Source organism: Beta vulgaris, chromosome 5, assembly GCF_026745355.1.
Source record: "Beta vulgaris subsp. vulgaris cultivar EL10 chromosome 5, EL10.2, whole genome shotgun sequence".
NCBI lineage: Eukaryota > Viridiplantae > Streptophyta > Magnoliopsida > Caryophyllales > Amaranthaceae > Beta > Beta vulgaris.
Genome location: NC_079206.1, coordinates 5,602,882 through 5,725,323, shown reverse-complemented (window position 1 = coordinate 5,725,323; position 122,442 = coordinate 5,602,882). Strand labels below are relative to the sequence as shown.

Here is a 122,442-nt window from a genome sequence, read left to right as displayed (position 1 = left end):
TATCCAAACTTGTCATTTTTTTTATCAATTACCATTACCATGTAGATGTGGCATTTGGTGACAATAATGAAAATTTACATGATTTCACATATATAGGGATGAAATTACATAACATTAGTAACGAGTAGTGGCTATATAAAATTTAGGAAAAATGAATTTTAATAATCCAACCTTTAAGCGGTCTTCTTAAAACAGTTCTACTTATGAGTTATTTTTGAATAATCCAACCTTTTGGTGATATCTTCTCAAAACTGTTCAGGTGACTCGTGACCTAAACTTCAGGTAATTTGTTGTCCCTCCTCCTACTCATTTCTCTCTCCTCCCCCTTCACCTCCTTATCTCTAGTTTGACTACACATCCGTGCCACTGGCCCCACCCCAAACACTCGCCCCCTTCCCCAACAACTCGACCCCCACCCCCTCTCTGTTCATTTCTGTTTCTCTCTTCCTCATGTCTTGCTCTCTCCTCTTTCTCTCTATCTTCTTGAATCATGTTGTATTCGTCGTCATTAACATTAGCAGTGGTTATGTGTGGTGGTGGTCATCGTCGTTAACAATATGGTGCCGTGAAAGCTCAGGGAGAGGAGAAGGGGTGAAAAGAGAAGAAGGGAGAGAAGATGGGGGAGGTGTGACGAGATGGAAAGAAACGATGGGATGGAGACGGGGAAGGGGCGAAGGGGCATGGGGAGAGGGGGAAGGGGTGGCAGGGTTGGCTACCTACGAGGTGTGGGGGGGATTGTAGGGGGTCTGTTTTGGGGGTTGGAATCGGATAGGGGGCTAGGATGGGGTTGGGTTTAGGGTTTGCAAACAAGGTGGGGATGGGGGTTGGGATGCCGCGAATTGGGGGTGGGGTTGTTGCGAATTGGGGTAGGGTGGAGGTGGGATTGAGCTGTTAGGGCTTGAGGTGAGGTGGGGTGGGGTGAGTGGGCTGCATGGGGCGGGTGTGAGGGTGGTGTGAGGCTGCAAGGGTGGGGTAAGGGGCTAGCATAGGACGGTGGTAGTGGTGGCTAGGTGGTTGGGGTTGTGGAGGAAAAGAGATAGAGGAGAGAGAAAGTGATCTGACCAATAATAGTGTGACATGTATCATACTTGACCTGTTATGTCAGTCACAACAGGTCAAGCACCATTATGAAAAGATACCAACAAAATGTTGGATTATTCAAAAATAATTAATAAGTAAAACTGTTTTAAAAAGACCGTTTAAAGGTTGAATTACAAAATATTTAATTTTTAAAATTTACTATCATTATCACCTACCAGATGGACTTTTAATATACAGTACAAACCTATTTAATAAATGTTATGTTGTACTATAGTATTGAAATGTGCTTCTTGGTTGTTAGAAGATTATGACTTTATGAGCATATAGAAATGTGGTACGTAGCTATCACCTGCTACAGTACTGACATGTAATTCTTGATTGTTAGAAAATTCCAGCATATGATATCACCTACCAATGACGTCAGGCTTCTATTACTATCTCCATTTTTTATTAATCTAACCACTTCGTATTTTGATACTATTTATATAATTTACTTTAATTATAGTAATTTATACCTAAGGAAAAAATGATCATGTAAAATCTTATTCTATTCAATCTCAACAAAAAACTTTCAAATATCAACATGGTATAATTTTTACTTGTTCGTAATTAAATATATATTAATAGTCAAAGTATAAAAGTCAAATTGTATAGATTAAAAAATAGAGATTTTACTTCGTGCATAGGAATGGTAATTGATAATTATTACATTGCAATTTGTATATATACTTCAGAGTTTAACGTATACCTAAGAGTTTTTTTTTTTCATTTTTCATGTGAAGAGGTCTAGTTGAGCAAAAAAATATGATATGAGAAAAAAAATAGCTTTAATATATGGTACATCTAGATGTATGGTATATGCTTGGGCTACAAATAGAAGGATAAGAATTAAGGAAAAAAAAAAGGAAAAGGACCACAAAGACCCATGTAGTATGTTGTACATAGAAAAGAGAAAATTGGCATTTTAAGGCGAACAGGAGAAGGGAAAACCACATAATGACACAAACTTTCCAAAAGAAGATAGGTACAAAAATAAAACAAAGGAGAATTCTACATCATTGTAAATGATACACGAGAAAGCCTTGGTAATCAACTGTTTAAGTCCAAAAGAGACTCAAACACCCAAAAAAATACAATGGTACCATTATAATCTGACATTGGTATCAAATTGTTATCAGGACTGGTACCAAGCAAACCTTACTTTGATATCGATATTTTCGGACAATGGTACCATTATAACCTAGCATTGGTACCAAGCAAAACCTTGCCACACGCGCGTGAAATTTCCAATAAACTAAGTCACATGTCTCTTGACAAAACTAGCCAACATATACGGCGCTCTAATGATGCAGCAGCTCCGCTAAGTACCTACAGTTATAATTTTTTCAGCTGCCATGGCGAAAGAAGCTCTTGAAACACCGATCATTCAGGCTCGGCCCTTAGCATCTCCAAAGTGGGACATGGGACAAGGCCTCCAAATTGAAAAAAAAAATTCTTTAAACATATAAAAGACTTGAAACTGATAGTCAAAATGTCTGTAAGTTTCTTAAATTCAGCTCTTCTTGGAATTTATCAAAAGATGGTACACTCAATGTACATTAAGGATGCTGAATGGTGGGATTATGTTCCTGCAGCAAGTTCTAGCTGGTACAGGAGGAAATTATGTTATGTTAAGGAACAACTGAAACAAGTCTACACTCAGGCTGAATTCAACAGAATGACTCAGTTTTCTGTGAAGGTGGTGTATATAAGTTGAAGGGAGAACAAGAAAGAGTTGCCTGGGATGACATAGTATGGAATAGATTAAATGTGCCTAAACATAGAATTATTCTATGGCTAGCTATGCAAGAGAGGTTGCAGACCACAGCAAGACTAGCAACAATCGGAATAAGCAGTAGTGATCTATGTCTACTGTGTGGACAAGCAAGAGAAGATCATCAAAATTTATTCTTTAGATGCAAGTTTAGTTCAGAGTGTTTGAAGCACTTAAATCCATGGCTGAAATGTTCAGCATAGTTTGAGGATTTACATCAATTGATTAGATGGAACCAGCACAACAGGAGAACAAAATTTTCAGAAACAAGTATTACTAACAGGAGCAGCAGCCATGGTCTATGTGATATGGCAGAGTAGGAATAAGGTATATTGGGAACAATGTGTTCCTACTATTCATGTAAGTTGCAAGCAAGTAGAACAAATAGTTAAAGCAAGAGTTAAGGTTGTTTTACCTCAAAAAATTTCGAGGCAAGATAGCAATTGGTTTCATAGTTTGTAATTGACTGGTGTGCTTGGAAGTGTGTTTCCTAGCTAGTTTTGTGCTTGTCTTAGGGTGAGGGAGTCCAACCTAGTTGGTTTGCTTCCCCTTTGATGGGTTTGGTTGTAAATTGTTGCTTCATATATCTAATATCTTACTACCTCCGTTTCAAATTAATTGTTACACTTTGACATTTTACACTATTCACACATTGCACTTTGACCCTCATTTGTGATTTATACGTGAATAAAAACATAGTCATGTGGGATCTTGTTAGATTCGTATCAGTATGTATTTTATTAATATGTAGTTTTTATATTTTTTACAAATACAAAATTAGAGATATAAAAGCTCAAAGTAGTGCATCGGCATGCGTGAAAAGTGTAAGTGTAACAATTAATTTGAAACGGAAGTAGTACTTGCTTAGCAAAAAAAGAATTTATCAAAAGACTTTGAAGAGAACAACTTAATTTGATGCATGCTATTTGTCAATATTAGCACAGGGCATCTATATTGTTCGGGCCGGGCATGCAATAATTGTTTCTTAAATGGCCACGCCCACATTGGTGATCATGCACTCAAAAAAGTTCAATAGCTTGGCTGCCAGTTGATTTCCAATGTAGAAATTTTCGCAAAATCTGCAACATGTAGGTTTTTTCTGCCAGCAGACTTGATGCTAGTTAAAGCCTTCGAAGAAATACAAGTACAATGATCTTGTTTCTATGTTACAAAAAGTAGCTACGGTGGGTATATCGTATATGTATGTATATCCGCCACTTTTTTTTTCAATGTGATCTAAATTCTGATATGTTTGTGAATTACGAGAGAATATTAGAGGTATTATGGAAGATTGCTGTCTGAGTGTCACCTTTGGAAAGGTGATAGATCTATTTAAGAACATGATTGACCAACGATCACAGGGAAAACATGTAGACATTATACAGCCTTCACAGTTCGCTCATTTACTACTGGTACACTGGAACTAGTCTAAACTATTACAGATAACTCCCTTCGTCCCCAGTTTTTTGCTCCATTTAAGAAAAATACATGTTTGATTATTCATATTTAAAATAAGTATATTACGCTAGGCCTAATCAAACAAGATCTTACGTTAGGCCTAATCAAACAAGATCTCACATACCTTGAGAAATATAAAATTGAGCATACAATAAGGTGTGGTTATTGATAAAAGGATGGGTTTCGTTCTTAGAAAGTCAAAAGAGAAAATCTCTCCACGGTGAGTTCAACCTCCACGCGTTAATCCAATTATGATATGTTCTAATGGCTATGTTATGTACAGAAAATTTCAAGTACAATGCAGAGCATATACAACTAAATTAAATTATGCTGCAGCCTGCAAGCAATGATATGTAATCTTCCGTCACTTTCAAACTAAAGCAAACGAGGCTTTTAAGACCCTCCAAATAAGATAATTATTTGGTCCCTTAAGAGCACCTCCATTCATGGGGCACCCCATTTTTTCTCTCTCCTCACCTTATTTGTCCACCTCATTTTCCACTACCTCCCCATTTTATCTTACTCAAATTTGAAACACATACCTCCACTCATCTACCTCCCCATTTATCTTCTCTCTCTTATTTCCTATACCCCACCATCTTTTCTCTCTCCTACTTTCCCATACCCCACCAATATTTTATCTATTGATTATATTCCATATGTAACATGATTTCTTTGTAATTAAATAAAAAAATCTTAATTATCCTCATTAATTTCATAATTAATCAATAAATAATTGATACACTAATTAAATTCGGTAGTTGCTAATTACGCTATGTAAATTGGTAATCACGCTATTAAAACGATAAATCGTTAATTTATGCTCATCTTTTAATTAAGCTACTTAATTGAGATTTCTTACAACAATGGCTACACTTAATATTACAAACAATAATTCACTCATCATTGGTTGATTGGCGATAATTGTGCCAAATGTGTTGAGCCAAGTTCTTTTGTAAGGAGTTGTGAACATCTCTATCCCACGCATCAGCTCTATTTTGCAAATATTGTTGCATCCCTATATCATTGTAGCGACCAGGTTGAACAGAGAATGTTTCAAGCCTATGGCTAGACGAAGTACTAGCAATCGAGGCATTTTCTTGCTCGAAGTCTATGCGTCTTGATAATTTTAGATATGTATCCCGTTCATCCTCGACAATCATATTGTGAAGAATGATACACGCCAGCATTATTTCCCACATTAAGTGTTCATCCCAAATGAGTGATGGCCTTTGTATTATTGCAAAGCGTGCTTGTAAAACCCCAAACGCACGTTCGACGTCTTTCCGAACTGATTCTTGACGTTTGGTGAACAACTCATCGACGGGAGATAGTGGGAGTCGAATTGCTGGCATGAACACTGCCCATTTAGGGTAGATCCCATCTGTTAGGTAATATCCCCTATTATAGGTATTACCATTCACATTAAATGTGACCTCAGGAGCTCTTCCTTGATAAAGATCATCAAACACCGGAGAGCGTGCCAATACATTGATATCATTGCAAGTTCCCGGTGTTCCGAAAAATGCATGCCATATCCACAAGTCTCCGGAGGCCACGGCTTCTAGAATTACCGTTGCAGATTTGGACCTACCTTGATACAACCCTTTCCATGCTCGTGGGCAATTTTTCCATTGCCAATGCATGCAATCTATGCTGCCCATCATTCCAGGAAAACCCCGCCTTTCCCCGTCACGTAGAGGCGTTGCAAGTCGGTTACTGTAAGCCTCCTTAAGTACTCGGTCGTAAAAACTTTTCGAATTCCTTGCACAAAGTGCACAAGGCACTCCTTTGCTGTTGATTCAGCAATTTTGATGTACTCGGCAACTGCGTCAGATGCTGATCCATATGCTAGACACCTCAATGCTGCTGTGCATTTATGATGAGTGGATGCACCTAGCTTCCCAGTTGCGTCTGGTAGTTGTTGAAAAAATTTGTCTTTCGCAGCGAGTGCGTTCATAATTCGAAAGAAAAGAGGACGACGCATACGAAATCTGCGTCGGAACATGTCTTCGGTATATAGAGGACGATCAACAAAGTAATCGTTCATTAACCTTTGATTTGCATCAGCATGGTCTCTTGGAATAATAATTTTTTTTTTTTTTGGGAGATGTTCTTTGAGTGGCTTCTATGATTGGAGCGACAATTGTTTGAACAGCTTGTTGAATTACGTAGTCTTCTTGTTCTTCAAGATACGCGTTGTATAAAATCATGTTATTGACCATATCATCAAACTGGTCATCACTTGAACTTGAAGAATTGTAATCCAAGTTCATGTTTCCTTTTGTTGCAAGAAGAGAAGAAGAATGAAGTGGTTTGAAGGAAGAAGAATGATATTTTTTGTAGAAAGAAGGATGGTGTTATCTGTTATGGTGTGATGTTATCATTCAACCAATTCATCTTTTATAGACATTTGATGATAAGAGTGCAATCTCTGAAGATAAGAAAGGACTACACAATCCCAAAAAAAAAATTTCAAAAGATAAGATTGTAATCCACTTTTCAGAAGATAAGATTCTCAATAGATAAGATTGTAATCCACTTTTCAGAAGATAAGATTCTCAATAGATAAAAAATATTAAAACAATACAAACTAGGATAGTAAATACTAGAATTACGAAAGAATTAAGGATACTAAATAAAACAACCTTATAACTAAACTACTTCATAAACTCTTCTCTCAGCTTCTCATAGTATTCGAACTCAACCGCATCAAGAGATGGTTTGGTCATCAACAATTGATACATCTTGAACCTCATTTTCTTTTCATCTCGCTGCTTTTGGTAATCCATCATTTCTTCTATATTTTTCCTTATTGTAATTCGTTCACCTTGCATTTCACTTAAGGTGTTGTTGAAATCATCTAAACTTGTAGCTACTCCTTTCATCTTTCTTTGTGCCTTAGCCTTCTTCTGACCATCCGGGCAAACTGATACAACTTCATCACTTGACCTTTTTGAACTTGATTGACTCACAACAGTTGAATCATATCCGGGTTGCCATCTTGAAAGGTGTCTCATTCCCATCCAACAATGGTACAATTTGAAAGCTTTATTATTTTGTTTTTGTTTGTATAGTTCATGAGCTTTAGCCTCTACATCCGTAATAGCCATTCCACTTGATTTCATTCGCTCGGCTTCACCGAGTTGCGATACCCACAAAGTCACGAGTCGGTTGATGGTTCTCCAATGCGCTTTAATTGACTTCATGGTCCTTGGGTGGATGAGTGATGGTTTTTTTACCACTTCAGCATCGTAGATGCGCTTGATTTCTATCCAAAGCTTTGCCTTTGACTGATCTGTTCCCACTAATGGATCACCACCACAATTAAGGTATCCGGAGACCAATGCTATATCCTCATCATGTCCCCACCTTTCTTTTAGTATCTTATTTTTACCTTTTCCACCTTGGTCCGCTTCATCTTCATCATCATCATCATAAGCATCATCATCGTCTCCGAGTTGTTGAGTTTGGTAATAATCTCCAATCGGTATTCGGTTATTGTCCCGTCTCCCCCTGGAGTTGTAGGATTTTGATCCATATATTGAGACATTGGAGATGAGAGATTCACCGGAGTATGGGCGAGGTTTCGAAATTAGAAGGTTGTTGACTTTGGAGTACAAATGCTTGGAATAAGGCTTGGATTTGAGGGTTATTGAGCATATTTAGATCAAAAGCAATATTAGTATTTTGACGATTTGGGTTTTGTTCGAAATTTTGATGGAAATTTGGATTTTGTGGGGAATTTGAATTTTGTTGGAAATTTGGATTACATTGGAAATTAGAATTTTGTGGGGATTAGAATTTTGTGGGAAATTTGGATTTTGTGGGTGGTTGAGATTAAATTGGTAATTTGGGGTTCTTTGAGGCCTATTTCCATAATTAGAATTATTAGGATTCATAATTATGGATAATTTGTTTGGAAGTATTTAAAGAGTAGAGGAATAAAATATATAATTAGGATGAGAAAAATTAGAGAAATTAAAGATTGGAAAAGGTAAAGAAATTTGAATGTATCTAAAATATGGCAAAATTGGTCTCTATTTATAGACAATTAAAAAATATGAACGTTGGTATAATTTTTTTTTTTTTAATTAGCAGATTTTTTTTAAAATGGCAAAATTATGCAACGGCTATTTTAAAAAATAACCGTTGCTTTTAAAGGAGAAGGTGACATTTGTCACCTTCTGATTGGGCCTAAAGGGGCGCGCGTCAGACTGGCCCACGCCAGCTCTCCCTTTCTTTTTTTCTCCCTCTGCCGCGCGTCAGAATTGATGGGCAGCTGGACTTTTTTTTCTCTCTCTCACCCGCCATGTGTAAGCTCCCCATTTGTTCTTCACTTGGGCACCTCCCCTAAAACTTGAGCATCCTCATTAAATGGGGAACCAACCCCACTCATGGGGAGCCCCATTTGAGGAGAGAGAGTCCATATGGGGAGGGTAATTTATGCCATTGGAGGTGCTCTAATGATAATAATATACTCCATATTAGTGATGGCCACTGGTGCGGGCTGGGCGGGCCGGACCGTGGGCCGAAGCGGACTGGGCTGAGATTTCACGGCCTAGGACCGGACCGTGAAATTCATGGGTTGGGTGGGCTGGTCTGCGGGCTGAAAAGTCTTGGCCCACACCGGTGTGTTACCGGTTTTCACGGTTCGAGAAGCGGTTCTGGCGGTTCGTGAGTCTAGTGGGCTGGACAGGGCTAGCGGGCTGGCATGAGATATTTATTTTCAAAATTATTTAATCATTGAAATTATTCATTATTGTTATATAAAATCTTTAAAATGAATAAAAATATATACAATTATTAAAATTAATGAATAATTTCATTATTTTAAAATTTGATTGAATTATAATATATGCAATTTGATTAAAATATATACTATTTGATTAAAATATACACAATTTGGTTCAATAATAACTTGGACTGGGCTGGTCTGGTTTATGGGTTGGGCTGGACCGGTTTCGTGGTCCGGGCTGGGCGGATTTAGTAGCGGGCTCTAGTGGGCTGGGCTCAAAAAATCTGGCCCACAGCCCATCCACCAATTTCACGGTTCAAGCTGGGCTGGACCGGGCTTTTTGCAAACCCGACCCACACGGCCCACGAGGTTGGCTGGGTTGGATGGGCTGAATTGACCCGCACTGTTGGCTATCTCTACTCCTGAAGATCTGTTAAAAGTATAATTTTTATAAGAAAACCAAAGGACAAAGTTTACCATAACCTTCATCAAAAACAGTTTACACCATAACTTTCATCAGAAACAGTTACACCATAACTTGCAGGCAATCATCATGGAAACCTTAAGCCACACTCATAATGGTTGCAAAATTCAAGTTTCAGTTAGGCTCTGTAAACATGCATAAATGCATTGCAACTTGCAAGTTGTAACGTGTGTGTTGACTTTGAGTGCTTCTATTTTGTATACTGTCGCAAGTGTATCTGTGTGTTAAACTTCCTTTACATGGATTTCTGCCCAAAAAAAAAAAAATCTGTTGTTTTAAACGCATCTTCATATAGCACCAAATATTATGCTCTTTGTCAATGTATCAAACAAAGAGAGCGTACTAAACCAAGTGAAAAGAGACACCTCAATGACTTGAGGAGCGAGAAAACAATTACAAAAACCATAAAAGGAAATATAGATAGATGATACTAGTGTTTTCAATGACATACCTCTGCGCTTTGTGTTTTGTTAGAAGCAGGGGGCTGATGAAAAGGATTTCCCAAAAAAGAACTGCTAAGAACGAAAAAGTTCATTATTTCCATATTTGACTCAGCAATCAGGATTCCATATATTGCTTTTTGAAATGGAGGATGTTCCATGATACATCTTTTAATAATCAACTAGTGTTTGGGTCCCGGGCGTTGCTCCTGGTTGGTATTGTGTTTTCGAACTTGATATATATTATTTTCTATTTCTACTAAAATATATCAAGAAAAATTCAACATTTAAAAGATACAAATATAATAATGTAGACACTTATTAAAGTATGATCAAAAGTTGGTTGCGATGGTAATTATGTCATCATGTTATAATAGCAAGAGGTCACGGGTTCAAATCTTATTGCAAGTTGTATTCAAAAGGTGGTAAGTTTACTTCTTATTGAACTTGAATAGTTGTCTAATTGAGGTTGAGGTGGTGGAGTAGCAGTATCGCTTCCCATCTGTTATCTCTGAGTTATAGGGATCAAACCTCATAGGACTTATTTGAGTAATTTTCCATATCTCCCTTCAAGTGAATCCCCTTCACCTTACCAGACAAAAATGCCTAATTTTAAATTAAAATTAGATGGTCTCTTATAAGACCGACTCTTTCTGCACATAGGTCACAATTTTTTTGTTTTTATCTCTTTGCTTTATTTAATTCCACAATCTCTATCAACATCTTAATTATTTTAGAATAGATAATGTATGGTAGTATTAAATGGTAAAGAACTAAAGCTCCTATAATACACAAAAGTTTACATATTATATAGATTCGTACATGATACGAGGTCACAATATATATTTCCTCCGTTCTTTTTATATAACAATAATTACTATTTTGGGTAATTTCACATCTATTGCAAGTTTGCAACAATTCCAATTTTGGTATAAAAAACAACTTTAATTGACAATATTGCATTTACTTTATCTTATTAAAACCATCATTAATTACTCACTTTGCCTTATACTGCTTTTATTTTCTAAGAATGATTTCTCTCCTACTCTAGTTAATAAAAGAGTTACTTTTATGCTAAACTACTCATTTGTTCCAAATCCTTAAAAATTGTGTCCAAACACATTGTTGTAATAGAAAAAGAACTGAGATAGTATTAGTTCGATTAAATTTTAATTGGATTGGGTCACCTTTAATTTTTAATACTTATAACCTTCAATTTTAGCTGTTTTTTGGGACATTTTTGGACTTCTCCGGCCTGGTCATATTTTCTCCCGAAACATTCCTAGGAAAGTCGACATGACTTGTGACATTACACAGGTGCTTGGCACCATTTTTGTTGCCTCCAAAAGCCTATGAAGACCCCATTTTTTCACTTCGCGTGAAACCCAAATTGCCTCGAAATGAACGTAAAGGCATCCACATATTCGTTCCAAGCCACATGACTCATTTCCAATGACCTCCCATGGCCCTACGAGGCATCTCGTGGCTTTCAAAACTCGGGCCCCGAAAAAGTCTGCAAGCGTGTATTATAACCTTCAATTTCAGTTGTTTTTCGGACATTTTTTGACTTTTCCTGGCCTAGTCATATTTTCCCCCGAAAATTTCCTAGAAAAGCCGAAGTGACTTGTAATGTTACGTAGGTGCTTGGCACCATTTGTGTTGCCTGGTAAAACCTTTAAACACCCCATTTGTTCATTTCTCGTGAAACCTAAAATTGTCTCGAAATGAACGTAAAGACATCCACATATTCGTTCCAAGCCACATGACTCATTTCCAATGACCTCCCATGGCCTTAGGAGGCATCTCATGGTGTTCGAAGTTCGGACCCGGAGAAAGTCTAAAATAGTGTATTATAACCTTCAAGTTTGGCTGTTTTTGGGAACATTTTTTTACTTCTTCTGGCCTGGTCATATTTTCCTCTGAAACAATCCTATGAGTGCCGACGTGACTTGTAACATTGCGCGGGTGCTTGGCACCATTTTTGTTGCCTCAAAAAGCTTTTAAATACCCCATTTGTTCATGTCTCGTGAAACCTATCATTGCCTCGAAATGAACGTAAATGCATCCATATATTCGTTACAAGCCAAATGACTCCTTCCAAATGACCTCCCATGTCCCTAGGTGTCATCTCGTGGCGTTCAGAGTTCGGAACCAGAGAAAGTCTGAAAGCGTGTACTATATATAACCTTCAATCTTGGCTGGTTTTAAAACATTTTTTGACTTCTCCTGGCTGGTCATAGTTTCTCCCGAAAAGTTCCTAGGAAGGCCGACGTAACTTGTAACATTGCACGGATGTTTGACACAATTTGTGTTGCCTTGAAAAGCCTTTAAACACCCCATTTGTTCATTTCTCGTGAAACCCAAAATTGTCTTGAAATGAACGTAAAAGCATCCATATATTCATTCCAAGCCACATGACTCCTTTCCAATGACCTGCCATCTCCCTAGGAGGCCTACCGTGGCGTTCGAAGCTCAGGCCTCGGGAAAGTTCGAAATCGTGTATTATAACCTTCAATTTTGGCTATTTTTTCGACATTTTTTAGACTTTTCTGGGCCTGTTTATATTTTCACCCGAAAAGTTTCTAGGAATAATGACGTGACTTGTAACATTGCACGGGTGCTTGACAGCATTTGTGTTGCCTCGAAAAGCCATTAAACACCCCATTTGTTCATTTCTCGTGAAACCTAAAATTGTCTTGAAATGAACGTAAATGCATCCAAATATTCGTTCCAAGCCACATGACTCCTTTCCAATGACCTCTCATGGCCCTAGGAGCTTGAGGTTTTCGGAGCTCGGACCCGAAGAAAGTCCGAAAACGTGTATTATAACCTTCAATTTTGGCTGTTTTGGGGACCTTTTTTTGACTTACTCTGGCCTGGTCATATTTTCTCCTGAAACATTCCTAGGAGTGCCGATGTGACTTGTAACGTTGTGCGGGTGCTTGACACCATTTGTGCTTCCTCGAAAACTTCTAACCCCCTATTTGTGCATGTCTCATGAAATCTAAAATTGGCTCGAAATGAACGTAAATGCATCCAAATATTCATTCGAAGCCACATGACTCATTTCCAATGACCTCCCATTGCCCTAGGAGGCGTCCCGTGGAGTTCGAAGCTCGGGCCCCGAGAAAGTTCGAAAGTGTATATTATAATTTATAACCTTCAATTTTGGTTGTTTTTCGGACAATTTTTGGACTTTTTCAGGCCTGGTCATATTTTCTCCCGAAAATTTCCTAAGAAGGCCGACGTGACTTGTAACGTTGCGCGGGTGCTTAGCACCATTTGTGTTGCCTCGTAAATAAAGCCTTTAAACACTCCATTTGTTCATTTTTCGTGAAACCTAAAATTGCCTTGAAATGAACGTAAAGGCTTCCATATATTCGTTCCAAGCCATATGACTACTTTCCAATGACCTCCCATAGCCTTAGGAGGCATCTCGTGGTGTTCGGAGTTCGGACCCGGAGAAAGACCAAAACCGTGTATTATAACCTTCAATTCTGGCTGTTTTTCGGACATTTTTGGACTTTTCCAGCTTGGTCATATTTTCTCCCGAAAAACTTCAGAGGAAGGCCGACGTGACTTGTAATGTTGTGCGGGTGCTTGGCACAATTTGTGTTGCCTCAAAAAGCTTTTAAACACCCCCATTTTTTCATATCTCTTGAACCCTAAAATTGCCTAGAAATAAACGTAAATGCATCTATATATTCGTTCAAAGTCACATGACTCTTTTCCCATTAATGACCTCTCATGGTCCTAGGAGGCATCTCGTGGTGTTCGGAGCTCGGACCCGGAGAAATTTCCAAACCGTGTATTATAACCTTCAAGTTTGGCTATTTTTGGGACATTTTTTTTTACTTCTCTTAACCTGGTCATATTTTCTCCCGAAACATTCCTAGGAAAGTCGACGTGACTTGTGCTATTGCGCGGGTGCTTGGTACCGTTTTGTTGCCTTGAAAAGCCTTAAACACCCCATTTGTTCATGTCTCGTGAAACCTAAAATTGCCTTGAAATGAACGTAAATGCGTGCATATATTCATTCCAAGCCACATGACTCCTTTCCAATGAGCTTTCTTGGCTGTAAGAGGCATCTCTTGGCGTTCGAAGCTCGGACCGGAGAATGTCTGAATGCTTGCATTATAATCTTAAATTTTGGATGTTTTTGAGACATTTTTTGACTTCTCTTTGCCTGGTCATAGTTTCTCCTGAAACGTTCCTAGGAAGGACGAGTTGACTTGTAACATTCCTCGGGTGGTTGGTACCATTTGTGTTGCCTCAAAAAGCCTCTAAACACTCCATTTGTTCATTTCTCATGAAATAAAAAATTGTCTCGAAATGAACGTAAAGGCATCCATATATTCATTCCAAGCCACATGACTCCTTTCCAATGACCTCCCATTTCCCTAGGAGGCGTCCCGTGGCGTTCGAAGCCTAGGCCCCGAGAAAGTCCGAAAGCGTGTATTATAACCTTCAATTTTTGCTGTTTTTCGTATATTTTTGGACTTTTCCGGGCCTGGTCATATTTTCTCCCGAAAATTTCCTAGGAAGGCCGACGTGACTTGTAGCGTTACGCGAGTGCTTGGCACCATTTGTGTTGCCTCGAAAATCCTTTAAACACCCCCATTTGTTCATTTCTCGTGAAACCTAAACTTGTCTCAAAATGAACGTAAAGGCATCCACATAATCGATCCAAGCCACATGACTCATTTCTAACGACCTTCCATGTCCCTAGGAGGCATCCCGCAGCATTTGAAGCCTGGACCCCGGGAAAGTCCGAAAGCGTGTATTATAACCTTCAATTTTGGTTGTTTTTGAGACACATTTGGACTTCTCCAGGCTTGGCCATATTTTCTCCCGAAATGTTCCTATGAAATTCGAAGTGACTTGTAACGTTGCGCGGGTATTTCACACCATTTGCATTGCCTCGAAAAGCCTTTGAACACCGCATTTGTTCATTTCTAGTGAAACCCAAAATTGTCTCAAAATGAACGTAAATGCATCCATATATTCGTTCTAATCCACTTGACTTCTTTCCAATGACTTCCCTTGTCCCTAGAAGGCACCCTGTGTGTCGTTAAGACACCAAAAATCACTTTCCAAACAATATTTATAAATCTTAACAAGCAATTACTAATAACATATATAGCAAAGGCAAGTCAAGGGTCGATCCACAGGGAAAAAGGGACTAATTAAAATCTATCAAGTCTAGACTACCTAATTGAAGGGTATTTTGGGATTTGAAAAGAATTGGTAACAACTATGACTAGCTAATAATAAGAACTAGCAAATAACTCGAATTGATGTATCAGATAGGAAGACACTAGAGTTAAGGTTACTAGTATGAATAAGAATGGACAATAATGAATGTTAATACGATTGTGAAGTAACGGAGACGATTATGCAAGGTTTAGTTTTCCTCTAAAATACTCGAGTCCTCTCTCTCGAATGGTCCTAAAAAATAATCACTTAATCAATCAATTGAATCCTTTATCGAATGGTCTTTAGTCAATTGATTAAGAGATTCGATAAATTCGGAAAATCCCTAATAAAGGATCCCCTTAATTTCTACCCAATATCTTGGCCTAAAAATTAAGTTGATTCTTGGGGATGATAAAAGAGTTGAAAATTCGATTCAAAGAACATTTGAATTCAAAATACCAAAGTGTAAATGTGATCAATATCTATCTTAAGGTCTCAAAACACCAAGATCAATTCATAAACTTCTTTAAAACATCACAATCACATCAACAAAACATTCAAAACCCTAATCCATACTTTCACCCTAATCCTAGATATAAAACTACTCACAAATCATGGATTCTAAGCAATTAAACATAAAATCTATGACTAATCTAAGGCTAAACATGATTAAGAGATGATCAAACTAATAGAAATAACAATTATGAAACTATAAGAATGAAGAACTAATAACAAGGAAGAACAAGAACAAGAATAACCACGAAAAGAATGAAATAAAAACTGAAATTTCAAATTAACACTAGGGGAAAAAACATAAAGGGCTTCACTAGAAGGGCTGCGCTTTTAAAAAAGCGCAGCCCTACTTAGTGAAGGGCTGTGCTTTTTTAAAAAGCGCAGCCCTTCTTCTTAGTAGGGCTGCGCTTTTTTAAAAAAGCGCAGCCCTTCCTGAAAAAATTTGAAATTTCGGAATCGTGGGCTTTGAAATACTGAGCGGGGATTCGTCAAATATATTATCCCTCATTCTCTCTCCTCTCTCACGTCCCTCATTATTCCTTTCCTCCTTCTCTCTCATCCTCTCTTCTCTCTCATCCTCTCTTCTCTCTCAAAAACTCTCATAAACATTTGCGACAAAAACCTTGAAATGATTTGCACTAAACATGGCGACGGAGTCCGATTGCCTATTGTGATACCTTTTCGGAAACGGAACGGGCCAACGAGTCAAACTCACCGCTATGCTGTGATGTTTAGGCTTTTTAAGCCATCCGAGTTCGTTTAAGCCTCCAAATAGCCATTTTAAGTTTTTCCGAAATTTTTTTTTCCTTTAAATTATGTATTTGGGTTTTGTTTTATGTATTTAAACATTATATAGGTTTGTAGTTCTTGTATTTTTCAATCATATTAATGTTCTTGTATACTTCTCTTTGTTTATATGTTTTGATTAATGTTCTTGTATACTTCTCTTTGTTTTGATTAATGTTCTTGCTTGTATACTTCTCTTTGTTTTGATTAATGTTCTTGTATACTTCTCTTTGTTTTGAATGTTATTCTTGTATACTTCTCTTTGTTTATTTTGATTAATGTTATTCTTGTATACTTCTCTTTGTTTATTTTGATTAATGTTATCTTGTATACTTCTCTTTGTTTATTTTGATTAATGTTCTTGTTTACTTCTTGTATACTTATTGTATACTTCTCTTTGTATATTAGTTTTTGTTCCTTTTTTTCATTTTCGTTTCATTCTTTTTATTGTTTTGGGTTTAGTATTTTCGTTTCGTTTCTCTTCTCTTCTGTTTAATTTCAGAAAATGTGAGATTATGAGTAAAAAAAATGACAAAAAATTTTTTTTTTTTTTTTTTTTTGGTAGGAAGCGCTGCGCTAGTTAGGAAAAAGCGCAGCCCTTCTAGCCCAGAAGGGCTGCTCTTTTTCCTAACTAGCGCAGCCCTTCTGGGCTAGAAGGGTGCGCTTTTTCCTAACTAGCGCAGCCCTTCTAGCTTAAGGGCTGCGCTTTTCTAGCGCAGCCCTACTTAAAAAGTGAAGGGCTGCTACTGAAAGGGCTGCTGTCAAAAAGCGCAGCCCTACATGCCTTTTTTAGCGCAACCCTTCTTCATTTTTCCACTACTTGTATAAAATGAATGAAAAGTACCTTGAACGTTATCGGAATCACAAACTACGATTAATTAATCTCTAATCTCAATAAAAAAAAAGTGTTTATCTCTCTAGTATAAACCCTAATAATACTCTCTAAAAACTAGAATAATAAAGCATAATCCAAACATAACACAAAAACTCTCGTTTTTAAGTAGCCTCGAGTTTTTTTTCCTTTTGCGGATTCGAATGGTGCGGGCGCACCAAAACCTTCTGATCTGGTCGGACAGTTCAACTTAAAACGAGCATAACTTCTTTATTTTATATCCCAATCAAGCTTATGACTAATCATCGGGAAGATGTCGAAACGAGCTTTCACCTCCAATTGGAATTACCTTCATCCGATTTGTGGTTGGAAAGTTGTGTTCATTTGAAGTTCCCCATACAAGATTTCAAGGCACTATGTGCTCCTTTGTGCGAGCGGATATGGGGCATGGTGCAAGCATACCATTTCTCAATGCGTGCTCTATTTTCATTGCTTCATTTTGCAAACTCTATAACTCATATCCATCTTAGGTAGTTCCACCTATATTAAGAATATAAAACAGGGTGAAAACAAATATACTAGAAATTCGGTCAAAAATTACTGAAAATCTAGCAAAATATCACTATGATCAAGAATGATCAAGTGAATAAAATAGAAGGGGAAATAGAGAAGAAAGATGGAAGGAAGGGGGGAAAGAGGGTTAAAATGAGCTAAAAAGAATTCCATAAAATGCGTTAAAAACGCACTTATCACTGTGCTGCTTGGATTTCGGGCCACAGGAAAGTATGAAAGTGTGTATTATAACCTTCAATTTTGGCTGTTTTTGGGACATTTTTGGACTTCTCGAGGCATGGTCATATGTTCTCCCGAAACAATCCTAGCTAGGAAAGTCAATGTGACTTGTAACTTTGCGCGGGTGTTTGGCACATTTGTGTTGCCTCGAAAAAGCTTTCGAACACCCTATTTGTTCATTTCTCGTGATACCCAAAATTTAGGACTAAATAACTATTGTTGCATAGAAATCTGTTGTTATTTTGTATATTACCGACAAAAGATGTATATAATAGGGCATAGACTATATAGTTAGCTAAGAGATTTTTAGTTGGGGATATTTTGTGATTGAAGATCATTGAGGCAGAAAACTCGTCGGTCTTTCAAAGAAATTAAGTTCTCTCGAATTTCGGAAATGGGAAACATGATCTTCATGAGATTTTCCATGCTAAATAGGTTTTTAGATTTTTTTTTTAATGTTTATTGATGTACACATCTTTACTTCCACTTCTGTAGTTCTGTTAGTGAGGTTTTCTTTTTTTTTTTATAATGCAAAGCGATGGCCTTTGGGTTTATTTTTACCAAGAGGGTTGATTCTCTAGTGGTTTCTTATTGTATTATGTCTTATACTAGATGGTAAATTAAATTTTTTATTGTGAATACTGAAAGCATGATTAAAAGTTTAATTGATATGGTAATTGTGTCATGTTATAATAACAAGAGGTAACGAGTTCAAATCTTGTGGTAAGCTAAATTTACTTATGTTAATCAACATGATTTATGTACACATTGGACAATTCGAGTGAAGTAACAAAGGTGACACGTAGCGTGTATACATTGTCACACACATCTTTTAATATATTTGTATAGATATAGTGCCACAAAACAGCAAGTGTATTGTGAAAAGCCACTAAATACTTCAATAAATAAAGTTAGAATAATGGTGATTTTGTCGGAAAATGGAGCAATAAGAGATCTATTCTACCAAAGGTACACAGTCCAAAGACAGTGAAGGCAAAATAACACAGAGCTACAAGAGACCCATGGATTAGCTGAACTTTGTGCTGTGCCTTGCATTAGCAGGGATCACAAAATATCTTCTCCTCTCAACTGCAAGAAAAGGCAGTGAAACAAACCCAATATACTACCCCCAGTTCCTCCCCCTCTAGGGCTCTAACCATCTTTGGGAAACTTTTCAGCCTCGGCACCAAGCCGCATATCGCCTTGACAGAACTTGCCAAGAGATGTGGTCCCCTCATGACTTTGCAGCTCGGATGTGTGCCAACTGCCAACAGTGATCATTTCTTCGGCTACCATGGCGAAAGAAGCCCTTCAAAAAAAAGTGATATTTCCTTCTCCAACCGGATGCTCGTTGATGGAGTCCGTGCACTAGGCCATCATGAAAATTCAGTAGTCTGGTTGCCAGTAGCATCTCAATGGCGAAATCTCCACAAAATCTGCAACTCACATGTTTTCTCTACCAGTAAACTTGACGCCAGCCAAAGCCTTCGAAGAAATAAGGTGAAAGATCTTATTCTATGTGGAGAAAAGCAGTGAAGCAGGTGTAGTAGTAATATCGGCCAAGTAGCCTTCACAACTACCTTGAATTTATTAGCAAGCACCTTTTTCTCAGTGGATTTAGGTGACTACAGCTCTGAATTACTAGTTTGATATCTACTCTTCTTTCCAAATTTTTCACTTACAAATTGCACTACGTTTCTTCCTTGGCTTTCTCCAAAACCTCGACGAGTTTTCTTTGCAGGACCTCTTTGGTGGGGGAATTGACACAACAACAAAACACCCTCGAATGGGCTATGTTAGAGCTACTTCACAACCCAGAAAAGCTGAAGAAAGCAAAAGCAGAGCTGCATGAAATCATCGGAAGAGTAAACCCAGTAGAAGAATCTGATATCTCCCACTAGCCATACTTGCAAGCAGTTGTCAAAGAGACCTTCAGATTACACCCGGCAGTCCCATTTCTGGTACCCAGAAAACTTTGCCAACATGAAGAGGTCATTACTGTTAGTCCCTTGACTGTAGAGTCAGTGTCATATTCTTAAATTAAGCAAGTTGTATGCAGTTTCTGATCTTCCAAAATTTAGTTTTATAAACATAGCTGCTACAACTCCATGCAAAACAGAAACACCTTCACAATTAAAGAAGCAATTCTACAAATGTCTTTTTTCATTAAAAAGTTCTCGAACACCTAAACCATAATCAAGGTTTAACTCACCTCACAAACAAACAAACAAAAAAACACCAAGGGTTTACATCTTTCAGGTTTTAATAAAGACGGGTATTGTTATCTGATGTTTGGCATGAACCATATGCTTGTGGTACTATCCTACAATATTTTTATTGTCTCTAGGATGATAGAACCTTGTACCAATATATTTCAAAGTGAGATGTGCAAGTTTGGCCACCCTTGTACCAATTTTATGTCAAACCCAGTGAATCACGACGTACTATCAAGAGTAGAGTGAAGATATGCACACCTGAAGCAAACTGAGATGTATGGATTTGACAAAGACAAGAGTTTCAAAGAACAGAAAGAACCAGCCTATATTGGATCAGACCACAGTACCACACTGGCTAATTGAAGATAAGCCCTAACAGACCACACTGTCAATCCAAATTTTCTTTCTGTTAAGAAAAAAAAATACTCCTAAAACCATAAGTTCCCCACTGACCCCATGCCCATTAAAATCCTGACCTTAAGTTCCCCAGTTCCAAGTTTTACACTGAGGTATGCAATATGCATTTGAAAAAGAAATTGCTGCTACTTTGGAGTAAGAAGCTTGATAATTATTCTCTATTTAATAGGTCAAATTTAATTTCCTACTGAATCTGAGTAAGAGGGTAAGAGCTCATGTTGTTTTTAACCAGGCCACAACAAGTAACACAATAAAAGTTCCTGAGAAGCTCCCAAGGTTAAAGGAGAACTTTTTAAACATCTATTTCACTGTATGTGAAGATTTCATGCTTTTGTATGATTAACCAATCCCATATACAACCATGTAGAGAAAAGAGCAATAAAGGAGCTTCGCAAATCTCAATTACACAGTAAACTGCAACTCTGCAAGCTGTCAATAATTATGTTTTTGCGTACTATAATTCAGTATGTGCCACTTTAAGAAAAACACTTGCATTAGTATGATCACATGCTTCACTCACTTGGGCAGCTTCAGCAAGATGAAAGCATTTTCCATAAAGACCAATGACATCTATGAGCTAAATAAGAAGTACATACAACCTAAGTATACTCCAAATAAAAGACCTTCATGCAAATGGTGATGGTTAGGGGTTGTAAATTGGACGGATTAGTCTGGACTTTGCCAAATCCAAATCCAATCCAAAATATTTCGTAATTATAAAACATAAGGAAATATTTCCCCATTAGGGCCATGAGTTATAGTGCTATTCCACTTGGGTGTCCCATGGTTTCACTAATTTTATTTTAGTGCCACAAAGATTTAGTAAATTTTTCATAATGGTTAGAGAAATTTCATTTTGGTGCCTTATAGATCACTAATTCCATTTTAGTACCGTGGACTTTTGGAAACCTTTCTACTTTGATGTCATGAGGTTCCAACAATTCCATTTTGTTGACTTGAGGATTAAATTATTGTTGACTTTGGTAACATTTGATTAACTTCCTGAGTCTCTCTATGTTAAAAGAAATCTTTAAAGGATAATGTTTTTTTTTTTTTTGGATAATTTAGTTAATTTCATTAAAACTCATAATAGAGTTAAAAGGCCATACAATAAAGTGCCAACACTATAACATCTTGAAAGACAAATACATGAAAACGCCAAACCAAAACGCTCCAAAACCACAAAGACCCCTTAACAATATCACCACTAAAACGAGCAAAAAACAACAAACCAACCACGTTGAAGAACCGAGAAACACCCACGCCTACTGACTGAGAAACAACAAACTAAGACAACATCAATAAATATTTATAAAAATCAGTATTAATACGCGACGAAGTGAATAAGTCCCCAAGGAGCATTGTAATTCAGAAACGATATATGCACACTAACACGTGATTACTAGCAGTAAATCGGAACTAGTGAAATCCAAAGGCACTAAGATACAACTTATTTCAAATTGAGAAACCAAAATACATTTGTAAAAGGCACTCAAAGTGGAATTTCACAAAGCCTTGGGGCACCAAAGTGGAGAATAAACAAGTACCAAAAGTATTAGCTAACAACATAAATTTTATTAAAATACACTAACAGAGATATTTGCTTATACACAAGTAGTCTCGGGATCGATTTTCACCTTACGCAAGTTAGGATCCCCTTTATTCCCCAAATTGTCAAGTGTTCTCCTTACCTTATTCTTTATAAAAAAAATCTGCTTAACATGCACTAGTTCCACAAAAAAAAATATAACCAAATCATGCATATCTGAATAAAATCAAGCATACAGCACTTCATGTGGAAGATAGTGATAACATATCCATTTTATTATTGCCATTCCAAATTTCTATATGGTCCTACATACAAGATAAACTTCTTTAATGATAAGCAATCTGCTCCCACTTAATATAACAAAGCGAATTGACCTCCAGCTTCAAGCATTCATCATAACATCATATGAAATAACCTCAGATACAAGAAATACGCACCACAAAAGATACACACAGCATCAAACATCCATGGATTACCTGAGCTTTGTGTTGTGTCTGCTTTTAGCATGGATTGTATTCCATCTCTTTCTTTCCAATGTTAAAAAAGACAGTGATTCAAATCCAAGGATATTACCACCAGGTCCTCCTACACTACCTATCTTTGGCAACCTCTTTAGCCTTGGCACCAAGCCACATATCTCCTTGACTGAACTTGCCAAGAGATATGGCCCTCTAATGACACTGCAGCTCGGCCGTGTACCAACTGTGATCATTTCTTCAGCTGCCATGGCCAAAGAAGCCCTCCAAAGGAATGATCTTGCCTTCTCCAATAGGATGGTTATTGATGCTGTTTGCGCAGTCAATCACCATGAAAACTCAATAGTCTGGCTTCCATTATCACCAAAATGGCGAAATCTTCGCAAAATCTGTAACTCTAAAGTTTTTGCCACTAGTAGACTTGATGCCAGCCAAAGCCTTAGAACAAAGAAGGTAAAAGATCTGCTTTCCTATGCCCAAAAATGCAGTGAATCTAACATTGCAATGGATGTTGGGCAAGCAGCATTCACAACTACCTTGAATCTGTTATCAAGCACAATCTTTTCAGTGGATTTGGGTGATCCTAGTTCGAAATTTTCTCGTGAATTTAAAGAGATAGTACGAGGTGTAATGGAAGAAGCAGGAAAACCCAACTTTGCAGATTATTTCCCATTTCTAAAAAGATTCGACCCACAAGGCATCAGGCGGCGTACAAGTGTTCAGTTCCAAAAGATGATAGATTTATTCAACTCTATGATTGATCAACGATTACAGGGCAACAAACCATCAGATTCAATACTAGGCAATGATGTTCTTGATGCATTATTAGGCATTAATCAAGACAAAACAGAGGAAATCGACCCAATAAACATCCCTAGCTTATTAGTGGTAAATATATACAAATACTTGCTCTTTTTTTTATTGTCATTTTTTATATTAGCTTCTTTGAGACATCTCATCGAGCACCTCCCGTGCAACGTCTGGATCGTAAACATGCTAATACATTTAGCATATGATGCGGACATGTACATCGATAACAAGCCAAATATACATTGACAACAAGCCGAATGCCAAATGTACATAGATACCTAACCAGATCAACATATGTACAACTGTGGTAGTACATGTTCATTGATATTGGTCTTTGCGTTCATAATCTAGTTCTTCGAGTTGCCCTTCTGTGCACTAATCAAAAACTATGAAATTTCCCTACACAGGACCTATTTGCAGCAGGAACAGATACAACATCAAGCACAATGGAGTGGGCAATGGCGGAATTACTTCGAAACCCAGAAAAATTGAAGAAAGCACAACAAGAATTACGAGAAACAATTGGAAAAGGTAACCCAGTTCAAGAATCCGACATTGCCAGACTCCCATATTTGCAGGCAATAGTAAAAGAGACTTTCAGATTACACCCAGCAGTGCCATTTTTAGTACCCAGAAAAGTAGATTCAGATGTAAAATTATTTGGGTTTACAGTACCGAAAAACGCACAAGTTTTGGTGAATGTATGGGCAATTGGAAGAGATCCTAATAATTGGGAGAGACCCAATTCATTTGAACCTGAAAGATTTATGGGTTTAGAAATGGATGTGAAAGGTTTTCATTTTGAGTTAATTCCTTTTGGTGGTGGACGTAGGATTTGTCCTGGATTACCATTAGCAATTAGGATGATCTATATGATGTTGGGATCTTTGATTCATGGGTTTGATTGGAAGTTAGAAGGTGGGATTTCACCCGAGAAGATGGATATGGAGGAAAAGTTTGGATTTACGTTGGAGAAAGCTCAGAGACTTCGAGCAATACCAGTTTGTATTTAGAGCATTTTTTTGTAATTATGTTCATTGTATTGGTCTGTTTTCCCCTCTGCTAATAAACGATTAAGCACAATGATATAGAAATGAGTTGATCTTAAATTTGGAGTACTATTTTGATAAGACTATACCATTTAAGTTAAATGATATCCACATGTTTGTGGTGTTGGTAACATTGGGAGTTTAGATTTTGATTGGCGGTGTTCTTGGGCATGATAAAACATAATGTAATCTTTGAGAAGTCGAAATAGATTGAGTAAAGTATGTATTTACAATAAATTGATAAGGAAATGCTAAAGGGAATCTTTTACCCCCGAAAATGGTCATTTTAGAGTTATCAGGTCAAGCCTTACTTGGTCGCCTGTATTGATTCTTAGTTCATATTTAGTTAAGTTGTGAGTGGCCTTGTGCGAGGGCCGCAGCCTAGAGAAACCACGAGTTCTCAAAAGTGGCCAAAAAAATTAACCTAAATATGAACCTATCCAAGAGAGCCATAAAACATAAGGCATATAGCTCAAGACTCAAGTTAAAATAAGTTTTTTGGATTTTTTTTAATTTTATATTACGGACGCACCTGAGTTGATTCGCGTTCTTCAAGTTCAAAGCTTCAACAAATTGCTTCAATGGTGAGGAAAAGGAGTTAAACCAAATTGGAGTTTATATTCAATATTGGGAGCCGGGAGGGTGGTTGTGTAGGAAACGACAAAGAGAGGGAGAAATTGGAAGGAAGGGCAGAGCCAACACTGAAACGTCGACTTCTTTGTTGAAAATTCTTAAAGTGGTCTTAAGTTGTCAATTGAAGTATCATATTTGGTCTATTCCTCAAAAGAAAAGTATTACTCCCTCCGTCCCAATTTATTTGCTACATTTTGTCATTTAGATGTGTCCCAATTTATTTGCTACATTTACAACTATTTCCATATATAGTACATAGGTCCCACACTTTATTTACAAACTAGCCTTTATATGCACGCGATGCGTGCGTTAATTTCAAAATTTGTTATTCTATTAGATACTTCATTCGTACTTTATTTATGATTAAACTTAAATGTGAAAAATTCAACAGTTAGATGAATTTAGATATATTAATTCGCTAATGTAAAAAAAAAGGTTGTGAGTGATTTTTAACATTAATTTTTTGTGAATGAATATTGAACAGAAAAAACATAAATAATGAGTTGGTTTAACTGAATTAAAGAATATCAAAGGTAGTGAATGTTCAGACTTTTCATGTGCACGTTATGTATGTCATCTTTTTTTATAAGGTATAAATATTTTGTCTATTTAATTTTTGATTGAAGTATTTGATGCATATACCATTTTAAGCTTGTTTTAAATGGCAAGTTGGAATGAGAATTTTTAAATGATTTGTTTTTGTAATTTTTTTCATTCCATTAATTAGATCATTAAGGATATTTTAGTCAGTTCAAAAGAGGACACCACACCTCCTCCCTTGCCTTATATAATAGAGATAAATATTTTGTCCATTTAATTTTTGATTGAAGTATTTGATGCATATACCATTTTAAACTTGTTTTAAATGACAAGTTGGAATGAGAATTTTTAAATGATCGATTTGCTTTTGTAATTTTTTTTCATTCCATTAATGAGATCATTAAGGGTATTTTAGTCACTTCAAAAGAGGACACCACACCTCCTCCCTTGGCTTATATAATAGAGATTTGTCATCACTCCCTCCTTGGTTTTTGTAAATACTAGTTTTATATGCACGTGATACGTGCAAAAATACGTAAAAAATAATTTTTTTTAGGAAATATAGAAATTAAATTAATTGTTAATTATATTTAATAAATTAGGGGTATTTGAATTGTTGATGGTTTTCTTTTTGTAATGTCTTTTTTTATTTTTTAAATTAATTAGGTAGTTCCTTTTTTAAATTTTTTTTTATTTTTTAATTAAAGTAAGTAGTTAGAATAGAGATGTAATGAGGATAAAATGGGGTTTTTGATATTTTGGTGTCCTACCCCCTCTTCCTATATAGAATAGATATCCATACTAACTAGTTATTAGGCCCGGGCTACGCCTCGGATAAGGAAAATTTTCATTTATTAATATTATAATTTAAGATGATAACACTAAATATTATTTGGTCTAGTGGTTAAGACTTTAGTGTATGTTCTTGAGGTTCCGGGATCAAACCTTACACTATGCAATTTCTATTTTTTTTTATTGTGGTGGATTACATGGAGTAAAACTCCCTTAGGAAGAGCGCCACGTGGCACCGTTTCTGACTTAGGCACGCCTTTTAATATATTAGTACTAGCCTTCATATGCACGCGATGCGTGCGTTAATTTTAAAATTTGTTATTCTATTAGATCGATACTCCATTCGTACTTTATTTATGATTAAACTTAAATGTGAAAAATTCAACAGTTAGATGAATTTAGATACATTAATTCGCTACTATAAAAAAATAAAAAGGTTGTGAGTTATTGTTAACATTAATTTTTTGTGAATGAATATTGAACAGAAAAAACAAAAATAATTAGTTGGTTTTACTGAATTAAAGAGTATCAAAGGTAGTGAACATTCAGACTTTTCATGTGCACGTTATGTATGCCATCTTTTTTAATAAGGTATAAATATTTTGGCCATTTATTTTTTGATTGAAGTATTTGATGCATATACCATTTTAAACTTGTTTTAAATGGCAAGTTGGAATGAGAATTTTTAAATGATTTACTTTTGTAATTTTTTCATTCCATTAATTAGATCATTAAGGGTATTTCAGTCACTTCAAAAGAGGACACCACACCTCCTCCCTTGGCTTATATAATAGAGATTTTCATATATAGTACATAGGTCCCACAATTTACCTATTTGCTTTTTTGTTCATTCTTGTAATGGCAATGGTCCCCACGCTCTCCTTGGTCTTTGTGATAAAGAAAATGTAGCAAATAATTTGGGACGGAGGGAGTAGGTCCTTCCCACAAAAAAAACTCATGTTATTTGTTATATATGACAAAATAAAACCCTTATTTGAGGTATATAGAAAGAAATTTTGAGTGGTTAACGTAAAAAATAAACCTATTTTTTTTTTGGAGTGAACTTAATAAAATTAAACTATAATGAAGAGAAACAGTGGGAGGATTTTGTCTAAACTGTATTGAAATAAATTTATCTGAACTGAAATGAATTTTTTATTAATTCAATTCAAAAAAAAAAAAAACAGGACTCCAGTCTAGCATATAAATTACGCAAATTAGATGGTAGTCACAAGTCTACCATCTAAATGGTGCACACCATTTAATAAAATGAACAAAATAACATCCTCAATGAACAAACTAAGCAAAAGAACAAAAGAACAACACTCAATGAACATCTAAATCAACAACGAACAACAAGAAAAAAAGGACGGACATAAAGAAAATATCTGATGAACAACCACTCAACTTAATTAACAGATAAAGAAAACACAATAAATAAAGAAATATCTGTAACAAACAAACTGAGAAACATATGAAGGTTAACAAAGGAGAATCGTCGAAATCGATATTCATTAAAGAATAGTTGATGTATACTAGTTTCATATGTTCATTGAAAAACAGTTAATATACATTAAGTTCACGCGTTTTATGTTTTTTGGACTGTATTTTAGTCCATGTCTATCATTAGAATTGTTGACACTCGTCCATCATCTACCAATTGCATAAATTAAGATCCGGATCCTCCCATTTCCATTTCACGTACTTGAAGGAAAACCCCATGGCTTTAACAATGACAACGCATTTACATTCCTCCATCTCTTTCTCTTACAAGAAGCTTTTCCATCTCACTCACTTGAGAAAACCCAATTACTTCTCCACCTTTTCAATGTCTTCCGAGTCAATATACCCTCTAACTCACACCATCACTCTACCGAGTCAACCCGTAGAAATCGTTGCTGCACCTGGTATTACCCCATCCGAGTTCAGGTGAGTTAACTCACTTTCAATAATCATTATAGTATTTTTTTTTTAGGGGAATAATCATTATAGTATTATAAAAGTCTTGATTTTTAATTAAAGAATGCAAATTAATTGTGTACATACAGAAATGCGATAGATTCTTCTTTGTTCCAGCAATGGCTGAAAAACTTGCACCGCGAAAATGGGGCACTCACTAATGGGGTCATGTCCTTGAACAAAGTTCTTATCCAGGTAATCATTTTTTTCCCAATTTTAAGATTTTAAATATCATATGAAAAAGCTGTTGACTTTATTAAATTTGGATGATTATTTGTAGTAGCACCCATGTTTTTTTTTTAATCTATATGAGCAAGGAGGGGGAGGGGGATTCGAACCTGTGTTCACATCACCTCAATCGTAACCACAAGGCCAAGACATCCTTGGTCACCCATGTTCTTAATTGTGATAAAAAAAATTATGTTGACATTTGATGAATTCAAGAAAATACAATTTTGGCATTTCTTTGCATTTATCATCCATTTGTCTTAATCAGGCAAACTTATACATTAAACAATGAATGATTTTATTTGTAATGCATGCTTGTTATATATTCTAGAATAACGATGGATCATGCAATAAATTTCTCATCGAAATATATGAGTTCTCCCCAATTTATCTTCTGAAACGAGCATAATTTACATTTTACAAATCATTTTTGTTACCGGTAGGTATTCAACTTTGCCAATATACTATGTTACATGGACTATATAGTGAAATTGTAAGAAATTTGACTGTATAGTAGATTAAAATCCTATTAATGTAAGATTCTATATTCACAAATTATGTAACAAGAAATTCTGCACTTTGTATGAGTGAGGGAGGATATTATGTATGTTAAATCTGGTGCTGTTAGTATGATGGGTTGGTTATTATACTAGAAGAATTATATCCATATGGACGAAGTATTTCTATATAGGTTCAGCCGGTCAGAGCAATGTCTCGAATTTATGGTCCCTCTTGATTATCACTTATGGGTGTTTGATGCTAGTTAGATCTGTTTACTAAATTGTTATCTGATATGGTACCAGGGAGTGGATTATTTTGGAAATCGAATTGGTTTTCTCAAGTTCAGAGCAGATATTATTGATAACGAAATGGGAAAAAAGGTATCAGTTTCGAACATAATCTATAACAATCCGTTATGAGAGTGTGCAACCCCAAACATTGTGTCGGATGTTTCAATTACCATTATAGTTTTGGAACTTTTCCGAAATGGTGGTGCTTACTTACAGAAGTGGAATAGGTTCCAGGCATTGTTTTTGCACGAGGACCAGCTGTAGCCATCCTCATTCTTTTGGAGTCTGAGGGTCAGAATTACGCTATTCTTACAGAACAGGTATCAGCTCTTTTTGTATTTTTTTGTACTGGTGCTAGGGGATGAACTATGTCAATGAACTAAGTTACGAGCATTTTTCTGCTGAAGTTAGATGCAAGGTAACCAGATGAATGAAACCATTCCTAAAGTCTGAAGTCTTTCACCTACAAGTTGCTTTAAAGCTTGGAGCCTCAAATATTGCTATAATGTTGGCTCTAATGAAAATTATGTCTGTGCAAGGTTAGGGTCCCTACTGGGCGCTTTGTTTTGGAATTGCCAGCTGGAATGTTGGATGATGACAAGGGTGATTTTGTGGGTACTGCAGTTCGCGAGGTCCCTCTTTTTGCCTCTTCCTCCCCTCCCTTATCTTTTGATGCTTGAGACTCTATAGTGTATAAGTAGTTATCTTCTCATTGTGCACCATATAGAACTGCTATTATTTTGATTCCTTATGGGTAAACTACCATATAGAACTGCTATCAGCTCTCGTAATTTTGCTTAGATACTTAGAAATTTTAATTAAAAGTGGCAAGTCTGTTAAGTCCTCCATATTGACAAATTTAAACTATTAATCAATGTAATTTAATTGCATTCATCTTTCTCAAATATAATGCCATATGTTTTTGTCTAATACGTGACTCAAATGGACTACTAGATATGTTTTAATAATTGAATATTGTGTGACAGGTTGAAGAGGAAACTGGTATGAACTTGAATAAAGAAGACATGGTTGAGCTTACAGCCTTCTTGGATCCATCAACTGGAGGCAAAGTTTTTCCCTCACCGGTTAGTTACGTTTGGTTCCTAATCCTTGAATAGATCAAAAGTTATATATAGGTTGTGAAATTAGGTTCGCATGCCCTGAAAGACACATACATTGATACATCTTGCTAACTTGAATAAAATTTACTAGATGGTCATGTCCATCTTGAAAGTGACAACTTGTATCCGCTGCTATCTTGAAAGGAGAGGCCAGGGCCGAGCATGAACTGTTATCTACTGTTGCTTTATGCTTCTTATGTGCCTTGCTTCCAAAATTTAAAACAGTTGTTGCCATCCTTGTTCATGTTAGGGAGGTTGTGATGAGGAACTAAGCGTTTTCCTGTTCCAAAGTGTGGTGAGTAAAGAGACTATTCAGCAACTTCAGGGTAAGAAAACGGGTCTCCAAGAGCATGGCGAGCTCATAAAAGTTCATGTAGTCCCATATGCACAACTTTGGCGCGCCACAGCTGATGCTAAAGTTCTTATGGCCATCGCCCTGTATGAAATGGCCAAAAGAGACGGGCTGTTGTCCAAGTCCTGATGTTTGGCAGAGTTTCTCATCGATTGTGCTCAGAGTTTACCGTGTTGCCAAGGGTACTCTACTAGTAGCGAGAAATCTAGTTTATCATGATAACAGTTTAAAAATCTGTTACTGTTTCGTTTTAGATTTTAATCTTTGTCCTCTCCTGACCTACCACGAATTTTTATTGGAATCGGAATTACATTACAATGCGGTGCATCTAACTTTATTTTTTGTTAGAGAGGGTATCTGTTTATGCCGATTTCGTACCAAGTACGCAAAAGGTTGAGGTGCCAACAACTAGATCAATATACAATTAACAATCAACATTCTAAACGAAATAAACGACATAAAATAAATAGAATAGTAAGGGAACAAAGAATTGTTGACGCGGAAAACCCAATGGAAGGGAAAAATCGCGGGTGATACTCCTGATCACCAATCCACTAATGTGCCGATGGCTTTGTTACAATTGTTAGATGGAATGATCCACTTTTATCTTCGTTACACAGAGAATTAGAGTAGAAAGAGAATGAATATTCTTAGGGAGGCTTAGAGAGAGAATAATAATTAGAGAGAGAGAATGCTAGGTTTACATCATTTATATATATATGAGAATATCTTTTTCAGCTGATCTAGTGAACCATCCCCATCATATCAGTGCCACGTCACCAGCAATCCCCCTCATATCTCAACTTCTCAACCACTTTTCAATACGTTTGAACTGGTCTCCTTTTATTTTAGCAGCCCAACTATACCCTTCATGTATTTCGAACATACTGCCATGCAACGCCAAAGTGTGAAACGTGGGCCCAACGATTGCCCCTGATTGACGCGTGTCGCCCAAAAACTGCCCTTGGGAGAACCGTCAATTAATCCTCCTTGAAATACCCACTACTTTCACCAACTTCCCACGCTTCCTTCATTTCAAAACCCATCCCATCATTACTTTGCTTCTTCAACTTCTCCCTCTCTCTCCCTCTCAAGAACTTCACCAGGTTCAAGAACTTCAAATTTTCCGGCGCGTTCAAGCTTCTCAGACATTGTTAACCAGGTAATTTTTCTTTCGTTTCTTCCTTATTTCTCTTCAATGGCTTCGAAAGATACCCCAAAGGTTAGGAAATCCAAAAGGAACCCTAAACCCGTAGATAATTCTGACGAGGTAATTATAGTAGAATCAGGGGTGATAGGGGGAAAGAACACAGTTAGCGAATTTACCTAAGAAGATGTAGAAGCATTTTTAGAGAAATCAGGTTTACCAATTTCTACCAAAATCAAAATCCCCCAAAACGACGAAGGTCTTGACGACTGTCCTGAAGGTTGGGTAGTTCTCTACGAGTACCCTTTCAAGATTGGGTACAAATTCCCACTCAATCCGTTGATGACGCAACTTCTAACCGTCATGCAAATTAGCCCTGGCCAACTAATGCCGTTGGTTTGGCGAGTGGTTTCTCGTAATTGACAAGCTAACACAAGGTTCGAACACCATCTTCACCATCGAAGACCTTTTGTATGTTTACGACATCAAGGCAGTGGAAAATACCAGATATACCTTCTTTTTGAAACCCGGACGCCGTTCTTTAGTAGAAAACTCAGGGGCCAACGACAGGGGTTGGAAAAAGAAATATTTCTTCGTAAAAAAGAAGTTTATGGGAAAGCACCTTGATTTTCTTCGCGACGGTTGGAATTCCGAAGGTAATTCTCCTACCCCATTGTATATCTTTGAAAACTGTACCATTGACGTTGTCTAATTTGTGGTGTTACTGCAGAAATACTGCCTTTGCCCGTTGGGGAATCCACTTACTCAAACAGCAAAGTCCATTGGCTCCTGACGAAATACACCATCAAAAACCGGACGTTCAGGAACAACTTCAAAATCCCACCGTCCGACGACGAGACACTGCCCCAGTCTACCGAAGAACATACAATCACCTCTACAGATCCTACTAACAATACTTCTCCTTCCATGGCGTCAGGTAACTGTTCATCCGCCCAACCTTTCATTGCACACGACGTCCATTCAAATTAACACCATGAATGTCTTCGCAGAAAATAACGCATCGCAACGCTCCAAGACCCCAACTGTCGCCTTGTCGGAAGCAGAAATGCTGGAGAGGGCAAAGAAGAGAAAGCAGTCCGCCGTCAGTCAGACAATGACGCCCCCACCTTCTGCTCCGTCTAAGACTGCCAAGACGTCCGTCTCTGCCGACGTCTCAAAAACCGCCAGACCTCCTCTTCAAGAAGGAGAAACATTCACTATCAGTCTGCCCAAGAATTTTGGTGAGATAACTTCGACAGCTATTTTTCCGGCGGCGGAGAAATTAGCCTTCCCAGCTCTTCAACGGCGTCTAGCCAGCCTCTCCTTGACTACGGTCGCCAACGAAGGATTAGCACTGCAAATACATGTAAGTAACTAAATATATGGTATGTTTTATTTCTACACATAAGACTTCACCTGACGTCGACGTCTGCCTCCTCAGGCCACCCAGAATAGTTTGGCGTTACGTTCTGCCGCTCTTTCTCTCGAGAAAGAATGCAAGACGCTGCGAGAGAAACTGAACAGGTCTACGTCGGCACTGACGGCGGCGGAGAAGAAAGTTGTGGAACTCTCCACTGAGTTATCCAAGGAGAAGAAACGGAACGACGATCTGACGGCCGACATGTCCTCGCTGAAGGAGGAGAGTGACGCCACTGCAGCAAGCCTTAGAGAGGAGCTGGTTGACGCGGCCAGTCGCTATACTTGGAGGACCAAGGCCAGATTGATGAAGCAATTTTTGGACGGCCAGACGGCGTCCTGGACCCCGGAAGCGGACGTCAGGCAGTTCCTGGAGGTTTTTGGGACGCCGGAGGATTTGCTCCCTGAGGGTGCCGATGCTGCGGACACCATGGCGACGGCTGAATCTGACGCCAACGCCAAGCCAACTGACGCCACCTGATCGTCTTCTGACTTTTCAAAAGGTGCTGCGACACCTATATCAACAAACAGTTTATGTAATAGTGTAGTTAAAGGTGCTATGTCGTCTAAACTTTGTGTTTTGTGATGTCTGCTGTTGCGAATTTTAATTGTTTCGGTTTGTACGTTGTTAAAACGATGTTGCGTTGTGTTCAAGAATTATGTTATGTTTATGCTATGTCGTGGTGTGTTTGTTTAAAATGAATGTTGTTTTCTTATAATTCATGAACACAAGCATGTATGTATGTGTAGCGTTGTAAGGTACCTTAGTAATGTAAGACAAGTGATGTTTTGGTTGCAATGAAGGGATAACTGCCGCTTCCAACCAAACACACTGGTCCTGCTAATGTTGTGGATGTAAAGGTTGTGTGAACCTGTCGGACGGAGATGAACGTCCGTCTGATCATGTGGGGGTTGCCCCTGTACCGTCATGGTGTAATCACAGAACGTTTGTCCCTCCGACGTCGACGCCGGACGTCACACTTCTTATTAAAACAAATGAGCCTACAAAACTGTCGACGTAACTCACACATGAATGTTAGTAAAGAGCATATAGAATAGATTAGTAACTAAATGAAATGACATCACGACATGTTAAGTATAGTATTACCTACTCTAGCTATTTAGTACATGCGGATATGTTACTCAAAAATGATAGCGCTTAAGGTGGACGGCGTTCCAACTTCTTGGTACGGGTTTGCCCTCTTTGGTGCATATACGATAGGCGCCGTTTCCTACTACTTTCTGAATCTTGTATGGGCCTTCCCATGCTGGTGCCAATTTTCCCGCATTAAGCTCCTTAGCATTTTGAAAGACTTCCCTCAAAACCCAATCTCCGACGTTGAACGTTTTGGCCTTGACATTTTTATTAAAGCTTCTAGCCACTATCTGCTGTTGTGACGCCATTCGAACAAGGGCCGCTTCTCTTAATTCTTCACTCGTCACGATGTCATGGCTTAATTCTTCGTCATTCCTTTCTGGTGTCAGCAACCCATAACGCGACGTCGGGATGCGCACCTCAGGAGGAAGGACCGGTTCACACCCATAAACTAGAGAGAAAGGTGTTTGCCTCGTCGCCGTCCGCGGGGTAGTTCTGTTTGCCCAAAGAATTGACGGGAGTTCTTCTGCCCACTTACCTTTGGCTGCTTTGAGACGCCTCTTAATAACTTTGATGATGGACTTGTTACTGGACTCAGCTTGACCATTGGTCTGCGGATATCTAGGCGTCGCGGTGCTGAGTTGTATATTCCATTTGGCCAAGAAATTCCTTGTGGGTGTGCTTATGAATTGGGAGCCGTTGTCGCAAATGATCTCGGAAGGGACACCGAACCTGCATATGATGTTACGCCATATAAAAGTAATAACTTCTTTGTCGCGTACCTGGGTGAATGAATCAGCCTCAATCCATTTAGAGAAGTAATCTGTTAAAGCTAGCATGAACACTTTTTGCCCCGGTGCTTGGGGGAGTTTTCCGACGATGTCCATCCCCCACCTCATGAAGGGCTATGGAGTGATGGTAGGGTGTAGTTTCTCCGCAGGTTGGTGCGACATGGCGGCATGACGCTGGCAGGCGTCGCACTTCTTAGCATATTCGACGGCGTCTCGTCGTAACGTCGGCCAATAATATCCCATGCATGAAGTTCTGTTCGACAGGCTGCGTCCTCCTGAATGATTGCCGCAACATCTATCGTGCATCTCTTGCAACACTTGTCGGCATTCGTCACCGTCGAGACATCTCAAGTATGGTCCTGCAATAGACTTCCGAAAGAGTATACCATCAAGCAAAACATACATTGAGGCCCTGAATCGTACCTTTCTGGCTTGTAGCCTATCTTCGGGGAGGGTTCCGTCTTTAAGATATTGGATAAACGGGGTCTGCCAGCTTGTTGACGCAGCTGCAGCGTTACTGACGTCGATGTCATTGACGTCCGTCGCAATATTGTTGACGTCATCAACTGTGGTTGCTTTGTGGACCGCTGGCGACGACAAATGCACTATAGGTATGCCTTTGAATTCTGACTTTCTCATGGCTGACCCAATGTTTGCCAATGCATCCGCTTGCGTGTTTTGGTCCCTGGGAATCTGAAAGATGTCAAACTTGCCAAAAGATTTTACCTTTGACTGGACGGCGTTGAGATACGCCGTCATTTTGGAGTCTTTGGCGGCAAATTCCCCTTTTATCTGGCTGACGATGAGCAACGAATCACTGTATGCCTCTACTTCAGTAGCTTTTAGGTCTTTAGACAACGTTAATCCTGCTAACAATGCCTCGTACTCTGCCTCGTTGTTGGTAGCTTTGAAGTCGCAACTGATAGCTCGGGCTATGATGTCCCCTTGTGGCGACTTTAGCAATACGCCTAAGCCGGCGCCCCGAAAGTTGGAAGACCCATCTACATGTAAGATCCATTTACTGTTAGTTGTATTGACTTCAAGCATACTTACCTCCGTCTGGGCTATCGCCTCTAGTGTAGGGCTAAAGTCAGCCACAAAATCCGCTAATGCTTGCGATTTGATCGCTGTTCGAGGTTGATAAGTGATGTCGTAGCTGCTTAATGTTATTGCCCACTTGCTCATTCTGCCTGTTAATTCTGGATGCCTTAAAATAGACTTGACGGGATAGTTAGTTTTGACACAGATAGAATGCGCTTCAAAATAATGTTTTAATTTTTTGGATGCCGTCACTATTGCTAGGACGAACTTTTCTAGAGAAGAATACCTGGTTTCGGCGTCGACCAATGACTTACTTACATAGTACACTGGCAATCGTCCGTCTTGTCCTTCTCTGGCTAGGACGGCACTTACCGATGACTCACTGACGGCGACATATAGCTGTAATGGCTCGTCAGCTATTGGCTTAGACAGCAACGGTGGCGTCATGAGGTACTGCTTGAGGTCTTGGAGGGCCTGCTCATGTTCTGGCGTCCAGTTAAATCCTTTATTTTTCTTTAAGACGTCATAGAGCAAACGACACATGTCTGAAGACTTTGAAATGAAGCGATTCAACGCCGCGACACGTCCTGTTAGCTTCTGTATTTCCTTTACATTTCGCGGCGATTGGATGTTGAGGATAGCCTTGATTTGATCTGGGCTGGCCTCGATGCCCCGCTTCGTGACAATGTACCCTAAAAATTTACCTGCAGACACTCCAAAAGAACACTTTGTGGGATTAAGTTTCATGCCATACCTTCGAATGACGTCGAATGATTGCTGTAGGTGCGACACGTGGTCGTGTGAATTTTTAGACTTAACCAGCATATCATCTATGTAGACCTCCATGGTGTCCCCCAGTTGATCTTTGAACATGGCGTTGACCAGACGTTGATAAGTTGCGCCAGCATTCTTTAGTCCGAACGGCATAACCTTGTAACAATAAATGCCACGATCGGTGATGAATGACGTCTTCTCTTGATCCTCGGGATGCATGAGTATTTGATTGTATCCTGAGAAGGCGTCCATGAACGACAGCAACTCATGTCCGGCTGTGGCGTCTACTAGGGCATCAATGTGCGGCAGGGGGAACGAGTCCTTAGGACATGCTTTGTTGAGATCGGTAAAGTCTATGCAGACTCTCCACTTCCCATTTTTCTTACCTACAACGACGACGTTAGCTAACCAATCAGGATATTTTACTTCCCTTACCTTGCCGGTGTCGATTAATTTTTGGACTTCGTCGTTGATGATTTGATTCCGCTCGGGAGCAAATTTACGTCTTTTCTGTTTGACTGGCTTGTGATTGGGGTCGACGTTGAGTCTGTGTGTGATCACGTCGGGATCTATCCCTGTGACGTCCTCGTGGGACCATGCAAAACAGTCAGCGTTAGCCTTTAAAAAATCTATTATCTGTTGACGGACGTCGGGAGATAACGCAGCTCCTATTTTAACGGTTTGATCTGGTTTGCTGGGGTCTAAGACGACCTCATCCACTTGCTGCTCGTCAAAGTCTTGTTCTCCCAACGTCTGCATCTGTAATTGCTATGCTTCAGCTTTCCTGGGTTTGAGAGACGTTTTGTAACATTCTCTGGCGATCCGTCTGTCCCCTTTGATCTCTTGCACTCCCCATTTTGTGGGGAACTTTAAAGATTGGTGGAACGATGAGGGGACAGCCTTCATGCTATGGATCCATGGCCTGCCTAAAATCACATTATAAGAGGAAGGGCAGTCAATGACATAAAATTTAGTTGGCATGTTAACTCCCTTGGCGAAGGTCGGCAGGGTCACTTCTCCCATAGTATGCTTTGATTCCCCACTGAATCCCACAAGGACAGTGGATTTCGATGACGTCACGTTCATCTCGATTCCCATGTCTTCAAGAGCGCCTCTCATCAGGATGTTTGCTGAACTGCCATTGTCCACTAACACACGTTTAAGCAAGCAATTACTGACAGTTAGAGATATTACCAGACCGTCGTGATGTATGTCCCTGTCGTCGCCAAATCGGCGTCTCGAAAGTGATTGGCATGGCCTCCAACTCGCGTCACGGGGGTGACGAGCTCCTTTGGGAGGCGTCTTGATTTGGACCATCTCGTGCATGCCTTTAGCTGCAGAATAGTTAGTCCACAAATATCTGAACCACACGCTAATAACGTTAATTACCTTGACATGAGGCGGCGATGACGGCGGTTGACGTCGGTCGTCATTTTTTGACACCGTCTGCTTCCCTTTCTCCGTCAACAGATCCTTAAGGTATCCTTGCTTCAGCAGGTGGGACACCTCTCGCCTCAAGAGAGCGACGCTCGTCGGTGTGATGCCCATGGTCTCCATGAAACTCGCACCATTTAGATTTGTCGCGATGGGCCGTCGATTTCTCGTTCCTGAAAGGCCATTTAACAGCAGAACCTAAAGAATGTAAAGTATTAATGATACCTCCCATAGTGACGTTGAAGCCATATTCGCTTAGCTTGGGGGGAAGGCCGGATCATTCTTCCAATCATTGCTGGCCCGTCATGACGGACGCTATGAACCTGCTGCGGGCGCTCGTAAGGCTTTTGACGCCAGACGTTGCTTGTTGGAGCTGCTTTCCGGCTGTCGCATTGGCATAAGCCTTTCTGGACTGCATGTCTTCCTCCAGCCTGATTTGCGCGGGCTTGGCTTGAGCATCCTCGAACGTCGGACAGGGATATTTGGTCAGCTCCTTGTAGAGGTCGGACTCCTCATCTAAGCCACGCCTGAAAGCTTCATGGCCGTCCGGGCGTCGCAATTTGGAATGGACACCTTTTCCCTGTTAAACCTGTTCACAAACTCTTTGAGAGACTCGTCAGATTTTTGCACAATTCTGTGCAAGTCGCTGGCTTGCTTTTCCATTTTGCGACTGCTAGCAAATTGCATATTAAAAGTATTGACTAATTGAGCAAAAGAAGAAATAATCCCGTTATCGAGATTAATGAACCACTGTAGTGCTGGACTGGTCAGCGTCGAGCCAAAGCCTTTGCACATGCATGCTTCCCGCATATTTTTCGGGATCGAAATGGTGATCATCCGTTGCTTGTATTGTGCGACATGATCATTAGGATCGGTGGTGCCGTCATACAGCTTCATGGATGGGACAGAGATCCTCTTGGGCACCTCGATCAACGCGATGGGATCTGCAAAAGGAGAATCAGCATAACTGTTAGGAGTAGCTTTTTCCATAGGCCTGGGGACACCAGGGATGCGGGCGATCATGTCTTCTAGTTGCTGGAGACGCTGTTGGATAGGATCGTCGAGACGGCCTTGGACGGGCTCTTTTGAGGGATCAGCGCCGTCATTCTCGCCGCCGTCGGCATCTTCCTTTTCCGAATCGTCAGCATCTTCGAGATCAACATTATTCATAGGGGTCTCGAACCCCTCGCCGTCCAGGTTCCGCATCCTGGAGACGCCACGGACATTGCGAGGCTTAGGCCCCTTTGACGTCTTCTTGGCGGACTTCAAGCTTTGGATCTCCATGCACGACGCGACATAGCTTTCCTTCAGCGTCGCCATCTCCGCCTTGACGCGATTGAGCTCGTCAATAACCTCTTGGGTGGTGACCCATTGTCCTGCCATTGAAAACACGAAAAGATGGAAGAGTATGGAAAAATAAAACGAAAAGATGTGATTGCCAATAAACGTATAGAGATCTTGCTGTGGCCCCACGGTGGGCGCCAAATTGTTTATGCCGATTTCGTACCAAGTACGCAAAAGGTTGAGGTGCCAACAACTAGATCAATATACAATTAACAATCAACATTCTAAACGAAATAAACGACATAAAATAAATAGAATGTAAGGAACAAAGAATTGTTGACGCGGAAAACCCAATGGAAGGGAAAAACGCGGGTGATACTCCTGATCACCAATCCACTAATGTGCCGATGGCTTTGTTACAATGTTAGATGGAATGATCCACTTTTATCTTCGTTACAAGAGAATAGAGTAGAAAGAGAATGAATATTCTTAGGAGGCTTAGAGAGAGAATATAATTAGAGAGAGAGAATGCTAGGTTTACATCATTTATATATATTGAGAATATCTTTTTCAGCTGATCTAGTGAACCATCCCCATCATATCAGTGCCACGTCACCAGCAATCCCCCTTATATCTCAACTTCTCAACCACTTTTTAATACGTTTGAACTGGTCTCCTTTTATTTCAGCAGCCCAACTTTACCCTTCATGTATTTCGAACATACTGCCATGCAACGCCAAAGTGTGAAACGTGGGCCCAACAGTATCAATGAGGATATACATAGTGATTAACTAACTGATTCTATTGCATCTCCAAAAATGTCGAGAAAATAGCATAAAGAAGATAGGTGTCTTGATGGTGTGTCTTGGTAGTAATTGATATTCTGTGCAGGTAACAGTTGTGCCCTGAAAACATACTATATTAACACTATGAAAGTATGAACAATCTTATGTATTCGAGAGTGATCTTCGAATAATCTAAATGACCAAATTCAGTTGGACTATCTTTTAAACTAGAACTTAACAAAACTTGATCACCTTTTTCTTCCCCTATTAGACATCTCCCTATTTTGTAGGTTTTGCAAATCATCAAAACACATTATCATACATTTTGATACAAAACTGACAGCATAATTCTCAAGATATCGATCAATATAACAAAGAAAAAACAGTAAACGCTCTCCTGCTATAACAGGTCTCACAATATCATTAAGTTAAAACAGATATTACACAAAAGAAAAAGAGAAATAAAAACAAAACCAAAATGTTACAGAACCTAGGTTACAAAATTCATTTCCTCACTAAAAGAATAGGAAAAATTTGAGGGAACAGGTATCAGGCACTTGTATATTCAATTAGTTGTATTGTACGCAGCATCTGCTGAAGAAGTATCCATATCATTAAGGCCGAATTCCTCATTCTGCTCCCAGGTTCTTTCATATTCCTCAGCTGCAAAAATAGGTAAAATCTTGAGTTATAGGGTAAAATCAAGAAACGTACACTCAGATTCCAAGGCCTTATAGCTCTTGTTGGAGAAATTGTATGCCCTCCCTCCAAATAAAAAAAGGAACCACAAAAAATACTGGAAATAGAAATTTCAAAGATCTAATGTCTTGTCTAGCTGAAAAATGAGAGGCAAAAAGGGAGGGCAGGAGAGAGACTTCAGACTTCACATATCACAACAGCTTGTATCTCTAAAAAGTTTCAAGTTTTGCACACCCCCCCCCCCCCCCCTTTTCTTTTACCAGTCCAGGTCAAATACAATCACCGGACATAGATCCTATACTTGTGGAGGACAGTAGGCACATAACCTAACTCCTCTGTTACAAAACAGATTGACCAATGGGCAAGACATCAAGCAAAGCAGAAACGACGTAATGAGATAGTAACAGACAGACAAGCTCCACATATTTTTTTCTCCAGTTCATTATTCTGTAGCAGCCTTGTTGAAGGAATAAGAATGTCCTATAAAATAACACAACTGCTTTCAGCTAGGATACATAGAAGCAAACATAGACATGTACATTCCCCCCGAGAAAGGGGAGGGTATAGAAAATAAAGCAGAAACATGTCATACAATCACAGTTTCACTTTCCTGTAATAAAAGTGTAGGACCTACTCTATATATTTATTTAGATCCGAAAGCATCAAACTGTCCTGGTCAGTGCTTGAAAAAGTTCCGAGCACACGAGGCAATAGCGGTTCTAGAGTCTAGGGGTTAGGAGTGAAGCGTAGGCGTGAAGTGTGAGACGCATGTCTCGTTGAAGTGAGGCACAGCTGTCAAACTTTTTAGTAGAAGTGTAATAAGCATTGATGTGTGGCTTTGGTGCACCTTTTTGCACCTCTTTAATTAAGCTTCGAATGGCCTAATAAAAGTGTTTGACCCGTATCAACTTGGGATTCGGCACCTAGGCACACCTCAGGTGCGTTAATTTATGCACTGGTCATGATACCATTAGGAAAGAGTACACTGAACTCACATGTTAGCTGGCTGTCATTCTTGATATCATCAGTAACTGGTGCAACAAATGAGTTGGCCAGTGCATCATCAATGATCAAAGTCCAGGGTTCTTCCAGGCTCAAGAGCTGCAAAAGGCCAATACAGACTGAATAAAGTAAAAACAGTACTCAGGTAAAAGAAAAGAAGTACAAATAATATTGCACAAAGTCATCATCATTTAGTGGCGTGGATAGCATTTGCTTTAGAGTTATTTAAAATACTCATAACTTGTATGTCTCATACCTTGTTCAGTCTTGTATTGAAATCTAGCCATTTTCCTTTTCTGCCCTCATCAAGGCTGTCCCCAAAGCTATATCCATGAACACTCTCCAAACCTGCACAAGAATACCATTGACAGGCACGCTAAACTAATTGAATACACACCACATATACGAGAAATTAAGTATAAGTTGCGGCACAACTAGGTAAACTGAAAGTAAAAGCAGATTATATGGAACGAATAAACATGAAAAAACCCAAAACAGATAACACAGAAAAACGAAGACAATCAAGCACTAAGCTACTACTAATATATTAATATGTCGTATAATGAAGTCAGTGCTCCTAAGTCATACTTCTTCGGTTTCAATTTAGATGCTACATAGAGAAAGTGAGGAGTTCTATGAAAAGTAGAGACACAAGTCCGAATGTTAGGATTTTAAGTCGGACACTCGGACTACATCCCGATTTTCGGAGTAGGAATGGAATTCAAAATCCGATTTCCGGCAAATCAGTATTGGATTATGCATAATTTTGGTCCAAGTCCGACCCATTGCCATCCTACACGTAGATAACCAGATTCTCATCCTGTCCAACGCATGCATTTCTCAAAATGTAACTTGTAACTTACTATAATTACTTCATACTATATCATCTACGGTGAGAGACATTTGGTCAAACAATTATGTAGATTGGATTTTAGACTACTTATTAATATTGATTTACATTCAAGGTTATCATTAATCATTTCACAAGTGGATTAGTGGCTAGAAACACTACATATGGATTGAGAGGTCATGAGTTCAAGAATTGATGACTTTCTTTATCCTTCTTTAGAAAGGTAAGTAAACAAAACAAAGCTATTGCCAAGTCAAGTGATTCTATGATGCAATGCAAAGTCATTGTCGAGTTGGAGGATCCACATGCCGAAGTGTGTTATAACTAACTACAGTCTCAACTCTAAAACAATCAAGGATCAAGCGAAGGCTTTAACACAACAAGTGCAATGCACCAGCGACAATTTAGAACATAATAAGGCACTCCTGCGGTGTCTAGACTAGCATTGCTATATACAGATGGTGCAGAAAATTGCAATCAAAGCCAGCATTGACAATAGAAGAATACTCACTTTCACAAATTTTAGTCACCAAACCTTCAATAGTTGTGACCATGCCTCCCAAAGTGCCGCTAGCAAGCTCCAAATCAACTTCTGGGATCTTAACACTAGCACTATCCGACTGTTGGCAAGTCAATGATTGGAAAAGTTAGTTCAGATGCTCATAGAATAAGAGGATAAAGATCCAGAAAGGCAAAGTAGTTATTGAGCTTCGAAGCATATGAGTATGTAGTTGAGCACGGAGCTTTAGGTACAAAGAGGGAAGACCAAAAAAAAAACTTAAGTACTGCAATCAACAGGATAAAATTGAGAAAAATAAAAATGATAAAAAACAGCTTATTTCCAACTCTTAACAATTAGCATGGGAAAAGGTAGCTGTATACCTAACAAGACAAAGGGTATTCTAATGAAACAAACTAAAACCTGAAGCCCAAAACCAAATGCGTATATCATAAAGGAAAGCTAAATGTAATTTATGATCTGGCATGATGAAAGCATGAATAATGAATCACATTGATAACCGGATGTACACTATGATCTGGCATTAAGAGAGGTAGATGTGCATTGTAGTTCACACAGGTATAACTCTAACTCGTTCTCACTTCTCACCCTGATCTTGACTTTCTGTCCACATAAAACTCTTTAAGTTTCCTTTTTTTTACAGCTCCGTAGTACTGTTGGCTTTTTTTAGACACTAGTCACCTTCATCACCATAACTACATGCATGGAGCCTTTAAGAAACAGTCTCTGGTATACATACATTTTTACTAAGATACAACCAGGCTGCTATCATCTACATTGTTTAAAAAATTCAGGGTTCTCAAGAAATTCCAAAAAAAACAGGTTATAATCACTGTGATGTAAACTGATTGCCTTCCTTTATGTTTTAGTTCGTCCCATTCAATTATCCTCTAGTAGTAAATAACTACTTCCATTTTTGAATACTCGCAACGTTGAAATGTGCACAAGGACCAAGCACAGGAGAGAGATTAAAAAAATCATATGCTAGAAAAGAGAAAGAAAGAATATAATGCAAAAAATGTAGACATTGCAAATAATAGAAAGTAGAAACTTCCATAAATGGAAAATGTTGCAAGTACTAAAAAATGGAGGAAGTAAATATTAAACCAATCAACTTTCTCTATTTCCTTTATTCTAACATCCTCCTGACGAGATCAAATGCATTAGTTATACTTACCATTAACAAAAGGTCGAATATGAAGGTTGTCATGAAACGAAGGGAGAAATAAAAAATCAAGGATACAACAACCATACTACATGAACTCATTTCTATACATTCATCCACATTTGTTGGATAGCCTACACGAGATACAAGGATTGAGTTCATCACTAAAATTAGACATAATCACTAATCTCATCATCAAGATATTAGACTATACAAATTCTCGTACACTTAAATTCTAGTCACCCATGGAAAAGCACCATATCCAACTGTTTCGAGAGTGTGATACCTTCTATCTAGACTTAAATTCATTTATATATAGACTGATACCAGAAGTAATACAAGCTGACATTAGTAAATTCTCCTATGATTCTTCCTTTAAAAAAGTAACAGTTAATTTTCATACATGTAATCAACTAGATGAACCCATATACTAGAGTTTGCACTGTATCTACATGAAAGACGGAAACAGACCTTAATCACATCACGGTTCAGATCTTTGACATTCTCTACGGAAACTGTGATCCGCTTGGCTTTGTCAGAAGTACCGCCTCCAGGCTTCAACTGCAATGATATTATAATCAAAGGGCTTCTGAAAAAGCTTAAAATTGAAACGACTACCTACATAAAAGAAACTTAGAAATAATAGTTCAATCGAAAAGACAAACCTCAGAATTACGGTAACCGCAAGAATCACAAGTTGATGCCATAACAATTACTTCTTTAAAGTATGGGATGTCTGTCTTTTGTAAAGGGCAACAAGTAAAGATCACACTGAGCGAAGCTTTTGATCTGATTTACTAATTGTAATTAGTAAATATGGTAGCTATATATTTTTTCCTTCATATTTTGCTTACATCATGCGCATTCTTCTTATATCTATTAGAGAATGTGTTAATCTTTCTACGTTCCTCTCCAAGATACCGAAAACAAGAGGCATGTACAAGGAAAGGAAATATTTTATGCAGGCCCATAAAGCACAGATAAAAAAAATACTATAACTTAGGCAAAAGGATACTGGTAACAAACATTCTAGTTTCGCATCTACTTGCACAAGTTCCACATGTCGATGGGAAAGTCATGACCTGTCGAAGACCATAAGGTGAGCTAAGATCAGAAAACCTATCTTCTTCAGCTTCATCTTTCTTTTTTCCCTTGATGTGTGTGCTATTGGGAGAAGGGTAATACCTCTTCTGGGGAAGTATACCGGCATAAAGCTTCAACAAGTTCAGCCGTATTTGCTTGTGCTATAGCTCGTCGACCAGCCCTTGCTCCAACTGTTCCATGTGGTTCCCCAACGACCGGATCAGTTGTACGGTTTTCTGCTCCTGCCACTGCTTCCTCAGACTCTCCTATCTGAGATGGGTCAGCAACATAGCCGAGTGCAGCTTGCTGTTCAGGAGTTCGGTCATAGAACTTAATAGATAGTGCTGGATCCAGAGATGGAGCATACCTGAATAAATTATAGCTTATATCAAATCTAAAAACAACATGATGCATGAAGTAAAGTTCTTACCAGCATATAGAAGATAATTTGGCAAATTGAAAAGAGCCTACAGAGTTCAGAGTTACGTGGAAGAAAGGGGATAAAGAATCCCTCCAAACATCTAAGGACAAAGAGAGGAGGACGTGGATTCAAAAAAAAGGAAGAAACAAAGTATTCAGCCTGCCTATTGGTAGCACAACGGCCTAAAGGAATAAGTAGAACTGAGAGGAGGAATTAAAAATCATTTTCTTGTTCCAATATAACTATTGAGAGAGCCGAGGGGGGGAAGCATCAAGAATCAGTCACTTACGGGTTCTCAATAAAACTATTGCCAGCAGGATCAACCAGAACAAAAGTAAAGGAAGAATTTGCGGTCGCACAAGCCCTCAATTTCAAAAGAAATTGCTCTATTGCTTCAGCAGTTTTTGGGTCTACTTTCTACACAAACAAAGAAAAATCAGGAAGAACTTCCAAAAAAAATGCTTGTAATAATTTGATTAAAGAAAAAAGCTGCAAACACACCCTTCGTTCTTCTTGAAGTGCCGCCAAACCATCTGCAGCTCGAGTTAGTATCCCTTCTACCTAAAACAAACAAGCAAACATTGGTGCACAGAAAGGCTAGGAGCGGGGATCAAAGGTATGGCAAGACTAGTATATAAACTAAAACAAGGGAATCATGACACCAATCTGTCAAGAACACATCCGCGATTGCAGAATCCATGATAAGACTAGGAAATTTATCACTTCTTTAAATTACAAGCACCTAACGATCTCCAGGTTGACACTATAAAACAAAGGAAACATATGAACAAGGCCTAGGCATAATCAAAGTTTCTTAGCAATAGCATGCAGAAACAAAATCACAGATCTTACAGCGCTGAATAATCAATAAAGTCAACGAACATAGAGAACAGACCATGTAGTAGTCCCCCTTTCACTCCTCCCTTGCCCTCCATTAACAAATAGTATGCCACTTGATTACTTGAATTTCTAACAGTTTCTTTTCAAAGCACTAATCACATAGTGGCAAGAAGAATGTGTATAGTCTGGCAAGTAGTAGATATCATAATATCAAAGAAGAAAGCACAACTTACGGTTGACAAGCTCCCACGCTGAGCCTCTGGAGGAATTTCGAAATCTAGCTCAGGAATCTGCAAGATTCATTTATCCCATGTTAGCAAAGAGTGGAACCAGCTGTAATTTTCAAAATTTGGAAGCACGATAGCAAATCAAAGGCACATAGGTTGGACAATCGGGCAGTACTACTGTACAAAGAAGCTGGCCAAAGTGGTAGCCACATACTCTCGTACTCTCTCAGTACCACAATACCTTTTACACTTCTCAAGACACGTGGTTTCAGATGATGAATTGTTATTCTGTTATCAACTGTTATGTTACTAAAAAAGGCACATGTGATAGGAGTTAATAGGGTATTATTTAATTTGGAGGAGAGGGAGAGTGGTGGGCTACGCTTGTAAAGTAGAAAACACGCAATAATAGTGGGCCATGTTCATACATAGAAGTGTAAAGAGTAATGTGAGACGGATGAACATGGGAAGTATAAAGAGCAATGAGGGACCAAGGGAGTACAGAACTTGGGCTGAAAAAAACACCAAGAAATTAGCTAGTGAACATGCATTAGGCACGCATCATAGCTCACTTCAGAAACATGTCAACTGTGTGGAGTCAGCAACTAGAAATGTAACTAGCCAGCTACTTTTTAGGGGTAGATGGTCCCACTACCTCTAAGAAATGTAAAGGGGCCCTAATGAAAACTCCATTAGGAAGCATTCCATCTCCTGTTAAAATGTTCGCTAGCTTCTCTAAGCCCTCAAAGAATATACTTCCATTGCAATTTAACAAGAGGCAGAGAATATTTTTAAAGCATGATCAATTATCTTTTCTTTTCTTTTCTTTTTTCCGGAGGGAAAGAAAGAGGCATTAGATATCCATAGTAATTGCTCATAACTTATAGGGAAACAAGTCATAAGAATTGGTCAAAACAGAAATGCAGTCAAAATGAGGATAGCCACCAAGTCTCAAGTTAACAAAAATTTGACAATACAAACATATAATGATGTAAAAATAAGGTAAAAGATATCTATAAAAGGAAAGGATGCAAGCTAAAGAACAGTAAAGAATCTGCTAAGCAGTAACAAGGCTTGAGCTGCAGTTTGAAAAAGTCATATAAAGCCAAAAAGTAAATACCTTTATGGTTGCAGATTCAGATTTTACGACTTGTCGATTGAGCATCTGCAAGCAATAACTGTGAGACCAACTGATGAAGCATATAAACAAAATATAAAACACATATTCCATAAAAATGGTTCTTTGAGAAGCTAAGTAAGCAACCCTGTTGTAAGACAAGTAATAACATATGTCGAAGATAGACCTTCACGTCTCCGCCAGGGAACTTTAGAGTATAACAACATCCTCGTGGCTGTAGCTCACCCGCAAACTGAACCTCATTGTTCCTGCCATGGAGGTTAGCAAGCAAGATCACGATTTTTTACATTATATTTCAACAATTTACTCCTACCAAAAAGGTTTTTTCTTTTTAATAAACGACTCCCATAACTCTTATTCCTATATAAATAGAGTCACGCATGACTGTGACCCCTCCTTATTCCTATGTAAATAGAGTCTCCCATAACTCTTATTCCATATAAAATTGGCCCTTTATTCAAAAATTACTCCCAAAATGTGCACAAATGTTCCACTAAAAATAACCAAAAATGCTTCCAACAATCACATTCAGTTCAAACAATTGTTCATTCACACATGCATTTGAATAAGCTATTTCAAAATAAAAGTGCATACATAATCTCAAATGATTTCGTTTTCTCTTAATACGTACTACATAGTTAAACCATACAAGAATCACATAACAAAGTCAATTTACCTCTCGCCACAATGTGGGCAATCGAAAGCCGACAGCAAAATCTACAATACATAAATAAAAACAAATCAAAGCTTGAATTCATTAACTCACAATCAATACCAAAAAGCACAATAAATCTCTAAATTGTCCAAAACACAACTAACCTCAGCTCGAAACAACAAATATTGCATAAATTAATCAAGAACGTTAAAAAAACAATTAGATAATAGAATTAAAATACAAACCTTTCTAAAGTTAGGAATTTGAGTAAGCATTAATCTTGTAGTACCCTATAAAAGAAAAAAAAATCATTCATTAATCAATGAAATCAAAAATTAATACAATGAATTATACAAAATTAGCATGAAACAAACATACGTTTTCGCCGCAACTCATACAGAGGCTCTCGACTTCGTAAATGGGAACATCGTTGTCGTCGGCAGAAACAGCTTCGACTACTGATCCAACGTCGACAATTTGGTCCTTATTGCTCTCCATTTTGATTATTGTGTTTTTGGATTTGAGAAATTGAATGACAAATTGAAAGAGGAAATTTTCTAGGGTTCTTGGTGATTGAAGTTGTAGTAGAGGGTTTTTTTATTGCGGGAAATAAGATTGAATAAAGCTATAACTATAAAGTTCTGCTGCTTCTGGAGTAGTAGTTCGAGTTCTAGAATTGAGTAAGAGGAAAAGAGAGGAAAAATCGGTTAATGACGGCGCTCTTCTTAACTTTGTAGAACTATTATTAGTAAGGTGTTTAATCAAACTCTAAAATGTCTCATTCGACATTCAACTTATTTTAACGTATTTGAACTTATTTATCATTTGTTTTTTTTGTTAAAATCAGATCTTAAGAGATGAGATACTTTTATCGAGCTAGATAACATATTATGCTTAATATTATGGTATATATATGATTATTTTCTTTATCGAGCTTATAGTAAACCATCTTTATTATGGTTAATAAACCACCTTAGAGTAATATGAAAGTAAGCATAGGCTGATATTCATTGAAGTTTGAATTTTATCATCATAATTCTTAGAGTATTTTGTCAGATAAAATCAAATAAAGTAGATTTTCTGTAGGAAATAACTTAATAAAAAATATTTGTATGTAATAATAGAATGGGTACTTTTTGTTGAAAACTTACAACCAACTTATAATTTTCCGTTCACAAGTCAACTTTTAGGGATGCCCTTACCTATTTCCCTCTAATTCTTCTTCATTTTTCTTGTTCAATTAAACAAATACAAGCTAATTCATTCACTGTATATAAATTCAATTAACGTGGATTTAACCAGATCACTTCACTTTTATGCCTTTTTGCCTTTTCTTTTAACTTCATGTACCTTCGATTTTCTCTTTTTATGAAACTAGAACAAGATTCTAGAACAAAGTTGGAGTGAATGGTCTTACATAGTTCAAAGAAATTTGATGAATCAGTGACATAGGAGATAGAAGAGAGAAAAGATGAAGATTCGAAGGAAGAAGATAAAGAGTTATCAGTTACCACACTTGATTTCTCAAAATAAAACGTAGTAAATTGGACGAAAGAGACATCGACGTAAATGACAAAACGGGTGGTGACATTATGTGGAAAAGGAGGGAAAGAGTAAGTCAACCATGGAAAGTTGACTTGTTAGCTTTAAAATCATTAGATGGTCTTAAATAGCTAATAGAATTTATATATTAGATTGTCAAAATTAGACCTTATAAAGTAAAATAAACTAAGTAAAAAAAAACGAGAGGAAAATTTGGAGTAATAGCTAAGCACATAACACCGCAGTGACAATTAGGCAATTAGCCCCTTTATACAAGTCGCCTTCGTAAACATCCAATAAATTTGGGATGGGAGTAATCTTATGAAGTATTATATAATGATTGTTATAATTCCTTGAAACATCTAGATTTCTTGGGAAGACTTCTTTTCTTCCTATAATAATTAATTAATTATCAATATAGTAGCATAATTTGAACTAATAATGTAACGAGTAAATCATGATGGCTGTAGTACAACTATCCATTGGTAAGGAGCTGTAATCGATAACTAGCTTAGAAATGCCATACATCTGTACAAGCTGTATGGTCTAATGATGTTATCAGACCGTGCTAGTGAGTAGTGACAAAATCAGGCTTCGCCTCCCAAATTGTGGTTCCATCGCATGTGCAAAGCTTCTTATAGTTCTCACCTACCCCTGCACTCCTCGCGATCACGGCAGCTGCAAGACCAGGATCGGATTTGTCCTCCGATGCATACAAGACAATGGACCGTCCAATTAAATCAACAACCCTTAACATTTTCTTGATTCCTGTATAATATGCTTCACCTTTCTCATCAACCTCTAATGTTCCCAGGTCACCCAATGGCTGGAAAAAAAGCATACTTGTCATTACACGATATAAACAATAACAGGTACAAACTCCATGTACAAGTGGCATTCCTAATATATGGAAACATGGAAATCATTTATAATCATGAGAAATGTTTCTTTTCATAGTAGCTTAACTGCCATTCACGAAGTCCCTGACCAGCAGCAGGATATGTAATCATATTGCAATTGAGCCAGCTTTAGATAGTGGTTAGAAGGAAAACAATTTCCTATCTTCAAGGTTAAAAATAGATTTTCCAAAGACGGAAAACAATTTTTCATCTAAAGGAAGAACACCACATTTTCTTCTCTATTCCTTAGCTCGTCCTTTCATTTCTTTCATCCATCATCTCCCCTCCATTTATCCTTTTCCCTCCCAACTATTGTTGCAAGGAACTAAACAAAGCTAAACTAATTTACACTTGATCTTTCCCTTGGAAATGTTTTTCATAGAAAATCATTTTCCACCGAAAATGTTACTGTGCAACTGAACATAGCCTTTAACAAAATACCTCCCCTATCACTCAGTTGAATTGCCCTCCCTTGAATTGTCGGATTGCATACATGCAAGAGAATGCACATCTATGTGTATAAGTGCAACAAAATGCATTAACCATCGTACCTCATTTTCACTTCCTTGGATTGGTGGATTGTAAACCTTCCCCGTGCTGACTGGACCTCTAGTCAGATCACCAAACTCATTTATAGACCATCCATGTTTCCCTGGTGGCAAACCACTAAAATTGGCCTCTATTCTAGCCAACTCCATGTGAGTCTGGGCCAAGCGAACCACTCCAAAGATATCTAGGCCTTTAAATTCTGCAACTGCCGCGGACACAAGGAAATCTGCTTCAACCACGCACAATCAGCACTCCTATGATCCTATCAATTATAAAGTACAAAATTACATGCTTTAAAGTACCGGAGAAATTAAAGAATTTGCAGTCTCCGAACTTCAAATTTATCACCATGAAATGCTTAGAGTCATAAACAACTTTACTGTGAAAGATTATTAACACTAATCCTCAGAAATACAAATTGATCAGTGTTTTTCTATGTTCTAACGCAGATAAGTGATCTTTCGAAAACAAATTATGGGAGTTGTTGGCCATCTTTGCTGGTGCCAAAATCCTCCCAAATATGACTAGTAGTATCTCAAGCTGCCATAGTTGCAAGATCTTAGGAGCTCTATGAAGAAGGCTAATAGCTCAAGACTCCCCTGGGGAGCCCGGAGCATTTGGTTACAGCAAAGTTGTGAATCAAACATAAATTTTACAAAGCATAACCCAAAGACTCTAAGGGGCGTTTGGTTGGAAGAGGGGAAAGTTAGGAATCAAGTAAGGTCAGGAAAGGAAAGGAACCCCAAACCCCCTAATTTACCAACATTTTTGGTTAGGCAAGAGAAAGGGTTACAAAAATTGAACCCTTCTCCTCCTTCCCTCTCCCTGTCCCCCTCTCTCTCTCCCCTGCCATCTCTTTCTCTCACTTATACTCCCTAGTATACAAATCTTGGTATGAGCTTTCTAATCAGATTGCACAGCATATTCCTTGGAGCATTTATCACATTTCTACTTCTTCTCACCATGTTTTCTACAAAAATGTTTCTCAATCCCAGTAAAAACTCCCAAAGCTCTTGAAGGATCATGACCACAACTAATTTCTGGGCAAGCATAAATTCTCTTCTTAACCTCTTTACTCGATCTATGCCTCAACTTCCATGGCAAATTATGCCCTCTTCTATGAAGCTGGTGGCGGGGGATGGTTGTTTCAGATGTGGGGAGGTTTAGGTGAGGTTTCGGTGGTGGTTTCGGCAGGTGGGTGGGTTTCGGTGGTAATGGTTGTGGTGGTTACGAGGGGTGGGATGGGTTTGGGTGGGTAAAGGGGGTACCTTCAGATCAATTTTGGGGTTGGTTTGGGGTTGCAGGGGCCAGGGGGTGGGGTCAGACGGTGGTTTCGAGCATAAGGGTTGCGGGGGGTGGGTTAGACTGTGGTTTCCAGCAGAGGGTGGCCGGCAGCTTAGCGGGAGAGGTGGTGGCTTGAGTATGGGGTGGGTGGGGTGCTGACATCCTGGTGGTCGTGGTGATGGTGGGGTGCTGGTCAATAGTGGTCAAATGGTGGTTAAGGTGTAGAGGGATTTTGGGGAATTCAAAACCTTAGGGGGATAGGGAATCAATCTAAGGGGAAGAAGGGATTCAAAACTGAAAAACGGGTAAAGGGAAAAGAAAAAAACCGTCAACCAAACATCAAGGGAAACACAAGTTTGGAAATCCTTTCCCTTTCCTATCACCCCCGAACCAAACGCTCCCTAAGAGTCTCTGAAGCTGCCATAGTTGCAAGATCCTAGGAGCTCTAACACGAAGGCTTATAGCTGAAGACAACCCTGGAGAGCGCACTCTGTTACACCAAAATCAAACATAAAATTTTACAAATCATAACCAAACCTCCGTTAGAATACCAAAAAATCTAAAGCTAGCTCAATTATAAAGTTTGGAACAGGGTATAGGATTGAACAGGCTGAGATACGAGTAAGAAAGTCCTACTCAGATGTGGTTATAAAACCTTGAGGTTTATAAGAACTTCACTCATATGTGCCTTCAACAAACTAATCTTATCTTGTTACTCCAAGTATTACAACCACTATTAACCCCCTATCCCCCCCCCCCCACAAAAGATTTTGTTCACAAACACACAGTGATGATGTGTCAATGAGCTTATAGACTTGGACCCTTCGGATCATGTTCAGTTAGAGTAATTTCTACAATTATTTTGCATAGTTTACTGATTATATGATTGTAAAAAAGAAAGCATAATGGCTACCCAAGCTTTACTATTATCAATACAAGTGAGGCTATAGTTCCATATTTGGTTCTTATACCATATTCAAGACATAAAAGAAAAAGTAATCAACAAACCAGAAAGCAACAGGAATCATGAAAAGTGAGACAGACATAAACGTGAATTATCTAATTGACCCAAAATGATTGCAGTTCTGCCAACTCTACACCGTCTCCAATTGTAGGGAACAATTGTGCATCTGAAAAGGAGTTCTATCAAGAATTCTAAACCAAATACTTTAAGGCAACCAACCTTCAAGTACACCTTGACCAATCAGTCGAGCTTTACGACCAGTTTGCTCCAAAGCATTTTCCATGGTTATCACGGGTGAAGAACCAAGAATTCTGACAACTTGGTTGCTCAAGTCCACTTCAACATTCTTAACTCCTAGTAATTTAAGCCAAACAAATACTTAGAACAAATGAAGATAAAATTTTCGACCATTTGTACTTGTAATTCAATTTCACTAAAATATACCTTCTAGAGTCTCAAGTTTACTCTTGACAGCACTTACACAGCCTTCACACTTCATATCCACCATGAACTCTGTCTGTTCCAGCAAGAATCAATAAATGAATATTGCACCATATTCATGATTTACCAATTGGGCGAGATTCGGATGGATTTACTCGAACATAGAAGCAAAATGCAGAGAATAACATGCTGATTGTTTTTAGAAAAAGGAAAAATTGATGTCATTCTTGAAAGTTGGAAGACTTTCTTAGCAAATATCATGTGCATAAACTTTTGCTCATTTCTCCAATCTCTCCAGAGTACTGATATAGCACTCCACTCATCACTGATTCATTTTCAAATATTCTCCAATACTTAATTTAACGCAACACGTTTCGCCTCTTGCTAATTCATTCTCATTTGAAGAGAAAGAACAAAAAAAAAAAAAAACTAAACTCCGCAAAATTTTAAACAAAGCAATGATGTAAATAAAACAATTGCAAAGACTAAGAACAAAAGTATCTTAACGGAAAACATCATTCACTAATTCAATAATTAAACAATAATTCTATCCAATTCAGCAACCAAAACGAAAATACTGAAAACAAGACAACTAATTAAAGTAAAAACTCACCATTAATTCCGGCAACATCATATTTTCCTGCAAAACAAGTGATAATCAATCAATACAACACCTTCAAAATATACACATACATATACTTCTATAGAGAGAGAAACGAACATAAGAAGAAGATTTAGGATTTTCCATTTGAACAGCAGAAGGCGGTGAGCTCAAATTCTTGAGTAGCCCTAATTTATTGCCTGCGCAGGAGCTCAAAGATGATCGAGGAGAGAGAAAATGGAAGTCCAGAAATTTCGAGAATGGAGAAGAAGATGAAGATGAAGATGAAGAAGAGGAGTGAGAGAGAGAAGATGCAACGTAAGATGCAGGTAGAGCTGTGACTGCTATGGCGGTCGTGGTTGTGGCTATTGACCTTAGAAACGTCATTCTTTTTTTCTTCTTTACTTGCCTTTTTATTTTGTAAATGGAAAATTTTAGTTTTGGATTTGTCAAATATGGAAGGAATTTGATTACCACGATAGAGGATACGTTTTGGAGGAATTTTGCGAAATGGCTGTTTATTTGGACTTTTCACAGTATTTATGTTCCTATTGGAATTTATTGAATTTATTTTACAAGGGTTAAGATTTATTGAAATTTATCTGAGTAAAATCAAACTGTTGTTTCATATTTAAAAAGTGTATAGTTGAGATTTGGGAGGGAGAGGTGACAGCTCAATGGAGTACCACCTCAAATTTCAGGATATTACTCATAGTTCGAATTTTTGTAGACATTTTCCTCCTTGCTGTTTAGACTCGTAACCAGCCTTTGAGTTGGTGTGTCCTTCAAGCTAGTAGTCTATTAAGAGCTTGTTCTCCCCGTCTTATTTTCAATTCAATTCAACTCTTGACAATACTTTTACTCTCACATATCACTATTCATTTCAGTTCAATTCAGTTAAATTGTTTTATGCCGAAGAGAACAAGCCCTAAGAGTTGGTATTCGGACCAATTATTTTTCCTAGTAAAATAAAAATTGATGTATAGTTGAACTAAAAACTTTTTGGGATTCTTACTTGCATTTAAAAATAGCAACCAAATTGGAAATCAAGCAATAGATTAGCGAGAATAAGTGGAGAAATTTTAGGAGAGACAAAAGCAGCAAGAAAATTGAGGATATCGGTTAGGTAGATTTTAGCATTCTTGATTGTTCGAAATGGATTAGGGAATGACACCAGTGATGATGAGTATTGGGAGTCAAGAAAGAGAGTAAGTGGGTGGAATGAAAAAATCATTGGCATAGCAAATCAGTTACAAAGAGATGCTGCTACCGGGAGATTATGTACTCAAGGGGAAGGACAACTAACTGATCCAACAGGTGATGCTGACAAGGCGTTTCTCAGTGAGTATGAAGCTTCAGAGGATGAAAATCACACCCCAGATGAAGATGGAGAAGATGACATCCTATCTAGGAAGAGGAGGGTGAGGGTTCCAGTTGTTGATGAGAGAACAGATTTCAGTAAACTAGTTTGGAAGGTGGGGATCAGGTTTGAAAATAGGGAGAAATTTAGGGATGCTGTTGTGAGGTATACTATTGCACAGGGTAGGAACTTGACCATTAGTGTCAGACACAAGAATAGGCAGCAGAGGTTGGGTGTTAAATGTGTTGATAAATGCCCTTTTAGGTTGTATGCTAGCTGGGACAGTAGGAGGGCTAGCTTTGTGGTTAAAACAGTTGTGGAGGAACATAGTTGTAACAGGAACATGGAGCTCAACACATAGATGAAATCTTCCTGGGTTGCAACCCAGTTCTTAGAGGTTTTCAAAACAAGACCCCATTGGCCTGCAAAGGAGATTGTGGAAACAATCAGGAGGGCCTACAAAGTGCTTGTTAAGAGGGATTATGCCTACAAAGTTAAGGTTCATGCTCATAGGAAGCTACATGGCAGCATGAAGGAGCATTATGGTAAATTAGGTAGTTATTTAGAGGCTCTTATACAAGCAAATCCACAGAGCATTTTCAAGATAAATACTGACCCAAGCAAGGCTGTGTTTCCTCATGTTTTCCAGAGGTTTTTTGTCTGTTTTAATGGAATTATGCAAGGTTGGTTAGCTGGTGGGAGGAAGGTATTATGTGTTGATAGTTGTTTCATCAAGACATTTCTAGGAGGGATGCTCCTTTCAGCAGTGGGTAGGGACTCCAATGATCAGATGTACTCACTGGTATGGGCAATGGTGGAAGGTGAGAACACTGCCAGTTGGGAGTGGTTTTTTTATGAGCTGAAGAAAGTACTAGGTGGTGGAAATGGGTCAGATTTGACTATGATTTCAGATGAGGCTCAAGTATGTTTTTAAATATTATCCAACTCATCTATATTAAATAGTAGTATTAGTAGTTGTATTATGTATGGCTAACATGTATCCTACTTATTTAACAGGCTATATTAGGAGGTGTTGCGAAAATATTCCCACAAGCAGAGCACAGACACTGTGCTAGGCATGTGTATGCCCATTGGCATAAGACATACAAGGGTGATGAAATGAAGAAGTTGTTTTGGAAAGCAGCAAAGTCCTACAATGAGGCTGATTTGGGAGATGCTCTGACAGAAATGGAGAAGGTAAACCCTGAATCTGTTGTTACATTCAAGAAGTATAATCCTAAGGTGTTTTGTAGAGCACATGTTAAGACACATACAAAATGTGATGTCATTGTCAACAACATGGCTGAAACTTTTAATGGGTATATTATACATGCTAGAGCAAAACACATTATTTTCATGCTTGAGGATATTAGGACTGCTTTAATGCAAAGGATGGTTATTAAAAGACAGATTGAGAAGAGTACAGCTAAGATTTATCATAGGATACAAAGTATGCTAGAAAAGGAGAAATATGAGGCAGCAAATTGCACCCCACTGCCATCTAGTGCTACTTTATTCCAAGTAGCTCACAAAATGGACACCTTAACTGTGGATCTGGAAAATAGATCTTGTACTTGCAGAAAATGGGATTTAGTGGTGTGCCCTGTTGTCATGGGGTTGCTTGTATTTTCTTCCTCCACCATGAAGTTGAAGACTATGTTGATGAATGCTATAAAAGAGAAGCTTAATTATTTGAAGATGTACTGTGGGGGAGTAAGTCCATTAACTAGAGAGAGACATTGGCCTAAAGTGGATATGCCTTTGGACCCTCCTCCCATTAAGATTGGTCCAGGCAGACCAAGGAAGAGCAGGATCAAAGATCCTCATGAAGACCCTAAAAAAAGTGGGAAATTGACTAAGCATGGAGTGGAGATGTCCTGTAGTGTGTGCAAGAACAAGGGGCACAATAAAAGAACATGCCCTGACAAGGGTAAGGCAATGGAGCCAGTACCTAAAAAGCCATATGGCAGACCTAGGAAAGACAACAGTCAGCCAATAAACACTGCCAGTTCAGCCCCTCCTCCTTCACACCATGAAACCACTGCACAACCATCAAGGATTGGTAAAAATGGCAGAGTGGTTGGAAAAGGAAGAAAGAAAAACACTGCTCCAAAAAAAAGGGTGAGTTGATCAATTAAGTCTTTGTGTTAAATAAACCTACATTAATTCTTTCTAACTATATTTGTGTTTGTGCAGATGCCACAGGGAGTTGGTGTCCTTTTTGATGGTCATGGCAACACTCTCATCAATGTGAGTTTTTGACAACTAATTTCATTTTCATTATATTGAGATATTATGCCAACTTAACTAACCCTAGCTGAACTGACAATCAGGCTCCTGGACAGAGTGGTAGACCAAGAGTGGTGTCCCAGATGGACAGAGTGGTGGACCAAGAGTGGTGTCCCAGATGGCAGCAACAACACAATTAACTCAAGGAAGTCAAGCTTTAAGCACCACAACACATCTCAGTTTAGGAAGTTAAATTATCTTGTATCCCATGTTTTAACTTCTGTTTTTAGGTTCAACCTGACATTAGCTAAGTTGTGGCCTAATTTTCATCTTTGTTTATGGTTGTGTATTGAACTTATGTTCTCTTAATGACATATTTGGTTTTGGTTATTTGTATTGGTTATTAGCTAAGTTGTGCTTTTGGTTATTTGTATTTTTTTAACACTGTGAAGTAGCAAAAAATAAATATTTCTGCAAAATTTTGAATACAATTAAATGATTAATCAATAAATTGTTATACAACATTGATGCGTACTTACTATTCCTGTATCATTCTACCGGTAGCACTTGACAATACATGGCACCAGGATGATTAACTAAAGAGTGAATACTAAGAACTCTACAAGACCGGACAAGCACAATGGTATCTATGTCAAAAAGGCCAATCGTGTTTTTTCATCTCTATAATTAGTCAAGTTGATGATTATAGGTCAATAACACGTGTCTAATGAAGCTGCTCAACCAAAACCTGGTGGAATATCAGGATCCTCGTCATGGCCACCAGAAGCTCGCTTCCGCTTTCCTGATGAGGAACAGCCAGGATGTGGACTGGAATCACCTTCTTTATTCTGCAATGGACCGTTGGTGTACTGATGAGATTCTCTCCCTTGCTCCGCGGATCTTCTATTGCCAGGACGAGGCTTCTGTGTCTCAGATTTCAAATCATGATTGTTCAGGACCAAACCTGGAGCTTTTTTATGCTCTCCATTAGACATTGTACCATTAGTTTCTCCAGAAACCATTACTGCACCACTAAATTCAGCTCGCCCCCTGTCTGGCACTTGACCTGAGAAAGAGGTGGATTCACCCACTGTGCTTCGGTGCGGATTCAGAAGCTTATCATAGACTGATTGCACTGTTTCTGTTATTTCAGATTTGATGCCGTCACGTGATCGAATAATCTCCCATAAACCATCTGAAATTTGACTCGACGTATTCTCACTGTATCAAAGATGTAACACAACCATCACCTACATAAATTGGGATGTCATAGTTCTACAACTCAGAAGCAAGAAATGTAAAAATGATAGGGCATTCAAAGGTAAGTTTGTGTTTCTGAAAGATAGGTCATGACAAACGTTCTAAGACAATCTACATGCAAAACATACAACTGATGCACAAATTTTACTGGACACTCCGAAATGTCTCCGGAAAGCCAGATATGACAGGCAATTTGAACATTTGTCAAAGAGCTCAGAGCAGGAAAGTAGTCAACCTTTAAGGATTGGCTTTCTTAAGTTCTTTAATCCAACTAATATTAAATTAAGAATATATATATATATGGGACCAACTTCATATGCAAGATATACAGCTGAAGCAAAACTTCGACTACTTATGCCTCAGTTGAAGTACATGAAGGAAAAGGAGAAGTTGGGACTTCGGTAAGTTATGGAAGCAATCATATTTATTGTGGTATAATATATTAGCATCACATGACTGATCCCATAAACAAAGCCTCAATTCTATATCCAAGAATCCCATGCCAGCTGATGTAGGCACCATCATAGGTACTCAAGATATACAAATGGGACCAATAGTTGCTCCATAAGGATCTTAGCTTTAATAAGAGCTCAAATCCTGAAGGCTTCTCCCTTCTTAGTAAAGAGATTAATCAACTTCGTACACTATAATAAATAAGCAAGTAGGAGCTAAAATCAGAAGGATATATCCTTCTACATGCACGTTCTTCATAAAAGTGACATCAGCAAGCTGCAGTCAAGTTCTTCCCCTATTGAAGACCCTTGAGCAAGAATAAGGGACAAGTTCCTTAGTAAAGAGATTAATCTCCTGATGAGAATGACCAGAACCTACTACTCAGCAAAACTCAAAAAATCGGGAAATATATTGGAGACATCCAACATCTTCAGATAGTTTACATTCCATGATACTTACTCCATTCCATATTTGTTGCAGGCTTGCAGCATGAAGGGAAGGCACAGGTTTTAAGAAGTTGAGAAAGATAGAGTGAAATGAAAAGAGAACCACGTGATAAGGAGAGAGAGATAGAGATCACATTTACCAAATAAAGTAATGTTGCAATAAATTTAAACTTCCTCAAAAGTGAAGTGTTGCAACTAATATGAAACAAAGGAAGTATAGGGAAAGAGCCTCGGGTGTGTAAAGGTGGGGGTAGAGAGTAGTGTCTCCTACAAATATAGGGAGAAAGGGAAAGCCTTTGATTCTTATTCTAGAAGCATTGGACAGATTTGGCAGAACTAAGTCGATAGATAGCCGCCATCCAGGTATTAACGAAGGCCAACTTTCAGAGCCATCGATTCCACAGATCACTTACCTTAGGTGCTGTAACTGCTGTCACTTTTACAGCACTATCCTATGGAAACACACCTGCATCCTAGGAACTTGAAGAGTAAGCTATGTCCACATTGAAATCAAGGTGAGAGGGAAGTTCCATAGATTCAGCTGGCCTGATACTTGTAGGCATGTTCAGTCAAATGTTGCACAGTTCCCAGGGGAAAGGCCCCCTGTTCCCGAGTTTCTAAAGAGCACTGTCTTCATCAAGACAAAAAAGCTTATATCCTACTCATTCTAAAATTCAAAAGATATCAGAGGATGTTGATACTCACCGAATCTCATCATGAATCGCATCACAGAGTTCCCTGGGTTTCAAATTTACTGCACCAGGACGATTAAGTGCAGCGGACTGCTTAACCACTGAAATGATATTGTTACGCAAGTCCTCCTGCAGCGATCAGCTAATCTCAGAAGATGCCACATTGAAAATCCCACAAAACTTTAGGTATTCAATTCATTCAATATAACAAAGGTCAAGTATATAACTATTATGAGAATATCACAAGTAAAATCTATAGACTACACTAACTATAAAAAGGTCAGTAATGCAACAAATCCAATGGTTTAATGGCCTTTCTAAAACAGACAGATCATAAACCTAACCATAAAGCTAATATAGTTGAATCTGCAGCAGAGAACATGTTCGACAAATTCACAATGACACCTCTACAAAAGGCATACTCGTAGTGGACCACATTAAGAGGCAGCTATAGGGGAATTCAGAGGAAGAAAATCAATTTCACTATTTATGTTGACCCAGATGGAACATCGTATTAGACCATTCTCTAAAAAACAAGAACCCTTGTCTTCAAAAGCAGAAGGTGTTCATATCTCCCAAAGGAAGGTACCTCTAAATCAGATCAGGACCATCAGGTAGATGACATAAGCTTCAATTGAAATCCAACAACCATCTAATCTTATTATAATTTATAATAATATCCGAGGGATCAATGTGTCAAAATCAAAACTAGAACACTGGAGCATATAGGCACATACTAGACCACTAGGTATGCTTAAGATAAAGTAATATCTAATTTGAAATCAGACAAACATGGATGTAAATGCAAAATCAAGGAGCGACATCAGAAATAAGTTATTCTCCGTCTCCTTTTGCCATTTGATGACAAAAACATCCAATCCCTGTGACTATCTTTTGTAATGTGGATCCAAAGAAAGTGAAGGATAATATAATGGATTGCTTGGGACAAAGCGTGTAAACTAAAGGCTGAAGGTGGAAGTAAATTCCGACGGAGTCTTTTACAAAAGCTTCACAAGCAAAACATATTTACAGACTAATCAAGAGCCTGATGCCATTGATTCTAGTAATTTAAAGGCGCAATATTTTCCCAGACATTAGTGTTGTGTATAGCCCAAGTTTCACTTCGAGGAGCCTTGTTGGTCTGAATCATTAAAGTGAAGTCCCATTGGAACATAGGGAATGGTTCCGGGACAAGTGCTGGAACAAGTTGTGGTATTTTCTCTCTTCCCCTAGAGGTACGGACATGCGAGCATGTGCAGTACAACTAGCAAAACTAGAGGTGAAAGTCTTTAGTCTTCACCAACACATCCCTGTACTAAGCTAATAATTGAAGAAGCACAAAATGGAAAATTAGTGAAGGCAGAAAAAGGTTTCGCCTTCGAATTGAGTGGTGTGTACTAGGTTTGCTAGTTGTGTTGAGGGGAAAGAATGTTAGTGTTGGAATAAAGGCTGAATTAAGGATGACAGAGGTAAAGTTCTTAATGCTGCTATTTCATCAAACTTTTCCACTCCAAAATTCAACCAAAAATATGAATAACAAAGATAAATTCAGAAATAAATGAATAATGCGAATTCTATAAAATTCAGCATTTACAACAAAACTTCGTTGCTGCAAATTCTAAGCAACAATGCAATTGATAATATTACATTCAAAATCCGCAAATCAAATTACTAATCTCTAATAATAAGCAACTCAAAACAATAAATTTCCGATAAAGATCAAAATTTGAGCACTTAAAACTACAATTGAACATTACCAAACGAATGTAATTGTACACAAAAAGCGCGCGCGCAAGAGAGAGAGAGAAAGTACGTTTTGTTTGAGCTGACGGATGATTTTGATACGAAGACGATCGAAATCGCCATCATCTTTGAGCTTGGTTATGACATCTTCAGCAGTGATTTTCTGATCCTTCCCCATGGTTTTAGGTTTTCTGTCTACTTCTCGTTTTTCGCTGCTTTCTACCTGAATCAATTTTAGAGGGGAAATAAACAAAACTCCCTCCGTCTTACAGTGATATCAATTTAACGGGATAAATCAGTTTATGATAACAACACTAAATACAATAAAGTATAGTGGTTAAAATTTTAGTATATTGTTTTCGCACGTCTTTTAATATATTTGTATAGATTTTAAATTTTACAATTAAATATAATATTCTTATTAATATACTAGTTTTTTATACATGTTATGCATAACAACTAGTTTTTTTTGCTCGAGCTATGCCTGGGGTAAGAAAAAATTTAATTTATTAGTATAATACTTTATGATAATAATACTAAATACAACTTAGCTTAGTGGTCAAAACTTTAGTATATGTACTTGAGGTCTCGGGATCAAACCCTATGCTATGCAATTTCTTAAGTTTTTTATTATATATGGATTACATGAACTAATGGAAGAGTACCTTATAATTTCAAAGGTATTTAAATTTTACCTTGTATACAAACATTAGAGCGAAGTTCAAACAAGGTACAATCAAGATTCCTTCTAGCTCATATAAAGCCCTTTTTTTCTTTTTTTTGACATCGGAAAAATATATATTAATAGATGAAAAACAAAATACAATTTAGTGACATTCTAAAGGATCAATGCATTTTTGCTAGCAGCACCCGCTAGAACTTGCGATCCCTCGACTAGACTAAGAAGCTGATAATTACAAACTTTAAAACAAGAACAAACAAGATTAACATATTTTGTCGTAACATGATAAGGGAGGTCCGATGAGAGTGGAGCAACGCTTTTCCATTGGGATCCGACATGAGGCATGTCACCTTTATTGATTCTTTTCCTATTATGTCTTCTAGATCTAGGAGGCTAGGATTGGGCTGGAGAGCAACTTGTTCAACTTGTCTTCGTCGGCTTAAAATTGAGCTTCGAGCCATCCTGCTCATCATCTTTGCCTTTGCGTTTTCATTCTTGAGTGAATGATCCAGACAGTTGAGTTTGTCCTACACTGGGATACCTGCACTCAAAGTTGTATTAGTTAAGGTATCGATACTTACCTCACAATGTTGCATTTGCATTTCCTGTATAGTTGTATTTATCTGATTTTCATCCTTTGGACTCGATGATGGATACGAGATATCAGTCGGATGGCCCTCATCCTCAATGAGAGTCGGACTAGAGACATGTGCGACCCGCGATTTAGAATTGGGGGGTCTTTCAAATTTCCACTTTTTGAAGTGAATGCGTGAACCTTCAAAATTGACAGAGAATTGGGTTGACATAATTGGATTACTTTTCCTTTCCTTAAATTTTCTAAATCTAATTGTGATATCATGAGGCGCGATGATGGCTTTCTTTTGTTGATGAAGGGGATCTTTCGAATGTTTTGTGCACAACGAGGCCCCGTACATCGCGAGCAAACCGAGGGAGCCTCCTCTACCCCTTGGGGTTTGATTGACCATAACCTCGTCTTAATTACTGTTCTCCGAAGAGAAATTTCTCTTATCCTTTTACTGTACATCCAAATCCATTACATTAAGTCCAAGGGACCCTGTAACATCATTTGAGGCTATGTCGCTAATTATCGGGTCTTGACCTACAACAACAAACCCGAACCTGAAAGAGGACAACCTCAAGACTTGCAGTCTCTTGAGCAATTGCCTTATTTTTTAAGCTAGTTATCCTAAAGTCAGCGTATCCATCTTTAAAATTTTCAAGTTTTGTTAGAGCCACGCCTCGCCTAAAAAGATCTTTCACATTGCTCTTCAACCCCCAACACCAAGGAACATGAACTGATGGCTTTCTTAAACGAATTATGTTTGATTTCGCACGCTGCAATGTTCAATTCTAGAGAAATAACTAGCTCTCTAATTTCAGGATCAATATTATGAGCAGAAAAATAGTAGAAATGGCAACATAAAGGCACTTCATAGAAATCCTATATGTCTCATAAGCTTTGTAGAATGCAGTCACTCTAAAAAGAGAATTACCAATCTCCTTCAATGAGGTCATATACTAAATGACCTCATTAGGTCCAGCAGTGTTCGCAAACAAATCCTCAAGAACTCTATCCTCATCCAAGAAATTTAGGTGGTGCAACAGGAATAAAGCTAAACTAGGATCCTTCTCGATTCCTCCTAAATGAACCATTAAAACTAAAAGTAACTTAAAACCGTAAATACTACTAGAAAGAGAAATCAACACCACAACCAGGAATTTACTAAAACCTAAACATATCACTATTTAGTCCCAAGTCCAAATCATCCATTTTCATCATAACAAACTGTAATATTCTCTCTGTAGTCAAAATCGAAGGAAGCTTGTTTGTGTTATTAAATTAATTTTACTTGTTCAAAAGATTTCAGTTACAACAAGAAACAGATAGAGATTAGTAACATCGACGCCTGAAAATCGACCTAAAAAGGTGAAGGAGTTGAAATTATGCTGAGCCTTTCTACCAGTCAACACGCCACTCCAGGATAGTCGGTCGCCTGTGGAGAGTGAAAGTAGAAACGAGGGAGAACAAGGCCTCAATGCGGCAGCAAAAAAAGTCGCAGAGATAGACGAAACTACGAACGAAAAAATACTTTGACATAGAAGGAGCAGAAGCTCGTTGACGACCGAAGATAGCAAGGCCACCGACGAGCTTTTGACAAAACAGGGGATGTGTGAGCGATGAAAGGGAAGGGAACCTAGGGTTTCTGCCGAGAGAGAATTTTTATAAAGCCCTTTTCAAAAAATAAGAAAGTAACCTTAACTTATCTATTATATATGTGCCAAGAAGACATATACTCCCTCCCTATGTAAATAGATACTCCAATTTAATTTGTATTATTATCAATACACAGTTTTGACCATTAATTTCTCTAATTGTCCGTTATCAAAACATTATAAAAATAAAATATTTTAAAAATATATAAAACCGTGTATGTTAACATTGGGTTTGATACACGTGTAAAAAAATAATCAAAATAGACTTCGTGAATAGAGCAAAGTTCAAAATGCAGCAAATATTAAAAACTGACTTGAGTAAAAAAAATTGTGTACATGCAGACAATACATCCTATGTACAATAAATTTTGTAATAGTTAAACCTAAACCAAGCAAGCACAATAATTTACTGTTCTGACCAACAAAATACTGTTTTTGTGTGCTCAAGTAAATGCGATAGTGTGTTACACAACCCAAGCCTCTATTACCCTGCTTATCTCCCATACTCTCTCCCGAAACTTTACCTTCCCCCAAAAAAACCAACAGGGGAAAATAAATGATTTCTCCAACAGTTTGGCAAATTCTAATTCCTGTACAAGTTGGTTCTAATCCTACAATCATGTGATATAATAGTTACAAAACTATGTTACAACCAGAACAAAAGCCCAAGAAAATTAAACTCTATATTCTGGGAATAGGACCCATGACTCCATGAGACTCTCCATAACGACAGCTCTATAAACCAGTAATTTGGTCACAGAAAGATCTGCAGAAATAACCCGCATTCAGCGCCATAGATAGAGATGCAGAAAAATCAACGACGGGATTTTTTATGAGAACTGCCATGTTCACTGTTACTATGTCTGCAAGAGTAGAGAGTACAATAAGCGACAGCTGCAATGCTTACATACAGAAAAAGAAAGAAAAGTTGACTCACAGATCATCATCATCATGTTCTTTACTCGATGAATCTTCTGTTCTTCGATAATTTTTATTGGCCTGAAAGCAGATTACATAAACCTTGTAAACGTACCACCACATAGCTGTGGACAAACTCTGATCTGCAGTTAATGACAAACAGGCTATTTTTGGGCTTTATCTAATAGAAAATTTTAACAATGCACCATGAACGATGGGTGATGTCAAGCCAGCTCAGCAGATGATGTCTTCATAATCCATAACCAAATCATAAGTGGAAGTTGCACCTCATGTGCTTGCCACAAGGTTAGTAGCCCAGGTTGTGCAATGCCACCAATCCTCACAGGTTAAACCAGGAATTCTTGAGTAGCAAGCACAGAGTTTCAAGATATCATTTTAATTTTAACTCTCACATCACTATGCACGTGCTACTCTGCTAGTGTCTTCATATAAATGACAATAACAAGACTCCAGAGGACTAGAAGATTTCAAGAAGGATGATTCATCAGATGATATCTCATAGCAAGCAAGAGAAATCAAGTAAGCATCATTTTGAAAAGAATATCAGAAATGCAGCTCATTGGGAATCGAAGATAACAACTGTTGATCAAGCTGTGAAAGGCATAAAAAGAAAATGTCAGAATTAGAATGCGGGGGGACTATTGATTCAGAAAACCTCTGTATATAATAGAAATTAGTTGCTTTGCTTTCTTGATCAGGGAGTTAACTGTAGACAGGTTAACTAAAGGTGTCTATTTGGGCTATGACCTCATAGACATTATTTTATTTTTGGGCTTCATTAATACAACTAACATGTTACCAAAAAAAAAAGATTCATCAGATGATACCAATGACAAATAGAAGTCAATCAGAATTCATCTTGAATTGATGTACTCTGCCTTCCATCAACTAGTACTTCACATAGTATGTAAATTTGGATCATCCCTAAGCACACTGGATCAGTCAGCTGCATCAATCTTCATTAGACCTGGTCTCACTTTGGTTATATACTTTCTCACATCGAAAGATGTAACTAAGAGCCAGAACTGACAGTTGACCTATTTGAACCGAAATATTGATAAACAACGTCTCGGAATAACTCTCTTTTCCTGTATAGTATAACTAAACAAAGAATGTCCAAGTGGGCCTAGGTATCTTTTTCTGCAGATGGAACTTCCATAGAAAGACTAACAGAAAGCTTGTATAACTAGAGCCATATAACTTGAGAACAATGATTGACATAAATTTTTAAGAATCAAAAACCCTTATAGTAGCTGCCTACATATATTACCAATAAACCTGCACATCAAGGAATAATTTACAATAGTTCACTAATGTCCGTATGTTTAACTATCTTCTTTGGTTATCCATTGGGCACTGGTAGTACGAGTAATTTTCAACAACACCGTACAAATGGGCAACAAGAGACTGCTTGGTGACATAAAACATAGGGTAAATCAAAATCACATCGTGTACTAAAACTCACACCAAGAACAAGATTATACATAAAGCATGCCTACTAACAGGATGGTCACCTGCTTGATGCCTTTACTGTGAGCCTCCAGGTATTCTTCGTAAGACTGCAGCAATGATACAGGTTAGCAACTTTTAATGGCTAAAAGCTACCAAATTAACGTATATATTACTATAAAGCATATCCACAAAGAAGAGAAACTAGAGCACCCTTTGCAAGTTTGCATAACTTCGAAATGTCCACCAAGGTAGATAACTACATGAGCTCAGACCCAGTAAGCCTTCAAGGCTGTAACTCAGCCAATCTAGTTATGTAAGTCATCAGGCCCAGCTAATCCAAACAAGACTAGAGCTTAGAGGCTAGACTTGTATGAACCTGATTCCAGGTCATTCTAGCTTAATCATGATGAGATTTGCTCTTTCCTTCCCCATTTTGCTTAGGGCAGAGGAGGAGGGAGGTTTATGCTTTTTCATGTGCTGTTCTTTTTTGCATTTTCAAAAAAAATTCATGTAACTGTAATTATGTTGTTTTATCTGCTTTGCTTCTAGGCTTAGACTTTCTGTCTGGTGTCAGGACCAAGCCCTAGCTCTAAGGCTTGGCATGCTTCAAGCAGAACTGAAGACCAGGGTCACAGTGTTGAGCCTTGTCTTGGACTCAGATTTATAAAAAGTCTGTAAGGTTCAGCTTGACTGGACTAGTTAAATGAGTTGTCTAGAATCTTTATATCAATGACAAGTGCAAATAAATTTGATGATACAACATTCAGCATAGCTAAAAACGTGGCAAACCAAGGTCAAAGATCCCAGGTGAGTGAGCTGGTAATTATCTGCTCTTCCAAGCCTAGCCTTAAGCAGTTGAGAGCTTAGCAAGCTCTGAATCCGTCAATAACACCCTCAATTTCAACAAGCTTAAGCACATTTCGTACATTAGCCTGATCAAACATATGTGAAGAATTTACCCTTGAATTTAAAGGACATATATCTGCAAACTGGGGTAGAAAAAGTAAACAGCAGAAATAGCTAAGTAAATTTTAAATACGATACAAGTAAAATACTTCTTAATCTCTTCAATAAATAACTGCTAGACCATGCAAGCAATTCCATAAACAAAGTCATGCTACACAAAAACTTGTATGCACACTTGTAATGAACGTTTTCCTCAACCCACATAAATATACGATTAGGAACTTATTCAAGTAATCTGACCTTTTGACTTCAAATGAAAATGCATCAGACTCAATGTCAATTGTGATACTGCTGGGTGGCTACTACTATCTACTTGGAAAAAAAGCCTGCAGCTTCCCAAAATTATAAAAGGATGAAACTCTTTCTCTTGTACGTCCTATTGTCCTTTCTTGGCTCTTCCTTTCCTCCTTAGCTTTCCTTTACTTACATATATGAATCTCTTCCGTCTCTAAGCTTTATCTTTAGCCCCTTTTCAGGCCCAGCATAAATTTCACCAAACTTGATGACCCTTTTAGTCTATAATTCCTCTTAACACCAATATCAACTGGTAGACCTTCCCCACCTAAACCCAATGTCCATAATCTACATTAACGTCATCAAAACCCACTAGCATTAGTCTCAGCATCACCGACCTCGATCCAATCATCACTTCCATTACCGACGACAAGATATCAGCTTTAGATTTTCTCTCCAGTTATACCATTCATATAATTCCAGCAATGATGAGTTAATATTTGAGTAACATGAGTTCTGTGACTGGCTCAAGGGTCAAAATCAGACAAATCCTCTACAAATAGCAATAGGATCTTCAAAACAAGTTATCTTAAAAAGACCCAAGAAAAATTAGTTAAGTTAGATAAGTGATCTCACTTCCTCGAAATTTGTGTCTCTCTCCCACAATGACTTTAAGTTCAGGTTAAGTGACCCATAACCTCGGGGAGAGGGTGGATGATATGGGAATATGGGTGATGAAGAATGTGAACACTGCAACTGGTCAGCAACAGGGTCTCGTTCTCAGGGAGGAAGGAGGCTGTGGGTGCAAGATTTAATGAACTGACATCTTATAGGCAGATTAGAGAAGAAGATTATGGAGTAAAAATGGAATTTGATCGATGATGATGTGAAAAACAGTAAAATAAAGATAGTGATTACAAGCTTTCGAGAGGCTTGTTCTCTCCCATTGAACTCTTAAAAGTTCACCCAAAATTCTACTAAATATTCAACATATTTTCTCTCTCCCTATTCCATTCTATCTATAAAAGTATTTTCTCCCTAACTCCCTAACTTATTCTTCAAAACTACTTCCTCCGTTTCTTTTTACTCGCTACACTTCTCATTTCACGGACTCCTAGGCAATTTTTGGAGAAGAGAGAGGTAGAGAGTAAAAAGAAAAGGGACCCATGTGGGAGGAGAGAGATAGAGAGAGTTTATTGCCCAAAAAAAGAAGTGTAGCAAGTAATGTGAAACTTCCCATAATGGAAAGTGTAGCGAGTAAAAAGAAACGGAGGAAGTAACTAATTATATCATACCAAAAAGTGCCCCTCTCCCAAGGCTAGTCTATTACACAAGAGAGGTCATTATGAATTGGGATAGGGAAGGGGGTGGTATTTGTTTATTTCTTCGAATTACGGACTTTCCTGTATTAGTAAAAGTTTTGAAATTTTCTACAGATTGACATGTCAGCCCCTTATGAGCTGTATTAAGTTGTGTGCATCCTCATCAGAATACACAAAATGTAAGATTATATACATGATTTTTTACATACAGAATTATTATAAATCGATGAGGAAAATTTTGGATTATGGTTTTTACATTTTCTATGGTTGTAGCAACATGGCTCAATAAAACTGACTACTACTGTTACGAATTAGTGGAAAGTTAAAAAATCTAAACCATCAGCTGAAGAAAGATCCTTATTTAGCGGGAACATATATTATATACAAGCTTCTTGAAAACTAATGAAGCTAAAGTAGGATCTCATACCATTTCAAGAAACTCGTCTTCAGAAAGAGTACTACAAAGGGGACTCCTTTCATTGGGCATCTGCCGGCCATCAACTTGAGAGGGAATTTTGTAATCAGCTGGTGAGTCTAAAGTATTTACTTTACGATGGGCATTTTTACTCAGTGAACCTTCACTTGCCATGACAGACAAACTTTCAGGAGGATATACTCCAACAGACCCATGGTGTGCTACAAGGGACCCATTAGCTTCAGTATGGTATTGATAAAGGTAGGATGGGTAAACCATCGTTTTTGTGGCCCAGGTCATATCCATAGGAGGGGACATATATCCCTCATCAGGATAACAATAACCAGACTCCACACCAGGCCTCTTCACAAAATACATATCCCTGAAATTAGAAAATTTGAATCAGATATCAGCAGGTCAAACCTTTTTTTTTTTTTTTTTGCGACCTAAACCTGTCACTTGATAGTTAATACCTTTTCAGATAAGGATCCTCTTCAGATTCTCTATCAATGAGTTGACAAAGTGCTTCACCGATTTCCTGAGACAGTTCCTGAAATTAATAGAAAAATAACTGTGACACATCCTTAGTCTGTTCAAAGATAACAAAGCAAGGACAAAATACTTCATATATCAAAACCTGGCAATCTCTGCTTATTTTGACAGGCTTGTATTCATTCAGTGGATTTTTCAGATGAAGAGTCTTATGGAATGGCAAATTACTTAACCTCAACCACTTGACCCTGAAACTCCGTCCCCATGGATTATTAGCACCAATTCCTTGAGTCCACACATTTTCTCGTCTCCGCCCAACAGAAGACATCATCTGCGCATACCCTTGGAAGAATCCGCTTGAATTGACACTAAAGATCATAATTACTTTACGTGAATTCTGCAAGACAAGTGCTACTCGATAATAATCAACATTGAGATAATGCATCATCACATCATATTGAAAGTAATCTTACATGAAAAGCTTCTTCCAGTATTGGCTCATTGATGACTTGGGTAGCCCAGATTCCCTTATCAACAGATAGTTGGATATTTTCATGATTCAAGCTCTTAATGATGAAGTACCTTGTATTGTACATTTCAACATTTACAACTATATTTGAATTGTCCGTCAGCCCCTTTTCTTCTGTCCTAGGAGGGTCTCTGTCCTCATTTGCTCTACAGCTGGAACTCTCTGAGAATATAATTCAGCCTTGTCTGAGATCAGTTAGCAAATAGAAAAATATGATTTTACTATGTATTTATACAGCACTGAACTGGTATATATAAAGTGTTAGGTTCAATTATAGATTTGTAGCCCACTAAAGAATCCCTTTTAAGCCATAGACGTAGCAGCATTATCAAAACACAAGACCTAAAAGAATGGTCAAAATAATTAGTCTAGCACATGAAAATGCAATTCAGCATTAATGACCATTATCTGCATATATGGAAAAATACAATACGATTACCTGAACCAATCAAGTGCACGGCATGGCAACCCAACCAAAAGATTAAAGTTGTTCTTGGCACCATTTCATAAAAAAAAAGGTTGTCGACATCTTCTTTTTCATTGAGTTACTGCATATAGAGCTAAGCTAGCTAAGCAGCGTAATAATGAATGTGCTGTGAACAACATTGGTCCTTTATCAGGGACAGCACTGAGAATGACAACATCACTCATTCTACTTTATGCTTTGACTGCATCTCTCATTTTACACTTGATAGAACTATAGAACATATACATCGCTAAATAAAACATTAACCCTAGTCTACATAAAAAAAACCCAGTTTCTCAAAAATCTTCTCAATTCACTGTTAAGCATAGCTTGAAAATGCAGGTTACGATCGCGGTTACGATCCCGGTGATGCAGAAACAGGGATGATGCGGTTGGCGGTGCCGCCAAATATCGGCTCAGACCATGAAATATCCCTTAAACCCCACCTAAAATGCAGTTCTTTTACACCTTTACGATGCGGGTAGTATTGGTTCATTAGATCTAAAAACCTTGTGAAAGAGTGTATAAAAGTGGGTCCTTTTCTTTTTGGTGTTAGAGAGCGACTAAGCACACTGATGTAGATGAGATTCAATCAAGGACCGACCCCGCAAGATTTTACCAACTAAACTAGATGACATCCACAAAAGAAATAACCCTTTTTTGTTTTTTAAATAGTAGAGTGAATGTGGTTGTGAGAGAGTGCGGAATAAAGTTGAGCCGACAGGTGGAGTATCGCAAGGCAAAAAGGGTAAATATGTATCCAAATTAGGAATAAAGCAAAAGTAGGAAGAACTTCAAGCAACGGATAAAAAGGGAAAATTGTAATAGACTAGCCGAGGGAGGGGCACTTTTGGTATGATATAACTAGTTAGTTTTGAAGAATAAGTTAGGGAGTTAGGGAGGAAATATCTCTATAAATAGAATGGAATAGGGAGAGAGAAAATATGTTGAATATTGAGTAGAATTTTAGGTGAACTTTTAACCGTTCAATGGGAGAGAACAAGCCTCTCAAAAGCTTGTAATCACATCTTTATTTTATTGTTTTTCACATCATCATCAGTCAAATTCCATTTTACTCCATAATCTTCTTCTTTAATCTGCCTATAAGATGTCAGATCATTACAAAAATACAAAGATTTTTAGGAACAGAGGGAGTAGATAGAAAACAATCACTTAAAATATGTTTAATAGGAAATAACTGACACACTTTCCTAAGTATGTAGGTAACCCATTGACATAGAATCTATAACATAAGACTTACGGTAAGTGTAAGCTACCATATACACTTTTGGAATACATGGAGAGTTTGTACTCGCAATAACTTATACTTCAACCGCTAAGACAAGTAGAAGCAAGAGGATTAACATAGACCTAAGATGACACACCATTTTGTGGAGGAGAAGTGAATTGGGATTATTATACTTTAAATATTAGTTTGGATTAATTTGAGAGAAGCATTAATGTTTGGATATTTTTAATATTTAAGAGAGGGGGGGGGGGGATCGACTGAGTAATTTAAGGATTTAGCAACCTACTAGATATCATTTATCCCTATTGAAGTCCATAACTTCACGGTGCAAAAGTTTTACAAATTCCATAAATGCCGTCAATGTGGGAGTAGAATAATCTAGCCAACTTGGGAGTCTCTGAGGCATCCGTCATAGGTATGTACAAGACAGTCCTCTTCAAATTATAATTCATATTTTCTGGAAAATTTTGTATGATGTAGTACTCTATTTGGTATCAAAGCTACTTCCCAGGTATCAAACACCACAAATGAAGCTCAAGTCTAATGAAGAGGGTTTATACTAAAAATATTTTTAGAAAAAACATCCAATTGGTTTGCAAAAGAGTGAAATTAACTTCTCATTAAGCACCAATAACATCAGGATTGAGCAACTCCTGCTCTCCCTAGAAAAATGAACAAGATTTCTCAAATGGGCTAAACAAGTATTAGTAAACAAAAGAAGTCATGGACACCGAAGGAGATTCAGTACAGAACCAGCAACTACAAGACGCAACCACACACATTATCAGGTACGAATTAATCTAATACTATTGAAGTATGAGAGGGAAACTCCAATCGAACTGCATGAACAGTATCAATAAGATCTGATTAGATCAAGCAGGTAGCAAAATAGAGATAATAATTTTACAAGTTAGTGACATCATGCTTGAATCTTGATCTAAAACTTTCTTTTGTAGAATAATGAATATTCTAGCAGGTAGCAGAACCCATACTGCTTGAATCAAGAAAAAAGGCGATGAAATGTCAATACCTGGTTCTTCAAAATTACCAACGTTGTGCTTCTGAGACAAGGAGGAATCAACAGTAGACACATTTTCCTTTGCAGTGTCAGCGGACATATCCAATATATTTCTGCCCAACCAATTCAATAGTTACAAGATCCAGTCTGCAGCAGCATAACCACATTTAAAGGGGAATGAAATCATCACTTCCATCTAAAACCATAATGAAAACTGAGAAAAATACAAATCAAAATAAGGGGGACAAGAGCATTGCATTGCTGATTGAAAATTTGAGGGTTCAATCATCTTTAGCAGGAATGGTATCGCCTAGGATATCTGTGTTAGTACATAATAAAATGTGAGATGTAGAAGAGTTATTGCAAAACTTCACGCCTCAAATCATCTATGTTTGACCATGAGGATCTGCCTCCTCACTCAAGTTTGAAAGCTAGCACCTTAGTAGGCCTTGCGCCTTTTACAAGCAAGATGGTTGGATATACAACACCTCATAAACCCACCCTTGATCAATGTACTACCCAGGGAATTAAAACTCTCCTGGTTCTGTAACGGATTTTGGATATGCCGTTCCGCGAAATCCCGTACGGAACGCCATAATAAAATTCACATACTTCTCGCAGCGTTGTCTGTTCCGTGAATAGAATAGAGGGATCCTTGATCAGTATGGAGTTTAGGATGTTTGATGGCGAGTGATACTTTTGAAGTTCTATTGAAGCACACCCAGACACGCACTTGGGCAGCAGACTAATGAATCCACACTCCCCTACGCGAGTAAAGGCGCAAAGAGTTAGACATAGGCACAATGTCTTGACTTAGATCACATGAGGGGGAACATGGAAGATGATGTAAAATAGAGTTAAAATTTTGCTACATGGTTTTAATATTCACTCAGGATAGAATTTACATGTTTGAAGCTAGTTAGAGTCCTTTTGTAATACTTAGTTCAAGTAGAAGGAGGATTCAAAGTGAAGACGTTCCCGTTCATCCGATGATTCTGATGCAGCGTAACCTTTTTGGTGGTTGTGAGCAATCTACAAGGAATTTTTCAACGATTCTTTTTTTGTTGGATTGCTAACATCTTGAAGTTTCACCCTACAAAAGTACAAATTTTGGTGAGATTTCATGAAGGAACGAAGTCGCAGTAGCCTTCAACTTGGGACGTGATTTTGGAAACAGTTTTATCGGTTTTGTATAGCTGTACAGCTGTACTATTAGTGCGATTTTTGTAAGCTTAATGAGCTTAAGCTAAACTTTTGTAAGAATGCAGGTGACACAAGAGGCTATCAAGTATCAACCTATGTGCTTGAGGTGGCTAGTTGAGCTACTTTGGACCTCGCCCATTCAAGGAGGAAACCTCCTCCTACTTTCCGCCAGAAATGACGAGTTATGGGAGATGCGTGCTTCACTTCTGAGCAGCAGCCTTTTTTGACCAACTTGTAACGTTTTCGCATTGGTTGGATCATTCTTCAAGTGAGGAAACCTTCCTGTTGGTTCCAAGCAAGTTTAAAGGCAACCAATAGCAAAAAAGATCAGATTTTTGAGAGTGCGCCAGCCAGAATTCTGTTTTGCTTAGTGTAGAAGTTTTTCTTATTTCTTTTATTATTTTAAGGCTTTCGCTGCTGTATAATACTCTATAAATACCCTTAAGGTATTAACTTTAAAGATCTGTGTTGTTGCTGAACGAAATAGTCAGCTTGGAGCTTGTTATATAGTTGTTAACTCTAAAGTGCACTAGACTGCAATCTTGTGTGTAAATCTTGAACCGAGACTTCAAGGGAACCTCTTCAAATCGAGATTTGGAAGCCTATCTTTATTGCTTTCTTTCATTATTGTCTCTTGAACATAAAAGCACAAAAATAAAATTGAGTTAATGGAGTGCATAAATGATATACATCAGAAAAGCAATTAAGGAATGGGTGGTAGACCAGCCTGTAAGTTATGGATTCGGGTGGTGTTTCCAAGTTGGAGGAGTCGGATGTGTGGAGATGGATGAGTTAGGAAGAGGCTACAACTGCTACAAGTATTGTGTATATCGATGTGATGTAAGCTAAGTTGCGGCAAGGGAAACAAATACCCGTGAAGTATCTTACACTCCAGTGCGGCAGCTGGCATGTCCATGTGGGTCAACATGAATCTTTGCTTTGCTTTTGTGGGTCAACATGAATTGTATAACTTAAAAGATTTGAAATGGCCATGTTGACATCAGGAAGGGGGACATCCAGGAGGCGTAACGTGAAGCGAAATACACCATTCGCTTCCATAAAGTAACCAAAAAGAATTCCAGCCATAAAAATTCTATCATTCCTCTCCAAACAATTCAGCCACATAATGCTTACCCAGCGGAAAATGCTTCGGCTTTTTCACCTATTAGACCATACCTAGATGAATTTGAATAAATCGGAAACCATCTACACTTATAAGAGCTTATTGTAATTTTAAATTGAACTCGAGTAGCCCTACCTTTCGCTTTCTAGACTTCAGGAATCATATTTGAAAATGAACCGAAACAGTAAATGGAACAATTTTACAACAATCCGCAGTTACCTTTGCCAAAGGAACAACACCTTGTGAAATGCAAATTTGTCACATGTATTGAGCTTCCCCTATCTAGCATCCAATGCAAAGGCTTTCATCTGCTTCAGATTTTAAGCTTTCCAGTTCTAGATAGAAAGAGAAAGAGGAAAAATATGTAAAGCCATTAAAGGTGCATGTAATAAAAATCCATAAGATAAAGATGCAAAGAATCAACCAACCACACTCTCCTACCTGGAACCTGACACAAAAGCAGATTCAAGGATTCTTAACAAGCTAGTAAGCTCACCTAACTCCTGAGTCTTGAGCATGGAGGTCCCTCCTAAGTTGAAATTTTCAGTAAAAATTATCACTACCCTGACTCAAAGAAAGAAAATTGGTGTTCAATGAGAATTGACAGTCTATGAGAGAGGGAAAAATGACACAAGAGCTGCTCCCGAGCTCAAAAATCCTCCCGAAGAACATTGCCCTCAACATTACCCACCTTATACTTAACCCAGGGTGCAAAGTGCCTCTAGTGGAAAATGCCACAACCACTTACCCACTAGAGAGTGATACTTCTGTTTTAGACACCAAATTACCAAATTCAGGCATTTAACACCTTATATAGACACCCAGAATCCCATCTCACAATTTGATCCCTCTCAACCTCATCTAACCCAAACCACAGAGAAATCCTCATAGGCCTCACCAATCTTCTGGCTACAATCACCAGAAGCTTAACGGAGTAAAGAAAATACAAAAAGGTACATTAGAAAGACAAGTCTAAATGACAGTCATACAACCCTCTAAAATAAACAGTCTCTTCCAACCATACAACATCCAAGAACCTCCTACACAACTAGATCCAATAAACTACTCCACCGGGGTTAAAGGGAGGGCAGAATTTGTGAGAGGCAAATCATGGTTGATACACCCGGCAACTCGGCAAGTAAAGCGACCTTATAATAGCTTGTGAGAGAAACCTGAGACCCCGTTACCACAGCCCATCCTTTCCATTGAATGCCATATCTGCGTGGATCACTCTGTGACAAAGAGAATCCAGCTCTAGGCCAAAGTGGAAAATGCCACAATCACTTATGACTTACTCACTAGGGTGATGTTCAAAGACACCATATTACCAAAAACCAAGCACTTTGCACCCTCGATCAACACACATGATCCCATCTCACAAATTGATCCTTCTCCTCCTCCTCTACAGCAGACCATGATAACCCTCATAGGTCTGTCCAATCTTTTAGCTGCATCCATCATAAGCTTAAAGGGGAAAAGAAAATACAACCAAGTCCAACAAAGTACTCCACTGGGGTTAAAGTTTAATGGCCGACCAAGGTAAGTACGAGGCAGATCATGGTTGATACACTCAGCCAACCAAAAAACAAGTAACCAGTGAGATGGAACTTCAAGAGGTGTTTAATCATTAATAATCATATTTAGTCAAATAAAATGGATAAACAGTTAGTTCATAAAAATTTGGCCAAATTAAGTCTCCACATACTTGTAAATCTCGTTATATCATGAAAATGCCAACCTATTTATCATTAATTAGTTAAAACCCAAGCTGCAAGCCTGCAACTCATTAATTTTTCTTAAACATCAATATTAAGGCTTGTATTAAACTCTGAAGGGAGGTCAACTCTTAACTAGGATATCAAGGGAAAATATTAAGAAAAGACAATGGAAGTGAATCTACAGAGAACTATAAGTAGTTGCTAGGTTTGCCACAGAATCCAATGATCTAGAATTTACATCAATGAAACTTTCCCCAAAATTTATTATTCGAGCTATAGTATTCTCTGAAACGACACACTTACTTATTTGGTGGAAGATTGCAATAATTCAAGTATCAAATAAACGTAATAATGAAAGTAAACATACTACATTTTATAACTAAATCCTAGTATGCCGCGTAGTGTGCTTGATTCTCAATAGCATAAAAAAGGGGATTTACTAATGGATTAGATTTTGAGAACAATAAGGTAAGTAATAACTACAGAAACTAAGTAGAGAAACAGTAGGCATACCTCAGGGTAAAAAAAAAAAGTGTGGATCTCAGTATGGTAGATTGGGAATATGGAGCAATAGTTAGGTGAGAAAGGGAGAGGAGATATAGATATTATAGAATATTAATAGAATTTTTATGGAATGGGAGCGTATCATTGTCTATAGATCTAGCGAAAACTATGGATCGTCCGTCCAGCCCAGAATGACAAAGGCCTCCTTTTTCTCTTTCATTAACTCGGCTCGGTCTTCATCTATTTTACTTAACCCAATGTTTATTCTGCATTAAGCAAATAAAACCATCAATGCAATACACAACTTATTCTTTTATGAAAGGGGAAGAATAAGGGAAGTGTAAATAAATTTCAATTAAAGATTCAAGTCCAATCTGCTTCTCTATTTGATATACTATGCCGACCATTGTTCTGAAGTAGTTAGCACTGATTTCCTTTCCTTGTCTTTTAAGCTATTACTTTACACACGGCCGACAAGTAAAGGTGGCACAAGGAGCAGCACAAACGAACAGGTTCCTATAGATTCACATCATTGTGTTAAGAAAATACACTATACCTGCTTTACAAGTGTCAAATAACGCAATTCATAGTCATTTGAGAACCCCAACCTCTTCGGTGCAATTAGTAGGAACCCTTACAAATTATCTCACAAGACTTTCTCATACATTGAGGATCCAATATAAGCAGCCAACTATCCCATTTGATAAGGGTTGAGAACCAACCTATGTCCACTAGAACTATGAAACAATCCTACTAGGACTTGTTCAAGAAAGACGCATAATTAAGAAAACGAAGCATTTTTAATTACAATAGACTTCTAGTTACTCCCTCGTTCTCTTTAATCTCCCGATTTTGTAATTTTGCACTATTCACATATTCCACTTGGACCATCATTTCTAATGAAGATTGAATAAAAATGTCGTCATGTGAGATTTTGTTAAATTCATCTCATTCATCAAAATATCAACTTTATATATTACTTATTGATAATATTCATGGTCAAAAATATTTTAACAATAATATGATACTAAACCAAGATAATATTTCTATGTGATATAGCAACAATAAGTCTTCTGAATCATGCCTCATTAACCTGCATGGTCATCCATGTCGAACAAAACCAAAACAAGCAACAATTAAAACCACTTTGTTGTGCCTTCACAGACCAGAAGAGATGCCCAACAGTGCGGACCAATCCAGCCAGCCCGCCTCTTGGGCCGTGTGGGCTGAGCCCGCAAAAAGTCCGGTCCAACTCGAACCATGAAATTGGTGGGTGGATAGTGGGACAGATTTTTTAAGCCCAAAGCCCGCAACTAAAATCGCCCAGCCCGGTCCACAAAAGCCCGGTACTAAAACCCCTCAACCCAGTCCACGAAAGCGGTCCAGCCAAGCTCATTTCAACAAAATTGTGTATATTTTAATCAAATTGTATACATTTTAATCAAATTGAATATATTATAATTCAATCAAATTCAAAAATAATGAAATTATTCATTAATATTAATAATTTTATATATTTTAATTAATATTAAAGGTTTTATGTAACAATAATAAATGATTATATAACTTTGAAAAAAAAAATCTCATGCCAGCCCGCTAAGCCCATGAACCGTGAAAACCGATAACAGACCGGTTTGGGCTAAGATTTTCAGCTTGTGGACCAGCCCACCCAAACCGTGAATTTCACGGTCCGGTCTTGGGCCGTGAAATCTCAGCTCGGCCCACTGGGGCCCACGGACCGGCCCGCACCAGTAGACATCTCTAGACCAGATAATTGTGCCCTCAAACACCACAAGGTCGTGTGACTCACATAGTTCCTCAAAAAGGCACGCAATTAAGTGCACAACTTTGGCTATGCTACACTTAATCCGCACAATGCTACACACGTTTACTCAATTCCTCCCATGACCACAATGCCATAGCATATACTCTATAATTATTTAAATATGTGAATTTTCTCATGGTTAATACATGTTATCGTGTTATGTTTTGCTGAAAACCGCATATGTTAAAGTTTAAACAATGAAGTCCATCGAATGTCCTAAATTACTTCTTCTTTTTCTTTCCCTCTAAACACTTTTTGACCCCACCATAATAAGGTAAAGGAATATAAGGCTGTGTTCTTTTGGACTGAATTGAATTGAATTTGTTTTAAGTGAAGTGAAATGAATGAAAACTGTGAGAGGAAACTAACTTAACTGAACTGAACAAAACTGAAATGAACTGAACTAAACTAAAATGAACTGAATTTGTCCGAAGTGAAGTGAATTTTTATTAATTCAGTCCAAAAGAACAAATCCTAAGATTGAGTAAAGTGCAAAAATATCATACTCCTTCCATCTGTAGCAAAATTTAATGTTCAGGCTTTTTGTAAAGATTAAACAATAATGATACAGCAACAAAAATTAAAAGAAAGCGTGAGGATGGAGATAGAAAAGTAAGAGAAAGTGTAAGAATTGAGATAGGAAAACTTTACTAAGAAACAAAATGGTGTAATATTTTGGAAGTCTAATTAGGGCAAGCATGAATAATTCAATTATTCAATCCTAAATTCCTAACCATTTCCATTTAGCTTCCAAAATCACATTATCATAGCAAATCTTCACATATTCATCAAACAACAAACCATTATGAAACTCAAAACACCAAGAAATCCCAATAACCGCATTCCCAAGTTGAATCCACATAAACATACCCTAAATGGTAATCATCTCTTTCTATCACCAATTGTCCAAAAAGAGACCAATTGAATTGAAGTCTTTAAATTATATACCAATTCAACCAAAACAAAACAAAAAACCACGACTCCTAAAATAGCAACATTCACATCTCACTTTTTCAAGAATGTACTTTATCAAGCAATAACCAAAGCGAATCATAGTACTTTATTATCTCCAATTATCAAGCGAAATAAATAGCTAGTAGAACAAACTTCATAAATTAAGTATTTCGGTATCTAGTCTAACTTAAACCTCGTTTAATTAGTAACTCCTTCACAATTACCATAAAATAAAGAAAAGAAAACAAATTCTACTCAATATCTGAAGATAAACTGAATTAGATACTCTCAGTATCAAAATTATGAACAAAAATTGAAGATTAAATAAAAGAAATGCTAAGTTATAAAAATAAAAAATAAAAAAAAGAGTAAATAAGCGTACCTGAGAGTAGGGAAGGAGAGAGAAAGAGACGTTTGTTTGAGAGAGAGAGAGATGCGAAGAGAGGGAAAACTCACTAGCCAAGACTAGAGAGATTTACAGGAAAATTCGAAACTTCCAACAGAATTAGATAAGAAGTTTTTCACGATAATTGACACTTGACAGTAGTCACCGGTGATCATGGGTCGGGTCGGGTCGAGTCGGGGTTCGACTAAAATTATTAGCCCGTTTTGAGCCGAAGCTGCGGGCCGGGTCAAGGTTCGCATCAAAAAACTACGCTAATGCTCATTGTTTCGAGTCGGATCTACCGGGCTTTTTGGGTCATTTTCGAATTAGAACAAGATTTGGCCTCCTTTCCAAATCTAGATTGCCCATTGCCCAAAAAATCGAAATGGCCCGACCGTAGGCCGAAAAATCGTGTCCAAAACCCAACCATTTCGGGTCAGGCTCGACTTGATCACCTATAAATGATAGTTGACATGCCTATTTTGCTTCCAAAAACAATTGACTCGCTTATTGTTCTATTTTTGTGGCACTGTTCTTTTGAGCTGATGAGTCGAACGAAACAGAATCAACATAACCTAAAAGCTAAAGCGCTCTTGGGGCATCACATAAGATAACTACAAATGGAAATATTAAATGAATGTAAACATTAATTTGTCTGTTGACATATGATTTTGGGATACATTTCAATATATATACCATTTTAGGAAATATTATTAGTGCTTATCGAAATACTCGAGGTTTCCTCTAGCAATAATAATAATAACATCAACAACAATAACAATAACAATAGTAATAATAATTTAATAACAATATAATAATGAATTGGTCGAACTAAACTGAAATTAAGTTCAAAAGAATTGGTCATATACCAATGCTTTTATACGCTCTTTATTAAAACCTTCATATTAAAAAATATTGAGTAATACTGACTTACTAAAGTTACTATAAGACCATCGCGCTATATATCCTAAAAAAATCACCTATTAAGCTAAGGGAGTCAACGTTACCTTAAAGGAATGAGTTGTCCCCTGACATATCATTAACTATTGCAAGACAATCTTGTATGATATTTTGTATACCATACCCAAATATATTAAATGGGAAACTACATTGAAAGAATAAAAAGGAAAAACCGATCTAATAAACTGCAAAACGGTTAGTAAAAATAAAACTACAACACCTACCACTCTATTAGTTTAAAAATAAAAATAAAAAGGAAAAACTGATCTAATAAATTGCAAAACAATCAATACTCATCATTCCGCTTCGCATACATGAGTGTATATAAGGCTAGTAGGTGATATAATGAATGATCTTTGGTACTAATAACCAAAAAAAGGCAATTGGTCTCAATACCACAAATTACGGTGAGGGCTCACTCAATCGCACCAACTTTGAGTCTTTGACTAATTGCCAAAATACAATGAACTATTAGTCTGGTACAATAAGTGTCATAAAACTGGACGTGACGTGCATACTATTTTCCCTAGCATATGCACACTGTCTACTAACTTCACACTCCCGTCGGAAAATCACTTAAGGCACCACTAAACTTGCTAGACTAAGTGGCTCCGAAATTTGGCTAAGTGTGAGAAAGATGGCTATAGAGAAGATTTATAAGGAATGCTTAGATTGCTTGAGAGATATCACAAGTGTTGGATGTTATGTACAAATAAATGAGGATGCTTATTTATACACCTTCATCCTAACTTCTCCTAAATCTAGAAAGTTACCCACCTCCTCAATTAGAGGGTTTTACACAAAGTTGTCTCAAAACAATCTAAACACTTTACTACAACCATATACAACATGAAAGTCCTAAAAACATTCTAGAAGCACCCTAGCCTAGAAGCTGACCTCTTGACTATGCCAGGCACTTCTACAACCTTCTAATGCAGCACAAAAAAATCATGTATCATTCCTATTTATGGACCTTAAATCCGAAATTTAATCCGATCACTATCTTACCCAAGATATGACAAACCTTCAAAGTTTGACTTCTTTTGAAGACCATTTGGCCTTTAAGTGGCCCTCCACTAAATATACCAGTATACGAGCCTTTTTACAAGCATGCCCATGGCCATTGTCCAACAATGCTTGTGGGGGTGTCGGATGCCGTTCGTGATATACTGATACGGAGCTACCTTTTCTAGCTAGTGCTAGAAGTTGGTAGTGTGACTGTGTGAGGTGCACCTACATACTATATTACTAAACTATAATTTTGTATTAGGGCCAATTTTACCTTTTTTTTTTAAAACTCTAGTCTAGGCCCTTAGGATTTAGAAATCTGAAAGAAAAGATTAACAGTTTGTTTGGTAGAAAGAATTTGGAAGGAAAAGAAGGAAAATGGAAGGAAATTTATTACTTTCCAATATTTGGTTCATTTTTAAAAAAAAATTAAGTGAAAGGAAATGGGAGGAATTGGAAGGAGGACTCTCTAATAAAATTTCACTTTCTTTTCCTCCCAAAAGTGAAGGAAAGACAAAATTTATACTCATTTGCTAAACACCGCCCTAAATTTTCCTATTAACGCCCTGTATTAAAATACAAATACATGAGTTGTATTTTAATACTTTCACTCTCCCACTCCCACTCTCCTTCACTCTCTTGACCCTCCCTCACTTATCACTCTCTCACATCTTTTACTCCATCTCTATCATCAAGAAAGAGTATCAATCAAGTTCTCTGGCGACAAGAATTCCGGCGACACGGCAGCAACGAGTGGCGGCGGCACATTTCCGGCCTCCGGCAAAACCTTCGCGAACATCCCGGTGGCAGACCTCTAAATTTTTTTTGAATTTTTTTTAAGGAGGCGTCCACCATGGACGCCCCACCACCGGTGGAGGCACCCATGGCAGGCGCTCTACCACATGGTGAGGCGCCTGCCATGGGCGCCTCCTTTTTTTTGAATTTTTTTTAAAAAAATTAAGGGAGGCGTCCACCATGGACGCCCCACCACCAGTGGAGGCGCCCATGGCAGGCGCCTCACCATGTGGTGGAGCGCCTGCCATGGGCGCCTCCACCGGTGGTGGGGCGCCCATGGTGGACACCCCCTTAATTTTTTCACTTTAAATTGAAAAAAAAAACTTCACATATCTTGGTGAGTGGAAGTGGAAGAATTCTTGAAAAACTTCACAAGTCTCCATGTTTAGGTCTCCATGTTTTCCTTTTATTGAAAAACAAAAACAGAGAGAGCAAGTGGAGGAATTCTTGAAAAGTCATAATGTAAATGGTGCACCTGCTGACTGGCTTCATTTGGTCTCATCAGCTGCTTCTTGATTTGATGGCATTCCGACGATGTGGTTGGTGGCTTCATAATGTAAGAGAGAGGGTTGGTGGGAGTGGTGTGTCGGGGTAGTAGTGCGGCGGTGGTGGTGTCGTGGTGCTCCGGCGGTGGTGGTGCGACGGTGGTGGTGCGGCGGTGGTGGTGCGACGGTGGTTGGGCGGTGGTGGTTGTAGTGGTGAGTGGAAGAAGATGGGAGAGAAAGTGGAGGAAGAAAGGGAGAGAGAGAAAGAAATATAAGTATATAAATACAGTATAAAAATACCGTATTTAAGGCGTTACTAGGAAATTTTAGGGCGTTGTTTAGCAAAGTCCAATTTATACCAAACATAAGAAGTTAAGTTTTTTTCGTTTCTATTTTTTCTCTTCATAACAGTTTTTTTTTTTTTTTTTTTTTTTGAGGGGATTTTGGTAGAAAAGATTTAGAAGGAAAAGAAAGGAAAAGGAAGGAAATTTATTACATTCCAATGTTTGGTTTATTAAAAAAAAAATAAGTAAAAGGAAATGGGATCTTTCAAAAAAAAAAAAAGTAAAAGGAAATGGGAGGAATGAAAAGGAAATACTCTTTAATAAAATTTCACTTTCCTTTCCTCTCAAAAGTGAGGGAATTCGGAAAGAAAGAGAAAGTTTATACCAAACATAAAAATTTAAAGTTTTTTCCTTTCTCTTCCATTCTTTTCTTTTCTCTTCACTTCCTTTCTCTCCCATTTCTTTCCTTTACTAAAAATGAACCAAACACAATGTTACTAAAAATAACCAAACACACTGTAAGCGAAGATGGTGTTGTCCCAAACTCCCAATTATGGGAGGCCATATCCGGTGCTCTTCAGCAGATGAACGATGAAACTTTCTTCGACGCTAAGGTAGCCTATCAATGTCTTGATCAGATTACTGTTGCACTGTTGAAGGCCCAGTTTAAAGATACAATTGCACACGCTTTCATTGCTGATATCAGGAGATCTCTTGATTTCGATCATCTTCCTCATCAAAGCCGCTAAATTTTTCATCAGGTACTTACCTTTTTTTTCTGAACTTTTTTATTGCGTTTCTAAAAAATAATTCAATTTCAGTAATAGTTGTGTAATATATATCTAGAGAAATTCAACTATGTATTACAGTATTAGTCCGTATAAGCTGATGATAAATTTATCGTTTTGATTTTGTGTGTCTGCTTTAATTAGCTTACAATTGTAGAGCATATGAGTGGTTGTTGTTTCAATGTCTCAAACCAAACGCTCACTAACTAGTAACTACTGTAGTATATGCTTGCTTAAACTATTCTCAAGTTTTGTCTCATGAATTGATGTGTTTGGTTGACATCAAGGAATTTGTACTTCCGATGAATTAATGTAGGAATTTTGAATGACCAAAGAGGGGCAGGTAAATAAATTTCTACTTTTTATGTGAGTTTCAATTTTTAGGAATTTTCATTACCTCCATTTTTTCTGCTTCTTGTCAACAAAACAACTACCCAAGTCAGAAAATCATGGGAATTTCTATTGCCTACCTGATTTCCTGTATAACAAAGAACCACTTATTTGGCTCTCAAGTGTGAAGTGAAGTGAATATATTTGTTATTTAGCTAATTAGATAGAATATCTGTTTTAGGCTGTAAGCAATGAGCTGTGCGATATGTTGAGCCTTTGAAGCCAACATTCACCGTGAAGAGAGGCGAACCGAGTGTCGTCATGTTTGTAGGCTTGCCCGGGCAAGACCACTAGTTGTTCACACTATGCGTCTTATCATAAGAGCATTGGATGCGTCTTATCATAAGAGCATTGGTTTCCGACCAGCTCTTTTTTGTGCTGATACAAACCCTAATCTTTCTTTCTCTGGAAGTCAGGGGTCTTTGGATCCCGTGAAGAGTGCTGTTAGTGGGGTAGAAAAATTCAAAAGAAAAACCCGTCGTGATCTCATTATTATTGATACCAGTGAATGCCACACGCAAGAGGCTGATCTATTTGAAGAAATGCGCCTAATTGCTGAGGCGACCAAACCAAATCTTGTCGTCCTTGTTGTAGATGGTAGTATTGGTCAAGCTGCTTCCGATCAAGTTCAAGCTTTCAAGGAAAATATTGCTGTTGGGGCCGTAATTGTTGGTAGAATGCATGGTCAGGCGCAAGGAGGCAGTGCACTTAGTGCTGTAGTTGCAACCAAGACCCTTGTCATATTTATCAGAGCAACAAAGTTTCAGGCTTTCAATGTAGCTGCTCTTAAAAATATTGGGTTTTTGGCTTCGGAATTTGCAGCCCTACCATGCTATGTTACTCAGACACGGATTAAGTGTCAACTTGGATACGGGTGTCCAGTATCCGACTCGGTTATTTTGTAGAAAAAGTCAAGTTCTTAGTTTAAAATGACGTATCCAAGTGAAGTGTTGTGTCGGACACCACACGACACAACACGTGATTTTTGAGGTAAATGAAGGTGTCGGTGTAACATAGCTACCATGTAACTTAACTCCATCTTGCAGAACCATTTTTGGGAAGAGCACAGCAGTAACAATTAACAGCATATCTAGTACAGAACTCCATCTGAAAGTGTGATTGCCAATCATATTTATTGGAGGCCTGCAGCATATTTGTTGTCTAATTGCTCATACTTAGAAGATAGCTGCTTCTACTTCAGGAGCACATAGTTTAAGCTCCTAAATATAGTAGCGTAGGATTGCTGGTCAAATATTTTTAAAATTTTATCAGTTCTCTTTGTTATTTGAAGATGGCTAAGTGTGTTTCTATATATACTTTTTAATAGATGTCTGTTTGTTCAGAAGTTATGTTGTTGTTGCTGTTATTTAGGTAGAACTAACTCACTGCTGCTACTGTTGTCACCACTAGGTTGAGTAGAATTTTTATTAGAATTAGTTTTTTACACAACAATTGAAAGAAATAATAGCATTGGCATTGGTCATATCCGACTTGCTGTTGTGCTTCAGATACTGAATTTGATAATAAAGGCCTAGTCACAGCTTTAAAGTCACCTGTATTCGATGAGAAAAACTTTGTATTTAACAGGTAGACTCTTAGCTGTCTTTTTTGACTGATCGAACGCTATTTCATATAAAAGATGTCTGAAATTGAATGTCGCTTCACAGGTATATGTATTCTGTTGACTTTCCTACTTGTTTCATTCTTCCAACAATCTTAGCTCCATCTTGCTTGTCAAGCTCAAGTTTCTTTCTGGTTGTTGTTCCCTTTGCTCACACAAAATTTTGTTTGTTTTTTCTTTGTGTGTCTGTACATTGTAACTAGCTATTTCCATGCATGCTTGTTGAGAGAGATCTTATAAAGTGCTTTAGCTGTTTCAATTGTGATGGCTATACCAAAATTCAGCTCATAGAATCAGGTGAATAGACTGTATCAGGGATGTTAAATGCACCATTGCAAATAGTAGACATACATTAATAGATTGACTCAAATCACAAAGTACAAAGAGTTATAGGGATACTTTTCTAAGGGGAACGGTCCCTGCTAGGCTGCTATAATAGGTAAAATAAATGAGCAGGAAAATACAGTGTTTGTATGGTGGTGGTTTATAGACCGTAGGTTACTTGTCTCAAACTAGAAATGTTAAGATTTTTTTCAACTTTATCATCTTGGGAATATGGCTGGAAAACTGTGTGCTCATTACAAGGAATGTTCATGCACCTTCTTCTTATCTGTGTCTCCTTGATATGTTTCGCTGTGAAACCTCTTTTTTCTGTTTGTTAATGGCCTTTTCATCCTCTTGTGAGTATGGCGTTTTATGATTCTTCAAGCTTTTATCTGCTTATGATGATAGATATGACTGATGTAAATTCTATTTCTGACTTTAAGGCTGAATAGGACTTATAGTGATAGATCTTGGTGTCCTACAATTGTCTTAACATAAATTTATGTTCTCCGATTCACATAGGCATTGGGGGAGGCTGGTCCAGATAAAAGTGATCCCCATGTGTAACCTAAGCCCCATGAAAAGTGTATCTCATCTCGAGTTGGCAGTTTGGATCAAGGTTCAGGTTTGGGTTTGATTATGGGCTAATCTCAAGATATGTTGAAAGTCATAAAACTTGATTTTTTAATACAAATTATTGTATATGTGTCGAATTGGGTCACATTATGGTGTCTAGGCTCAGTTGGGTGCAGATTTGGGTTTCTTCTAATAACATCAGGTTGGGTCATCCAGCAGGCCAGAGATTTGCCTGCTCTATTCTATCATTAAGCTGTATGAATATACACTTAATCTTATCTCTACTTATCCTGGAGAGCTGGGACGATGCAACGTCAGATGCCATCGTGTTTCGATCCATTAAATATGCTTTACTGCATGTAGGGATACTTACTAGCTCTGGTGCAAGGCTCTTTGCGTAAGTCCTATATTCCTGAGGTTACCTTGCCAAGGGTCAAACTAGTTGGCATTTCTTGTTGGATAGTGAGCATTGATCTCTGCAAAGATGTCTATGTTTGTATCAATTATGTGAGCGACTTGACGTGGGTTTGCAGGAGGCATTGATTAAAAAGAATATAAGTTTCTGTAGTTTTATTACCCTTCTCCAATCAGTACGTTTGGATTGATTTGTTGATATGTCTGTGGAGTCCATAATTGCTGCTGTTTCCAATTGTAATCTGCTGGTGTCTGTTTCTTACTCGGATTATTTTGCCTTAATTGGCAGGAATGGGAACAAAGGTGCAGAACGAGAATTACTTGCCTGCACATTGCTCAATGAAAGACCTTAATTGTGAATCTAATGGTGCTAGTTGGTCTTCTTGTTTTGGCAAGAGCAATTTATCCAAAGGACAATTTTATCATGGTTTGCTGCCTAGGACTGTTGCTGATACACAGACAGGATACGACAAAGTTGTTGTAAAGCAAACAATGATTGGACACGAAAGCATATTGAAGAATCAGGTATGTATGGTTACACATATCATCATCTGAAAACATTGTGCTGATGGACATATTGAAAATTTGAGTCCTAAATCTATTTCACAAAGATCCTACCTTTCACATGTATATTATAGGTCTATGAACTACATCGACTATACAGAGTATAAGGAGATCTGATGGATGAGGTTAGGAGGAAAGAACAATTTAAACAGCGAATTCCCTATGAAACATCATCTTCTTCAAACATCCCAAATGCAACGAGGATGTGCAAAGATGGAAGGGTCCAAATTTTCCTTTGTCAAATTCGTTTTGTGGTAGACCTCCCATTACAGTTCCCTATACCTCCAGTCTTCAGTCTTCACCATATTCTGCTTAAGGAAAGAGCGTACAAGCTGGGCCAAGTTGATCCATAAATTGCTATAGCCCAGGCCCCAGAGAATTCCAAGTAAGAGTCCAGATCCACAAAACTTAGAAGACGAATGCTCGATCTGCAACTCCCAGCTGACCGATATATTGACACAGATGAAGCGGAGCAACTCAATGATGTAAAAGATTCTGACGATACGAGTCCATCCCCTGATCTTCATGTCAGTAAACCTTGGGCTCTGGCAGACTTGAATTAGCCTCTACATGTGGAAGAAGCAACCTTTGTCTCATCTGTTGACTTCTTGCGTCGTGGTGGCAGTAACTGTGACATTCAGCACAGGGATCTCTCTACAAGAGTCTTGAGTTCATCGAGGGCTGCATGAATGGGGCTCTGAACAATGGGAACTTTAAAAATAGAGCTAATGTCCCAGACTGGTTTAGTTATGCATTAAAAGCAGGTAATAATGGACCATTGTGGTTTCCCCTGCATTGGGCATTCATGATCTCTTCTACAACTTCACTTTTAGTGGTTAATTCTTGTGTCTTGTTTTTTTTGACTTTCTTTTAGGCTCCGTTTGGTAGGACATAAAATATTTTCAGTGTAAAATGATTTTCATGGAAAACACAATTCCTAAATTAGTTTTTCGTTGTTTGGTTTTATGTAAGAAAAATGATGAAATGAAAGGAAACTGAAAGGGAAAGTAAGGAGGTAGTGAGAGGAATGTACAAGAGAGATAAGGAAAACAGTTTTCCCTTCATTATGAAGGGAAAATAGTTTTCTATCATTGGGAAAGTAATTTTATCCCAAGGGAAAATGATTTTACATTCTTTTGCCAGCCAAACAATGTAAAACTGAAAATAGAGGAAAACAGTTTTCCGGGAAAATGTTTTACGTCCTACTAAACAGAGCCTTAATGTAACAAGATAGTTGTTTCTGCTATTGATCATTAGTTCTGTGTTTATTTTTGAGAACATAAAGGCAGCATGAGTTCTTATTTTTCCAGGATATATATTAAGGGGATATTTGGTATAATCAATGTAAACGGAATGGAAAGGATTTGGATAAAGAGGGGAAATGGAAATAATAATTGTTATTTTTAATAGTTGTTTGATATCCTAGTGAAATGGAAACAATTGAAAGGTTTATGATTGAGGAAGGAAACACAATTTATTTCCACTAGTTTGACAAGGGTAACAAATGGGGGGATTATGTTTCCCTCCGGAAACAGTATTCGTTACACTCATACCAAATAATTAGAAATGAAAACGCTTATTTGAAATCGTTTTCTACCACGAAGGCAGTACAAAAAAGGGGAGGAGGGATTCGACTGTGACCTATCGTTTACAGTATCTCCATTTTAATCACTAGACCAAGACATCCTTGGTAAGCTTCGTTGTTTCTTGAAACTATCTATTGACTAATTTTGCTAATCATTCATGTCCAGAGATTATTTAAGACATTCCAGAGATCAGTCAGTAAATTTTGAACAAAATTATGTTACATGATTCATGAGATGTGGCCAATGAGAGTAGAAAGGTGCGAGTGTGCGACAAAACCTTGATAATAAACACAAGCTTTCCAATTAGAGATGGTCAACAGGCCAATCCAGCCCATCCGGCCAACCCACCTCATGGGCTGTGTGGGTCGGGCCAGCAAAAAGCCCAATCCAGCCCAACTCAAACCGTGAAATTGGTGGATGGGCCGCGGGCTAGATTTTTTGAGCCTAGCCCACTACTAAAACCGCCTAGCCCGGACCATGCAACTGGTCCAACTCGACCCATGAACCAGACCAGCCCAATTCAAGTAAATATTGAACCAAATTGTGTATATTTTAATCAAATGATATATATTTTAATTAAATTGCATATATTATAATTCAATCAAATTTAAAAATAATGAAATTATTCATCAATATTAATATTTTTATATATTTGTAATTCATTTTAAAGATTTTATGTAACAATAATGAATAATTTCAATGATTAAATAATTTTGAAAAAAAAATTCTCATGCCGGCCCGTCAACCGATCTAACCTACCAGACCCACGAACCGTGAAAACCGGTAACAAACCTGTGTGGGCCAAGATTTTTTAGCCCGCGGACCAGCCCGCCCAACCTATGAATTTCACGGTCCGGTCCTGGACCGTGAAATCTCAGCCCAGTTCGCACCAATAGCCATCACTATTTCCAACAAAGTATACTGATTGATGTTGTTTTATTATACAAATTGTTTTGACATTATTTTAGTTAACTGTATGTTTTTTCCTGATTAGTTGTAATGTTATTAATCTTTATTGCTTTTAAGAATATTTTAATTGGAAAAAGTAGGTAGAACAATATTATAAACTATGGACAGATCCATTTTGGACCTGAAACCGCAAAATTTGTCGGATCTAGATTTGGTTCCAACGTTTTCAGACCAATTGGGCTGGGGTTGAATCTGAATTTTGAAAACAGATTTGGATCCGACTCTAAGGACATAGTCCAAACCCGACTTGTTGCCATCCCTGTCGCTAGCCAAATACATGTCAATAGGTTTTCAATTATCTTTTTTTTTTATGGAGTTTTCGATTATCCTTAAAGTAAAACAATACAAAATAATATTAGCACTCAAAGATTGAGAAAAAAAAAACATGCATATTCCTATTATTGAAATTCTTAAAATCTCAAAACATCCATTTTCTTACTAAAATCTCATTATTATCTATTACCACTTGGGAATGTGGTATTGAATAGTAATGAAAATTTATCTAGGAAAATTCATATTTTGTAATGAAGTTTTATTATCATGTTCAGTGACCTAAGAACTTCTCTACAAATTTATAATAAATTATATTACCATTATCAATATTTATGACCATTAACGAAACGAGCCCTAAAAATCATAACATTATTTTGCATCCCCGGTCACCTTAATTTCTCCCCTCACCCCATCTTTTAGCTAAATTTACGACTTGAGTTGAAGGCCACGCTATGCATGTGTTACTTATTCCGCAATCCTTATTTTTCAAATCATATACCAAATGTTTATTAGACATATGAATTACTTAGTTCGTTAATCTCATCTCTGTTGTTTTTTAATGTTTCATATGTTTAATTTTGATTGTTAGATCTGTTAATTGTTTGTATAATAAGTTGGAAATCTAGTTGATTTTGATGGAAGTTTAGACCAACAAAGCAAAAAATATATTATTGGCTGGTAAAAAAATGGAAATCTGGGTGTACTGTATAGACTTTTTTTTTAATAGCACAATTTTACCCAACTGATTCGGCGATCGCACACAGTGACACAACCAGATGAGTTAAGTTACTTAACTGATCCAGTTGTGTGCCATGACCGAATTAGTTAACTCCTAACAAATCCAGTTCGAAACCGGACCGGTTGACTTTTCCTAACAGATTCACGTCCATCCGTCGCTGCCCAAAATTGGATCAGTAAAACCTATTTTGATCGGATCCGTTGAGGTTTTTTCTACTAACATGGGTAAGATGATAAAATGATGAACCATGTAGTGAACGAAACGTTGCCACACTAATCCGACCCGAATTCATCAGTCATCCTCCTATTTACCATTTATTTCATGTTTTTTCCATATTTTAAAATCATATGGATTAGGTTATTGGATATCTCTTGAAAATTGTCATTCATAATCCCGAGTATACTCCTCTCATCTCAAATTTATTCCCATTACAAATTTACTTTTGGATATATGGCTTACTATATATATTATTTTTACGGTTTTTTCATCATATATCCCTGACAAATTTCTTTTTGCACCGTATACCCTTTCAACTTTCCGAATTCACCATATATCCCTTACCCTCACTTTTCAAAAATACATTCACTTACCCTTAATGACTAACAGCGTTAAACTCTGTTAGTCATTAACCCCTAAACTCCCCTCTAATCCTAATTAATTAACTTAAATCTGACCCTAACACTAATCCTCACCTCTAATCTAGTACTCAAACCCTAAACACCCCTAACCCACCCTAACCTAACCAGTCCTCCCCAGCGCCACCACCTAACTCCCACCAGCCCTCCCTAACGCCACCACATGACCCCACCACCACCTGACCCCCACAGCCCCCTCCCCATAAACCCGCCTTCCCTCCCTCTCCCTCCTCCTCTCCCCCTATCCCTACGCACGAAACACACTCTCTCTCCTCTATTTTTCGTTGTAAAACGCACACTCTCTCTCCTCTGTTTCGCCGGTCAGTTTTTCGAAGAGGAGGGATTTTGTCTCTCTCTCCTCTGTTTCGCCGGTCTGTTTTTCGAAGGGGGGGGTCTTGCCGGTCTGTTTTTCGAAGGGGAGGGGTCTCGCCGGTCCTTTGTTCGAAGGGGAAGGGGGATGTGGGAGGGGGGATGCAGGCTGGGGGTGGTGGAAAGGGGGGGAAGTAGGTTGGGGGTGGTGGAAAGGGGGGATGCAGGCTGGGGGTGTGGGAAGGGGGAGGCGTGGCAGGCTGCGCGTTGCGGGGAGGGGGAGGTGCGGCAGGCTGGGGGTGGTGGGGAGAGGGAGGTACGACAGGCAGGCTGCGGGTCAGGTGGTGGTGGGGTCAGGTGGTGGCGCTAAGGAGGGTCCGGTGGTGGTGGGTCAGGTGGTGGCACTGGTTAGGGTTAGGGTGGGTTAGGGGGATGGTGGGCCGTAGGCTGGGGGTGGGGTGGGTATGGGCTAGTGCGTGGGCTTTTAGGGTTAGGTTTTTCTATTAGTTAAGTTTAGGATTGAGGGTTAGTGTTAGCTAGGGTTTAGGGTTAGCTAGGGTTTAGGGTAGTTAATTAGGATTAAAGGGGAGATTAGGGGTTAATGACTAACGGAAGTTTAACACCGTGAGTCAAAAGAGCAAGTTGAAGTATATTTTGAAAAGTGAGGGGCATATAATGAATTTGGAAAGTTGAAAGGGTATACGGTGCAAAAAAAATATTTGTCAGGGATATATGGTGAAAACCGTTATTTTTATCAATTAACTTTTTATAGAATGACCAACAACTTACCAATTAGAAGTAATTAAGTATCCCAATAATAAGAAGATGTAATGTAGGATGAAGATCGTACTATTCCTTTCATCTTATTATTAGTTTATAAATTTGTTTTTCACAGTTTTTTCAAGACGTTCTTTGACCGTTGATATCTTCATTTATGTATTAATGAAAATTATAAAAATTTGATAGATTAAATCTACATGTTGGATTGAACTTAAGACATCACATATAATAATATATACTTCCTCCGTTTCTAAATAAGTGCAACATTTCTTGTTTTCACGTTTGCCAATGTATTATGTTCCCCCTCTCTCCCTTTTTATTTGCTATTTGTATGGAGTATCTAAGTAGGTGTCTTGGAGAATTAAAGAGTGATCCTGATTTTAATTTTCATCCCAAGTGTGAGAGGCTGGCTCTAACCCACCTTATGTTTGCTGATGACTTGCTGTTATTTGCAAGAGCTGATGTCAGTTCTGTAACCAAGATTATGGCTGCTTTCAATAAATTTTCAGAGGCTTCAGGGCTGGTTGCAAGTTTAGAGAAGAGCAATATTTACATTGCTGGTGTTGGGAACCATGAAGCTGCTCTCCTTGCTGAAGCTGTGCAGTTACCTATGGGAGTTTTACCTTTTAAGTACTTGGGAGTTCCCTTAGCTTCCAAGAAGTTGAACTTTTCTCAATGCAAAGTTCTGGTGGACAAGATTACTGAGAGAGCTCAGGGGTGGATAGCCATGACCTTGTCATATGCTGGGAGACTCCAACTTGTGAGAAGCATTCTGAGCTCAATGCAAAATTACTGGGCTCAATTATTCACCCTTCCCAAGAAGCTTATTAGAGCAGTTGAAACTGTTTGCAGGAAATTCCTATGGACAGGAAAGACTTTGGAGACTAAGAAAGCCCCTATTGCTTGGACTACTTTTTACAATCCAAAAGTGGCTGGTGGCTGGAACCTCATTAACATGGAAGTTTGGAACAAAGCTGCTATTCTGAAGCTGTTATGGGCTCTTACTTTCAAAGCAGATAAGCTTTGGGTCCAATGGGTGAATGAATATTATATGAGAAGGAATGATATCTCTTCTGTTGCCATCATTAGCAACAGTATGTCATGGCAACTTAAGAAGATAATTGCATCTAGGGATTTATTGCATCAGCTAGGTGGCTGGAACTCAGTAATACATAATGGCAAATATAGTATTCAAAAAGCTTATAAGAAATTGATGGGACCTTTTGAGAAAGTGGAGTGGAGCAGGCTTATATGCAACAACAAAGCTAGCCCCAAAAGTAAATTTACTCTTTGGATGGCTTTGCAGAATAGACTTACTACAGCAGATAGGCTGAGCAAGTGGAACATTCCTTGCTCTATTAGATGTAAACTTTGTGAAGCAGCTGATGAGTCCATCCAACACCTGTTTTTCACCTGTGATTATGCTGCAACAATCTGGAAGGCTATTCATAACAAGATGCAATGGGATTATCAGGTTCACTCTTTCAGTGAAGAGGTTAGGAAGGCCAAGATCAAAGCTAGAGGGCAAAGCTGTCAAGCTAGGCTATATGTCAGGCTGTTCACAGAGACTGTTTATGCAATATGGCTACAAAGGAACAACAAGGTGTTTAATGGTACTGTTGCCCCTGCCAATGATTTAGTTAAGGAAATTGTGTTTAGGAATGCTTGTAATTGTTCTGAGAATGAAAGAAATATGCTGGTAGATTAGTCTGTAACCTTTGATGGGGAGGCAGATTGAGATGTATTGGAGTTAGGGTGTAAGAAGCTTATTTGGCTTCATCTTATTTTTTTGGTTATCAATAACAACTTTGAATTGCCAAAAAAAAAAAAATTGTATAAAGTTGATATTAAAAAAATTCACATTCAAACGAATCTAACAAGATCCCACATGACTATGTTTTTCCTGAAATGTAAATCATCAAAGCTAATTAAAGTTTAAACTGTAAATAGTAAATACTATGCAAATGTTGCACTTATTTAGAAACGGAGGAAGTATATAACTAGTTATTAGGTCCTGGCTATGCCCCGGGTAAGAAAAAATTTCATTTATTAATATAATACTTTATGATAATAATACAAAATACAACTTAGCCTATTGATTAAGACTTTAGTATATGTACTTGAGGTCTCGAGATCAAACCTTATACTATGCAATTTCTAAATTTTTTAATGTACATGGATTACATGAACAAAACTTCATAGGGAGAGCGCCACGTGGCACATTTTTTTGTTTATGCACACCTTGTATAGATGTTACAGTTTGGTCAAAGTAAATGAATTTTGACATTAAAAAGATAAATGGATATATAAATTAAAGAAAAATAGCGATCATTTATTGAAAGGTTTATCTTCTCATACGTGCAATTACTGTTGCCCTGCACGACCAAATAACTGTATGTCTCTATCACTTTTCTTGTTTTTCTCCATGTATTTGGTTTAGGTTGATGGCATCTTTACAGCTTCTTGATGATTTTTTTTTTTTAAATATAGATAGAAGAGATAACTTCTAAAAAGGATTATTATATGTATTAGGAATTTTTTCATAGATTGTATTATGTATTGTGATAACTTAATGAGAAGCTATGAGGGATAATGGTTGTAAAGCTTCAATGCAGATGAGATTTGTGATTTGAAGGATAATGACACATGGACTTTAAAGAAACTTCCTCCTGGAAAGAGTAGAAGTCAATTGGTGTATCGTATCAAATATTTGTCTGATGGTTATGTGAAACTTCTGAAATCTCGTTTTGTTATTTTAGGCAACCATCAGGAAGTCGGGGTTAATTATAATGTAACTTTTGCTCCAGTGGCGACTTACTGTTTAGCCTTTTTTTTGCTATCATTGTTTCTAAAAATTGCAAAAAGTGCATCAAATGGATATTCATAATGCATTTCTTCATGGTGGTCTTCATGGTGATCTTGACGAGGAAGTGTATGTATATGAAATTTCCTCTTGGTTTTGAATGTTCAAATCCTAAGATGGTTTGTCGTTTACACAATTCATTATATGGCTTGAAGCAGGGTCCTCGTTGTTGGTTTCCCAAATTAGTCTCTGCCTTGAAATAAAGGTTATGGTATCCTGCAATCTTATTTTGATTATTCTTTGTTTACTTACACTCGTGGCTCTATTAAGCTCAATGGTTGATTTATGTCAATCACTAGTAGAATAATTACTATTTGCTGCGGTAGTATTGCTGCGGTTTTACCCATACGCAACAATATATCACGTAAAAAGAAAAATTCAAAATAACCATATTGATGAGGTTTCGGCCAAAAACCGCAGCAATATAGTTTTAAGGGAAATTTTTTTTACTAGTTGAACAAACATATTGCTGCGGTTTCTCGAAAAAACCGCAGCAATATATTAAAATAATATATTTATATTATTTTAATATATTGCTGCGGTTTTTTGAGAAAACTGCAGCAATATAAGCTTTTTTTAAGTATAAAACAAGTTTGTGGCTCAATTAGGGTTTAGTTCCCCCTTCTCTCCTCATAAGCCGTCCTCTCATCTCTCTCCTCACTATTCCCTTCTTTCTCCTGTACGCACGCACTGGGGTTCTCTCTCCTCACTAACCTCTCTCTCTCCTCTTCGCACTACGCACTCTCCTCTCCGCACTTCGCTCTCCTCTTCGGCGCTGGTGGCTCTCCTTTGGTCGTGGCTCGCCATTCTTCGTGGTTCGCCTTCTTCGTCGCTCGTCGGCCTTCGACGCTTGCCGACCTTCGTCGCTCGCCAGCCTTCAACGCTCCCCAGCCTTCGTTGCTCGTGAATCGCACACCCCATGGTGACGTTTCCGCTTCCACCGTCGCACAAGCTATTCGTTGCTCGCCGGCCTTCGTCGAGTGGTGCTGAAAACTCACTCGTCGCTCGTGGTCTACAAATCTCGGTCGTAGCTCGTCGCTTATGGTCTACATATCTCGGCCATCACTCCACCACTAAACCGCAAATGGCGAAGCCTCAGCGACAGGCGAAGCAGATTGTTTTAGTTCTTTTTTTTTCTTAAATTTAATTCTTCGATTTTAGTTTTTTTTTTTTTAGATTTGATTTTCTGATTTTCTTCTTGTATTGTTATAATTTTTTTAGATTTAGTTTTTCGATTTAGATACTGTTATAATTTTCATTTCGATTTTTTTGATTTATTGTTAGTTTCATTTGTTGTGATGAATGTGTTGTTATCTTTCTCTTAAAAGATCTAATGCTCATTTGTTATGTGAATTTGGTGGATAGTGCATGGGTTATTTGCCTGGTTCTAATTTTTTAAATTTAATATAAAAAAAAAAAAATTTTTTTACCTGTACCTTGACATATTGCTGCGGTTCCTAGGCCAAAACCGCAGCAATATACTTAAGTAAACAATAAAAAAGGAATATTGCTGCGGTTTCTAGGCCAAAACCGCAACAATATTCTCTTATAAACTGATAACACATAATTATATTGCTGTGGTTTAGCCTAAAAACCGCAGCAATATCTGACATATATTGCTGCGGTTTAAAACCGCAGCAATAATATAATTAATACCTATTGCTGCGCCCTTAATTGCTGCACGCCCCAAACCGCAGAAAGTAGCATTTATTCTACTAGTGAATAATGATCTCATTAGTTATGGGAATGATCCGGCTGCACTTACTGTGTTTAAAGCTTATCTGAGTGATTGTTTTAAAATGAAGGATCTTGGTCTGTTGTTATACTTTCTTAGTACTGAAGTGGCTTGAAATTCATCTGGTGTTTTCCGTGTCAATGTAAATATACGTTTAATTCTGAAGCATGGATGTTATGTGCTAAGCCTAATGACTTTCCTATAGAACAAAATCATCGACTTGCACAACAAGAATCCGCCTGATTAGCGTCTGAATTTAGCGTCCGACAGTATGAGCGGACGATAAATTCACAATTAGCGTCTGATATAAGACAGAAGCAAATTAGCGTCCGCTTTATGAGATTTAGCGTCCGTTCTTTTAAACGAACGCTAAATAGCGTCTGTGGCGTGCAATTACCGTCTGAAAAACGGACGGTAAAAAGAGATATAAATATACCTCAATCGACCAAATCATTAACCCTAAAGGCCTAAACCCACGCTTCTCTTTCTTCCTCACTCTTTCCACGCCTCTCTCTCTCTCTTCCTCACTCTCACGTTTCTCTCTCGCCTCTCTCTAGAGCCTCATCTCACGTTTCTCTCTCTACTGCTTCACCCCACGGTGCTCTCTTTTTCTTTCAGATCTCACAAAGTCGACGGTAAATATGTTTCAGATCCCACAAAGCCGACGGTAAATATGGCGTTTCTTGATCTCACCCCACAGTTCTCTCTCTTTTCTCGATTTTCTTTGTTTTTTAATTTTTTTCGTTTTTCGATTTTTCTTTATTTTTTTGAGTTTTCGGTTTTATGAGATTTTGATTTTGTGTGTTTTTTGTATATCATCTTTTTATTTTTGGGTTCGAAATTTATAGATTTTTTGGTATCTAGGGTTCGAAATCTGAGGAGTTTTTGGAATTAAGAGTTAAATTTGGTCATGAATGAGGCTTATTTTGTTCATTCACTATTCTGTATTTTTCTAGATTTTGGTTGGATTTCTGAAATTTTACATGAGTTTAAGTACCTTGAGTTTTATGGTTGAATTTCTGATTTTCTTTTGTTGAATTTCTGATTTATTTGTTTAAATTTGGGAAATTATGGTTGAATTTTTTCGTTTAAATTTACCTTATGAATTTAATAATAAAGTGAAAAACGAAAACGAAAAAAAAACACGAAAAAATTAAGGTCGACCATGAACTGATGAAGACGATTGATGATGAAATGGTTTGAGTTTTGAATTTTCTTATATATTCGTTTTTTAGGGCTGGGTTATTTTTTTGGAAAATATCAGATCTAGTCTCTATGGCTATATGAATGTTTGAATCTACCGTATAGCATTAATCAATTTTAAAATTAATTAGTTTTATTTCTTTTTTTGGTTGATTTTTTTTATCTTTTGGTATTTATAGGTGCCTGGCGAGACGGAGCGGTGGCTGACGCGGTGGTGCACTGGTGAGTTACTGGCTGGGCGGTGGCTGGTGCGGTGGTGCCGTACATTGGAGTTGTTGTATTAGATTGTAGTTCAATGTAATTATACTATTTAGTACTAAATTTTGGTATTATTTGTAATTATATTATTTGTTTTAAATAAAATTTTCATTTGTTTAATTCTCAATTTTTTGTTATTCTAACATTGTTCATTTCAATAATAATTCAAAGTCAATAAAATGAATTAAATAAAAATAATAAAAGTTAAACTTTGGGCAGAGTGAAGCTCATAATATCTGTCAAAGAAAAAGTAAAAGTAAAAGTAAAAGAAAAAGAAAAAGAAAAAGAAAGCACATAATGAATGCACCTGACTTAGTGTTTTAGCGTCTGATTTACAGACTTAGCGTCCGATTGGAAGTCGGACGCTAATTAGCTTCTGATTAACGCCGGAAGCTAATTAACGTCCGACTTTCAACCTGACGCTAATTAGCGTCCGACGTTAATCGGACGCTAATTCTGAAAATCAGACGCTAAATTTTTAGCGTCCGCTTAGCGGACGGTAATTAGACAATTAGCGACGGGGTTTTGCATCGGCTTTTTAGCGTCGTTGCTGGACGACGACGTAATCTCTTTAGCGTCCGATCCCGCGTTTTTAGCGTCCGATTTTGGCAGACGGGAAAAAGCGTCATTCTTGTTGTGTTGTTCACGCAGATGGTCCAGTTATTACTGATACTGCATCCTACCGGCAGCTTATTCACCACCTCATCTACCTGATAGTCACTCATTTGAATTTAAGTTACGCGGTTCATATATTATCTCAGTTTATACAGGAGCCTTGACAGGCTCATTGAGAAATTACCCTTTGTATGGTTAGATATCTGAAAGACACTCCAGGTCGAGGCATTCTGTTATGTTCGTTATGATAGTGATTTATCTCTACAAGGAGGGTGTGATTCTGATTGGGCTGCCTGCTCACTTACTAGGCATTTTTTGTCTGGCTGGATTGTTTTCTTAGGTCATTCTCCTATTTCTTGGAAGATTAAGAACGAAGCAACACAATGCTTCTCATTATTTGAAGCAGATGATCGCTTTATGGCTGCTATTACATGTGAGCTAGCTCATCTGTTTGAAGGGACTTCTATTGAGTTTCGGAGTTCATCATCCCAAGTCCATTCCTCCTTTCTCTGATAGTCAGTGTGTTGTTGATCTTGCCAAAAATTGTATTTTAGATGAACCCATAAACATATTGAGGTTGATTGTCACTTTGCACATAATGCTATTATTGAAGTTCTTATTAAACCTTCTTATATGCCTATTTCGTGTCAGTTGACATATATTTTTACTAAGGAACTTGGGAAGTCTTAGTTTAAATTTTTGTTGTCCAAGTTGGGCATTCTTGCACCCCATGCTACAACTTGAGGGAGGGTGTTGAGGATATGTATAGATAGAAGAGATAGCTTAGCTTCTAAAACGGAGTACTGTATGTAGGGTTGGCAAAAAACTGACCCAAGCCGATAACTCGATCTGGAACTGACTTGAAATTTTCGGGTTTTGATTGAGATTTTCGACCTGAAAAAAATGCAATCCGACTTGAAAATATAATGGGTTAGGTTCAGGTTGACCTTTTCAACCTGAAAATAACCCAAATTGACGTGATTTAAAAATAACCTATATTATGTGGGGTTAGGTTATAATATTGTTCTTACTTATATTGTGCCAAGCCCGATTTTTGAATCTTAAAAATTTCTAAACATATAAAATATAGAACCTTACTCACTCCACCGTTTCCATTTCTCAACTCACTTCCCAGTTTTCTCACACCTCAAAACCCTAGAGTTGCAAAGTTGTGCAAAATTTGTGCGATATTCTTCAAGGTGCGCAAAATTCCTCGAGTCTTCATCAACTATTCAACTCATAACTTGTAAGTTCTTCTAAATCTTTTTTGAGTTCTCTCTAGTTATGTTTTCTTTTTGTCAAATTTCTTCTTTTGTTATTTTTTTGATGTAAGTGCTGAAAGTTGATGATACTCCAACTCTAAGCCCACCTGATAGTGGTGCTCAGAGTCCACATGCTGAATCGTCATGGGAATTGAACCATTTTATTATATTTTTTGCAAGAAATAGTTCAATCTTGAATTTATGTTTTGTAATTTGGAGTTGGTGGCCAATTTATGGCTTTGAATGTTGAAGCTTGAACATGTCACATGTATTTGTACCTTTATGAATTAAGTCAGCGTTTTGATAATTGGATATTTAGATTCGTGTTTCAGGTCATTTTTGGGTTAGTTTTGGCTTTACCGAAATATATAAGGTCAGGTTCAGGTTATGGTTCTCGACCTGAAATTAGAATCAGGTCGGGTTTGGATTAGGGGTAAGTAACCTGAAATATAAATCAGGTCAACTTACAACTGACCCAACCCGACTTAGGCTATGTTCAGTTCACCTGAAATTTTCTGATCTGAACTTATCTGATCTGATCTGAACTTATTTTTTCTGATCTGATCTGAACTTATTTTTCTGATCTGATCTGATCTAACTTATTTTTCTGATCTGATCTGATCTGAACTTATTTTTCAACAGATTTATCTTTATAAATATATTTATATTATTTATTACTTTGTAAATCATTATTATGCAATACATTATAAGATATTTTTATAGTGTTACTATTATTATCATTTTATTTCTATTACAACTTTATACAACTTTTATTATTAATAATAATATTATTATTATTTATTATAAGAACAACATAATAATTATAATCATAATTATTATTATTACTAAAAATAATTATATAACTCAAGTCATTATTTTATAAGAGCACTTATACAATGTTTCACACTTTCCCTTAAAAAAAGTTTCACACTTGAGAAGTCGGCAAATTCAACTCTTTTTTTTCCATATAAAATAGAACAAGATATACAAACAACTATGACTTGAGCAAAAAATAAATAAATAGTGCAACTTCAAATAGCTAGAGAGATTTGAAATTCGGTAGGAAGAGGTATACCGAATCTAAATTTATAATTTGTATCTCACACTTAGCTTATTTTGAAATGTAATCCGAACATAGTAGTTTCGTTATCATGAATTTGAGATATCATATTTTATATATTTCTTATTTTTGCGTCAATCTTATGTTCTTAACACGTGGCTTTAATTTTCTATTATTTAATAACAACAAAATAACTTAATATAATAATGACAATGACATTTATAATGGTAACAAGATTAATAATAATTACCAATATTAATAATTAATAAGTACAACAACAACAATAATAATTCTTTTGAACAAATTACTAGTAAATAATAATACCCCTTTGTATTTTTTTTATCTTTGTCACTTAGAATCTTGACACTATTCACAATAAGAGATAATCTTTTAGATTTTTCTCAATATATAAGAAAAAATATAGTCATGTGGGGTCTTGTTTGATTCGTCTCAATGAGTACTTTATTAATATTCAATTATTTTAATTTTTATTAATATGTAGTGAAAGATATTTAATAATAATAAGTTTTTAAATATAAGCATGATATGATCTGAACTGGTCTGATCTGATCTGATCTGGTCTGATCTGATCTGATCTGAACTTATTTTTTCTGATCTGATCTGATCTGATCTGATTAGATCTGAAATAAGCAAAAATAAGGTGAACTGAACATAGCCTTAATTGTGGACCCTAATTGTATATATTATAGAATATTTTTCATTATAAGATTCTTAAAATAGCTTGTTTTATATTTTGCGTTAACCTAACGAAAATACACAACTTTTGAATCCTAAACTTATTTTACAGAGCTACAGTACTGTGAGTCTATGACACTGCATGATCTCATGAGCATAGTCCTCGTACCAGCAATCTACTCCATAGCCCTTAGCTTGTAGGCTGTAGGGCTGTAGCCCAAAGGCAAGAATCAAGACTGTCCAAAACCTATTTGTTCAGCAATTCCGAAAGTAATCTATTCAGTACGTTACTGAAATAAAAAATTTATTGGCTGTTACAACTTACAAGGGGGAATATTAATATATTATTAATCCCTGAATTATTGCATGTTTTAGGTATATTATACTATGCGTCTATGCGTAGACAATTCAACTTCGACTAATAATATAATAATATTGAATAACAATTTGTAATTATATATGCTATATAGCTATTAGCTACTAGCTAGGTGATCATCATTTCAACCACCCTCATTTGTTTATATTACTTCTTAATCAATAAGCACATTTAATTAATTATGTAATTGTGTTCTTTAGCATATGGCCATCGGTTAGGATGAAGAAAAGGACGTGGAAGCCATTAATGATATATCATTACTTGGAAATGTTGGCCACTAATTAAGGACTACATCATCTTAACATACGAAAATGGCAAAATACCAGTTAATGATACTCCCTCTGTTTCAAAATATAAGTCATTTACGCTTTACGAAAATTTGTTTTGACCACAAATATCTCTCAAATACGATAAATAAAAATTATAAAAATTATACCGTTGGATTCGTCTAGAAATATACTATAATAATATTATTTTTTAAAATTTTATATCAATATAAATTGAGAGTAATTAACGGTCAAAGTTCGACCTCGAACATCGTGCGTGCCTTATATTGTGAAAGGGAGGGAGTACATGTTAAGATGATGTATTCCTTAATTAGTAATACAATTTGCAAACTACATACGAAAATGGCAAAATAACAGCTGGCCTTGAAATTTGGCGTTATGGTAAATCAGCAATAGTCGCAACAGGAATTTGTAATAGTTTTTTATTATAAATAGTTTTTTTTTTGTTTGGCGTTATGGTAAATCAGCGGGAGTCAAATTTTGAAAATTTTGACCAAATATTCTTACTAATGTATACAAAAAAACATATTCATGAGGGGTCGTGTTAGATTTGTCTCAATGTATAAATTCGTAATATCAACTTTTTTTTTTTACTGATAAGAAATATAAAATATCGTAGGTCAAAGGTATGTCTTGGAGACTGTGCAAAATGAAATGGGAACTATATTTTGTAATGGAGGGAGTAATTCTCATTGGTATCTGTAGTAACGGTAACAAGGAAGATCTTTAGAAAATGGAGGTAGTATATTATAACTTTTGTTGTTGTATGTCGAAAAAAAAATGATGAAATAAGATATGTGAAAATTTCAAAGTCTACAGCTTCTTCACAAAGAGAACGGGCATTTGCCCGGATCCTAATACCAGTGTAATATAAAAGTAAGAATAATTGGGGTTGACTCAAGTAGTGAGTTTTTCCATCTTCGCAATGAAATCTAGAGTTCAATTTCTACCCCAAGCAATTTGCTTGGAATTTGCGAGAAGATTATTAGGGATGTTGGCTTGTAATGAGCCTCTGAATTGGGGTCCTGAGCAAGGGGATATATAATCCAAAGGACTTCTTCTCACCTAATCCAAGAAATCTTATCTTAATAAATAGGGTTAATTGGCTAGAACAACACAACCTTGGGCTCAAGTGCAAGGAACAGCACAACCTTAAGCGGGTGCAAAGCATAGCACCAACTTAAACACGTGGTGCAGAAAATAGCATAAATGGCACCGGAGCACGGAGATTCCATCGGAGCTAGGGAATCTCCGTTCAAGGTTATGTTGTTCCTTGCACTTGATCCAAAGGTTGTGCTGTTCTAGCCAACTTTCAACTTCAATCTCAAAAAAAAATTGATTTCCTCTTTACTCTTCTTTGTTGCTGTGCTACTTCCTCATTTTGCGATTTTCTTCCCTGTTCGACGCAACACAGATCTTCACATCATCAACAAATTGCATCAGCGCAAATATCGAAATCAAGTCGCTGGATTTACATCTATCATCATTAATAATTGACGTGTAATAATTGTGGACGCTGATCTCAGTTTCTCTAGCTCAATATTCATATTGATTCACCAAAGACCACTCCACGTGCTGTTTGTAAAAGAGTTGGTTTGATGAGCGCCTGCTTCGGGTCGCGCCATGGTCATCAAATTTTTGGAACTCTTCTGTTTTGTGGTGAATTAGTACGGAGCGCATGCTCTTGTGGACTGGGAGTAATGCGAGGTTGTGGTGGAGATGGTGTTTGGTGTGTGGTGTTGCAGTGTTTGGGGCAGAGGATGACATTGTTGGAGTAGAGTGTTGTTTGGTGTGGTGAAGGAAGATGATAATGTTGAGGGAGGTGGTAGTGTTGTAGTGTTGTGGGCTAGGGAAGAGGGTGGCGGTGATGTAGTGTGGTTTAAGGTAGATTTAGTGTAGTGGAGGTTAAGCAAATGGTGTGTTTATTAAAATAAGGGTTGTGTTGTTCCTTGCACTTGAGCCAAAGGTTGTGCTGTTCCTTGCCAATTAACCCTTAAAATAATGGAGATTCCCTAGCTCCGGTGGAATCTCCGTGCTCCGGTGCCATTTATGCTATTTTGCACCACGTGTTTAAGTTGGTGCTATGCTTTGCACCCGCTTAAGGTTGTGCTGTTCCTTGCACTTGAGCCCAAGGTTGTGCTGTTCTAGCCAATTAACCCTAATAAATATATAAAAGTAGAATTTTTCAAGAGCATATGGAGCTACTCAAGATTTCGAGAGCATAGAGCGTGTCACATAGGATTATCATGTCATGTCATTAATTTTTATTTTTTTACAAAAATAGAGTTGTACATAGATTTAAATATATATATAAGGAGTACCGGATAAGCGAAAAATTAGAGTTTGGTTTTGAATGAATAACCTAAATTATTATTATATTATGTAAATTCTAATTTGTATATAAATTTTGCTACGAAGTTCGGGGTATTATAATTTTTTATACCATTGGAGAGTCTCGAAATAGGCTTTGAAAAATCGAAATAAGATCCATTTACAATATAATTCTACAACTTATGAGATATAGCGTTTCACGTAGGATGGTCATGTCGTTAATTTTTATTGTAAATTCTTTTAAAAAAAATAGAGTTCTACATATATTTAAATACGAGTTTTGGATAAGGGAAAATTAGAGTTTGATTTTGAATAAACAATCTAAATTAATACATTATGTAAATTGTATATAACTTTTGCTATATAATTCATAATGTTATAATTTTTGTACCATTAAAGAGAGCTCAAAATATGCTTTAGAATAAGAGCCATTTACGATATAGTGTTGCAGCTTATGAAAATATATTATCTTAATTACAAAATCCCAAATTAGTATTTAACAAATTTTATTACGAAACTTAGTTGTTACAAGAAAAAATAAAGTTTTATAGCGATAAACTAACATACATATTAGTTTTTTGGATAATGAAAAAATTATAGTTTGAATTTAAACAACCTTAGAATATTATAGAAAGCGCCACCTAAACATGCCATATTATTAATTTATTTTTTTAAAATAAATTTTTGAACAGATATAAATACATGCAACGAGCTTTAATTTGGATAAGTAAAGACTAGAGTTTGGTTTTGAATAAAAAACCTAAATTATTACACTGTGTAAATTGAATCTAACTTTGCTACATAATTCAGAATATTTTAGATTTTATATATACCATTGGAAAGCTCTCGATATATGCTTCAAAATAAGATTCATTCACAATATAGCTTTCCAACTTATAAAAATATATATGAATAATAACATATTATTTATTATTTATTTTAGATACATATAAAATAACTATAAAAATAGCACACTATATGTGATATAACTTTTGAGTACTACAAGATCAAATAAAATATATCTTTTAAAATCATATTTATAAAAATTGAGTTATATAAATATAAATATTAGAGTTCTAAATATATATAAGTACATATCTACTCACTCTATTTTTAATTACTAGCAAAATTGGTGTGGAAACACGTATGTAGGAGGTGAGAAAAAAGATAGCAAAGACCATAACTTCATTGAAAAATGACAAATATATAAAATTTTAGAAAAATAAAAGGGAATATTGGTGCTTATATGTGGGTCATGATTACTAGACAAAAAAATATAACAAGTAAAAAAAGACATCCATTCAATGGTAATTGTATAGCAAGTAAAAAAGACAGAAGGACTTTAATTTTGGATGGTAAAAAAATTAAATTAAAGTTCAATTTTGACTAAGACAACCTAAAAGATTATACAATATAAGTTAAGTATAATTATTACTACGTTGTTCCAGAAAATATAACTTTTACACAATCGGAACTTGTTTACAACTATTAAATAAATTAGACTAATGTTTTATTTATATCATATATGTTAGATCATATATATTATAATAAAGAAGTTATAAGAACGATATGAATTTAATATAATAAGAAGTACACCATGAATTATGATAAGAATATAGGAGTTTTATAGTTATTAAGAGAATTAGAGTTTGATTTTCAATAAATTACCTAAAAATAAATAATACAATTAAGTATTATAAGTTTTGCTACATACTACAAATAGATACACGATCTCATTATAATTATATAGAGCTTACAATTTGTATTAGATTAATAATTATAAATTAAGAATATAATTAGATTACTATAAAATATGTCTTTCAATAAATACATAATAATTTTTTTTTTTTGATAATTATAAATACATAATAATTTATCTTTTTTATTATCACATAGCTATGACATGAATATAATTCTACTACATTAAAAAAAAAATGGTACATCGCACGGTTTTTAAAATCTAGTGTAATATAAAGTATAATATTTAAGGGACATAAACATTTGGGAGCCTTATAACTGCAATTTTTTACACCTTACATGTTCAAAGCTACCCCTAAAAGATAAACGTAATTGTGTATGGGTCTTAATTATCAGAATGAAAATGAAATGTATTTTTTGGAATGTTGAAGTACTAAGGCAGTAAGGCTTATCAATTCTTAAGATCATAATCAAATGTAAAGTTTCGTGATCTCTTCGATTATCTAATTTTACATTTCCAATATAATCTAATCAATCATGGTGGCCTAAAAACCACAATTTCTATTCCAAACTCAAGTTCGATAACTCAGTTAAAGATTCTTAGCTAAGCAACAACAAGTGTCATCTTCTCCAAACATTTGGATAAGCTAGTTTAAGCGCAGACTTACTCTTAATTGTTGAGGCCTCAACTCTTCATCAATGCATCATTCTAGCACTATAGACAAGTATCACCAACATCATTACTGAAGGAGATAATATGTTAGTAGTTACTCTCCATAATCATAGACAAAGTTAGAATCACATAAATATATTCTCCACAGATTTATTTCCACATTTAAAGTACATCATATAACGCTATTACGAATGATGTACTTTAAATCATTTGTAATAGCATTTATATAAAAATCAAATTTATATCGGTTTGGTTTGGTTTTGTCCAAACCGAATCAATTTATACTAAAAAACAAATTATTAATTCGGTTTGGTTTGGTTCGGTTTTCGATTTTTAACGAAATAACTTACACCTCCTAGCTATAAGAAAAACAATGTCAATGTAAATACATTAATTTTCAACATATCTCTATTATACAAGTGAAGGAGAGAGAAGATGGCCGGTGTCTCCCTTACAAAAGGTCTAATAAATCTTTAATGAATTTAAATTCCCATATATATTAAACTTTTCTTCTTCCTACTTGCCATATCATATATGTTGAACAAGTTAACAATGAAATTAAATTTAAAATTTTGAATTAAGTATTAAATTAAGGATGATGATTTTCTCTTCCTATATATGCGTGATAATCTATAAACAAAAATTAAATTAACAAGATAACTTGATTGACACAATCAGAAGAAAAGATAAATACTTGATTTGATATTAATAATTATACTGATAATATTTTAAAACCTAAATGTTGATTATTATTCGGTAATCTCTAATCAAACTCTTTAACTTTATTAATATATCAAGATTGGATCTGATGCACAAATTCTTCCACTTAATTTGACCACAAGTTTTCTTCTGTTTTATATTGCCTTCTCTTAATATTATATTTGAATAATAATGAACAATAACTAAAAAAATCAATGAAACATTAATTTAAGAAAAATATATCTAACAAATTAAAAATAATTATAAATATTTGTTCGAATCAAACATTTTGTAATACTGATAAATAACTTATCAAAAAGAAAGGTTAAAAAAATTGCTAGTTTGAACTTTGAATATAGGGCAACATAAACATGAACTTAAGCGCTCAACTTGTCCGTATGATTGATTGATATGCGAATCTAGTCCCAACAACTATAAGCCAAAATAATGATTTAACACTTTAGGCTAAAGTATTAATATTTAATAGGTACAATGATATCCTTATAATATTGTTTATAATATAATAACATTACAATAAATCATATGCCGCAATCTGTTAATGTCTGCTGCAGTAGACAGAGATCAATTCCCCTCCCATCATCGACCTGCACGAGAACATAAAATCCTTATAATATTGTTCAAAAGAATTGCGAGATCGGAGTGAGAAGATACTTTTTGGAGGACATATAGAAAAGCTAGCAACAGTTGCATCTCTCCTACCTCCTAATAAGTTTGTTTAGCGGAAAATCAGGCATAATAAGTTGAATCAAGTTCAATTAGGTTTAATAAGTTCAATTTAGATTTAATAAATTTAATTTAGATAAGTTTAGATAAGTTAAGGGTTATTCAGGTAAAAAGAATACATCATTAGTGATATTTAATTTGAAGAAGGGAATCTTATTATTCTTCCCATCTAGTTTATCTAGTCTGCTAAGATCGGATTAATCTGTAACAGGTTCTAATTGGTAAGAGGTTCTAATTTTGTATATTCTTGGGTACATGCCACGTCACAATGGCTGCCAATTTGGCAATTTATGAGAAGCATATCACATTATTCACAAGTGTGTTGGTTTAATTATGAAGGTATACCTCGTAACATTTAGCTATATCTAAAATCTAAATATTATTGTTACTTATTTGCTTATTAGAGTAAAAGAGCAATAAAGTTGGTCATCCATCAATACACCTAATTCTAGGTATATCTGTTAATAAGTTGGAGATGCATATATTAATGGTCAGGATCAATTATATTTTGTGTATTCGATCTACTTGAAAATAAGATTTGTTTTTTAGGATTTTGTAAAAATAAATTAATCTTGGAGTAAGTACTCCCTCCGCTTTTCATTAGCTGGATTGTTGTAAATCTTCGCTTTTACGTCGCTTAGCAACACACAGAGGCGGCTAAGGTCATGTGCAGGATGAGCAACTGCACAAGGCCCCCGAAATATAAGGGGCCCAATTCTATTAGTTGTCCGCCCAACAAAAAAATCTATATCTAATTATAAATATAAAGAGATTAATTTCTATTTGGTGTTTTTCTTCTTCTCTTATTCTCCAAAAGCTCCATTTATAATTCTTCCGTCTTTCTATTCACCAAAAAATTTAATCTTTATAATTTATTTTAGGATAGGGCCCCCTAATTTTATGAGACGGCCTGGCAACACATAATTTTGATAATCTACTAACCGATAAAAAATTGAAAGAATTTGATATTCTGAAAAAATCCATAGAAATAAATTAATGTTATAAATCCAATAAGTTTTTACATATTTATAGTTTATAGTTGTTCTCATATATTAACAAGTGAATATGGTTTAAGTGACATATCCAACATGGTAAAGTAAAAGTGTTGACAACTACTTAATACATTAGGAGAGGGAAATTAAGTGTTGACAACTACTTAATACATTAGGAGAGGGTGTATATATAGATTTTCAGTGAGAATCAAGCAAGTGTGATCTCAATGGTTGGAGTTTTGGAGATCCCACCTCTTCACCTCATGGTCGGGAGTTCAACTGTCATCAGCCTTATATTTAGGGAGTTTGTGTGGATACAATGGATATAAATCCCCAATTTTCGATCTTTGTAAGTTTTCTTTATAAGTTAGACCCCCCTTCTTACCCCCAACTCATATCAGTAAATTATCGAATAAAAAAATAGAGATTCTCCTAACAACCAAAAGAAAAGGACGGGTGCGTAAGAGACTATATAAATTAGGGAAATTTCCTCAGGTACCCTTGAGGTTTGACGTAATTCCCAAACTACCCCCCACATTTGGGGAATTCCTCAGATAACCCTGAGGTTTGGGTTTGGGCTCAAGATACCCTTACTATTGACGGAACCCTAACGCCGTTAGGTTTTCTCCCTCTCTCTCCCTAATTTTCTCTCTCCTCCCATTCCCCCACCCACTGCCAACATCCCTCCCCCAGCCGGCGACTAACAGCAGGCGACCACCACCCACTCCGGCGCCGGCGACCTTACCCCCTCCCTTCGCCGGCCAGAACAGCAGCACCCCCGGCGACCCTACCCCTTCCCTTCGTCGGCCAGAACAGCAACACCCCTGGCGGCCCTTCCCTCTCCATTTCCCCCACCCTCGACACCTCATCCTAGCCCTCCCTTCGCCGGCCAGAACAACAGCACCCTGACACGACACCACGCCCTCCCTCCTTTTTTTCGATGATCGGAAATGTCCCCCCTTCCCTGTCTCCCACCGTGAGTCGACCCCCTTCCCTTCGCCACCCAGATACGCCACCCACAAACCCTTAAACCCGCTCTCAAAACCACCCTAGACTGTCGTTCTGCTGTTCTGGCCGGCGCCAACGCCGAGGGTGAGGAAATCGGGAATGGGGAAGGGAGGGGTAGGTTCGTCGGCGCCGGAGTAGGGGAGGGGGGTTTGGCAGTGGGTGGGAGAATGGGAGGAGAGAGAAAATGGGGGAGAGAGGGGGGGGGGGAACCTAACGGCGTTAGGGTTCCGTCCATAGTAAGGGTATCTTGAGCCCAAACCCAAACCTCAGGGGTATCTGAGGAATTTCCCAAATGTGGGGGGTAATTTGGGAATTACGTCAAACCTCAGGGGTACCTGAGGAAATTAAATATAGCAGCTAGCGTGCATATTGCATATAAAAAAAGTAACATCAACACATAATAAAAAACAGACAAAATCACCTGAGCTTGTATGGTGTGAACCATATCGTCATGAACTCTAGAGGAAATACAATTGATCACATCTAACCCTTCTTTGTTCAGTATATGTAGCACTTTTGAAAGACGAAAGTTCTGATTTTTTTCATCATCATCATACAAAGCACGTGTACTGAATATAACTTCTATAAATCCTTCTTTGCAAGCCTTCACTTTCACATTACAATTCTGGTTGGAATTATGATTATTAATGCTAGAACTTTCAGCTGGCGTTATCCTCAGTAATTCATCTTTGCTATCATTTAAACCTTTTATACTTTTTTGCAAGGTGTTTATATAGCTCATAGCCTCATGCAAAAGATCTGAAGTAGACCGCTTCCCCTGTATTAAATGATCAACATATATCAATAACAATGTCAGAAACTTAATTCCATTAAAATGAGGTTGAGTGTATGGTGAGTTGATATTTTAACCTAGTCATTCATATTAAAAATTACTATAATAATGGTGATGATGAGGAGATAATAATAATAATAATAATAATAATAATAATAATAATAATAATAATAATGTCTTTAGGTTTCGTTTATTTTCTATAAAAATGAGTAGTTTGAAGATGGATACAAAATTAATATTGTCGAAAATAAAGTAATATATTTACATGTTACTATCATAACTTTCCACAATCACCCAGTCTTTTCAGTTTTAAGTTTTCAACATTTATAATGAAATTAAATTTTAGTAAAATTGTGGGAGTAAAGTTCTACGTCAATATCCATGATAATGTTTGTTGATCACCAAAGTACTTTTTCTTCTCAATATCCACGCACTAACATCTTATACCATTTTTTTTTTGAGGGAAACCATCCTATACCACTTTGAAATGTGATATTGAGAAAAAAGTGGTTTATTAAGAAAACACAGAAGTTTGGATATGATCTTTCATTATTATAGAAATTAGGAATATGATATTATTCTAGCAAACATAAAATTACAATGTGTTTGAAAGATAAAAGTAGAGTTTATAATGCACACGACCATAAAGGTTCATGGAAAAACTATGTGAAAATCCAATGGTAGGAAAATCATCGATCTAATATCAAATGTCCTATTATCTTTGCCTGGCTCCTAAAAATCGAAAAAACGCCGTGTCAACAATGATGTGACCACAAGAAAAACACTTTATAAATTCATTACTATCATCGCCATTTAATATCAAATACGTTATGAAACCTTTTAGTAAATCTGATAAAGTATAAATCTATTCTTGAGATTTCAACCATCAACTTAAGCTTTTGATTGAATTGGTCCTTTGACATGGTATCGGAGCAAGCCTGGCATAAAGGTCCTGAGTTCAAATCTCATTCACCCCTCATTTTGAAGTGGAATATTTAGCGCCAGATATGAGGGAGGCTTGTGCTGCATCCACTTAAACTTTTGGTTAAGTTGGTGCTTTGACAAAGAAATTTTAGATTGATCATGTTGGACAAGGGGAGATTATTGAATGTTGAGTCACAAACCTTGAGATATTCAGGAGGAAGTAACGAGCGAAGATCATGATAGAGGGTGGTCATATCTTGCCTTCTTTTCCGTTCAATTTCGACGGCCTTCGAATTCGATTTCTTCTTTCCGGCACACTTGCTTCTTGTTGTTGTTGTTGGGGCTGTGGACTTAAACTCAACAGGCTGCTGACAAGCTACATTAATATGTTGAGATGGTTCTTCCTGCTGCTGAGAACTATGAATTGGGTTGCTAACCATTACAGTACTATCTTGACTTAATAACTGGTTTTCAATTGAAGGAGCAAGCACAGCTGAAACATCATCAATTTGTGGGGTTGTTGCTGGGAAAACACTACTGATTAGATGCAGTAGCTCATCATCATCAAGTAGTAAATTATCATAATCAAAGTGATTAGATGAAATTATTGGAGGGTTGTGATCCATGATCACTAATAATACGAGGTTAAAAAAGGTCTTCCTTTTTTTTCTTACTTACCTAGGATTTGCTGTTTAAGGTTTCGTGAGTATACACTTATCGTATCTAGTGTTACTTATTTATAATCATATGATTGATATCTTATAATTGAAGATGGGAATGATGCATGTACAAGTATAATCTTATTATAATTATGATATTGCCATATTGGAAATGTGATTCAGATGGTATATATTGCCTAATTCATTGTTTAGGTTCAAGGTAAAAACAGTGGACTAATAGAAAAAGGAGAAAAGTACCTTTACCCCTATAACCAATACTTACTCCCATCTCACATCTATTTTGCTCCAATCATGGGCGGCTAATGTTTTTCTTGGCCCCACTGGAAATCACATGATGAAGGGCGCGTTGCTAGATCGTAACCTATCGCAGGTTAATCCGATCTGAATTTGCATGGAACACTTTGAGAGTTGGAAGGATGGTAAGGAAGAACCCTCTTTTAAAGTGCTTCTAGTAAGGATCGAAGCCTAACCTTGAGGTTATAAAGTTCTTTTCTTATCACTAGGCTAAACTTAACTTAATTGGGTGGCTAATTTAAATTCTAGCTAACAGATTATAATTTGAAGGTATAAAATGATAACAATTTTTTTATCTATGTAAAAACTTTATAAAACAAGCTACTTTTTGTATTAGTTTAACAATTTCTAGGTATTAATTCAAAATTGTAGATGTTATACCGAATTTTATGCTATGTAATCCACATACACTAAAAAAATAGAAAATGCATTATGTAAGATTTGATTCCGAAATCACAAGCACATATAATAATATTTTAAACCACTAAACCATGTAATACTCGTTGTTAATATTTCAAAATAAATATTAATTAATGAAAGATATAATTACCTGGGGCGTAGCTCGGGCCTAAAAACTAGTTGAAGTTAAAATCTAGTATCATAAGCATATTTATTGGCAACGCAAGCAGTACAACCTTAACCTTTTTAAAATACTAATTTAAATGTTGAAATCCCTTGATGTCATTTTCGTGGTTGTTTCGAACTCTTTTTATGGTTTTGTGATTCATGAACAAACTAACTATGAAATAAAGGGATATTACTCTTATAAAGTAGCGATTAAGAGCATAGACAAACAAGTCTCGGTTATTTGTTTTGGTTTACTACTCGGAAACCAAATTGTTAGCTTACGCTCAACTTATGCAATTAGTCATTCATGTTAATTTCCACTGATGTAATTTAGGACTTTCTCCGTTTGATTTGCTTGTAGATGAGTTCTATAATCTATACCATAATCGTGACAATAGTTGTAACAGATATTACTATATCACTGATTATTCAACCTATTATACCAACATTGGAAATTAATTCCAAATCTTATGCTATTAAATTCTAATTGGCCCTTCCTTGAATGAAATTCCACCCCATTCAAGTGCATAGTTATTGGATCTTTGCAATCATTGGAGAGCTCCATGATAGTTTTTATAGTAAGTGCAATTCTTTTTTTTTATACTCTTTCTCCGACAGGGTTGCCAGTTCGTTGCAACTTGCAAGCATGTAGTGCAGGGGCGAAGCCAGAACACATAAGCTAGGGGGGCCGATATAAGCTACGGGGGCCAATATAACTAATCGCAAGTTCGGAGGCCCGAGATTTTCACCACTTTTCTATAGAAATTTGACAAGGGGAGGGGGGCCATGGCCCCTGTCAAAACCCCCTGGCTTCGCCCCTGATGTAGTGATGTAGAGTTGTTTAACCATTACTTTGCCTGCGTACTAATTCTTATATAATACTTCGTATTAGTACAACAATGGTATATATTGTTCGAGGCATACTGCACACAAGTAGTACACAGTAGTAGCAACTAGAAAGTCCCAACACTGTACATCCCAAGAACTCCCACTTCCAATCCTCAACAATCTTTTCTTTTAATATATAGAAAAAAAAAAGTCGATTCAATTATGTATGCAAAAAATTAATATAGTATTGCATACATATATGACTATATTAATTAAGACTAATAGTTGTGAGTTAATGAAAACGCTGTTTAGAAAAAAACAACAACTAGTTTTTAGGCTCGGATTATGCCTCGGGTATTTATATTTTTCATTTACAAATATTTTACGTCGTAATGATAACACCAAATATGAGTTGGTTCAGTGGTCAAGACTTTATTATATAAACTTGAAGTCACGGGATCAGATCTTGTACAATGCATTTTCTAATTTTTTTAAAGTCGTGGATTACATGGATTAGAACACTCTAAGGGAGATCGCCATGTGACACTGTTTCTCGTTTAGGAACGCCTTTTAATATACTAGTATAGATTATTTTATTTGATAATAATAGAAGTTGCAAGAACACGCACTAACTATTAATTCGCATATATGACTTTGACTATCTCTTATAATTTGTACTTAAGAAAAAAATATAATCATATAATATCTTATTAGATTTGTCTGAAGGTTCAAATTATTGCATTGATAAGTGTGACTAAACAAATAAATCAACAAATTAATAGAAACAGAGAAAATATATAATAATTTACAACTTAATAAATTTAAAGAAACTAAACAAATTCTTATGTCGAAGAACTAAAAGCCCAAAAGCATAAACTTGACAAGCTGACACATTTTCAAACATTTGTCTCAATACAATGGTGGATCGTTACTTCATCATAATTCATAAGTTAGAGTTTTCTTGGGGAGAGAAAGAGGAGGGAGGCGTTTTCAACAAGTAAAGTTGTTCACAACATGACTCTTACAAAAAATATTTTTTATAAATCAAATGACTCTTATAAAAAGTAGTCATAATTAAATAGATTATCTCAAGAGTTGAAATCTTCCCTAAAAAACAAAAAGGGTTAAAGTGGAAATTTAAACAAAAAGAAAAAAAAGCATGTTTTAAATGCCATCATATAATTTAGGGTTTTTTTCACCAAGTAATCCTGTGGTTTTTCAAAATTTATGGGATACTCCTATTTTTTAAAGAAATGCACAGGTACGCTTACTATATCACAAAATGCGTGAAGTGCCCTTAATGACTAACGATGTCAAGTTTTCGTTAGTCATTAACCCTAATTAATCCTTTGAATCCTAATTAACTCCTCTAATCCTAATCCCAAAACCTTAAACCTAATCCCTAATCCCCTAACACCTAACCCCCATCCTAAAGTCTAACCCTAATTAATCACCCAACCACCCCTTCCCCCACCCACACCCGGTAGCCCACTCTCCCCCACCCTCGTTGCCACCCCCTTCCCTCATCCGTTGCAGCCCCTCCCCGCACCCCCCATAGCCCACCCAACCCTCGTAGCCACCCCTTTTCCCCTTCTCTCATCTAACTGCTTCCTCTTCACCCTCGGTTGCTCTCCTCTTCGTGAACCCCCACATCACCACTTGGTCTCCTCGCCTGTTGCCGCCGCAAAACAGTTCACAGTAGCCCATTCAAGTGAGTGTGTTTGTTTCTTTTGGAAGAATATAGAGTGGGGGAAATTCAACGGGATTCGACGAGGGTGGGGGTGAATTCAACGGGATTTGACGAGGATGGGAGGAATTCAACGGGATTCGAGGGGGGTGGGGGGGACTTTGATGGAAATCGACGTTGGTGGAGAGTTCAACGGAAAATCGATGGGTGGGGAAGGGGGGCTGTGCGAGGTAGGGGAAGGGGGCCTGCGGGGGGTAAGGGAGGGGGGATGTTGGGGGTGGTGGGAGGGTGGGGGAGCGGTGGTGGGAAGGTGGGGCTGCTGGGGGTGGTGGGAGGGTGGGGGAGGGGTGGTGGACTAGTGGTTAAGGTTAGGGTTAGAGTTTAGGGTTAAGGTTAGGGTATGTGTTAGGATTAGGGTTAGGGTTAGGATTAAGGTTTAAAATAGAAAATTAGGATTAATGACCAACGGAAACTTGACACCGTTAGTCATCAAGGGCATTTCATGCATTTTGCGAAAATAATAAGGGTACTTGGTACATATATATTTTTAAAAATAGGGCTACCACATGAATTTTGAAAAACCACAAGGGTATCAAGTGAAAAAACTGTATAATTTAATTAAGAGACTATATAGCATGTGGCTTACTCTTTTTTTTTAAAAAAAAAATCTCAACTAAAACGTTCATTTACGACACTTAAAACATGAAATTGCATTCATCTGAATTTGAAAAAAAAATCAAAGTTGATCCTACTCGTTAATGATTTCTTCCAAATTTTACTCGCAGCCGAAATGACTAGACATTAATTTAAAAATAGCATAAGTTGAAGTTGACGAGTCTTGTGTCCCATTCGAACACTACAAGAAAATACACAATCAACGACTGCTCGAAGCCGTCGCTGTTTTCTAAAAAACCGTCGCTAATAACAACACCGACGGCCAGCCGTCGTTGATTGACCGACGTTGTTGGTTTAGTCGCTAATTTAGGAATTAACGACCGTCAAGCCGTCGTGTATCAACGACCGTTTTCTTACTCATCAGCGACTGCTCCTCAGCCGTCGTTGATTAGGTAACACCGACCGTTTACAACAGTCGGAGGATCA

The 122,442-nt window shown here is 37.2% G+C and overlaps 11 protein-coding genes, 1 long non-coding RNA gene and 1 pseudogene across 26 annotated transcripts; 6 read left to right on the top strand and 7 right to left on the bottom strand.

Annotated features, from left to right (window-relative positions):
• Positions 1–5,208: 5,208 nt before the first annotated feature.
• Positions 5,209–5,976, bottom strand: LOC104892698 (uncharacterized). Its single transcript, XM_010678687.4, has one exon. The coding sequence runs from the start codon at positions 5,974–5,976 to the stop codon at positions 5,209–5,211; it is 768 nt and encodes a 255-aa protein (XP_010676989.3).
• A 13,037-nt stretch (positions 5,977–19,013) lies between these two features.
• Positions 19,014–20,132, top strand: LOC130591673 (cytochrome P450 76T24-like; annotated as a pseudogene).
• An 18-nt stretch (positions 20,133–20,150) lies between these two features.
• Positions 20,151–24,670, top strand: LOC104892393 (geraniol 8-hydroxylase). The gene is made up of 2 exons (XM_010678317.4): positions 20,151–23,639; positions 23,969–24,670. The coding sequence occupies exons 1-2, from the start codon at positions 22,605–22,607 to the stop codon at positions 24,572–24,574; spliced, it is 1,641 nt and encodes a 546-aa protein (XP_010676619.1). The 5' UTR covers positions 20,151–22,604; the 3' UTR covers positions 24,575–24,670.
• Positions 24,671–28,236: 3,566 nt separating this feature from the next.
• On the top strand, positions 28,237–31,344 carry LOC104892392 (nudix hydrolase 14, chloroplastic). The gene is made up of 7 exons (XM_010678316.4): positions 28,237–28,504; positions 28,624–28,729; positions 29,566–29,643; positions 29,781–29,873; positions 30,093–30,185; positions 30,540–30,638; positions 30,925–31,344. Exons 1-7 carry the CDS (start codon positions 28,296–28,298, stop codon positions 31,153–31,155), a joined length of 909 nt encoding a protein of 302 aa, XP_010676618.1. The 5' UTR covers positions 28,237–28,295; the 3' UTR covers positions 31,156–31,344.
• A 120-nt stretch (positions 31,345–31,464) lies between these two features.
• On the top strand, positions 31,465–34,240 carry LOC104892697 (uncharacterized). The gene is made up of 3 exons (XM_048645111.2): positions 31,465–33,110; positions 33,184–33,539; positions 33,615–34,240. The coding sequence occupies exons 1-3, from the start codon at positions 33,101–33,103 to the stop codon at positions 34,068–34,070; spliced, it is 822 nt and encodes a 273-aa protein (XP_048501068.1). The 5' UTR covers positions 31,465–33,100; the 3' UTR covers positions 34,071–34,240.
• A 1,350-nt stretch (positions 34,241–35,590) lies between these two features.
• LOC104892696 (uncharacterized) lies at positions 35,591–38,050 on the bottom strand. Its single transcript, XM_010678684.2, has one exon. The coding sequence runs from the start codon at positions 38,048–38,050 to the stop codon at positions 35,591–35,593; it is 2,460 nt and encodes an 819-aa protein (XP_010676986.1).
• Positions 38,051–41,131: 3,081 nt separating this feature from the next.
• Positions 41,132–50,141, bottom strand: LOC104892390 (uncharacterized). Its single transcript, XM_010678315.3, has 16 exons — positions 49,773–50,141; positions 49,640–49,684; positions 49,416–49,456; positions 48,906–48,987; positions 48,722–48,766; positions 47,608–47,664; positions 47,036–47,095; positions 46,824–46,951; positions 46,216–46,480; positions 46,046–46,112; positions 45,696–45,766; positions 45,502–45,591; positions 43,857–43,965; positions 42,752–42,843; positions 42,489–42,594; positions 41,132–41,457 (listed from the first exon to the last, which is right to left on the bottom strand). The coding sequence occupies exons 1-16, from the start codon at positions 49,890–49,892 to the stop codon at positions 41,360–41,362; spliced, it is 1,476 nt and encodes a 491-aa protein (XP_010676617.1). The 5' UTR covers positions 49,893–50,141; the 3' UTR covers positions 41,132–41,359.
• A 1,040-nt stretch (positions 50,142–51,181) lies between these two features.
• Positions 51,182–56,174, bottom strand: LOC104892389 (copper chaperone for superoxide dismutase, chloroplastic/cytosolic). Its single transcript, XM_010678314.4, has 6 exons — positions 55,795–56,174; positions 55,687–55,713; positions 55,077–55,149; positions 54,852–54,986; positions 52,387–52,610; positions 51,182–51,762 (listed from the first exon to the last, which is right to left on the bottom strand). The coding sequence occupies exons 1-6, from the start codon at positions 56,059–56,061 to the stop codon at positions 51,505–51,507; spliced, it is 984 nt and encodes a 327-aa protein (XP_010676616.1). The 5' UTR covers positions 56,062–56,174; the 3' UTR covers positions 51,182–51,504.
• Positions 56,175–57,395: 1,221 nt separating this feature from the next.
• On the top strand, positions 57,396–59,463 carry LOC104892693 (uncharacterized). The gene is made up of 4 exons (XM_010678681.2): positions 57,396–57,956; positions 58,052–59,155; positions 59,231–59,284; positions 59,368–59,463. Exons 1-4 carry the CDS (start codon positions 57,396–57,398, stop codon positions 59,461–59,463), a joined length of 1,815 nt encoding a protein of 604 aa, XP_010676983.2.
• Positions 59,464–59,715: 252 nt separating this feature from the next.
• On the bottom strand, positions 59,716–64,114 carry LOC104892388 (hypothetical protein). Its single transcript, XM_010678313.4, has 3 exons — positions 63,928–64,114; positions 62,128–62,243; positions 59,716–60,484 (listed from the first exon to the last, which is right to left on the bottom strand). Exons 1-3 carry the CDS (start codon positions 64,033–64,035, stop codon positions 60,001–60,003), a joined length of 708 nt encoding a protein of 235 aa, XP_010676615.1. The 5' UTR covers positions 64,036–64,114; the 3' UTR covers positions 59,716–60,000.
• Positions 64,115–67,129: 3,015 nt separating this feature from the next.
• LOC104892387 (hypothetical protein) lies at positions 67,130–83,721 on the bottom strand. 15 transcript variants are annotated; one of them, XM_010678304.4, is made up of 11 exons: positions 83,566–83,721; positions 80,414–80,920; positions 78,402–78,517; positions 75,869–76,003; positions 73,068–73,285; positions 72,740–72,991; positions 72,576–72,652; positions 72,115–72,484; positions 69,217–69,272; positions 67,712–67,773; positions 67,130–67,637 (listed from the first exon to the last, which is right to left on the bottom strand). In XM_010678304.4, exons 4-11 carry the CDS (start codon positions 75,954–75,956, stop codon positions 67,510–67,512), a joined length of 1,251 nt encoding a protein of 416 aa, XP_010676606.1. In that variant the 5' UTR covers positions 75,957–76,003; positions 78,402–78,517; positions 80,414–80,920; positions 83,566–83,721; the 3' UTR covers positions 67,130–67,509. The 15 variants fall into 15 exon arrangements, 14 of the variants coding, with proteins under 14 accessions (XP_010676606.1, XP_010676610.1, XP_048501069.1 ...); XM_010678308.4 differs by having other exon boundaries at positions 75,869–75,969; XM_048645112.2 differs by lacking the exon at positions 80,414–80,920 and having other exon boundaries at positions 75,869–75,969; positions 83,566–83,703.
• A 3,740-nt stretch (positions 83,722–87,461) lies between these two features.
• Positions 87,462–93,116, top strand: LOC104892386 (uncharacterized). Its single transcript, XR_002039873.3, has 3 exons — positions 87,462–87,861; positions 91,503–91,738; positions 91,852–93,116. It is a non-coding gene; the product is annotated as an uncharacterized LOC104892386 (long non-coding RNA).
• Positions 93,117–113,243: 20,127 nt separating this feature from the next.
• LOC104892691 (transcription factor bHLH118-like) lies at positions 113,244–117,981 on the bottom strand. The gene is made up of 3 exons (XM_010678679.3): positions 117,486–117,981; positions 115,990–116,346; positions 113,244–113,429 (listed from the first exon to the last, which is right to left on the bottom strand). The coding sequence occupies exons 1-3, from the start codon at positions 117,909–117,911 to the stop codon at positions 113,364–113,366; spliced, it is 849 nt and encodes a 282-aa protein (XP_010676981.1). The 5' UTR covers positions 117,912–117,981; the 3' UTR covers positions 113,244–113,363.
• Between the last annotated feature and the right edge of the window lie 4,461 nt (positions 117,982–122,442).

Bases quoted from the DNA above. Each gene is read 5' to 3' on its own strand.
- LOC104892698 (XM_010678687.4), bottom strand. From the start codon at position 5,976: ATGGGCAGCATAGATTGCATGCATTGGCAATGGAAAAATTGCCCACGA.
- LOC104892393 (XM_010678317.4), top strand. From the start codon at position 22,605: ATGATAAGCAATCTGCTCCCACTTAATATAACAAAGCGAATTGACCTC. The intron at 23,640-23,968 runs GTAAATATATAC...TTCCCTACACAG, and splicing joins ACATCCCTAGCTTATTAGTG to GACCTATTTGCAGCAGGAAC.
- LOC104892392 (XM_010678316.4), top strand. From the start codon at position 28,296: ATGGCTTTAACAATGACAACGCATTTACATTCCTCCATCTCTTTCTCT. The intron at 30,186-30,539 runs GTCCCTCTTTTT...ATTGTGTGACAG, and splicing joins TGGGTACTGCAGTTCGCGAG to GTTGAAGAGGAAACTGGTAT. The intron at 30,639-30,924 runs GTTAGTTACGTT...TGTTCATGTTAG, and splicing joins GCAAAGTTTTTCCCTCACCG to GGAGGTTGTGATGAGGAACT.
- LOC104892697 (XM_048645111.2), top strand. The intron at 33,540-33,614 runs GTAAGTAACTAA...CTGCCTCCTCAG, and splicing joins GATTAGCACTGCAAATACAT to GCCACCCAGAATAGTTTGGC.
- LOC104892696 (XM_010678684.2), bottom strand. From the start codon at position 38,050: ATGCAGACGTTGGGAGAACAAGACTTTGACGAGCAGCAAGTGGATGAG.
- LOC104892390 (XM_010678315.3), bottom strand. From the start codon at position 49,892: ATGGAGAGCAATAAGGACCAAATTGTCGACGTTGGATCAGTAGTCGAA. The intron at 49,457-49,639 runs GTTTGTATTTTA...TATGTATTGTAG, and splicing joins AAATTCCTAACTTTAGAAAG to ATTTTGCTGTCGGCTTTCGA. The intron at 46,952-47,035 runs GTGTGTTTGCAG...TTGTTTGTGTAG, and splicing joins CACTTCAAGAAGAACGAAGG to AAAGTAGACCCAAAAACTGC.
- LOC104892389 (XM_010678314.4), bottom strand. From the start codon at position 56,061: ATGACGTTTCTAAGGTCAATAGCCACAACCACGACCGCCATAGCAGTC. The intron at 52,611-54,851 runs GTTGGTTGCCTT...TGGTTGAAGCAG, and splicing joins TGGTCAAGGTGTACTTGAAG to ATTTCCTTGTGTCCGCGGCA. The intron at 51,763-52,386 runs GTACGATGGTTA...CTTTTTTTCCAG, and splicing joins TCCAAGGAAGTGAAAATGAG to CCATTGGGTGACCTGGGAAC.
- LOC104892693 (XM_010678681.2), top strand. From the start codon at position 57,396: ATGAAATCTTCCTGGGTTGCAACCCAGTTCTTAGAGGTTTTCAAAACA. The intron at 57,957-58,051 runs GTATGTTTTTAA...CTTATTTAACAG, and splicing joins TGATTTCAGATGAGGCTCAA to GCTATATTAGGAGGTGTTGC. The intron at 59,156-59,230 runs GTGAGTTGATCA...GTGTTTGTGCAG, and splicing joins ACACTGCTCCAAAAAAAAGG to ATGCCACAGGGAGTTGGTGT.
- LOC104892388 (XM_010678313.4), bottom strand. From the start codon at position 64,035: ATGGGGAAGGATCAGAAAATCACTGCTGAAGATGTCATAACCAAGCTC. The intron at 62,244-63,927 runs GTACTTTCTCTC...TGATCGCTGCAG, and splicing joins TCCGTCAGCTCAAACAAAAC to GAGGACTTGCGTAACAATAT. The intron at 60,485-62,127 runs GTGAGTATCAAC...TCTTTGATACAG, and splicing joins GCGATTCATGATGAGATTCG to TGAGAATACGTCGAGTCAAA.
- LOC104892387 (XM_010678304.4), bottom strand. From the start codon at position 75,956: ATGTCCGCTGACACTGCAAAGGAAAATGTGTCTACTGTTGATTCCTCC. The intron at 73,286-75,868 runs GTATTGACATTT...TTATATTCTCAG, and splicing joins TGGTAATTTTGAAGAACCAG to AGAGTTCCAGCTGTAGAGCA. The intron at 69,273-72,114 runs GTATGAGATCCT...TCATTGCTGCAG, and splicing joins AAGACGAGTTTCTTGAAATG to TCTTACGAAGAATACCTGGA.
- LOC104892691 (XM_010678679.3), bottom strand. From the start codon at position 117,911: ATGGATCACAACCCTCCAATAATTTCATCTAATCACTTTGATTATGAT. The intron at 116,347-117,485 runs GTTTGTGACTCA...CATTTAATACAG, and splicing joins TTCCTCCTGAATATCTCAAG to GGGAAGCGGTCTACTTCAGA. The intron at 113,430-115,989 runs GTGATTTTGTCT...GTTCTCGTGCAG, and splicing joins TTCACACCATACAAGCTCAG to GTCGATGATGGGAGGGGAAT.